A 139347-nucleotide genomic window follows, 5' to 3' on the forward strand; every position below is an offset into this window, starting at 1 on the left:
CTGATGGTTGGGAGAGGGCCTCTCCTGCAGCAGAAAGCCAATCCCAGGGGATGGATGCTGGGAGGCTCTCTCCCAGCCCTGAATTTCCTGATGAGGAGCCACAAACCTCCCAAAAAAACCAGCAGCTGCTAATTAGTGGTCAGCAGAGGAGCTGGGGGCTGGCAGGAGTGAATCCTTGGATTCTGGGAGAATCCTGCTTTTGGGCTGTGCCATGGCTCCTGCTGGGCTCTCCTCCCACCCTGTCACATTCCTGCAGGATGCAACCTCCTGGCCATTTCCAACATTTTTCCCTTTTTTTTTTTTTTTTTATATTTTTCCTTCTATCTTTTGCACTCCAGGCAGCCATTCCCCCTGGCTTAGAGGAGAATTGGGCAACTGGTCCTGAAATTCCAGCGTGAGCAACCAGGTCATGACCATCCAGATAAATAAAGCTCAAGGACCCAAGGCTCTTCCTTAAGATTTTTGGCTCCTTTTCCAGCTGAGCACACCCTGAGCCATGATGGGAGCCCCAAAACTGAGCCCAGAATGTGCTTTTCCTCCTGCTGAGGGAATCATTTGGGAAGGGACAACTGTGCCCTGCCAGTGCTGGGTGGGATGGTGCCAAATTTGGGTTCCCAAGGTTGGCACCAGGATTAAGGACATTCCATGGGTGTGGGGAGCACCCCAGCTTCACCCCCATGGGCAGCCACATCTGGGAACCCTACTCCTAAAATTGCACAGCCCCCCAGCCACAGGGTGCTGCCAAAAACTCATTTGAGCAGGAGCAGCCCCTGCCTGACATCTGCCCACACACATTTGGGAGGCCAGGAGACTTCCTGTGGACATTGGCTGCCTGACAGAAGTGACCTCAATTCTGCCTTTTTTTAGGGTGGGTATTTTTGGGGGTGGTGTTTTGATAACAGGTGGGAGCTTTGCCTGCCTCTCCCTGCCCGTGGGATCAGCAGGTTTTAGGGAAGAGCTCAGAGATGGGGGGGGGGAAATTCTGTAGCTCTGTTAAAAAATTGTCATTCTACATCTGTAAAATACATTTTATTGCCGCTTTTTAGGAAATTGGAGGCGCCCACTTCCCCCTGCCAGCCTCTCCTGCTGCCTCTCCCCCCATTCCCGTGGTTTCATCCCACATCCAACACATTTCCTCCAGGAGCCTGATCTACCCTGAGCAGCATCACAAGCACAAACCCACACATGATTCAGCAGGCTCCTTTGAGAGACATTTATTATTTAAATAATAACTCTTTTTCTTTTTTTTACATCACCTCGACTCACAAACCACGGAAAAGCCCCAAATCTCGGCACTTTTGGGCTCCCTGAGCAGAGCTGCAGCTCCCAAATGAGACTCCACACTGGGAATTGCACAAATGCCACTGGGTGTGTTGGATGCTGCTCAAATGGGAGCCACAATGAAATTCCTAATGGCAGTGGTGGCCTTGGGATGTGGAGTTGGATGCTCCTCATCCCAGTGGGAACCATCCTGGAGTCCCAAAGAGCAAGAGGAATCCCAGAAAACAAAATAGTGGTGTTGAAGGATGCTCCCCAACTTCAAAACCTGGATGGTTTTGCAGTGGGTTTTTTGCTTTTATTGATTTTTTTTTTTTAATAAATATTCATCCCAATCAAGGACAAACCCAAACCCCACCAGCAGCACCACCCTGGATGTGGGTGAAGCTTATGGCTGTGACCATTCCCTGCTCAGGCTCTTTATTCCCTTTGTTGGCTCTTTCAAAAATCGTAGGGCAGAGGGAATTTCCAAATGGGTGCTGAGGAGAGGCTCTGCTCCATCACAGCACCAGGGAAGTACCAAAATTTGGCTTTTTTAATACTTTGGTGCCCCTCAGGGACCCACCAGCGCCTAAAATCTCAGGGGTGTGGCACAGACAGACAGACAGACAGACAGACATGAGCACACAGACCTGGCCCTGAAAAAGTGCATTTCTTTAGGCAACCAGCCTAAAAAAAGGAGGAATTTTTGAGGATACACTGCTTCCTTCCTCTCCTTCCCAATCCTTATGGATCAGGGGAAACAGATGGGTGTTTGCAGCCACCCAGCCCCATCTCCAGGAGCTGTGCATCCCAAAAACCCACGGAGACCTTGCTGGGAAGCACACCAGCAGTAACCTCTGCTTCCCAACACCACCCAGCCATGGGGTCACAACAAAAACCCCCCAAGCTTCATCCCCAGCCCTCCCCAGCAGGGCTGAGCCCTCCTCCAGCCCCAAGGGTGCCAGCAGCACCCAGGGGCTCACCAGCCCTTCCAACCCCAGGGACTCACCAGCCCTTCCAACCTCCCCCTGCTGCACTTTTGTCCCAGTGAGAGGCCACAGTGACTTCCCAGGTGACACCTGAGCCACCCCCAGCTGGCCCAGGCTGCAGCAGCCACTGGATGAGCCCTAAGGCAGAGCTTCACAGAATCACAGAATTGACAGAATCACTGGGTTGGGAGAGACCTTCAGGATCATGGAGTCCAACCCAGCCCCAACAGCTCAACTCAACCCTGGCACCCAGTGCCACATCCAGGCTTTGTTAAACACACCCAGGGGATGGGGACTCCACCACCTCCCTGGGCAGAACATTCCAGAACTTTATCACCCTTTCTGTGAAAAACTTTTTCCTGCTATCCAGCCTGTATTTCCCTTGGTGCAGCTTGAGACTGTGTGCTCTGGTTGTGTCAGTTCCTGGAGAAAGAGCCCAGCCCCAGCTGAGCCCAGGCACCTTTCAGGAGCTGTGAGAGTGATGGGGGCAGCCCTGAGTCTCCTTTTCTCCAGGCTGAGCACCCCCAGCTCCCTCAGTGCTTTCTCACAGGGTTTGTGTTCCCAGCCCCTCTCCAGCCTCGTTGTCTCCTCCGGATGCTCTCCAGCATCTCAACATCCTTCCCAAACTGAGGGGCCCAGAACTGCCCATCAGGAGGCTCGATCCTCCTGGATCTGCTGCCCACAGAGGTGTGGCTGCGCTGGCAGCTTTGTCACAGCAGAGGACACGGCGTGGCTGTCTGGGGCCGTGGGGGTGACCTGGCAGCAGAGCACGGAGCGCATGAGGCGCAGCACGGGCGGGCGCAGGATGGCAAAGACCCAGGGATCCACGATGGAATTGATGGAGAGGAAACGCAGGGCCAGCAGGTCCCACCTGTGGTCATCCTCTGCCTCGCTGAACTTGTTCACGTAGGCACGGATCTGTGAAATCAGGGCGGGGAAAGGAGGTTACAAAACAAATCTTGTTGTTCTGCTAGGCCGGGTTCAGCCAAGGCACATCCACAGAATTCCCAGGATCACGGAGTTCACGGGATCACAGAATCATAGAATTCACAGAATGACAGAATTCACAGAATTGACAGAATTGACAGAATCACAGAATTCACAGGATCATGGAGTTCACGGGATCACAGAATCATAGAATTCACAGAATTCACAGAAAGACAGAATGACAGAATCACAGAATGACAGAATTCACAGAATCACAGAAATTGCAGAATGACAGAATTCACGGAATTCACAGAATGACAGAATTCACAGAATCACAGAAATCGCAGAATGACAGAATTCACGGAATTCACAGAATGACAGAATCACAGAATGACAGAATTCATGGAATTCACAGAATGACAGAATTCACAGAACCACAGAATTCGCAGAATGACAGAATGACAGAATTCACAGAATCACAGAAATCACAGAATTGACAGAATCACAGAATTACCAAGTTGGAAGAGATCTTCAAGGTCATCGAGTCCAACCCAGCCCCAACAGCTCAACCAAACCCTGGCACCCAGTGCCACATCCAGGCTTTGTTAAACACACCCAGGGATGGGGACTCCACCACCTCCCCGGGCAGAACATTCCAGAACTTTATCACTCTTTCTGTGAAAAACTTTTCCCTCATATCCAGCCTGTATTTCCCTTGGCACAGCTTGAGGCTGTGTGCTCTGGTTGTGTCAGCGCTGCCTGGAGGAGGTGCATCCAACCTGGTCTGGAACCCTTCCAGCCACAGCTTCCCTGGACAACCTGTATCAGGGCCTCACCACCCTCACAGTAAGGAAATTTTTCCTGATATCCCATCTAAACCTCTTCTCTGTCAGTTTGAATCCATTTCTCCCTGGTCCTGTCACTCCAAGCCTTTGTAAAGAGTCTCTCTCTATCTCCCCTACAGTTCCTTTCAAGTACTGAAAGGTCATAATTAGGTGACCTCAAATCCTTCTCTTTTTCAGGGTGAGCAATCCTGATTCTCCCAGCAGAGCTGCTCCATCCCTTTAATCAACTTGGTGCCTCCTCTGGACTCACTCCAACAGTTCCAGGTCTTTCCTGTGCTGGAATGACCCCAGAGCTGGACACAGCACTGCAGTGGGGTCTCACAATCACCTCCCTCAACCAGGGAGAAACAATCCCAAGATTGGGCTCCCAAGATCTGCCCCCCCAGGCAGCTCTTTTGGGGCGATTTGGGCTCTCACAGCAAATTTGCCAACTCTGTGGTGTGGGAATCTACAAAATCAGAGGTTTTGGGAAAGCTGCAAAAGGCAGGCTTCAGAGACAGCAGAACTGTGATTAGAGCTAAGCAGCAGCCATGAGATTGGTCAGCAGAAAAATTATTTAAAAAGTAGAAAAGCAAGGACAAATACAACAATGGTCTCTGTATTAAAGCTTGTCTAGAATAACTCCCTAAGCTACAGAAAAGTTTATCTAGCCAGATATTAGGAAGTTTGAAGCTTAATAGTGGAGCTCTGAGCCTTGTGTTTTAAGGCTTACAAGCAGGTACTGTATTCAAAATAAGCAGGCATTGTTTTAACCAAAGGTACCTGTGCTTATGGTGGTTGGATGGAACTACTGTCAATGTGCTTTTGCTTTGTGCGATTGGTCAAAAAAACTTATAAAATAAGTTGTAACATTCAGTTCTGGGATGTGAGCTGCTGGCATCTTCCCATTGTCATAACCATGTAACGAGACTGATGCTGGAAAATCAAACAGCTCAAGGCACGTTCCACAGCAGCCCCGTCCTGTTCATGATTTGTACACACACCCCTGGCCGGCGATATGTGGGTTTAAATGAACTTTAAGGGCAAGCCAGCCCCGTGCTCTGCCCCGTTCCGAGGCACAGCCGGAGCCGAGCTGCTGGAGGAAGTGGCGTCTCTGGTGTCTCTCACCCTGAGGCCACACGGCAGCCAGAGCCGTGGGACACGGATGGAGAGGGTGAGCAGCGTGAGCGCCGCCGACCCCGCCGCTCCTTCCTGCGCTGCCGACTCATCCCAGCCCGCGGGGCTTCCTGGAAGGTGACTCAGCACTCCTTACTCACCCGGGTCACCCGCCACCCCCTCGCTCCGGGCTGGGCACACGCAGGGATGGGGCTGGGCAGCATCCCTGGAGCATCCCTGCCCTGCCTGGCATCCGCCGGGTACCACCCCGGGATGGCACCGCACCGCAGCATTTCCCAGCTCTGGCGGGTTTTGGGGAGGAATTCACGGCCTGAGGGGTTTGTGTGCCTGGGCTGCTCCTGGGAGGAGCTGTGGGCAGCCGGGGACAGGGGAGAAAGTGTCACCCCAAGGAGGCAGCTGGGTTTGAGCCGCTGCCAAGCGTGGCCCCGCATGGGAGCGGGGCGGTGGGAAAAGGGAAGCTGGCTCTGGATAAGGCCATATCTGCCACCACAGGGCCCATGGGAGCCCGGCCAGGGCTGCTTTCCCAGCCCCTCTGCCCCCAGCACGCTCCAGGGCCCTGCCCACGTGTCCCCACCGAGGGGTTCCGCTCCTGCTGACCACAGCAGCCAGCCCAGGGCTTTTTTGGGACACGGGAAGGGCTGTCCATCCTCTGGGGGTTCATGGTCAGGAGCTGGGGTCTCTCAGGGTGTTGAGGCTCCTGGGATGCTCACGAGCATCTGAACATTATTTCTTTGTTCTAAAACCCTGGCTCAGCTGTATCCTGTGGTTATTTCCTTTTCCCTTAGGAAAAGCAAGGGAGGATGAAGGGAAGGTAGAGTCTATTTAACACCAAGAGTACGAAATTAGCACTGGCTGTGCTCCCAGCCTTGCTGGGGTCACTTCTTCAGGGACCAAACGACCTCCTGCACTGGGGGGCTCACACACCCAGGCTCTGGATCCATCGATGCTCCTGCTGGAAAAGCACCTGGATGGCTGAAAAGTGGCCCTTGGGAGGGCAGAGCCCAGACAGAGGCAGGGCACTCGCTCTCTCCACTTCTTCACTTGGCTGTTTTGATCCCAGATTTCTGCTGGAAGCCTCGTGCATGGATGGGGCATGGGATGTGGGGATGTCCCTTGGGATGACACGTGCTGTGGCTGCTGTGCCAGATCTCTGTTCCCAGAAATCTCCCAGCTCGGTGCCAGCGCCTCAGTGCTGCTGCAGAGGAGCAGAAACCTCTGTCTGACAGCAAGGTGGGCACAGCCTCCCACATCTCCAGCTCCATCCTCAGAAATCTGGGATAACTCATCCCACCCAGCAGGGATATCCACTGCCTCCAGCCCAGGGCAGCTCCTTCATCCCCTCTCTAGAAGTGTAATTGGTTGTTTTGCCATTCCTCGCACCTCCACCATGAGTTCCTGGATCCTGGGAATCTCAGTGATGATGTGTGGTCCAGGGGACCCTGCCTGAGCCACACGGCCTGGCCTTGGAGCCTCTGTGGGGTGGGAGGGCACCTCTGCTCCTGCCACATCATTCTCTTACCACACCATTCTCCTGTCAGACCATTCTCTTGCCACACCATTCTCCTGCCACTCCATCAGACCATCCTCCTGCCACTCCATCCTCCCACCACCCCATCCTCTGTCACCCCATTCTGTCACCCCATTCTCCCACCATCCCATCCTCCTGTCACCCCATTCTCCTGCCACCCCATGCTCCTGCCCCCTGTGATCCTGACACCCCATCCTCCTCCTGGCTCTGGGGACACAGGGAGTGATTCCCCCACTCCCCATTGATGTGCAAATTGCCAAGCTCATGGCTGAGCTGGGCTCTCCCAAGCTTCCACCCCAACCCTCGAGGTCCGGCCAGCAGAGCTGGGGGGACGTTTTACAAAGGCCAGGACAGAAAAGCGAGTGCTGGGGCGAGGGGACAACCAGCGACACTCACCGTGAAGGGCAGGGAGCAGATGACGAAGGTGATGGTCATGATGGAGAGCAGCAGGAGGTGGTCGATCTCCTCGGCCATGGAGAACATTCGCCGCCCGCAGCCCGTGGCGCCGCGGGGCTGCTCGGGGGCGGCCACCCTGCGGCTCCTCTGCCCGCGGCGGTGCATGCGGGCCAGGTTCGCCATCACGCTCAGGTTGCACAGCAGCACGGCCACGATGAGGAAGAGGAGCAGCGTGGCGTAGAGCAGCGAGAAGGCGACGTTCAGCCCGTGGCTGCGGTGCGGCTCCAGGTGCATCTGGATGAAGCACCAGGTGCCGGGGCAGTACTGCACGTAGCGCCCGAAGCCCAGCAGCGGCAGCGAGCACAAGGCGGCCGAGAAGGTGTAGATGGCCGGCAGGGCCACCAGCCCCGTGCGGGGGCTCAGGAAGCGCTCGTAGAAGTAGGGTCGCCCCAGGGCCAGGCAGCGCTCCAGCGCCATGGTGAAGAGGATGAGCATGGTGGCGAGGCCGAAGAAGCTCATGGCGAAGCCGAAGTAGAGGCAGATGTGCCCTCCGCGGGCCAGGCTGGTCAGGGTGAGGTTTTGGTGGTAGGAAGCCAGCACCAAGGGGCTGACGGAGCAGGTGCCCAGCAGGTCGGTGACCACCAGCGCCAGCACCAGGACGTGGAACAGCGCGGGCGGGCGCTGCCGGGCCCCGCGGCGGCCGCGCAGCAGCAGCCCCAGCGCCAGCAGGTTGCCCAGGAGCCCGGCCGAGAACATGAGGGCGCTGACCAGCGGGCGAGCCCCGGCCGGCAGCGCTTCCCCGGCGCTCCCGTCCGCCCGGCCCGTCCCGTTCATCGCCGCCGCACGCCCGACTGCGCTGCCGCCCCCGGCACCGGCACCGGCGCCGCCCGCCCCGACGGCACCGCCCCGCCCGCCGCCCCCGGCACCGCCCCGGGCCCCCGGCACCGCCCCGGGCCCCCCCGGGCCAGCGCTCGCAGGGATGGACGGAGCGGAGGCGGGGAACGCGCACGGAGCGACCCTGGCCGGACCGAGAGTCCCGGTACCGGTGTGAGAGCCCCGGACACGGCCAGTCCCGGTGCGGTCCGAGAGCCCCAGTGCCGGGCTGGGAGCGCTGGGGCGGCCCCGGGATCGCTGGGACAGACCCCGGTGAGACCCAGCCCCGACTCCGGCAGCCCAGCCCCGCTGCCCGAGCGGGAGCGTCTCTTACAATCGGCCCGGTGCCGGTCCAGGAGCCCCGGTGTCAGTCCTGGAGCCCCGGTGCCGGTCCAGGAGCCCCGGTGTCAGTCCTGGAGCCTGGTGCTGGTCCAGGAGCCCGGTGCCGGCTGGAGAGCCCCGGGGCACGGGCAGTGCCTGTGCCAGACCGGGAGCAGCTCTCAGGGCCAATCCCGGCACGGCTCCAGCAGTCCTGGTGCGGCTCCTGGAATGGCATGGAGCCTGTCCCGGTGCTAATCCTGGAATCCCAGTGCCTTCCAGGAGCCCCTCGGTGGTCAGAGATTCCCGGGAGTGCCCTGGGCCAGCTCCAGTCTGGCCTGAGAGCCCCAAGGCACAGCCGGCCCCGGTGCTACAGAACCCCAAAGCCCCCGAGCCCAGCTGAGCCCAGGCTGTGCAGGGCAATTCCCATTGTTCCAGAGGAGCCCACGGAGAATTCCCTGCCCCACGGCTGGCACCAGGCCGTGTCCCCATCGTCCCCCTCTCCTACATGTCACCAGAAGTCCCCAAGGGGTGCAGCCTGTCTGGCCATGACCTTAAAGCCCATCCAGTCCCACCCTCTGCCACGGGCACCTTCCACTATCCCAGGCTGCTCCAAACTCATCCAACCTGGAACACATCCAGGGCTGGGAAATCCACACACTCCATCCCAGTGGCCTCAGATGCCCCCTCCATCCTTTAGGACCCCAGCCCTCACTCAAGCTGCTTCTATTTCAGCAGTTGGTGCTTCACAGGTAACTTCCAGAATAAAAAATCTTTTCCCTCCCGTGGCCCTGGGGCTGTCCTGACAGCTGTAACAATTTAACTTTCAATTTACTCCCTGCACCTCAGCAGCAGGGCAGACTCCAGCGAGGACACAGCAGGTCGCAGCCACACCGGTGGCTTTGGCTGTTATTTTATTTTAAAACCACGCTTTTGTAACAGGAACTTCGCAAAGGAAACTTGGGGCACAACAAACTCCAGTGCCGGGGGAGCTGCGGTTTGTGGCAGCACCTCCATCTCTGAGGGGCCACTCCCAGGCCTGGCTTTGCTTTCTGCTCTCACACACAGCCCCAAGGGCTCCTCAGAGTGCTGAGGCTGAGGTGGCAAAGCCCCAGCCCCAGCTCTGTTCCCATGGTCAGATCGATGGGTGGGACGGAGGGGATGGTGTTTAAGCCATCCCAGACCACCTCACCACCAGGAAAACACATCCCAGGAGCTCCTTCAGCCCTGCTTCCAGTCCTGAGCCAGCAGAGCACCCCAGCAAGGGACACAGCTGTTGGTGGGAGCCATCCTGTTTGATGCCAGAGGGCTGGGGGCACCCTGGCACCTTCAGCCCTCCTTTGTGCCTCCCACAAACCCAGCTGAGGCTGAGCCCTGCCCTGATCCATGCAGGCAGCTGCAGAATGCCCACCCAGAGCCCCTTTCCAAGCAGCAGGCACCCTGTAGGATCCTCCAAGGCTTTTCCCAGCCTCCCACTCCTTTCTGGCGTTCCGTGTCACAGCTCAGGAAGGGGTTTTGGCTTCTTCTGGAGCTCATTTTCCTGGCAGCCTAATGGAGCCTTAAATACCCTTCTGGGGCTTCAGGCTTCTCCACTGACAATTGTCTCTGATGGGATTTTTCTGCAATAATAGGAAAATTGCTGGGCTTTTGTATTTTTTTTTTTTCATTCCCCCTTGTGTGCTGGAAACCAGGAACAGGCTGCTTGGTACAATCTGTCCTGCCTTGGGAAGTGTTTGTTTTCTTCCCCTTGCTTCCATGTTTAGCTCGTGTCCTGCCTCTAGCGAGGGCCATATCAAATCCTAGAATTATTTAAGTTGGAAAAGTCCTCTAAGACATTGAGTCCAACCATTCCCCCAGCACTACCAAGAACTACCACTGACCCCTGTCCCCAAGTGCCACATCCTCACAGTTTTTAAATCCCTCCAGGGATGGGGACTCCACCACTGCCCTGGGCAGAGAAATTTTCTCCAATATCCAATCCAAACCTCTCCTGGTGCAGCTTGTGGCTGTTTCTCCTTGTCCTGTCCCTGTTCCCTGGAGCAGAGCCCGACCCCCCTGGCTGTGCCCTCCTGGCAGGAGCTGTGCAGAGCCACAAGGGCCCCCTGAGCCTCCTTTGCTGCAGGCTGAGCCCCTGCCCGGCTCCCTCAGGGATTCTGCAGCCCCTGCCCAGCTCCCTCAGGGATTCTGCAGCCCCTGCCCGGCTCCCTCAGGGATTCTGCAGCCCCTGCCCGGCTCCCTCAGGGATTCTGCAGCCCCTGCCCAGCTCCCTCAGGGATTCTCCAGCCCCTGCCCAGCTCCCTCAGGGATTCTGCAGCCCCTGCCCGGCTCCCTCAGGGATTCTGCAGCCCCTGCCCGGCTCCCTCAGGGATTCTCCAGCCCCTTTCCCAGCTCCCTCAGCCCCTCCTGGTGCTCCAGACCCTTCCCCAGCTCCGTTCCCTTCTCTGGACACGCTCCAGCCCCTCATACATGCAGTCAAGGTTTGTTGGCATTGTTTTCCCTACAAGAATATTTCCAGGCTTGGCCCAGTTGGAGAAAACACTCTGAGCTTATAGGAAAGTTTGATGAGCTTCATAGAGAAGGCTCAGCCTCTGGAATTTGCTGCCTGTGGCTGCGGAGGGTGTTGGGATCCTGCTCCATCCCTGGTGGATTTTAAAGGGTGGCTCTGGCACCAGGGACATGGAGGAGTCCAGCCCTCCTGTTTATGGTGAGTGGATTTCACCACTTTTTGAACCAAACCTGTTTATGGTGAATGGATTTCATCCCTTTTGAACCAAACCTGTTTATGGTGAGTGGATTTCATCCCTTTTGAACCAAACCTATTTATGGTGAATGGATTTCATCCCTTTTGAACCAAACCTATTTATGGTGAGTGGATTTCATCCCTTTTGAGCCAAACCTGTTGGTGGTGAGTGGATTTCACCCTTTTTGAGCCAAACCCGTTTATGGTGAGTGGATTTCACCCTTTTTGAACCAAACCCGTTGTTGGTGAGTGGATTTCATCCTTTTTGAACCAAACCTGTTGGTGGTGAGTGGATTTCATCCTTTTTGAACCAAACCTGTTTATGGTGAGTGGATTTAATCCTTTTTGAACCAAACCCATTTATGGTGAGTGGATATCACCCCTTTTGAACCAAACCCCCCATCCTGACCTGTGTTTAACAAATCCACACAACACTTCTCTTCCAAATCTTCCCATCCCTTATCTCATGCTCCAGACCATGGTGATTGAATTTCATCCCTTTTGAACAAAAAACCCCTGTTTATGGCGAGTGAATTTCATCCTTTTTGAACCAAACCTGTTTATGGTGAGTGGATTTCACCTCTTTTGAGCCAAACGCCCATCCTGACCTGTGTTTAACAAATCCACACAACACTTCTCTTCCAAACCTTCCCACCCCTTATCTCGTGCTCCCGAGCTTCCAGCAGCCTCCCTCCCCACCCTGGCCAAGCAGGGCTGAGCACTGGGCCAGGTTTTGGGTGCATGGGTTAAAAACCAGAGGAAGCCACCCCTGGCTGGCTGCTGGCAGCCCCGGCACTGCTGCCTGCCCAGGCACGGCCTCCCTGCTTGCAGAACAGCTGAAAAATGCAGGAGGCAATAAAAAAAATAAAAAAATAAAAAAATAAAAAAAAAAAAAAAAAAAGATAAAAAAAGGGCTCTTTGCAAGAGCGAAACAAAATTTGTCGGGAAATGAACTTGAGCAAAGTTGTGCCTGGATTTCATGAGCTGAAAAAAAAAAAAAAAACAAAAAAAAACCCAAACAACACCCTGAGTGTGATTTACATCCAGGAAAGGAGCGGGATGCGGGGAGAGGTGATGCTGGTGGCAGCAGTGACAGCGTGGGACAGGGCAGCTGGCAGTGCTGGCGGGGACAGGGACATACAAGAGCCCCCAAAGAGCATCGCTGGTGTGGAGCTGCAGCCCCGAGCTGAGCAGCGTCTCTTTAGCGTCTCTAAATCCTCTCTTTAGCGTCTCTTTAGCGTCTCTTTATCGCCTCCATTAAGCGGCAGGTCCGGCCCTTGGGGAGCGCCAGGCTGGCACGGAGGGGTCCCCAGGGGAATGACTGAGCACTGCAGGAGCCCGGCGGAGGATGCGATCAGCCAGGGCTCCACAGCCGCTCTCCCCTCCTCAGCTGCAGCTCCCTGAGCCTTTTCGGCTCCTATTTAGCAACATTTACAAAACCAACCCGCGCGCTGTCGGGATTTTTCATTCCAATTCATATTTGATTTATATTTCCCTTTTATTTTGATTGTTCCCAGACTCGGTAAGGAGGGGATCTAAGCTTCCACATAACTCCTGAAGCCCCAAACTGTACCTGTTTTAGGAAAAAGTTTTTCACCAAAAGAATAATAAAGTGCTGGAATGCTCTTGCCAGGGAGGAGGTGGAATCACCATCTCTGGGTGTGTTTAAAAAGAGCCTGGACATGGCACTGGGTGCTATAGTCTGGGTGAGGGGTGAGGGCACAGGTTGGGCTCAATGATCTCAGAGATCTCTTCCAGCCTCATCATTCTGTGATTCTGTGATTCTGTGATTCTGTGATTCTGGGATTTCTGTGAATTCTGTGTTGAGGCACTGAAAATGGGCTGCCCAAGGGACCAGCTTGGGGTGGGGAACACCCGTGGGCTCCTGGCTCCTCCTGGCTGGGGACGTGCTGCCATCTCTGGCGAGGATGGGGACACAGCAGCCCCGGGAACAGCTGGGAGCAAGGATTGATCCTCCTGGAGGAACAGCCGGGAGCCAGGATTGATCCTCCTGGAGGAACAGCCGGGAGTGAGGATTGATCCTCCTGGAGGAACAGCCGGGAGTGAGGATTGATCCTCCTGGAGGAACAGCTGGGAGTGAGGATTGATCCTCCTGGAGGAACAGCCGGGAGTGAGGATTGATCCTCCTGGAGGAACAGCCGGGAGTGAGGATTGATCCTCCTGGAGGAACAGCTGGGAGTGAGGATTGATCCTCCTGGAGGAACAGCCGGGAGTGAGGATTGATCCTCCTGGAGGAACAGCCGGGAGCCAGGATTGATCCTCCTGGAGGAACAGCCGGGAGTGAGGATTGATCCTCCTGAGGAGCAGCCAGGAGCCCAAGTCTCGCTGGCTGCAGCCGCCGCTTGGCTCGCCCGGAGGCAGCAGCAGCGCCCGGCTGGAGACTCCGAGTCTGTTCCCACAGCAGGAAGGGCAGGATCCCGATTAAAAGTGCTGCTCCAGCCAGGGGAGCGTGTCAAGGTCACTGGGAAATGTGTGGTCCCAGCCAGGGAGCAGGGATGCTGCAGGGATGGGTGGGGGTCACTCATGGCTCCATGGGTTATTTCCTGAGATGATAAAATCATGGATGGGTCAGTGATGAGGTGTTTGCATCGTCTCAGGGCTCAGAGAGAGTCTATTTTTGCACCTTAATAAAGAACAATGATTTGGTTTGTGTTGGTTTAATTACTGATTTCCATGGATGGTGGTTACCCTGGGATCCAAACACACACGTCATGGGGCAGGGAATTTCCTGGGCCAGGGCCTCTCCAGGGGTGAATCCTCACAGGCACCAGGGGCAGATGATGCCCTGCACACCCAGAATGCCCTCAGCTTGGAAATCTTATCCCACCTCAGTGATTATTCCATGATCCCACATCAAACACTCCCAGCCTGGCCGTGCCTGCTCCGTCTGTCCCGAGTGGAGCCCGGATCTCTCTGGGGGAAGGAGATCCCAGTTTAGGGGAACAACAACAACAAAGTTTTCCAGGGCTGTTATCTCACCTGGCTGCAGTGGAACAGATCCCAGGAAAGCCACGGAGCAGGCTGGGAGCTGTTGACTCTGCAGCCCCACGTGAGCCATCTCCAAGTCAATACCATGCCAGTAACATGAAACCAATCCATGAACCAACCCTCGTTTCCTTCTTTCTCCTCGGAAAACCCCGAGGAGACGCACCGAGCTGGCAGCTCACAGGTGCCCCCAAAACATCCCCAAATGCAGCTCTGCCCTTTTATCCAGCTGGGAGCAACAGCCAGAGGCAACCCCAGCAGGTCACCTCCAAAAACTCCAAGATATTTTTCCTTCAAAAGCAGAATCTGTTTGAACCAAGAGTAAACATCACGTGAGAGCGGGCAGGAACACGGCTACACCTTGCAAGGCTTAGCTAAACAGAGGAGAGAAATACCCTCTGTCTCCTCCAAGGGCACTAAACCGTTGGTCATCGTAATTTTTTTGGCCTAAATGGTCACTTAAGGCAAAAATTAGATCCAGTTAATACCTGTGGTTTAGAGGAAATGGATCTTCCATTAAAAGGATTGCCCTCTTGCATGCTCGCACGGAGGCTCTGTGTTCTCTCAATTACTGCTCTCATTAAGGCTCAGGACAGTCATAAATACTGAATTTAAATAATTACAGCACAACAGGTACGGCTGAGGAGCACAAATGCATCATCAGTGCTCAGAGTTTTCCAGAGAAGAGCGAGATAAGGGCGGACAAACCACAGCCCTGCCTTGGGAATAGGGAAGACCCTGGGCAGGGATTCCAGGTGTGCCAGGGAGGGATTCCACCTGCATCCAGTTCCTCCTCCCACCAGGAATTGCTGCTCGAATTTCTGAGTCCCTCCTGCCCCTCACCCAGTCTGGGGACACCCCAAACCCATTCCTTGGCACGGAACGGGATCATGCACAGGCCAGGGTGATGAAACACTGAACCACTTTCATTCCACAGGGACACACCCTCGCTTCTCCTCCCTGTGTGTCCCCCACACTCCAAAGCGCCTCTGCCTTCCTGGAGCTGGGATCTCCCCAAACCCTCCTCAAATCGCTGCTGCTCGGAACATTCCCACATCCCAGGAGATCCCAGATCCTCTCCGGGGCAAAACCACAACGTGGGCAGGGCACAGAAACCCTTCACGGCGTCCCTCGCAGCGAGCTGGACGCCGTCCCCGCCCTGCCACCGCCCTGTGGCGCCTCGGCATGCTCCAGGGCAGGGCTGCGGGGCCGAAGGCTCGCTCCTCATCCTCGCCGGCAGCCGCCGGCGTGTGCGGCAGCATCGCGGCGCTCAGGGGATGCCGGGCGGCGGCGGAGCTGTCCTGCGGCAGCCCGGGGGACAGAACCGGCTGTCACCGGCGGGGCTGGAGCCCTTCTGGGGCAGGGAGGCTCTGCGGGAGCCCAGGCGGCGGCAGACGCGGCGCACGAAGGAGCGGAAGACGGAGGTGCGGAAGATGATGAAGACCCAGGGGTCCACGATGGAGTTGACGGAGAGGAAGCGCAGCGCGCTCAGGTCGGCGTTCTCGTTGAAATCGGCAGCGAAAGCTCCCATGTAGGCGCGGATCTGGCCAAAAAAAGAAAAAAAAAATAAATATCCACCAAACGGGAGAAATTAGGGAGGGAAATTAAGGGGAATGAAGGGAGGTCTTGCTGTGGTGGGGGTAAAAACAATCCCAGGGTAGCAAAAGAAGTTTTAACCCCATGGATGGCATCAGGGGTCCCTCCTGCCGGGGGTCTCCCACCCCTGGGGAGGACATGAGAGGATTGTGGGGTGGTCACAGGGAGCTGGATCTGTCCAGCAGTTTTGGGGCACGGGGGTGGGGATGGGGGGTTACTGAGGGTTGTGGATCCAGCTGGGAGTGGGGCAGGATCAGGGATGGTCGTGGCTCAGGGACAGCACATCCTATCAGGACAAGGATGTTAGAGGTGGAAATGTGGACCCAGTGACCAGGATTTCTTCATGGATGAAGGAATCATCCAGCCTTGGCAGGTGCTGCTCTGTCCCCACCCCACTTGTGCTGATCCCCTTGCCATGGAAATGGGATCCATCCATTGGATAACTCAGCAGGGATTCAGCCTGGGTTGGTCACAAAACCAGTTTGAGCCCAGCTGTGCCAGAGCTGTGGGTGGCTGACACCTCATGGGGTGGCTCCAGAGTCAGGAAGAGGATGTGGAAATTGTCACCCATGCACAGCTCCCACCCTGATTTTGGGGTGGCCCTGCCTGTGCCAGCAGCTCTGCCTGCAGGGGGTGATGGAAGGGTGGAAGTGTAGGACCTGACCCATGGAAAAGTGGAACTGCAGGATCTGACCCATGGAAAAGTGGAACTGCAGAATTCTACCCATGGAAAAGTGGAACTGCAGGATTCCATCCATGGAAAGGTGGAACTGCAGGATCTGACCCATGGAAAGGTGGAACTGCAGGATCTGACCCATGGAAAGGTGGAACTGCAGGATCTGACCCATGGAAAGGTGGAACTGCAGGATTCCATCCATGGAAAGGTGGAATTGCAGGATCTGACCCAGGAGTGGGGGACAAAGGAGGCAGTGAGGCTCCAAAAGGAGGGGGACAAAGGAGGCTCCAACCCCTGGGGAAGAAGTGAGAGGATTTTGGGGGGGGTCACAGGGAGCTGGATCTGCCCAGCAGCTTTGGGACACGGGGGTGGATATGGGGGGGTTACTGAAGGCTCTGATAAGGGTGGGAAGGGGGGGTTATTGAGGGACCTGATAGGGGTGGGAATGGGGGGGTTTGAAGGGTCTGATAGGGGTAGAGATGGGTTTTGAAGGGTTGATAAGGGTGGGAATTGGGGGCTTTGAAGGGTCAGATGAGATGGGAATGGGGGATTATTGAGGGGTCTCATGGGGTGGGAATGGGGGTTTTGAAGGGTCTGATAAGGGTGGAGATGGGGGGATTGAGGGGTCTGATAAGGGTGGGAATGGGGGTTTTGAAGGGTTGATAAGGGTGGGAATGGGGGGTTATTGAGGTGTCTGATGCCAGGAACTGACACCCCCCTCCCAAACCTTAAACCCCTCAGGGGGACCCTCAGAGGAACAGAGGGGGGGTGATGGGATGGGGGTGGGTGCAATTCCAATGGAGTTAAAGCAGCAAACTGATCCCGGGGATGGGGAGGGGACACTCAGATAGGACTGGAATAATTCACTGACCCCTCCAACACCTCTGGGACAGAGAGGTGATGATGGGGAGTTGTTTTAGGGGGTTAAACCAATGAGCTGACCCCTGGGGATGTGGTGCTGGGATTGGGTAATCCAGGGAGGGGCAATGGAATGACCCTGTCCGGGACAGAAGGGGCGGGAGCAAATATTCCAGGGAAATTTGAGCCATAAATCAACCCCCAGGACAGGGTGGTGGGGTTGTTGTGGTTATTCCAGGAGGATTAAGCAATGAATTAATTCCCCCATCCCAGGATGGGTGGTGGACATTATTCCATGGGGGTTAAAGCAACACTGAGATACCTGGGACAGGGTGGGGGATACTCAGAGGGGGGACAAAGTAATTATTTGACACCCCCCCCTCATCCAGTACCTCTGGCACAGAGTGGTGGTGCTGGGGGGGTTATTCCATGGGGGCTAAAGGATAATCTTTAATTAAAATTTATTTATTTGTTATTTATTATGAAATAAATTGAATTTATTTAATTAATTTCGATAAATTGAGGACTGGGCGATGTGGTGTTTGCGTTGAGGGTGGGCAAGCTCCCAGAATGGGATAGTGGAGCCAGGGCAGGGGGGATTAATTCCAAGGGGATTAAAGCCATAACCTGACCCTTGGAGGGGATCCTGGAGGGTGGCAGGGGTGGGTCACTCACAAGGGACTAAAGCAGTGATCTCTCCCTCCCCAGGAGTGGGGGGTGGCTCCAGAATTTATTCCAAGGGGCCCAAACAAACCCTGACCCCTTGGAGAGGGGGGTGGTGGTGGTGGGGGGGGATTATTCCAAGGAGTTTTAGGCAATGACCTGGTCCCTGTGGGCAGAGCGGGGGAGGATTTAGGAGGAGGCAAAGCCTTGGCCGCCAGGAGCTGGTGGTGGTGTCGGGGTTTATCCCAAAATCAGAGCTCTGACCTCCCCAGGACTGAGTGGTGCTGGTGGGGGGGATATTCCAGGGTGCTTTAACAACAGCCTGACCCCCCTGGACAGGGTCAGGGACCAACCCAAGGGGGCCAAATCATCAATCCAACCTCTCTGCGAGGAGGAGGAGATGGTGCTGAGAAAGGATATTCTTCCAAATGGATGAATGCAACACCCAACTCCTGGGGTGATGAGAATTTGAGGGGGGCCAAAGCAACAACCCAGGCTCCCAGGGGCTGGTGGGGGGGAAATTCCAGCGTGCCTGACCCCCATGAACAGGGTGGGGAACTATTCCAAAGGGGCCAAATCATCCATCCAACCTCCCTGTGAGGAGATGGTGCTGAGAAAAGATATTTTTCCAAATGGATTAATGCAACGACCAACCCCTAAGGTGTGGGGTGATGAGAACTTGAGGGGGGTCAAAGCAGCCACCCACAGTTCCAGGGGCTGGTGGGGGGGATATTCCAGGGTGCCTGACCCCCATGGACAGGGTGTGGGGCTATTCCAAGGGGGCCAAATCATCCATCCAACCTCCCTGTGAGGAGATGGTGCTAAGGATATTCTTCCAAATGGATTAATGCAACGACCACCCCTTGTTGCGTGGGGTGATGAGAATTTGAGAGGGGCCAATGCAGCCCCCCAGGCTCCCAGGGGCTGGTGGGGGGGATATTCCAGCGTGCCTGACCCCCATGGACAGGATGGGGGGCTATTCCAAAGGGGCCAAATCATCCATCCAACCTCCCTGTGAGTGCACGGCGCTGAGGACCGGCTATTCCCCGAAGGATTTCCCGCACTGACCGGCCCCCTGCTCGGCACACAGCATCTCCCCCCAGCCTCCCAGGGGCAGGACGGTTCTCCCGGCATTACTCACGATGAGCGGCAGGGAGCAGACGGTGAAGAGGACGGTCATGAGCCCCAGCAGGACGAGGTGGTCGAGCTCCTCCATGCGCGGCGCGGCGGGAGCAGGGGGCGTCCCGCGGCGGGGCTGCCTGCGGGCCATGCCGTACAGCTGCCGCATGCTGCTCACGTTGCACGCCACGATGGCCAGCACCAGCAAGCCCATCAGGCTGGCGTAGAGCACGGGGAAGCCCAGCCGGCCCGGCCCGCCGCCGGCCATGCGGATGAAGCACCAGGTGCCCGGGCAGTACTGCATGGGCTCCCCGAAGCCCAGCAGCGGCAGCGCGCAGAACAGCGCGCACAGCCCCGCGGCCGCCGGCCCCAGCGCCGCGCCCAGGCGGCGGGTCAGGTGCCGCCGGTAGAAATAGGGGTGTCCCAGGGACAGCCAGCACTCCAGAGCCATGGCCAGCAGCAGCAGCGTGGGGGCCAGCCCGAAGAAAGCCATGAGGAAGGCGAAGAGCTGGCACAGCACCCCCGGCTGCTCCTCGCCGCGCACGCCCGGCCCCAGCTGGCTGAGGCTGCGGTTGTAGGCGTAGGCTGCCAGCACCATGGGGCTGATCAGGCACTTGCCCAGCAGGTCGGTGACCGCCAGGGCTGTCACCAGCACGTAGAAGGCCGAGACCCGCGGCGGGCGGCCCCCGGGCGAGGAGCGGGAGCGCCGGCGGTGCTGGCCCAGCAGCAGCAGCGCCAGCACGTTCCCCAAAAGGCCGGCGGAGAACAGCACCGAGCTGGGCACGGCCGACTGGCCGCTCTCGATGTGGCGGCTGCTGCGGCAGCGGTAACCCTCGGCCTCCATGGGATTGCCCCGCTCCGGGATGCGCTCAGAGGGACGCCCCGCTCCTCCTCGCAGGGATGCGGGGAATGTCCCCACGCACCGGGTTCGGACTGAACTCCGCACCGCACCGGGATGGGATGCGATGGGATGCGATGGGATGCGATGGGATGCGATGGGATGCGATGGGATGCGATGGGATGCGATGGGATGCGATGGGATGGATGGATGGAGCGCACCGCACCGCGCCGCGGCTGCCGGTGGTGACTGTCCCCCCGCCGCGGAGAGAGAGAGGCGGGAGAAGAGGAGGAGGAGGAGGAGGAGGAGGTGCGGTGCAAGCGGGCACGGCCCCTGGGACAGCCCCTTCTCGCCGCCCGGCCCGCCCCGGCCGTCGGAGCTCGGCTGCGGGGCGGGGGGGGCCGCGCCGCTCCCCCGGCAGGAGGGAGGGGAAGGGGCCGGGGGTGAGTGCCCGGGTGAGGGTGAGGGGCTCTGGGAGCGGCCGCTGCAGGGGAGGGAGCTGGAGCTGAGCCCCTGGGGCTGCGGGTGCCGGGAAGGGGACAGGGCTGAGCCCCGCGGGGGTGATGGGAGTGGGGTCCGAGCACGGTGGGGGAGTTACGGGAGAGGGGGGACAGAGCCCCTGGAGGGGTGACAGCGCCCAGGGCTGGGGCTGAGCCCCCGCAGAGACAGGGAAAGGTGCTGGGGCTGATTCCCCGCGGGTGTCGCAGGACAGAAGCCAAAGCAGTGCAAAATGTCCCTGCCCGCGGCAGCAGGAACTGGATGATCTTTCAGATCCCGTCCAACCCAAACAATTCTGAGATTCCAGGATATGAGCAGGTGCCGCATCTGCCTGCAGCCCGTCCCGCAGGTGTCCCGCGTGTTTCTGACCCCCCAGCCCCTGGCAGTGCCCTCTGTGCCAGCAGCAAACCCCGGGAGAAGCCCCCGGAGCTCCTTCCAGGAAAAGCAGCTCCGACCGCAGCACCGCGGCTGCAAAACACACACACAGCGCCTTGCAGGATGCATGTGATGATGAATAAGCATGAAACTGTGCCTGTCTGCTCTCAGAGCACTCTTTGCTACTCCGGATGAGTGTACGCGAGGGGCAGGGGAGTATCAAGATGACAGCAGGGACGGGAAAGGGGGTTTGAGGGGTCAGACATCAGCAGGTTTTAGTGGTAGTTCTTGTGATTCCTCCGGCAGGGAGGGCAGGGACTGTTTGTGGCAGCGCAAGGGAAAGTCCCAGGTCCGGAAGAAATCAAGATAAACTCGTTGCAGCTCAGCTCTCACCCACGGTCGGTCGGTGTTGAAGTGCTGCCCTCATTAGGGCTGAGCGTGAACCCAGAGGCCGCTTCCTGCCTGGGGCCCCGGGGGAGAGGAAATTCAGGCTGCCCTGGGAAGCAATCCGAATGATATCCTCCAAAATAGCTTCTGGAAAACACCCAGTGCCTTCCTGAGCTGACCCTGCGCTGTGGTCCCTGCGGGGATCCCAGGGAATGGGGGAAGGGAGATGTGGTGGGATCCCTCAGCTCTTCCCCAGGATGAAGGTTGGGAAGGAGAGCCCAGCACCTGTGGAGAGCTGATTCAGTGGGAGCACAATGCTTGTCCCGATGCCTGGAGCAGCTGGTGCCAGCTCTGCTGTGATGCTGTAAATGCCAGGGAGGAGGCCCTGGCACAGGTGCCCAGAGCAGCTGTGGCTGCCCCTGGATCCCTGGCAGTGCCCAAGGCCAGGCTGAACAGGGCTTGGAGCACCCTGGGATGGTGGAAGGTGTCCCTGCCATGGCAGGGGGTGGGAACTGTGTGGGCTTTGAGATCTTTTCCAGCCCAAACCATTCTGGGTTCTGTGACCATCCCAGGGATGGGATCAGCTGCAGCTGAGCTGTGACCCCCCACACTCCCACATCTGCTCTGAAGGGGAAGAGAATGCAGTTCTGGGCTGCCCCCCCAGCACGGGAAAGTCCCTGCACAGCCACCACAAGGCCAAGGTCAGTGGCAATTCAACACTTGGCAAGAGGAGGAGGAAGAACTGAGACAAAACCCAGCCCCTTCTGGAGGTGGGTGCTGCCCCGGGTTGCACCAGCTGTGGCTGGAAACCCCAAAGGATCAGGGGGTGCTGCTGCTCCTGACCCTGCACTGCTCCACGGGGAAGGCTAGGATGGAGAAGGGAATTTTTGGGGCCATCAGTGTGGCTCTGAAGCTCTGGGAGCAGGCACAGGAGGTACCACCCAGTGCAGGTGAGGCTGGGGGTGCCAGAGCAGGTGGGCAGGGGGTGATTCCACCTGGTCTGGATTCCTTCCCCTGCTGCTGAGGGTGCCTGCTGGAACCCTGGGTGCTGAGCAATTTAGACTTTCTCTGTTCAAAGGCACAAACTCTCAGGAGATCGCTGGATTTGACCTGAGGCCGTGGAGAAGCTTCCAAAACGGAATGACAGAACTGGGATTGTGGGTGTGGGGTTTGAATAGGAGTGTGTGATGCCACAGGGTGGAAAACTCAGAGTTTAAGCGTTTAGAATGTAATAATTTACATAAAGCAAGATGGAAGTTTTAGCGAGGCTGATCCTTCTTGCTCTCTTGAGGCTCTGTGCCTTGAAACACAGAAAGCCTAAAATTCTCAGCATGGAGGGTTCCAGCAAGGGCCCATCCTTCCCTGGGGAGAGGGATGGATCCCCGGAGCCAGGCTGGGGCTGGGATAGGTGCCCGGCCAGGAATGTAAGCACAGACTCATCTCCCTCCTCCATCTCCGCTGGGAGAGAGCCGGGCGTGGGCAGCCAGGTCCCATCAAATCCCCATTTAGCTCTTCCCCGGCTTCATTTGCATAAATTGCAGCTATTAGGAGAGGGGAAAATTATTTGGAGAAAGTCTCATCACCACGGATGACGAATCTGCCCCGTGCGTTCGTCACTCTTCCGACGTGACCCTCATCTGGCTGGTCACATTCCTGGAGGAGAGGAGGAGGGAAAAAATAAAAAAACCGGAATAAAAACAACCCAAAACGGAAGAAAAAGCAGCCACAAACCCCAGAGACAAATGAGGAGCTGGAAAAACTTGAAGCATCCACAAGGAATTTCAGTTGTTTGGGGTTTTTTTGTTTTTTTTTTCTTTTTTTTTTTTCTTTTCCCAAAACTTTTTGACTCCTTCCAGCTTCTCCCTGCCAGATTTTGGTGAGGAGCTCCTGCCCTGCTGCTGTGCCGGGTTTTTTCCAAGCCTGGCTTTTCCCAAAGAGCCCCTGCTGCCCGGAGGAGCCGTGCCCGCCTGCTCTTGGTCAGGAGCACGGGATTCTCTCCCCTCAGCTCAGCTCTCCCTTTGGAAGTGTTTATCCTGGTGTCCGAAAACCCCGATTTAGAGCCCGAAGAGGGTTTTGGAGGGCCGGAACTGAGGCTTCGGCAGCTCCTGCTGGACATTGCCAGGCTGGGAAAAGCCTTTTCCTTGCCTGGGAGCCTCTCCCTGGTGCTTCCAGCCCCATCCCAGCCTCGCTCCCCTTCCCGGGGACCCTCCCTGGGCTCCTTCCCCAGCTCTGCTTCCCCCAGACTAAACAGGATTTCAGATTTTCACTCTTTCCAGGAGGGGGGATTTGGGGGTTTGGGGGGTTTGGGGCTTTGGGGATTTGGGGGTTTGGGGGTTTGGGGATTCACAGCTCCCTGACGGGGGCAGGAGTTGCCAAAAGGATGCGCTGAGAGCTCGGGGTGGCACCCAGGGATGGGGTCACAAGGATGGGGAACCCTCAGCTTGGGGACACCCCGGGGTTTTCCATCCCTTAGAACAGTGGGGTTTGGGGTTTTGGGTTTTTTAGTTTGTTTGGGGGGGGGGGTTGTTAATTTTTGGTTTTTTGTTTGGGGTTTTTTAGTTTTTTTGTTGTTGTTTTGTTGTTGTTGTTGTTGTTGTTTTGGGGGGGTTGGGTTTGATTTTATTTTGGATAGGGTTTTTTTGTTTTTTGGGGTTTTTTTTGTTTTGGTTTTATTTGGAGTAGGGTTTTTTTTTGTTTTTTTTGTTTGTTTTTTGTTTTGTTTTGTTTTTGGGGTTTATTTGTTTGTTTGAGTTTTTTTTGTTCTTTTTCTTTTTTGTTTTGTTTTTGGGGTTCCTTTGTTTAGGGGTTTTTTGTTCTTCTTTGTTTTGTTTTTTGGTGTTTTTTTGTTTGGGTTTTTTTGTTGGTTTTTTTGGGGGGGCGTTGGTTTGGTTTTTTGGGGTTTTTTTTTGTGTGTTTTTTGTTTGTTTTGGGGGTTTTTTTGGGGGGAGGAGTTTGGTTTGGTTTTTTGGGGGGATTTTTTTGGGGTGTTTTTTTTTTCCTTTTTTTAGGAACGTGCACCGAGCACCTTCTACACTCCCAACCCCCCCGATTTAAATTGATAAACGCATCCAGCGTCCCCCCATCCTGCCTGTGGCAGTGTCGCCAGCAGAGGGGACTTTTGCTGCGCGGTCCCTCCTCCTCTCGGGGACGGCACCATCCCCGCCCTGAGTCAGCGGCTGCGGCCCCGCCGATTGCTCCCAGCTGCGGGCAGGTCCCGGGGCGGGGGGGAATAAAAACCCTGGGAAATTGGGAATTGTGTTGGGAATTGTGCCCTGGGAGGGGCCCGGGGGCTGCCGGCATCGCATCCCAGCAGGGCAGGAATAGGAGGGGAGGCTGGGCACGGGGGAGATGGAGCAACGCTGCCCCGGGCGTTGCACAAGGGTTTGTCCCGGGCCAGGCACGGCCGGGAAGGGGAAGGAAAGTGGGGTTGGGCTCGGTGAAGCTTCCAGCACAACCGAGGGGGAGCCACGGGCAGGGATCCGGGCAGGGCTGGGGGCTGGGAGGGACAGGAGGGGACCTGGAAATCCCGGGGGGAGAACGGGGAGGGATCGGCCCTGGGATGGGGAGGGAGGGAGGGAGGGAAGGAAAGGAGAAGAAACAGGAAAGGAAAAAGGGGGAAGGAAAGGAGAGGAAAAGAAAGAGGGGAGGAAAAAATAAAAGGAAAAATAGGAAGGAAGGAAGGAAGGAAGGAAGGAAGGAAGGAAGGAAGGAAGGAAGGAAGGAAGGAAGGAAGGAAAAGGAAAGGAAAAGGGGAAGGAAAGGAGAGGAGAGGAAAAATAAGAGAAAAGAGGAAAGGAAAGGGAAAAGGAAAAGGAGGAAAGGAAAGGAAAGGAAAGGAAAGGAAAGGAAAGGAAAGGAAAGGAAAGGAAAAAGGGGGAAGGAAGGGAAGGAAAGGAGAGAAAGCGAAAGAAGAAAGGAAAGGAAAGGAAAGAAAGGAAAGGAAAGGAAAAAGGGGGAAGGAAGGGAAGGAAAGGAGAGAAAGCGAAAGAAAAAAGGAGAGGAAAGGAGAAAGAAAACGAAAAAGGGGAAAGGGATAAAAGAAGGAAGACACCTGTTGGGGCCCCGGTGTGTGTCCATCCCCTGGGTCCCGGCTGTGCCACCCCGGGTTGTTTGAGGGGTGGGGGGGACTTGTCCTGAGCCGGGAGCGCCGGGGCACAGCCGGGGCGTGTGTCCGTCCGCGGGGGCGCGTGTCCGTCCGCGGGGGCGCGTGTCCGTCCGCGGGGGCGCGTGTCCCATCGGTGCGGGCTGCGCGTCCCGCTGCGGGCGGCAGGCGGCGGCAGCGCCCGGGATCACCGGGATTGTCGGGATCACCGGGATCACCGGGAGCGGCCCCGCCCCACCCCGCTCCTTTTCCTGCCCTCCATCCCGGCAGCCTCGCCCAGCGCCACCCGGCCCATCCCACCCCAAAGTGCTGCCCCCAACATCAGAGGGACCTGGAGATGCTCCAAGGGCTGGAGCCAGGCTGGGAGAGCTGGGAAGGTTCCCCTGGAGAGGAGAAGGCTCCAGGGAGAGCTCAGAGCCCCTGGCAGGGCCTGATGGGCTCCAGGAGAGCTGGAGAGGGACTGGGGACAAGGCATGGAGGGACAGGAGCCAGGGAATGGCTCCCACTGCCAGAGGGCAGGGATGGATGGGAGATTGGGAACTGGGAATTCCTGGCTGGGCTGGAATTGCCAGAGCAGCTGTGGCTGCCCCTGGATCCCTGGCAGTGCCCAAGGCCAGGTTGGACACTGGGGCTTGGAGCAGCCTGGGACAGTGGAAAGTGGTGGAATGGGATGATTCTTAAAGTCCCTTTCAACCCAAATCCATCCTTCCTTCCCTCCATCTTTTTTCCCCTCCATCTCTCTTTTCCTTCCTTCATGAGCAGCCCATACCTCCTTGGGGAAAAAAATCCCCAGAAGATTTGAATCTCAGTTTAAGGGGAGAACAATCCTGAACTAAAAAATAAAATAAAATCTCAAGAAACATAATAATTAAATCCAAGCAGGCTGGCTGATTGCTTTAGGCATGGAAAGGTTGTGAACCCCGCACATGTGAGGGTTTCCATCCCTCTGGATGTCCGTGTGTCCGCAGAGCTCCCTGTGGGAGCACAGCCCGTCCTGGGCGGAGCAGGCAGCTCCCAAATGTGCTGCCCATGTGTCCCGCGATTTCCCATTGAATTTCCAGCTCCCCCAAGCCCTCTGTCCCCATTTAGCCGGATCGCTCAGCCCTAAAATCCCTTTTAGCCTGAAACGCCGCCGGCGCTGCATCCGTCTCCAATTTAAAGAACAAATCCATTCTCCTGCAGCCCGAGCGGCTCCCGCGGTGCCTCGCTGACCTCGGCGCTGCCGGCCGCTGGATTTTGGACGCAGGGGACACAGGGGACACGTGTCGAGGGGCAATAACCTCCTCACCCAGCCCCGAGGGGCTCCGCGGGACAAAGGCTGGCGGGGGAGATGGAGCCGGGGAAATGGGGCTGGGAGAGGATTTGCTGCGAGGAGCTGTCAGGGGCAGACAAAGGCAGGAAGCAGATAAATGCAGGGAACGAGGCTGATTGCTGGGATTAGTCACCCCCCAAGCCCTCCGGGGCTGCAGGGTCAGGGCTGGAGGCCCCAGGAGGTCAGGAGAGGAGAGATGAGCTGGAGAGAGGTTTTGGGGGGAGACTTGGGTTTGTTAGTGTTGAAAATAGGTTAGAGACTGTTGTTAAATAGGTGATAGATGGTTAAGCATGTACTGTTAGTTTGGTTATGTCTCGGTTTGGAAAGCCAGGTGTCTGCTAAGGAAGGCAGGAACCTCCCCTGAAATGGAAAATGTAAACCCTCCCCACCCCTCCAAATTGCTGTAAATTTTAAATTAAAGGGGCTCTCAGGCAAAAAGATGGGAGCAGGAAATAACAGTTCTTTAATAGGGAAGAAAAAAAATCAAAGGATAAAATAAACAATGCAGTGAACCAAACCAACAGTGCCAGAGTCAGAACCCAGCCTGACACCCTGTGGGTCAGGGTGCTGGCAGCAGCCCCATTGGAATTGTGGCTCAGCCCTCCTGCAGTGCCAGGGGTGGCTCTGCTGGAGCAGGGATCCTGGAGAAGGGTGGAGTCTTCCTCTGCAGATCCAGTGGAAGGAGAGGCAGCTGCTGCTCCTCTGGGGAATCCCATGGAGAAAGCCGTGCTGGTGTCTCAAAAACCTCTGGATTATATCCAGGTAGGAATGCTTGGCTCCTCCCTCTGGGCTCACATCTCCCAATGGGATGCTGTAGTTCTTACCAGCCATGCAGGGACATTCAATGGCTGTTATCAGCAGGTGTGTCCCCGTGGAAGGAGTGAGTGTGGTCATTCAAAGTGAGAGATAAGGCAAACTGCCCGCTTGACAAAAGATAATCTGCCATACAGGTGGTAATAGAAAACATCTTGCCTTGCAATCTGGAACAGTTATTATATTGTAGAAGGGGTTAAAGGGTAGTTATGAGAAATAAAGTACTCAAGATACCATAACACAGCTCAGTAAAGTGCAGCACACCCCAGCATGGACAGAACTGTAATCGGCCAATCAAGCGCCTTAAACCTTCATGCAAATGAAGGATCCCAAAAGAAACCAATCCAAAGGACAAAAAACAGGATAAAAAGGGGCTTCTGACCCACTGAATTGGTGCTGCTCCATCTGGGACATCGAGGCCATCACTGCTGAGCAGCCCCAGCGCCGGCGCTGCTCCATCCTCGATGTTCCAGGTGAAACAGCACAGCTTCCCTGGGTCAGAAGCCCCTTTTTGTCCTGTTTTTTGTCCCTTTGGATTGGTTTCTTTTGGGATCCTTCATTTGCATGAAGGTTTAAGGCGTTTGGTTGGCCCATTACAGCCCTGTCCAGGTTGGGGGGTGCTGCACTTCACTGAGGTGTGTTATGGTACCTTGAGTACCTTATTTCTCATAACTACACTTTTGACCCCTTTTACAATATAATAACCAAACTAACAGCACATGCTTAACTATCTATCAACTATTTTACAACAGTTTCTAAGCTATTTTTAACATTAGGGCTGTGGGAAGGGCTGAATCCCATCTCTGATGGTGCCCCCAGGGCAGGTTCTGGGATCTCAGCTTCCCCAGGAGGAAAGGACCTTAAATCCCCCCTCATTTCATGGGCATGTGTCCCTGCCCATGAAACAAGATGGGATTTAAGGTCCTTTCCAACCCAAACCATTCTGGGATTCCCTGTCCACTTCCAGCTGGGGAGAAGCTGGCCAGATTCCAGGGGCACCTAATCCATGCAGCAAATAAAGCCTAATTCTGCAGCAAACTCGTGGTTCTGGGTATAAACACCCTAGGAAAGGTCTCAAAGCTGCAGCAGCTCAGCCCAGCACGTATTGGGGTCAGAGGCCTGGGGTGGGGCAGGATCACACCTGTGTTGGGGGGTTTAGGTTGGATATCAGGGAAATTTCCTTCCCCCAGAGGGTGCTGGCACTGCCCAGGCTCCCCAGGGAATGGGCACAGCCCCGAGGCTGCCAGAGCTCCAGGAGTGCTTGGACAGCTTTGCCAGGGATGCCCAGGGTGGGATTGTTGGGGGGTCTGGGCAGGACCAGGAGTTGGGCTCTGATCCTTGGGGGCACTTCCAGCTCAGGGAATTCTGTGATTCTGCTCTGGTTCTGTGCTCTGGAGAGTGATGGGGACAGGCAATGTGTGTCTGCTTTGTGCTGCAGGGACAAACAGAGACTCCCTGGAAACGCCCCTGATTTTCTCTCTGCTCTGGGCCCTGATTTTCTCTCTGCTCTGGGCCCTGATTTTCTCTGTGCTCTGAGCTCTGATTTTCTCTCTCTCTGAACTCTGATTTTATCTCTGCTCTGAATACTGATTTTCTCTCTGCTCTGAGCTCTGATTTTCTCTCTGCTTCAAGCCCTGATTTTCTCTCTGTTCTGAGCCCTGGTTTTCTCTCTGCTCTGAGCACAGATTTTATCACTACTCTGAACCCTGGTTTTATCTCTGCTCTGAGCCCTGATTTGATCTCTGCTCTGAGCCCTCTCCCTCCTGGATGCCCCAGCACAAACCCATCCAGGCTGCTCATTTCCCTGCAGATGCAATCCCCTCTGCCAGGGAATTTGCTGGAGCCTGGACCAAATAAGGAGCTCCTGGCTAATCTTGGGGAGCAGGAATCAGTCAGAGTCAGGCAGGGCTGGGAGCTCCCTGCAAGCTCTGTGCCTCTCAGGGCTCCTCACGCTCATCCGGCAGCTGCTGGAGCAAAAACAGCTTTGCAGCAATATTTAGAGAGAGGAAGGAAGGAAGGAAGAAAGGAGAGCCCCAGAGATTAAAAAAAAAACCTTTTTCTTTACCTTTATGTCTTAAAATACATTGTAAAACCTGGAGTGTTTCTTTGGGCTGGGGCTCAGATGGCTCAGGAAGTTTTTTCCATGTTTTTCCCTCCTGTGAGTCTTCAGCTCCTCGGGGTGCTGGGAGAGCTGAGCTCCACTGAATCCTCCCAGCTGTGTAATCCTGGAATCCCAGAAGGGTTTGGGTTGGAAGGGACCTTAAATCTCATCCCGTTCCAGCCCCCTGCCATGGGCAGGGACAGCTTCCACTAGACCTGGTTGCTCTGAGCCTCATCCAGCTTGGTTTTCCTCCTCTCCATTCACTGAAACCTCTTCCCACATTTCTGCTCCAGCCAAGCTGTCAAGAATCCCTCATTTTATAAAAAATCATGTTCTGGACCCCATAATTGCAACTCTCCCTAAGGAAAACCTCTCTCCCACAACACCTGTGATGTCCTGGGCAGAAAGATCCATGGCTGGGTCATGGCTGGAGGGTGGGAAATCACCTCAGCATGGGTGGCTGTCCTTGGGCAAATCCTGGGTCCACTGGGAAGTGAATCCATCCCTGGATCCTTTGGGAAGTGAATCCATCCCTGGATCCTTTGGGAAGTGAATCCATCCCTGGATCCTTTGGGAAGTCAATCCATGACTGGATCCTTTGGGAAGTGATTCCATCCCTGGATCCTTTGGGAAGTGAATCCATGACTGGATCCTTTGGGAAGTGAATCCATCCGTGGATCCTTTGGGAAGTGAATCCATCCCTAGGTCCTTTGGGAAGTGAATCCATGCCTGGATCCTTCGGGAAGTCAATCCATGCCTGGATCCTTTGGGAAGTGAATCCATCCCTGGATCCTTTGGGCAGTAAATCCATCCTTGGATCCTTTGGGAAGTGAATCCATCCCTGGATCCTTTGGGCAGTAAATCCATCCTTGGATCCTTTGGGAAGTGAATCCATCCCTAGGTCCTTTGGGAAGTGAATCCATGCCTGGATCCTTTGGGAATTGTGTCCCTGCAGCAGGCCAGGACCAGGAGCTGCTGAGTCACGAGGCGAAGCGAGTCAAGGAATTGAGAGGAAAATGAATGAGAAGTGTTCCCAAAAATGGAGATGTGGAGAGCTGGGTGCTGTGCTGGGGGGGACCTGCCCTGCTGCCAGCTCCCTCAGGATGCTCCCAGGAAAGGAAACAGCCCCAGGGGAGGCAGGGAGATGGAGAAACCCCTCAGGGTGGCCTGAGGGATGCAGAGCCACCCCACAGGAGGGCACAGCCACCCAGAGAGTGTCCCTTTGTCCTTGGCACAGCTCAGAGCTCGTTCCTGCTGCTGGAGAGGGGCTCCACATGAGGGTTCTGAGATGGTTCCTGAGGGATGAGCTCAAAGCCAGGGCTGTGCCGGGAGACCCTCCTGGGCCAGGGGGCAGCTGATGGGGCCTGGGTTTGTTCTGTCTGCTTTTGCAGAGCCTCAGAAATGCTGCTGTCACGTTTGGCTGGTGTTACCCAGCAGATTCCACTTATTCAGGGTGGAAGAATTTTCTTTCTATTATTCCATGAAAGGAAAGGGTAACCAGGTGGGGGTCAGGCTGTGCTCCCAGGGAACAGGGACAGGAAAGAGGAAACGGCCTCAAGTTGTGCCAGGAGAGGTTTAGATTGGGTATTGAGAAAAATTCTTCACAAAAAATGGTTTGTCCAGCCCTGGCACAGCTGCCCAGGGCAGTGATGGATTCCCCATCCTGGAGGGATTTAAAATCCGTGTGGATGTGGCACCTGGGGACAGAGCCAATGGTGGTCTTGGCAGTGCTGGGGGGAAAGGTTGGACTGGATGATCTTAGAGGGCTTTTCCAACCTCAACAATTCCATGATTCTATCAGGGGGCTCCCCAGAGGCTTCTCTTTTTCTTAGGACATGAGGCCAGAACCCGTTTTGGTGCTGCTCCAGGGAGCTCCGGGTGCACAGCCCTGTCCAAGGCAGGGCTTCCTGGCCCTTCCTGCCAAACCCCCGACCTCGGGCAGGGCTGGTTTCCCACATCCAGGGGCAGAAACGCTCCCAGGGCTTCACTGCAGTGACCCACTAACCCAGCTGGCAGCGGGGCCCTGCTGGCCGAGCCGTGCCAGCACCGCCTGAATCCCTGCCCTTGTCCCAGCCCTGCTTCCCTGCAGGCATCCCAAATCCCCCAAATCCTCGGCATCCTGCGAGCCTCCGCTGCGTGCTGCAGCCCCCAGCCCCGCTCCCACCGCCGGGAATGGCGCTTCCCTTCCTTCCCTTTCCACCCGGGAGAGGTGAGGGTTTCCTGCTGCTGTCCTTATCTCTGCTCAGCAATTCCAGCGCTGCCATGCTCGGGGGAGGGACAGCCGGCCGGGATTTCCTGCCTCGGCAGCCTCTGAGCCAGGGATTCCTCTGCTTTTCCTGCTCCTGGCTGGAGCCCAGGGCAAGGTGAGACTTCAGCAGGACAGGGAGGTGCCAGCCTGGCAGGAGAGTGACCAGTGCCTTGTCCTGGTGTTCCCAGTTTAGCACGGGGATTTTTAGCACACTCCAGCTGGGAGTGTCTGCTGGGTGGGGACAGATCCATCCTCAGCCCCATCGCAGATCTTCCCCCATTTCCATAATGTCAGCACATCTGTTTCTGCCCAAAATGCCTCCCAGGAAACGGCTCTGGATTGTTTTTATGCCCAAGCTGTGAGAAAGGATGGACCCTGCAGCCAGAGGCTCTGCCGAGGCACATGGAAGTGATTACAGGGTCCCTGTGCCACCTCCCTTCCCAGCACAGGCTGTGGGCGAGCACAGCCTGTCCCTGTCCCTGTCCCCATCCATATCCTGTCCCCAGCCTCATCCTTGTCCCCATCCCCATCTTCATCCTCAGCCTCATCCTCACCCCCATCTCCAATCCCATCTACATCCCAAAACCTATTCCTGTGCCCATCCACACCCCCATCCTTGCCCCTTTCCTCACCTTCCTCTTCATTCTCTATTGCCCATCCTCATCCTTGTCCCATCCCCATCCTTGTCTCCATCTTTATCCCTGTTTCTATACCCATCCCAATCCTTGTCCCCATCCCAACATCCATCCCTATCTCTGTCCCATCCCTATCCCCATCCCTACCCATTCCCATCTCCCCATCCCAATCCTTGTCCCTATCCCAACGTCCGTCCCTGTCTCTGTCCCATTCCCATCCCTGTCTCTGTCCCATCCCCATCCCTGTCTCTGTCCCATCCCCATCCCTGTCTCTGTCCCATTCCCACCTCCCCATCCTCATCCCTGACCCCATCCCCATCACAGTCCCCATCCTTATCCTCGTCCCCTTTCTTGTCTCCATCCTCTTCCTCATGCCTATCCCAATCCCTGTTCCCACCCTCTCTAAGGCTCCTAGTTCCTCCCAAAGCCACAGGGATGCCCACACCAGCAGGATTCTGCTCCCAAGGCCAGGACAGGCTCCAGCTCTTCCCATTTTTTAACTGACTGGTGCCAGTTTGGCTCAGGGAGTTGGGAAAATTCACTTTTTAGCATCCTAAAGGCTGCAGGAAGCCTGGCAGCTCCTCCTTCCCTGCCCAGAGGATTCTTGGGGCCCGTGGTTTGGATTTTCAACAGCCCCCAAAGATCTCATGGAGCAGCAAAGCTTCCCCCCCTTTCCCTCTGCCCCCTCTACCCATTGCCACCTCCCAGGTGCCACCAAATGCCACCATTCCCCGTGGGAGTGACATCCCAGCTGGGATCTCACCAGGCAGAGGAGCTGCTGGCCCCTTGCAGCTCCCAATTTCCCTGGAGAGCCGTGGAGGTGTTTGAGCTTCAAAGAAAAGCCACATTTTGGCACGGGGAGCTCCTCAAAGGCTGCAGATCGTGTCCAGCTGGCCTGGACCCCACTCAGAGTCCTAATGGTTTTCCATGGCCAGGCAAAGGACTCCTTCCAGGGGCTGGAGCCAGCCAGCTGCTGCAGCCAAGGGGCAGTGGCTTCTCCAGATGTGGCCCCAGAGCAGTGACATCCCTGGAACAGCCAGGCTCCAATCCCAGCACCAGTGGGAGCTGCTTTCCAGGGTGTGCACTGGATTGCAGTGGATCCTCTGCTGGGATGGAGGGGGCACAGTGACAAATCCCATTGTCACTGCAGTAGACAGGGTGGAGGGTGTCCAGCTGCTTCTCGTGTGAGGATTCCTGTCGGGAATGCCATGAATGTGTCCCTGATTTGTTTCTCTCGACAGCCTCCGGGGGGTTTGACACTTCCCCTCTTGTTATCTGGCATTCCTCGGGCATGGCTGTGCCTCGGGACAGCTGCAGTCTCCAGGCCAGGGAAAAGGGGAAAGCGCTCCAGGAAGCTGCAGCAGAGCTTTGGGCTGCTCCCAGCCCGGATTTCCAGGCTGCTCCCAGCCCGGATTTCACTCACGGAGTGCAGCTGCCGGGATTTGAGCTCTTCCTGCCCTCCACCACCACCGTGGGTGCTCCCACCCCGACCCGAAGGCAGGGAATTCGGAATTCTCCTCGATCGCTGCCGAGCTGGAGATGATGGATGATGGCATCAGAGGAAGGATAAACAGCGCCGACCCTACGTGCGTGGGGGCCGCTCGCTGACCCAGCTGAACGCAGATTTTGGCCGGGGGCTGCCGTGTGCTCCCCCCGCGGCTCCCGGGGGATGAGGATCACGTTCCCTCCCGCCTCGGGGGAGCAGGATCCGAGCGGGGAGCGGCCGCAGCCTCCCGCCCAAGCCGCGACCCCGGCCCCGACCCCGGCTGGACGCGGGGGCGTTGGGGCGACCCGGGGGGAATGGGGGGCTCCAAGATGGGGGGGCTCCAAGAAGGGGGGGCTCCAAGATGGGGGGGTCTCCAAGATGGGGGGGGCTCTAAGATGGGGGGGGCTCCAAGATGGGGGCTCCAAGATGGAGGGGCTCCAAGATGGAGGGGCTCCAAGATGGGGGTCTCCAAGAGGGGGGGTCTCCAAGAGGGGCGGTCTCCAAGAGGGGGGGGGGGGTCTCCAAGATGTGGGTCTCCAAGAGGGAGTGTCTCCAAGATGGGGGGCTCGAAGAGGGGGGGGGCTCCAAGACGAGGGGGGTCTCCAAGATGGGGTCTCCAAGAGGGGGGGGCTCCAAGATAGGGGTCTCCAAGAGGGGATCCCCGCTCATTCCTGGGATGTCGCCCCGGGACATCGCCCCTGCCGGGATGCCGGTACCGGGGAGGGGGGTGGGGGCTTCCACCCTGGACGGATTTTGGGTAAGATCTGATTGGCCCAGGCCGGGGCCGGCCGCCGCTGGGCCCCGCCCCTCGGGCTGCTCCCTGTCCCGCCCCGCGGGGCCGGGGTCGCCCCGTCCGCTCCGTCCGGCTCCGCTCGGCTCCTCCCGCTCGGCTTCTCCCGCTCGGGGCTCCCGTGGCCGCCGTGGGGATGCGGGCGGTGGCGGCGCTGCTGGCGGCGGTGCTGGCGCTGGGGGCGGCCCTGCCCCGCCCGGGGCTGCTCCCGCACGGCCCGGCCCGCGGCGATGCCCGGCTCCGGCCCGGGGACGACGAGAGCTCTCCGGGGCTGCTGCTCCGCCGCGCCCTGCGCCTCTACGGCCGCACCGCCCGCCGCCTCTACGTGAGTGCCGCTGGCCCCGCTGCCTTCCCTTCCCTGCCCTGCTTCCCCCCGGCCGCTCTTACTCCCTACCGTGCTTCCTCCTCTCCATCATCTCCCTCTGTCCCTCCATCTTCACTCTGTTCCATCTCTCCACCCTGTGTTCCTCTCTCCATCCAGCCCCGTCTGTCTCCGTCTTCCCACTCTGCTCCCCTCAATCCCTCCTTCCCTCTAGCTTTTCACCCTTCCATCTTTCCATCTTTCCTCCTTCCTCCCCTGCCTTTACACCCCCTCCTCCCCCTCCTGCCCGCCCCTGTCCCTCCATGTGCACCTTCGCTGTCCCGCCGCACGTGTTTTCCCCGTCCGTCCATCCATCCATCCATCCATCCATCCATCCATCCATCCATCCATCCATCCATCCATCCATCCATCCATTTCCCCCTTCCCGTGGTCTCCTGAGGAACAAGGGGGCTTTCTCCTCGGCTTTCTCCTCGGCTTTCTCGTCCGCAGCTGTTCCCCGGCTGCAGCTGGGATGGCCCCCGAGCCGCAGCTCCCTGGGGGATGCAGAAGCCCGAGGTCTTTGTTTTCTGCCCGGCCCGGATGGGGCCACGCGGCCTCGGGGCTCTCACTGCACCGAGCGGGGGGGGACAGGGCAAGGGGACAGCAGTGGTGACACCTCTGCAGTGGTGGCACCTCTACAGTGGTGGCACCTCTGCAGCTCCTGAGCGTCCTGCACTGCTCTCCCCACAGGTGGCGACCAACGGGGTCATCTCCAGCCAGGATTTCCCCAGGGAGACCCAGTACGTGGATGACGATTTCCCCACGGACTTCCCCGTCATCGCCCCCTTCCTGGCCGACCTGGACACCTCTGGGGACAGAGGGAACATCTACTACCGGCAGGATGACTCCAGGGACGTGCTGGACCAGGCTCTGGGATACATCCAGGCCGGGTTTCCCCGCTCTGCTGCCACCTTTGTGCCCACCAATGCCTTCATTGCCACCTGGGAGGAGGTGGGCGCCTACCAGGAGCTCTCTCAGGACACCGAGCCCTCCACAAAGGTGAGGCCCAGGGGCTGAGCTTGGTTCCCATCCAAAGGTGAGGCCAAGGGACTGAGCTTGGTTCCCATCCTACACATCATGGGAGGATGAGTTTCTCTTGTGTGGCACCCAAAATCTCTTTCTGAGCAGCTGGGTGGTGGCTCCATCCATCCATCCATCCATCCATCCATCCATCCATCCATCCATCCATCCATCCATCCATCCATCCATCCATCCATCCATCCTTGGGTGAGCACCAGGAGGAACGTGGAGCTTTCCCCCTCTGCTCAGAGCTCTGGCAGGGGTGGGGCTGTTGGCCAGAAGAGGTTTAGAGGTTGCCTTCATGGCTGGAGGTGCTTGAGCAAGGACATGGAGTGACAGAACAAGGGAGAATGGCTGCACATGGCTTGGATCAGATGTTAGGAAGAAATTCCTGGCTGTGAGGGAAGGGACATCCTGGCACAGGGTACCCAGAGCAGCTGTGGCTGCCCCTGGGTCCCTGGAAGTGCCCAAGGCCAGGTTGGACAGGGCTTGGAGCACCTGGGACAGTGGAAGGTGTCCCTGCCATGGCAGGGGTTGGAATGAGATGAATTTTAAGATCTCGGCCCAAACCATTCCACGATTCTGATTCTTTTCAGACAAAGCTTTCCAGTGCTGGTGGCTCTGGCTTTGCAGGGCAGAGGGTGGCTGGGGGCACCCTGGTTTAGGTCACCCATTGTGCTCCTGACCTTTACTGGTGGCTCGGGGTTGGCCCTTCCTCCTGCCCTGCGCTGACTGCGCTGCTGGTGAGCAACCAGCTCTGGAATTTCCACCGTGGGCTGATTTTGTGCCTGGAAAACAAGCTCAGAGGTGGTCTGGCAGCTCGGGGGGTGACCTGTGCTCTCCACCCACGGGGCTGATAAGGCTCCTGCGTGGGTGGACCTCCAGCACTGCCTGTCCATGTCACATCAGGCTGATGACGTGCTGAGGAGGTGACAGCGACGCTCTGCCAGCTGCAGGGACTCCAACCAGCTGAAAAGGATGAGAAAAACTCTGGTGATGGACACCCAGAGCTGGGTGAGGGGTGATGGGCTCTCCCCCAAAGCCCAGAAGCAGCCACCAGGTCCCCAAGGGCCACCAGGAGCCATCCAGGGCCCTTCAGCAGTGCCTCGCTGAGAGGGAAGCCAAGCAAGGCAAGAAGCTGAGGTTTGGAAGGAGACAAGGCACATTTTTTCCTTTCATTTAAAAGTTGGGAAAACAGCTGAAGAGATGCCATCAGGGGCCTCACAGCGACCTCGTGGCCATCGAAAACGCAGCCTCCTTTTCTCTTCCCCGTTGTGGTTTTTTTCCCCCTCTGAGAAGTTTTGGATCATGCTTTAAAATGAAACTGGTCTTGTTTGGAAACGAGGAGCTCCAGGGAAAGCTCCTGAAATGCAGCTTGTGCCTGTGCTTTGCTGAGCTCCCCCTTCACCAAAACTGCTAAAAATCTCCCCAAACACCACTGTTTTTTTCCTTCTTTTTTTTTTTTTCCTTTTCTTTTTTTCCCCTGACCAAATGTGGTGTTTATGGAAACGCTGCCCTCCTGCTGCTCAGAACCAGGACTGACTCCAAAACCTTTCCCCCTGCCCTGCAAAGTCACAGCTAGTCCCTTTTGAGCCCCAAAAAGTAGAAAACTGGGTTAAGATGGGGAGCAGAGGATCCCCAGACCCCTCTTTTCGGGGGTCCTGCCTGGGTGGGAGGTCTGGCAGTGCCGTGTCCCCTCCAACTCCTCGGGACATCCTCCTGGTCCCTGCAGTGACATTTTCCCGGGCTGCACAACGGGACAAGGCTGAGCCTGCTTCTCTAGGAGCAAAACTTGCCCTTTTGGGCTGGAATTTGCCCTTTGCAGCTCTTTGCTGGGGGCTTTCCCCCCCCTCCTTCCCTTCACCCCACAGTGCCAGCGCATCGATGTCACCCGGCGTGTCCCCCCTGGCCACCCACCACCCCAGTCCTGCAGCTGCTGCTGCGATTTGGCTGCGTGGGGGAGGAATCCAGCCCCGGGGGGAGGGAGGGAGGGAAGGGGGAGTTATTCCACCCCCCTCCAGCTTTTTGGCCGCCTTTTCGGGGTCTCTGAATGCCCGAGTGTGTGACAGGCACAACAAGGCTCTTTATATCCCGCGGGGCCGCCGGGAAATCCAGCGATGCTCCGGGGGCCCTGCGCCCCAAAATCAGCGCGGGGGGAGCCCCCCAGCCTCCCTCCCTCTTCTCCAGGGGGTGAAACTGGGAATTCAATCACTTTTCCTTCGCTCGGGCGCCGTTCCCGGCGGGAAGGGCTGCTGCTCCCTGCTCGGAGCAGAAGCTCTGTGAGGTTGGGTTCTCCATGGTTTTGGGAGATTGGGTGCAGGAGGAGCAGGAGCTGTCTGGGGTTGGTTTCTCTGTGGTTTTGGGAGATTGGGATGTTGGGTGGTTCAGCAGGGCTGTGCAGGAGGAACAGGAGCTGTTTGGGGTTGGTTTTTCGGTGTTTTTGGAACGGGTGGGATGCTGGGTGGCTCGGCAGGGCTTGGCTGGGCATGAGCAGCCCCAGCTCCTGCTCTTCCCCAGGAGTCTCTGCTTGATCATGGAATGGTTTGGGTTGGAAGGGCCTTAAAGAGCATCCAGTGCCACCCTGTGCTATGGAGCAGGAGCTCTGTGGGGTTGGTTTCTCGGTGTTTTTGGGAGATTGGGATGCCGGGTGTCTCAGCAGGGCTGTGCAGGAGCAGCAGGAGCTCAGTGGGGTTGTTGTCTCAGTGGTTTTGGGGCCGGTGGGATGTCATGGGGTTGGTTTCTCAGTGTTTTTGGGACATTGGGGTGCTGGGTGGCTCAGCAGGGCTGTGTAGGAGGAGCAGGGGCTCTATGGGGTTGGTGTCTCGGTGGTTTTGGGGCCGGTGGGATGTCATGGGGTTGGTTTCTCGGTGGTTTTGGGAGACTGGGGTGCTGGGTGTCTCGGCGGGGCTGTGCTGGCTCTGGAGCTGCCCCGTCCAGGGGTGGTGGCCGCAGTGCCCCTGCCTGGCACAGCCCCAAGGCTCGCAGGGCTGGCAGGGCAGGCGGCCAGCCTGCCTATAGCGGGATGTATGGGAAGCTGGGATGTTTTTTCCGCAGGAAACCGAGCTAAAATTGTTCTCAGGGACGAGCGGGGGGTGTGGGTTTCCCTCTGGAGCAGGGGGTGTCGGTGGGAGGACAGGAGTGAGGGGCTCCCAGTGCAGGGGCTACATGGCCAGGGATGCTCCTGGGACAGCCTTGCACTGAGGGAGTGGCCTGGCTGTGCCATGGGCTCCTAGGAGGATGCTGAGCATCTTCCCAGGATGTGGCACTTGGGGTTTGGCTGGGCATGAGCAGCCCCAGCTCCTGCTCTTCCCCAGGAGGTCTCTGCTTGACCATGGAATGGTTTGGGTTGGAAGGGCCTTAAAGAACATCCAGTGCCACCCTGTGCTATGGGCAGGGACTCCTTCCACCATCCCAGGTGGCTCCAAGCCCTGTCCAGCCTGGCCTTGGGCACTGCCAGGGATCCAGGGGCAGCCACAGCTGCTCTGACAATTCCAGCCCAGCCAGGAATTCCCAATTCCCAATCTCCCATCCATCCCTGCCCTCTGGCACTGGGAGCCATTCCCTGGCTCCTGTCCCTCCATCCCTTGTCCCCAGTCCCTCTCCAGCTCTCCTGGAGCCCCTCCAGGCCCTGCCAGGGGCTCTGAGCTCTGCCTGGAGCCTTCTCCTCTCCAGGGGAACATTCCCAGCTCTCCCAGCCTGGCGCCATGGAGGTGCTCTCTGTCAGAGAGCCCTTTTGGGGTGGTGGCATGCCCTGTGGTGTGTGTGGGGCCGCCTCTCACATCCCTGCTCCCCTTCCTTCACTCCTCTGCTGTGTTCCTGCCCCTCATTGCCATCCCTCTGCTCTCCCTTTGGCAGCTCAACACCTTCCAGGCAGTCATAGCCTACAACGATGAGGACACCTACACCATCTTCCTGTACCCCGAGGGTGGCCTCCAGTTCCTGGGGACACGACCCAAGGAGTCCTACAACGTCCAGCTGGAGCTGCCAGCCAGGGTGGGCTTCAGCTGGGGGGACAGCGATGACCCCAAGAGGGACGGGCTCTTCCACAGCCTGGCCAGCAGCGAGCAGGCTCTGAGGAGCCTGGAGAGGTGGGTGGAACCTGGGGGGCTGTGGCTGTGGGCTGGGGGAGCAGGGTCACCTTCCCGCAGGCCTGGAGCCTCTCAGAGCCTGGAAAAATTTGGGGAGTGACCTTGGGGTGCTGGGCTGCATCAGAGGCTCAGCCCCACATGCACAGGAGCCGTACTGGGGTCCTGGAGGGGTGGTGCCACCTTTGGGGTGGCTTTTGCAGCATGGCTGTGGTGATGTTCGTGTGTCCTGTGTCCACAGGGAGAGCAACACGGGAATCCCTGGCGTGTGGGTTTTCCACGTGGGCAGCACGGAGCACGTGGAGCCAGGGGGTGGCCAGGGAGCTGCTCCTGCTGTGCCTCAGAGCCCCCCTGAGCACCCCAACCCTGGCACTGCCAGCCACCCCCACCCTGTCTCCAGCCACACAGCCATGGCCCAGCGTCCCAGCCACGGTGGCCCGGTGCTCCTGGGCTTTGTCCCCGGCAGGAGGGACACCCAGGAGCCCAGAGGGGACGGTGGCACCGGGCAGAGCTTCTCTGCCAACCCCTCCTCCTACAGCTCGGGCCAGCACGGCGTGGGCGTGGAGGAGGACGTGCATTTCAACCCCGATGGTGAGCGGGGACAGCCCAGCAGGGACAATGACCCAGTGGGGACAGTTACCCCTAAAAAAGGCCCCTGGCTGGAATTTCACCCCGTCCCAAGGGCTGGTGCAAGAGGAGGAGCTGCTCCTGCAAAGCTGCTTCCCTTGCAGCGTCTCCTCTCAGCCCCATCCTGCTGCCAAGGGGCTGCTGGAGCCACACAGCCCTGCCTGCCAGCATGCCAAGGGGAAGGAGGGAGGTCTAGAGCTTGGGATGGGGTGGGAAGCTCAGGGGACAGGTCCCAGAATTGGCCTTGCCACCCTCCCCGCCACCGGGCCAGCTGTGGAGCCGTCGTGGCACGTGCCCAGGGGAGCAGAGCCCTGTCCCCAGCCAACTGTCTCCCAAAAATACCGTCAGGAATTTGATCTCGTGCCCTCTGTCAGATCTGCCTGAAATCAGGCAGCAGGTTCCAAACCCTCCACCCCTCCTCTGCATCCCGGGTGACTCCCTTGGGAACCGCCCCTGCCAGCTGGCTCCTTCCCAGGCGCTGCTTTTGGTGCCGAGAAGGCAAAACACCCATGCCGTGTGAAGGGTGGCTTTGTCACCGTGTCCCCAAGCTTTTCCCCTTGTCCCCAGTGTTCACCTACAGCGCAGCCAGCAGGGAGACGTGTGCCCAGCACCACGGGCAGTGCTCCCCTCACGCCTTCTGCACCGACTACGCCGCCGGCTTCTGCTGCCACTGCCGGGCCTCCTTCTACGGGAACGGGCGGCAGTGCCTGCCCGAAGGTACGCGGGGCGGGCGGCGGGCGCGGGCAGCCCCTGTGCCTGGCTGCCCACTGCCAGGGGTGCCCATCTCCCCACCCAGGCGCCGTGCATCGCCTCAACGGGAAGGTGAGCGGGAGCCTGAGGGTGGGACGGGCGTCCGTCCGCTTCCAGGACGTGGATCTGCACGCCTACATCGTGGGCAGCGACGGCAGAGCCTACACGGCCATCAGCGGCGTGCCCCAGCCTGCTGCCCGTGCCCTGCTGCCCCTGCTGCCCCTCGGGGGGCTCTTTGCATGGCTCTTCGCCCTGGAGGAGCCTGGCTCTGAGAATGGCTTCAGCATCACTGGTGAGAGGGGATTTGGGAGGTGCTGTCGCTCTGAGGGGTGTGGCTGCTGCAGGGTGGGTGGGGGATCCGGGGTTCGGGGCGGCTCTGTGGTTTCTCCAGTCCCGCTCACCTCTTGCTGTCAGCCCTCCATGCTGGAGTAGCAGGGAAGGACGCTTTGGGGTTGTCCCTACAAATGGTGCCCATTCCCTTTTCCTGCCCAGGCGCTGAATTCACCCAGAGCCTGGAGGTGACATTTTACCCCGGTGGGGAGACGGTCCAGGTCACTCAGACAGCCGAGGGCTTGGGGCAGGACAATTATTTAAGCCTCAGGACACACATCCAGGGTGAGGTGCCATTCCTGCCAGAAAACGTCACTGTCCACATCACTCCCTACAAGGAGCTCTACTCCTACTCCAGCTCAGGTAAGACCTGTGCTCTCCTACCTTCAGTCCCCTTACCCACACACCCAAAAACATCCGAGCCACATCCACGCTGACGCCATTTTCCCCACATCCCACGGGGTTCTCCGTGCCATCGGGCAGCCGTGACATCCTCAGGCCATCGGGAGTACGTGGTGGCCGCGGGCACTGCCAACCAGACCTTGTCCTACCGCCTGCGCCAGAACATCACCTTGGCAGGGTGCCCACACGTGCGGCCGCCGGCGCGGCAGCGGCTCTCGGTGGCGCGCGCCTTCGCCCTCTTCGACAGCCACGAGCACGTCCTGCGCTACGCCCTGGCTGCCCGCATCGGCCCCGCACCAGGTGAGCGCCAGCACCCACCCCCGGGTGCCAATCCGCGTGCCAACCCAGGGTGCCAGCCCCCTGCGGGGTGCCGCTGTCTCCCAGTGCTGTGGTGTGCTGGCTTTGCCCGAAACCAGCCAAAAAGGAGGCGTTTTCTAAGCGGTTTGAGTGCAGTGCTGCTGGCACTGGGTGGCACGGCCACGGTTCCCTGCATGGGACAGTGGTGCTGCAGCACACCGGGTGTAAGTGGGGATGGTCGCTCCCTGTGTCTCCCAGATCTTTTATTCCCCCCAACATCCCTGTGTGCCCGTAAGAGTGTCGGGGGATTGCACGGTCGGGACAGATGGAGACGAGAGATCTCTGAAGCCAGGTCATGGAACTTGGGGTTTATTGCAAAGGGCCTGGGTGCAGGGCCCTGCTGGGAGCTGCCAGCCACAGCTCAGAGCAGGACTCAGAGAAGAGAGGGGTAGAGAGGATGAGGGGGTAAGAGAGTAAAAGAGGCAAGAGAGCCAAAGCATAAGAGAGTAAAAAAGGTAAGAGAGTAAAAGGCAAGAGCTAAGAGAGCGAAGTTCCCGTTACAATACAATAAATCATCTTCTGTGTTGAATATTCCGATTCTCACTAACCAATCTAGTACAATATACAAATCCTATAGCATTTCCATACAGCCTATAAAAATCACTACATCACCATACTGTGCTACATTTTAAACCCTAAAAACTCCTCTTTGGACCCCTTCTGCCAAGCTAGCAGGGTCTGCTCTGTCCCTTGGGCCTGTCTGCAAGCAGAGGGTGTTGTTTCATCAAAAGGGGATTACCTTCAGCCAGCCACACCATTGTTTTCCAATTGTTCAGTAACTAAGGGATCTCAAAGCTTGCATTCATTTCAATCTCGCTTATAGATTCTATATTCTCAAAATCTTTTGCCAGACAATCATATATTTATATGGCTTTCCTGTTTCACCTTCCCCAACATGTGCCCACAGATGACGCTGAGAATCCCCGGGTGAGCCCGTGCCACGATGGCAGCCACACGTGCGAGGCCCCGGCGCGCTGCCAGCCCGGTGTGGGCACTGAGTACACGTGCGAGTGCATGGCCGGGTACCGCGGAGACGGACGGGGCTGCCGAGGTCAGCAGGGCTGGGGGGAGCTGGGGGGCAGCTCTGGTGCCCACAGAGCCACAGGTCCCTGGGGAAGCGCTCCAGGAGCAGACAAAAAAGAGGAGGGAAAAAAAGGAGATACAGGAAAAAAGCAAAAGCAGTCGAAAAATAATTCCCATGTTTCTTAAATCCAGCCGGCTTTGTTGTTGCTTTCCTATCACTCCAAGCTTTGCATTGCACATTTATCTTCCAATTTTACAGTCCCTTTCCACAAGGAGCTGCCCAGTGCCAGTGAGTTGCACTGCACAGTGATGCTGGCAATGAATTCGAGGATCCTGCCTTCCAATAAGGAACAGGTTTCCCTCTCGTAAAATCCCAGGTTAAGTGACTAATCTGATCACTTAATTTCAGGAGAAGGAAACCAAGTTTTAAACCACAAATACTTGAGAACACTGGTGTGCCTTGAACAAACGCTTCTTTGTCACAACTATACACCAAAAGCGATCTTGTTCTTTTTTCCCTCCTATTTTGAGCTGATTAGAAAGTTAATTCCATAGTTGATTAAGTTTGGTGACAGACGTGGGATGGGCAGCATGGGGCAGGATATTCCCTGTCACACCACCAGCAGCCAGACCATGAGAACGGGGGTGTCCCACCACCATTGGGGTGCCCAGTGTCTCCTCCTTTCCCCAGATGTGGACGAGTGCAGCGAGGGCCTGAGCCAGTGCGGGCCCTTCTCCGTGTGCCTGAACGTGCCAGGCAGTTACCGCTGTGAGTGCCGCGGGGGGTACCAGCCGGCGGGGGACGGGCAGGCCTGTGTGCGTAAGTGCTGACCCCACCCGAGGTGTCCCCCACTCCTGTGCCCTACGGACGTGCCCTGAGCACCCCTCCCCTGTCCCCACAGCGCTGGCACCACCGAGCGACCCCTGCGAGGCCGGGCGGCACCGCTGTGCTCCGGGGGACCGGGCGCGGTGCCTGTCCCGCGGCGACGGCCGCGCCACCTGCGAGTGCCTCCCCGGCTACACCGGCGATGGCATCCACTGCTCGGGTAAGGCAGGCATGGGAGGGACCCCACACTCGGCTATCAGGGTGTCCCTGTCCCTGCTGATCCCATTTTCCCCTGCACAGACGTGGATGAGTGTGCTGAAAGCCCGTGTCACCCGGCCGCCGTCTGCTACAACAGCCCCGGCTCCTTCTCCTGCCGCTGCCGGCCCGGCTACGCGGGCGACGGCTTCCAGTGCACGATTGGTGAGGTGCCCGCTCAGCCCCATGCCCTCCCTGCCTGGCACAGCTTCCCCACTCAGCCCAGTGCCCTCCCTGCCTGCCACAGCTTCCCCAGCCCCATTCCCCACTCAGCCCCGTGCCCTCCCTGCCTGCCACAGCTTCCCCACTCAGCCCCATGCCCTCCCTGCCTGCCACAGCTTCCCCACTCAGCCCAGTGCCCTCTCTGCCTGACACAGCTTCCCCAGCCCCATTCCCCACTCAGCCCAGTGCCCTCTCTGCCTGGCACAGCTTCCCCAGCCCCATTCCCCACTCAGCCCCGTGCCCTCCCTGCCTGCCACAGCTTCCCCACTCAGCCCCGTGCCCTCCCTGCCTGCCACAGCTTCCCCACTCAGCCCCGTGCCCTCCCTGCCTGCCACAGCTTCCCCACTCAGCCCCGTGCCCTCTCTGCCTGGCACAGCTTCCCCAGCCTCACTGTCCCCTTTTCTGGCTTTCCAGCAGTGGAGGGGAACCCGCAGCGCCTCACGCCCTGCCAGCACGAGCGGATGTACCCGCGGGAGGTGCCACCCCTGGGCGATGGCCACGTGCCCCAGTGTGACGAGCAGGGCCGGTACCGGCCCCTGCAGTGCCACGGCAGCTCTGGGCACTGCTGGTGTGTGGATGCTGCAGGGCAGGAGATTGCCGGCACCCGGACAGCGCCGGGCACCACCCCACCACGCTGCGGGAGCCCAGGTCAGTGACACCCTCTGGGGTTGGGTCCTTGGGTATCTGGGTGGTGACCCAATGGCTTCCCACTTTGGCCCAGCTGCCAGCAGTGTGGGGACAATGAGGCCACAGTGAGGTGTGGGGAGCCATAAACTAAACAACTATAAATTTTAACTTGAGAAGTTTGAGGAACTTGAGGGAGAATTTCCCAATGCTGAGAGTGGCAGAGCCCTGGAAGAGCTGCCCAGGGAAAGTGTGGAGTCTCCCTCTCTGGAGATATTCCAAACCCACCTGGACACATTCCTGTGTCACCTCCTCCAGGTGACCCTGCCTTGGCAGGGAGGTTGGACTGGAGGATCTCCAGAGGTCCCTTCCAACCCTAAGGACTCTGTGACTCTGTGACCCTCTGTCCAACCACCCTTCTGGGGCTTCGCTGTGGGCAGGGTGCTGTCAAGTGGGTGCATTGAGGGGCTCCTGGGTGTTTAGGGTGCCCTGGCCCATTGGGTTACAGTGGCTGTGGCCATTGGGCCACCTCCTGTGTCAACTCATGTGGGGTGTCAAGGGGGCTGGAGTGGAGCAGCCCCAGCCCAAGGGGTACAGGTGATAAGTGATGCCAAGGTGCCAAGTGGCTCCAGAGGAGCTGGTGGCACCCCCTGAGCCCGGGCTGGGGGTGTTTGCTGCCAGCAGAGTCCATCCAGCAGCTGACGCCCTGCGAGCACGCGCGGATGTACCCGCGGGAGGTGCCACCAGGGCCGTCCCCCGTGGGCGATGGCCACGTGCCCCAATGTGACGAGCAGGGCCAGTACCGGCCCCTGCAGTGCCACAGCAGCTCCGGGCACTGCTGGTGCGTGGACGCCGCCGGGCAGGAGATTGCCGGCACCCGGACAGCGCCGGGCACCACCCCACCACGCTGCGGGAGCCCAGGTCAGTGATGCCCAGGGGGTGAGAGGGGGACACGGGGCTCTGCAAAGCCCTGAGTCCCCCCAGTAGCATGGTGACTGTCGCCGTCCCTTTGCAGAGCCCACGGAGAGGCCCCCCAGCATGTGCGAGCGCTGGCGGCAGAGCCTGCTGGAGCACTACGGGGGCAGCCCCCGCGGGGACCAGTACGTGCCACAGTGTGACCCCAGCGGGGACTTCACCCCGCTGCAGTGCCACGGCGACAGCGGCTACTGCTGGTGCGTGGAGCAGAGCGGCAGGGAGATCCCGGGGACGCGCTCCGAGCCCGGCACCACCCCGCCCTGTAAGCGCCCCAAAGCCACCCTGGGCACCCGCAGCTCCCGGCGTGGAGCCGAGGGGGTGACACTGCCTGAGCCATCTGTGTGCCCTCTGACCTGCCAGGTCTGCCCAGCGTGGCCCCACCCAGCGTCCGGCCCGAGCCCCGGCCCGACGTGTCCCCACCAGCCTCGGGGACATTCCTGCTCTACGCCCAGGGCCAGCAGATCGGATACCTGCCCCTGAACGGCACCCGGCTGCACAAGGAGGCGGCCAAGACCCTGCTCTCCCTGCATGTACGGTACCCTTGGGGTGGGCAGGAGGTGCAGCAGCACCCAGCGGGGTTGGGACAGGCTGAGGCTGCCACTCGGTGGTTTCACCTCTCTCTGAAGTGCTTGTCAGGGTTTGAGGGGTCACCTCTTGGGGACATTGGCTGTGCTGGATGCCTTGGTGGCACTTTGGACAAGTGACAGGATGAGGGGGCTTGGCTTCCCAATAATGGGGGATATTGGGATGAAAATACTGACTGAGGGGTGGGGAGGCCCTGGCAGAGGGTGCCCAGAGAAACTGTGGCTGTCCCAACTCCTGGAAGTGTCCAAGACCTGGTTGGAGCAGCCTGGAATAGTGGAAGGTGTCCCTGCCCATGGCAGGGGTGGAACTGAATGCTCTTTAAGGTCCCTTCTAACCCAAGCCATTCTGGGATTCTATGGATTCTATTTTCACCTCCCTCCAGCCATCCCCAGCAGAGAGAGAGGTCTCAGACAGGTCCCAGACCTGAGGCTGCTCACAAAGGTGCTCCCAGAGCTCCCCAGGGTTGGTCTCAGCCCAGACTTCCAGCTGCAGGGCTGGCCTTTTGTCCTTCCTTGGACTCCCCTTGGAGCGTGGCCATGTGCCTCTCCAGCCAGGCCAGACCAAGGCAGAGGAACGCTGAAATCTGGGCCAGGACCCTCCCTGCACCCTGGGGAAGTGAAGGACCTTGCCAAGTATTCCCTCTTGCCAAGTATTCCCTCTCCCCATCCTGAAGGTCATTCCCCAAGCTGGCTTTGCTCTTGGAGCACCCTCTCCTTCAGGCAAAGGGTTCAAATCCATCTGGCTGTGGGTGTGAGCTTGCATCAGCTAGCCTAAAATCCTCTGCTGAGGGATTCAGCTGGGAGGGTGCAGTGGGAACAGAGCAGAGTTTTGCTGGGGAAATGGGATTTGAGTGTCATTCCCACTTTCAGCATGTCCCAGGCAGCTCTCAGTGCCATCTGATGGGCTGAGGTTTCTTCCTGAGCCTCCTGGCAGGATCTCAACCCGTTTTTCCATGCTCTCCTGACCCTGGCAGGGCTCCATCGTGGTGGGCATTGACTATGACTGCCGGGAGAGGATGATCTACTGGACTGACGTGGCCGGCCGGAGCATCAGCCGGGCGGGGCTGGAGCCAGGCTCTGAGCCAGAGACCATCATCAGCTCAGGTGGGCTCCTGTCCCCAGGGTTTATTAAAAAATGTGGATATTGATCTAGGACTGATATTCAACTGTGAGGGACAAAACCTCTCTAACAGTTTAACGTTAGAAAGTGTGTGTTTATTGTGGGATAGCTCCCAAATACACAGCACAATTTACAGGTGATTCCAGAGCCCTTTTATCTGTACAAGGATTGAATACCCAAAATACAAATGCATATTCCTAACTTTGGTACATCCTATTCCCATTATGGGTATTGATCTAGTACCGATATCCAACTGTGAAGGACAAAAACTCTCTCACAGTTTAAACTTTAAAAGTGTGTGTTTATTGTGGGATAGCTCCCAAATATACACCACAATTTACAGGTGATTCCAGAGCCCTTTTATCTGTAAGTATATAAGAGTATATAAGAGTATCTATAAGTATATAAGAGTATTGAATACCCAAAATACAAATCCATATTCATAACTTTGGTACATCCCACTCCCTGCCCCGTATGGTAATTAGTTCAAAAGCCATTAAGCATGGTAATTAGTTCAAAAGCCATTAAGCATGCTCAGTTTGTTCCTTGAACTGGGTCCATGGTCCCTTTCATGGGGAGGGGTCCCAAAATGAGGAAGTAAATGAAGTCTTCCTCATTCTGACCTTGCTGCCTTTTCAGTGCAGATCTGACAAATGAACCCTTGGTAGAACTCCCATTCCCATCTTCAATTGGGTTCAGAACAGAGGAGGCCACAATTGTCTTATGTTCCTAAAAGCCATTTATCAGTTTCTATATTCTTCATTATAAACCCAGCTCACCAAACATTGTGTTGACAAGTAATCAATTATTAGTTAACTACTAACTCTTAACTTCATCAAGGCCTTGTATTTAATTTATTTTAATTAACTCTAATAAAGCTTATCTCTAACTAAAATCTTAGCTCCTCTAAAATCTCTAAATTCCTTTAAGTTTATGTCTCACCCAGTGTCACCTGCTCAGAGCCACATCTGCTCTTCCCATCCCAGCTCCTGGCTCCTCCCATTGATCCCTTTTTGGGCTACCTAAAAACAGAGGCCAGACAAAATTAAGGCCATAAAAAGCAGTTATATTTATATTTGTTGAAGGGCCTTCAGGTACATTTCGGGCAGACAAAGCCCACCCAGGGGCTGCACCCAAAAATTGACAGTTTTGACACTTTTATAAGTTTGGTCCATTTGCATATTGGGGGTTAATCTTTAAATTACAGCTTCAGGTAACAAAGTCATTTATAGGAATGTGCCCTCTGTTGACAGAGTGACAAAACCTTAAAAAGGAAATAAGCCCAGAAGTTTCTCTCCTCAATGAGGTGAAAAGAAACCTCATAGGACCGTGGCGACTTCACCTCAAATTTAAGGATGGCTAATGGGACAGAAGCCAAAAAGTCCAGCCTGGGCAATTTACTAGAAAAGAAGAGAACAAAGAAACCAATCACTTCTGTGAGGTGTTTTACCAGGGGCAAGGATCTTTTGCACCTGGCTTGGTTTTTCTCTGCAAAGAGCTTTGTTATTTTGCCTTTTATTGAAACTTTTCTGTTTCCAACACTGCAACAGAAGCCATCCTGCTGATTTTATGCCTTCTAAGGTAGCTGAGCTATCTTGGGTGTGAAATAGATCTCCAAGAGCTTATGAGACCTGGCTTGAGGAGACCCATATTTCATGATTTACCCCAAGTGTTGAATTTGTGGGAATCCCTGACATGGGAAGAGATGAGAATCTTGACTCCATGTTTCAGAAGGCTGATTTATTATTTTATGATATATATTATATTAAAATAAAATTATATATTAAAACTTAAAACTATACTAAAGGAATAGAAGAAAAAATTTAATCAGAAGGCTATCAAGGAATAGAAAGGAATGATCATAAAATGATCATAAGACTGACCAGAGAGTCTGAGACAGCTGGACTTTGGCCATTAATTAAAAACAACCACATGAGACCAATCACAGGTGCACCTGTTGCATTCCACAGCAGCAGATAATTATTGTTCACATTTCGTTTCTGAGGCCTCTCAGCTTCTCAGGAGAAAAGATCCTAACGAAAGGATTTTTCATAAAATATGTCCATGACACTCAAGTTTGCTCCCTTCCCAGCTCCCTTTTGTTTAAATTTCTCGAGGCCTGAGTCAGTGAGGTGTCCTTGAGGAATTGTTGTATCTGACCAAGATGGGAAAGCAGCAGCTCATACTGTATGTGCAGTTTAGAGTTTATATGTCGTTTATACAGCAAAGAATTACAGGATTACAAGTATGTTGCAGACATCTTTTATGAAAAATCCTTTCCTTAGGATTTTTCCTCCTCAGAAGCTGAGAGGCCTCAGGAACAAAATGTAAACATTGATTATCTGCTGCTGTGGAATGCAACAGGTGGGTCTGTGATTGGCCCATGTTGGATGTTTCTAATTAATGGCCAATCACAGCCCAGCTGGCTCAGACAGAGAGCCCGAGACAGAGCCTTTGTTATCATTCTTGGTTATTCTATTCTTAGCCAGCCTTCTGAGGAAATCCTTTCTTCTATTCTTTTAGTATAGTTTTAATGTAATATATATCATAAAATAATAAATCAAGCCTTCTGAAACATGGAGTCAAATCCTCATCTCTTCCCTCAGCCTGAGACCCCTGTAAACACTAGCACACAAGTATATGAAAAATTTAAAACCTAAAACCTTAAGGCATCACCATCCTCCACCTTTGGGCTGGCAATGCCTGAGGGCTCCCGGAGCAGCGTTTCCCCACCCTGAGCGTTTCCCCACCATCTCCCAGCAGGGCTGATCAGCCCCGAGGGCCTGGCCGTGGACCACCTGCGCCGGGCCGTGTTCTGGACGGACAGCGGGCTGGACAGGATCGAGCGGGCGCGGCTGGACGGCTCCGAGCGCCGCGTGCTCTTTGACAGCGACCTCGTCAACCCCCGCGCCATCGCCGTGGACCCCGTCCGAGGGTGAGCACCACAAATCCCCCACAGGCAGCTTGGGATTTGTCTTGGGTTTCAAAAGCCAGGTGTTTGCTAAGGAAGGCAGGAGAGTCCCCTGAAATGGAAAATGTAAACCCCCCCCGTGATGGTGTTCGCAGGGATCTTAGGATGAGGGAAGAGACGAGGATCTGACTCCATGTTTCAGAAGGCTTGATTTATTATTTTATGATATATATTGTATCAAAACTATACTAAAAGAATAGAAGAAAGGATTTCATCAGAAGGCTAGCAAGGAATAGAAAAAGAAAGAATGATAACAAAAGCTTGTGTCTCGGACAGAGAGTCCGAGCCAGCTGGGCTGTGATTGGCCATTAATTAGAAACAATCACATGGACCAATCCCAGATGCCCCTGTTGCATTCCACAGCAGCAGATAACCATTGGTTACATTTTGTTCCTGAGGCCTCTCAGCTTCTCAGGAGGAAAAATTCTAAGGAAAGGATTTTTCAGAAAATATAATGGCTACACCCCCTCCCTCTGAATTATAATATAAATTTTAAATTAAGGGGCTCTCAGGCAAAAAATATGGGAGCAGGGAATAACAATTCTTTAATAGGGAAGAAAATAAAAAGATAAGCAATGCAGTGAACGAAACCAACAGTGCCAGAGTCAGAACCCAGCCTGACACCCTGTGGGTCAGGGTGCTGGCAGCAGCCCCATTGGAATTGTGGCTCAGCCCTCCTGCAGTGCCAGGGGTGGCTCTGCTGGAGCAGGGATCCTGGAGAAGGGTGGAGTCTTCCTCTGCAGATCCAGGGGAAGAGGGAAATCCTCTGGAAATTCCAGTGCAGAAGCTGTGCTGGTGTTCCAGAATCTCCAGATTATATCCAGGTAGGAATGCTTGGCTCCTCCCTCTGGGCTCACATCTCCCAATGGGATGCTGTAGTTCTTATCAGCCATGCAGGGACATTCTATGGCTGTTATCAGCAGGTGTCTCCCTGTGGTGGTGTTCATAGGGGTCTCAGGATGAGGGAAGAGATGAGAATCTTGACTCCATGTTTCAGAAGGCTGATTTATTATTTTATGATATATATTATATTAAAATAAAATGATATATTAAAACTGTACTAAAAGAATAGAAGAAAGTATTTCATCAGAAGGCTAGCAAGGAATAGAAAGGAATGATAATAAAATCTTGTGACTGACTAGAGAGTTTGAGACAGCTGGACTTTGATTGGCCATTAATTAAAAACAACTACATGAGACCAATCAAAAATGCACTTGTTACATTTTACAGCAGCAGATAATTACTGTTCACATTTAGTTTCTAAAGTCTCTCAGCTTCTCAAGAGAATATTCTTAGCAAAAAGATTTTTCATAAAATGTGTCCATGACATCTCCCCCGTTGTGGAAGAGATAAGGAAAACTGCCCACTGAACAGAAGACAACTGCCATACAGATGGCAAATATACAATTTGCTTGACAATCCAGGACAAAGGTGCAGAACTTGGCCATGCCAAGGCTCCTGTGGACACCCTGGGGGGACATTCCCTGGTTTTGGGGGACACAAGAAGTGATGTGACCTCCAGCTGGGATTTGGGGTATCCCCAGCTGGCTGTGGCTGCTCCGGTAGCACAGCCTTGTTCAGTCTGCTGGGCTCCCAGGCAGTTCCCAACCTCAGCAAGCTCAGCTCTTAGGTGATATCAGCTCTTTGTGATTATCAGCTGATTTTGATTTCAGCTCTTTGGCTTGCTAAGAGCCTTTGGCAGATGCAGGGAGAGAGAGGAGAAGGCTGTGTGAAGTTCCACAGCGATGTCTTTATTTGCAGCCTCTGTGAAAGTCTCAGGGACAGCTCCTCTGCCAAGCTGGGCAAAAGTAGCTCTTTATGTAGGGTACAAGAGTTTTAGGAATTGTCCAATAGTAAGGGTCGAGGAGAAAGTGACCTATAATCTTACAGAGAGATGGGCAAGGGTCTGAAAGTAGAAAAAGGGGCTTCTTAGGCCCAGCCATCATGACTCGGCATCTCCTGTCTTGGACTGCTGAACGCCATGGAGGCCTTGCAGGCCCTGTGCCTGCTACACTGAAGCTTCCCTCAAAAAGCTGTTAGACCCCATTGGTTCCTTCCCCCGTTCCTACATCTGTTCCTCTGTCCCTGAGCTGCTCCTCCTGTGGGGATACCAGTTGTGAGTTTTTCTGGGTCTGGATTGAAGGCACTTGAGACAGTAATTTGTGTTCAGACTCAGGTGTTTATTATTTCTTATCAGTTAAACAGTCTCACTGCTGTGAGTTTGGCAGATTTTCATTAGAAGGCACAAAATGGCCAACAATCTCTTGGTACAAGGTCTTTTAAGACTAAACCATCCAATTAAGAACTGACACCTGGATTATTTTCCCTTTTAACCCAATAACTGATCCCAAAGGGCTGCAATGGGGACTTTTCTGCCCAATTACAAAATGCCACCCAAACCCATGAAGATGGAGGAAGAAGCAGTATGAAGAAGAAACCCAGGATGACACCCTGTGCCCTCCATCTTGCTTCCATCCACAACACACTAAAAATCCCAAAACCTCAATTTCTCACCCAGTGACACACCCACACTGCTCTCCATAATCTATTTCACACTTTTGTGGGTTCCAGTCTATCTTGAAGTCTGGGAAACTTTCTCCATGAATGAGGGTCAAAGTCAGAGCTGCCCTGGGGGTCAGGGCACCCCAGAACAGACAGAGAAATATTCCCAGTGCCCTGGGTTTGCACATCCTCCCTACTCCCTGACTGGCCCTCATCTTTGTACTGCCCTGAGAGCAGGGTCACCCCCCAGGCCCCTGGGCAGAGAGAAGCTCAGACTCTCCATGTGTGGTTGCTGGGGCAGGATCATCTCACCACGGGGCTGAATTAAACATCTGTGGATGTTATGCAAAATTCCTTTTTGCTTCCTTACCCTGGACTACACTAGCAGCACTTCAGCCTGCTACAGGCCCCGTCCTGACCTTGTCCTGTAGGAGGGATTGGCTCTGCTCCCCAGCCCCTCTTTTTATTGAATTATTCGAGATCTGGCTAAAACTGCTGTTTCAGTATCAGGATGTAGATTATTTTGAAGAGCTGTGCCTCCAGGGTGCTGTTGGGATACAAAATGTGCTGCTTCTCAGACTCGCCCTCGTTGAGGAGCCGCGGTTCGGGTCGTAAACATGTCTGATATCGTTCTGCTTTGTTTGGAGAGGTTTTTTTCCTAATCAAATAAAGATGGTTCAGGCACTGATAAGGGAAAAACCAGGCCTTGCTCCTGGCAAGAACCAGGATAATCTCCCACCACTCCTTACTGTTGTGCCCTGTTTGTGCATTATTTCCCAAGCAACCTTTACTGGACGGACTGGAATCGCGAAGCTCCCAAAATCGAAACTTCCACTGTCAATGGAGCCAACAGGAGGGTTCTGGTGCACACAGACATTGGTTTGCCCAATGGCCTGACTTTTGACCCCTTCTCCAAGCTGCTGTGCTGGGCAGATGCAGGTAATGTCCCCAAGGATAGATCAGAGAAGGTCACAGTGAGCCTCAGGGGAAAATCCTGAGTGTCTTCAGCCCAGTGCTACCTGTGAGCTCCAGTGTTGTGCCTGTCGAGGTTTAAACTGGATTTTAAGAAATATTTCTTCATGGAAAATGTTGTTGCTCAGAGCAGTGGTGAGTCCTTGGCCCTGGAAGGATTTAAAAGCCATGTGGATGTGGCACGTGGGGACAGGGAGCAGTGGTGGCCTTGGCAGTGCTGGGAATAGCTGGACTTGGTCTTAGGGAGTTTTTCCAACCCTGAATTTTATGATTCTACATCTTCAGGCTGAAAAGCTGTTTCCAAATGTAATCAGTCAGGAAAGGCTCTTCCCCCAGGGGGTGCTGGGCACTGCCCAGGCTCCCCAGGGAATGGGCACAGCCCCGAGGCTGCCAGAGCTCCAGGAGCTGCCAGGGATGTCCAGGGTGGGAGTGCTGGGGTGTCCTGTGATTCTCGTGAAATACAAAGAACATATTTGGTGTGGCATTTCCAGTGGGATGGGGAATATTTTGTGTTGGAACAGGTACCAAGCACCTGGAATGCACATTCCCAGACGGCACCGGCCGGCGCGTCATCCAGAGCAACCTCAACTACCCCTTCAGCATCGTCAGCTACGCCAACCACTTCTACCACACGGACTGGAGGCGGTGAGCAGGGAAAATCCCACCCCCTGCACGCCTGGGGATGCTCAGCTCCCCTCCCTGAGAGGAATTCCAGCCTGCTCCCAAATCCTGGAGCCTCCCCAGAGCTCTCCTGAGTCTCTGAGCGTGGCTTCAGCAGCACCTGCTTGTAAATCTCAGCACGGAGGAGTTGTTTAGACACAAGCCCAGCTCCCTGGGAGGGACAGAAACAGTGGTTTGGGTTTTTTTTTTTTTAAACTGAAACTTGGCTGAAGTCTCTGGATGTAGATTAGGTCCAAGGAAAGATCCTGTCCTCAGCCGTTCCCTTCAGCAGCTGGAACTTGCCTCTCTTCCCACTCCAGCTGGAAGCTGTCACAGCTCCCATCCAATCTGAGGTTACAACAAACACTTAAGGGCTTGCCACGCTTGGAGGAGACTCTCAGGGAGATAATCTCTCCTTGGAAGGCTCTTTTCTGTGGCTGCATCACCACAGAGAAATGCACTGACTGAGCTGGAGGAGGATTTTACGGGGCAAATTTCTTTCCACTTGTCCTGCAGGTGTTCAGAGCAAGCTTTTCAGCTGTCTGTTCTTAAACACACATCAATAGGGGAAAAAAACCCCAAGTTTCATAGGTGAATAAAACACTTCTTCCCCTTTTTTCACCAGGGATGGGGTGATAGCTGTAAATAAAGAAACAGGCTCCTTCACTGATGAGTATCTCCCAGAGCAGCGATCCCACCTCTATGGAATCACAGCAGTTTATCCCTACTGCCCTGGAGGTAAAAACCCACCCCAACCCCATCCCCTTGTGAATTCTGATGGCTGCTGGGGGCCTGAAAAATTTCCACTTCACACTAAAAAAATCTCCATTTCTCCCCACAGCCAGGAAATAGTGACTCCATTTTCAAGGAAACAAGGATCTTTGCACCCAGAGGGATTCCAGACCCAGAGAACTGTTGCTGCATACAAGGGGGGAGAAGTCCCTCACCAAGGCCAATGAAGTGCCCTGCTTTCCTGCAAAAGATTTTCAAGTATTTTTTATAGTTATACCTCAAGACTTTACTACTGTATTTTTTTACCAAATGGAAAATGTGGAGATATCACCAAAAAAAAAATCCTGGGAAGCTCAAGCCATGACTCGAACTATTGCTCATGCAAGATTTAAAATGTAGCTTTTTTTTTACTACAATGTTTTATTTTATTTTATTGGAAGAAGAATGGATTCATTTTTCATAGTTTTGACAATCTGACCAAGAGGTCCTTTTATCCAAAAATAAGAAATTAAGTGCCTATGGGAAGCTGTGGATGCAGTAAATTACTGGGTCTAATTAACAAACAGCCCTGAAGACAGAGATTGTGTGTGCTCCAAAATCCTGCAGAACAGGGATGGGATGTGGCAAAGGCATTGAAGATTTTCCAGAGGATGATTCTGTATTTTCACCACTGCCTCCATGCATGTCTTTTAGTATTTATATTAGAAGAATATGCTAGAATTGATCTGTTCATGCTTGTTGAGTCTTCCAAGTGCCTTCCTAGACCTACCCAGTGTAGACCAATACATGTTCAGAAATACCAGTTACGTTGTAATGCTTCACTTTTTCTAAGTTACTTCAATAATTGAATAAAAAAGGTTGGTTTTAAGTTGCCCTTTGGATTCAGTTTTTCACTATTTCAGTTGTAGGGGAATATTTCAGCGTGGGGAAGCAGCAAGCAAGCCAGGAGCAAGCTGTTCCTAGGACAAGACCTCAGGAAAAGAAGATTTTATGTAACATTCCCCTCCACACAAAGCCAAACACAATGAAAAAGAGACACACACACACACACACACACAAAAAGTCCTATTTGCCAACTCAGAGCTCACCAGAACAATCTGTTTCCCTCAATTTCATTTATTTCAAGAAAAACCTGGTAATTCATCAGAAGTCAGAATTCAATTTCCCGTTTTCTTTCCCAAACAGGCAAATTAATCCCGTTTCCAGCTGCATGCCAGAGTGGAGCTGTTCCTAATTGCACTAACACACAGGGGGCTGGAAGCTTCTGTCCCTTCATCTGCCCACTTTGCCCAGTCTGTGGTCAGTCTTGGGGTCAGCAATGATGGCCTGCACAGCCACGATGGCTTCGTTGATTTTGGTCTGCAGCTCGCGGAGCTCCTCGATGTGCAGCAGGCGCAGGATCTGGGCAGCCTCGTTGATAATAGCATCTGGGGAGGGGCACAGAGAAAAACTGCAATTGTTCAGCATTTTACCCAGCAGTTTCAGCTCACAGGAGGGATTTAGGGGAGTTTCAGTGCCCTGCATGGTGTTCCTGCTGGTGGTTTCCAAGGTGGAAGCAGAGAACAATTTTCTGTGCTGCTGGAGGAAAATGGGGTGGCCTCCAAACCTTCCCCATCATCCTGCAGCCCAGGGGGCAGGGAATGAGGGAATCATAAAAAATAAAATGTTTTAATACAAAAAAAACCCCAAAAATCAAACCAAACAAAAAACATCAACCAAAAAAACCAAAATAAAAACAAGAAAAACTCAAACAAAAAAATCCCCAAAAACAAAACCAAAAAACCCACCAAAAAACCCAAAACAAAAAAAAAACCCAACAAACAAAACAAAACATAAACCCCCCACCAAAACAAAACAAAAAAACCACCAAGAAACAAAAAACAAAAAAAACTCCTATAAACACAAAATTTAATTCACAACCCCTAAAAAAACTTTAATTAATATAAAAATAAAATATACAAAGAAATAAAAAATAATAAATTTATACTTCTCTAAATAGAAATTAAAATATACATTAAATAAATAATAAAAATTTAATAACACAGAGATATAATTATTTAAAATAAGAATTTCAATATTATAATAAAAATGCATTGCATAAAATTATATAAAATAAGAATTTAAATATAATAAAATTTCTAATATAAAAATGTAATTATATAAATAAGATTTTAAATATTACAATAAAATCTAACAAATTAAAAATTCAAATATTATAAAAATATATACATATAATATCAACTTATTAACTAAAAATATCCACATTACAATAAAAATTAATAAAAATAATAAATTAAAACCACAAAAGGCTGGGAGATCCTTAATGATCATCTCATTCCAAGCTCCCACTCCAAGGTTGGTGTGAAACATTCCAAGCAGTGATTCAAGTAATGTGGAGCTCCAGGTCACCTGTCTGACTGTTCCTATCAATAACCCATCAGGTTTATCAATAACCCATCAGGTGATGCCAACCTGAGGTGCCTGGATGGGATTTTAGGCAAGAGGAGGCAGCTGCAGTGCATGGAGCAGCACAGCTGTCCTCTGCTGGTAGCAGCAGGATTTACCAACAGCAGGATGCATTAAAAGCTGTTATTTCAACAGATTCCAAACAGACTGGATTGAGGCTTTGCTGTTCCAAACCCAAAATGCTCAGGGATGCTCATAAATAACCAGCTGGGAGGGAGGAATTCTTTCCACTGCAGGGATTTTTACTGCCCACATCAGCTCTGGATTTGACAGTAATAACTCTGTCAAAGGCAAACATTCCCATTTAAAAGTCACATTAGGGGCAGTGCTCACCTCCCGTGTCAAATCCAAGAATGTGCTTTTCCAGAGCAACAGGCAGACCCTGGAAAAGGAAAAAAAAAGAAAATAACTGTTAAAAATGTCATTTAAATGTTTGGCAAATCAAATCAAGTACTGCAGCAGGTACTGGGGAGAAAATACGGGTTTTGCTCAGACAAAAATGTGTGAAAAGTTTGAAAAGTTGATTAAACAACTCCCTTTGTGTCCTGAAGCACCAAACCCAGATTATTATTACAGAAAAATCTTCCTGCTTAAGAATCCTTCAGTGGATACACAGTGCCTGCATTCAATCCTTAAAAGGCCAACAGCAGGACTGGGAGCCATCACCCAACCCTGCAGCTTCCCAGGAAAACAAAACTGGGCTTTCTTAGAAACTTCTGCCTTTCAACAGCTGCCAGCCTTTGAGCAGGGGCTGACTGCAAAGAGCTGCAGAAATTCTCTGTAATCAACTTTTGCTGAGCTCACAACATCCCCAGAAGCATCTGCTGAAGGGTTAAGTTTAGGAAAAAAGGGAAATATTCCATTTTTCTAAACATTTTAGCTATTAAAACGCTCCAAAGCAAAATTTGTGAGTGGTCATTTCTGAGCATTGCTCTGTTTCCTTTGTCCAGCTGCAGAGGAGTGGTCACACTAAATCTTTACTCAGGGAGCTTCAACATGCACTTAAAATTAGATTTAAACATTCCAAATCCCAGAATTTGCTTTTATTACCCTCAGCAAGTTTTTTTTTTTCAACATTTGCCAAAAGCCTTGCATTTTGCACAACAAAAACATCAGAGTTCAATACCATTAATTTCTGCAGGGATGGGGCTGTAAAGCTTTTAGACAGTGAAAATTTCCTTTAAAGGCTTTTATACACATGGAAAAAAAAAAAGAATCTGAGCTGATCAAAACACACATTAAACACAAACTGGTGGCTGCAACTCATCTGCAAAAAGTGGGGTTTTTCCATGGCCTTTATAGTAAAATCCATGTTCAGCTGCAATCCTAAAAATCCATCTCCACTGCTAAAATTGGTGATCAAAATGCCACTAAAGCCACTTCAGAAAGATTCCAGAAACATCAGACTTCCTACAAGGATTTTTTTTTTTAAGAACTGAGGTTTGTACTTAAGGCTCCTGCCAGCCTGGGGTGTTTCTGAGGAAAAAATGTCATTTTTTGTCTTTTTTTCCCTCTCAGTTCTTTGTGGATGAATTCCCCAAGGTTCCCCCAGTGTCACCTGGTAGCAGGAAATTCCTTACCCTCCCTTCTTCCCACACTTTTGAGTCTGATCCTTTTTAGGGAGCTGCCTTTGGAATCCCTCAGCCCATCCTAAAGAAGCTCATGATCCTTCAAACAGGATAATAATACTAAAAAAGAGGATAATAAACTAAAAAAAGAGCACCTTCACATCAGGAACTACACACACAACTTCACTTCCAGCCTCATTCCCTACAAATCTGATTTATGAATGCTGCACAAAAATGTGGCCATTTAGAAATCAGTCAAAACCTGCAGAATATATCTAATAATCTAATTTTCCTTTTTTTTTTTTTTTTTTTTTTATCCCAACCCAGCCATCCTCTCTGCTTTGGGAATATTTCCTTTTTTTCCCCTGGCACATGAAGATGTTGATGGTCCCTCCTGGCACAGATTTTCCTGCTTCTCACCACTCCCTTTTCTCCACACCCCTTGGAATGTGGCACTCCTAAGGAAAAAAAACACTCCCAGGTTATCTCCCAGACAGAGACCTGCTGAAGCTTTGAAGATCTATCAAAAATGAACAATTCCCTGGCAGGAAAAAAAAAAAAAAAGGAAATCCCATTTTGATCCCAGCTGTGCAGCTATGAAAACAACAACTAAAAGCTGCTTTTTATTAACATTACAGAACCTTAAAATGAAGGCAACAGGCTCAGCTGTTTTCCTATTTTCCTGCTCTTTGAACAGTTTTATGGATTTGCAGGTCCAAAGCTTTGATTAATAAATAAAGAAATAAATAAATCATGGATTGTTGTGAGCAGCTGCCAAAATAAAAAAGAAGGAATTTGGGTTCTTTGAGCAGATCCAGCTGTTTTTGCAGGCACACTGACACTCATACACCTGCAGGGCAGGTGAGGCTGCCTGAGCCTTTCCCAGCTCTGCCAAATGCTGGAGAGATCTGGAATGATGAGGAAATCCCAAGCTAAAAACCCACAGTCATCCCCTGGAACATCTCCCCATAGCCAGCTCATGGTTAGCAAAGAATTCTGCAAAAATCTGACTTTAAGGGCAGAAATTTCCTTCACTGCTCTTTTTTTTTCCTTGGGGAAGAGAGGAGGGAGGAGCTGGATTTCCAACATCCCATTTCTTGAACACATATGAGGTGTCCATATGAAAAAAAAAAAATCACTCTGAACAAGGAATATTTCAACTTCTTTATGGAGCCAACACTGCTAATCCCAAGGAAAAGCCAGGCCATGCATTTCTCCTCACTCCATAGGGCTGCTGCACTGAACAGTCAGGATAATCCTGTGGAAAACAACTCAGGGAAGAGTTTTTCCAGGATTTCTCACACAGGTGTGTTTGTATTGACAGGGAACAAACCCAGCCTTGTGTCCTGCTCTCCACAATCCCCCAGATCTGCTGGAACCAGCATGGCTGGGATAATGAAGCTGCCCCCATCCTCCTAAATGAAGTGGTGGGACAGAAATGGTTTTGACTGAGGGGACAGAGCTTTATCTTCATTAATTAGCATGGGGTAATGAAGCCATGGGTACAAACCTCCTTGGACTGGCTGGCTTTGGCTATGGCATCCTGTGTCAGGCGCTCCTGGACCAGAATCCGAATTGCCTGGGGAAAACATGGAAAGGGAACAGGAATTAATTCATGTCCTGAGGCATTTCTCAGTAATTCCAAGAGAAAAGGAGCCAAAATTATAACCTCAAACCCACTTTTGTGACAGTTTTTTTTTTTTAAATATTTTTCCAGCCCTTAAACCTTTCCATTTTGGCATGTAGGATCTCACCCAGGTGAGAGAACCAGAAGTGACAAGGACATTTTGATTTTATACCATTAATTCCTGCCCTTCCTGGGACAGAAGCTGCAAAATAGAAGGAATAGCCTGGAAATCTTGGGGTTTTTAGCCTGGAGAAAGGGAGGCTCAGGAGGGTGACAGGAGGGAGGAGCCAGGAGGAGGTTGGGATCTCCTGGCAGGGAACAAGAGACAGGACAAGAGGAAATGGCCTCAAGCTGTGCCAGAGGAGGTTTAGGTTGGGTATCAGGGAAAATTTCTTCCTGGGAAAGGTGGACAGGCACTGGAAAGGGTTTCACAGTGGTGGAATCCCCATCCCTGCAGGGATTTCAAAGCTCTGTGCATGTGGCACTTGGGGACACGTGGCAGTGCTGGCAATGGTGGGGCTCAATGGCTTCAAGGTCTTTTCCAACCTAAACAATTCCCTGATTCCAAATTGAGCTGATCACAGCCCCAAAGCAGCAGCAACAATCTTCTTTTCCTGAATTCTCACACCTTGAACTCTGCAGCAATGCAGCTCCTCTGGAAAGGAAATGCTGCCTGGGGATGGAAATGCTGCCTGGGGATGGAAATGCTGCCTGGGGATGGAAATGCTGCCTTGGGAAGGAAATGCTGCCTGGGGATGGAAATGCTGCCTGGGGATGGAAATGCTGCCTGGGGATGGAAATGCTGCCTTGGGATGGAAATGCTACATTGGGAAGGAAATCCTGTCTTGGGATGGAAATGCTGCCTGGGGATGGAAATGCTGAATTGGGATGGAAATGCTGAATTGGGATGGAAATGCTGAATTGGGATGGAAATTATGCCTTGGGATGGAAATGCTGCCTGGGGATGGAAATGCTGCCTGGGGATGGAAATGCTGCCTTGAGATGGAAATGCTGCATTGGGAAGGAAATGCTGAATTTGGATGGAAATGCTGCATTGGGAAGGAAATGCTGAATTGGGATGGAAATGGTGCATTGGGAAGGAAATGCTGCATTGGGAAGGAAATGCTGCATTGGGAAGGAAATCCTGCCTGGGGATGGAAATGCTGCCTTGGGATGGAAATGCTGCATTGGGAAGGAAATGCTGCATTGGGATGGAAATCCTGCCTTGGGATGGAAATGCTGCCTGAGGATGGAAATGCTGAATTGGGAAGGAAATGCTGAATTGGGAAGGAAATGCTGCCTGGGGATGGAAATGCTGAATTGGGAAGGAAATGCTGCATTGGAAAGGAAATCCTGCCTTGGGAAGGAAATCCTGTCTTAGGAAGGAAATGTTGCTTTGGGATGGAAATCCTGCCTTGGGAAGGAAATCCTTCTGCCAGCATCTTTTAGAGGTGCTGAACCTCCTCCCACATGCAGAGAAACCTGGAGCAAGGCTTCCCAGGCAGGCTTGGAAAAGACTGAGAGCAGAAAGGAATTAATTTTTGAGAGCAGAAAGGAATTAATTTTAGCCTTGGGAACAAGAGCAGCCTTGACTTTGACAATCCTGGTGCTCATCTGTTTTCCCCAGCTCCAGCACATGGGGTGAAATCTTATCAGAGCTATCAGTTACTGATACCTACAGCTCCAAATGCCTCCAAAAATAACTGCAGGAATACCATGCAGGCAGATTTCCACAGGAAAGAAGAACTGGCTCTGTCAAACACATTGCTCAGACTCTCCCTGATGAGCAGCCAAAAGTGACAGAAGCAGCTCTGTGTTTCTCCCCCAGGATTTCTCCCAGTTTTGGTCATGATTAAAGTTGAACTGATACCAGAAAGTTGTCACTTAAATACTTCTAGAAATCTGTCACTGAAGGAAGTGGCCTGGACAAAGGAATGGTTGGATGGGGAGTTTCATTCCAGCACTGAAACCAGACCTTGTGGAAGAGAATTCCAAGTGCTTTTGGCATTAGGAAATATCTAACTGTGTCCCACACATGCTTTCTGAGCAACTTGCCAGGTTTAAATGAAGAAAATGGGATCTAAATCTCTGGCCAGGTGTCTGTGCTGTGCCTGCACCCTCTGGCTCTCCCAAAAATCCACTCCTGAGTGTCCAAGCCTGGACAGGGATCAGAAATTCCCTGCAAACCTGCTTATTGTGGGGAAAATTAGAGAGTTTGACTGACACCTTCTAATATCATCATCTCAACCCCAAAAGCAGCTTTGCACTGTTCCTGGAATGTGGATTTTTCACTGCAGGAATCCACTCTTGCTGGAATTAAAAGCAAGAAAACTCAGGCTGGTTTTGCCCAAATCTGTCTGAAAAAAAGAGATGTGGAAATAAAAATATTTATGCAGAATTATACATTCTCTAAAGTTTCCTTCAAAGAAGATCTGAAGGAATTTTGGTAAGAGCTGAACTCATTCAAGCTGCAAATCCTCCCTATCACCACACCCAGAGTCTCCTCCCCCTACCTGATATCCCTTTGCACTGATTTCTGGGGGGTTTTGAGTGGTTTTTGGTGGAGGGTATGAGACCTCCATGCTCCTTAAAGACTGAAGAAAAATATTTTGGGAAGGGAAAGTAGGAAACTATACTGGAGAGAAGGGGAAAAATGGATGGAATAACTGCAGGCTGAGAATTCCTTAAAAAACCAGTTTACCATAATACTGTCCCAAGAGTTACAGACTTACACTAAATAAACCTCAATACCCACAGCTTTTGGTTTCTCCAAAATAAGTTTGGCAAATATCACAACTATTGCCATGAACAGAACTTTAAGGGTTTTTTTTTAAAGTTAAATGCTTTTATTTTTATTCCAAACCAAACAAAGTTTATTCCCATAGTATGACATGATCAAGTAGGAACTTGGGATTTTACACTCTCATCTATAATGTATTTTTTATTTTAAAAAACACAGTATGGGCTTGACCCCAAATCTATAGAGTTCCACCAGAAAGTCAGAAAATTTCTTCAAGATATAAAAAAGATGGTTTAGGAAATGAATTAGCCTATTTAGGGGCACTTAAACCCCATAATTAGTTGTCAAAACTAAATTAAACTGATTTCAGTAATGACAAGGAGTAAACAGATCATAGAATCAAAAGAAAAAGGAAATTTTTAACACTGGTTCCTCCCTTGGATGTTGTTTTAAAACATCTTTGGCATCATTAACTTTTAAATTTTCAGCTTTCTCTGATTTCTAGCACTGGAACAGAACTTTCTCCTTTGAGGATGCTCCTTAAGGAACTCAGCTAAAATTGTTTACCAGGATAATTCTCCCTGCATGAATTTCCATGAAATGTGCTCTTATCTCCTTGAAAAGACACAGAGATTTTTTTTTTTCTTTTCCCATCTTTGCCTAAAAATTCATGTTTATCAGTAACTGCACCTCAAGCTATGAACACACACCAGGCACTGGGGAAAAGAAGGAAAAAAGGAGGTGGGAAAAGTGTGAAACTCACCTTGAGCATCACCAAGTAATCATCATGTCTCTGGATCTGAAGCAGATTAGCCAAAGCCATCACTCCAGCCTTGAAATCAGGATTATTCACTGGAAAAAATTAAGGATTATTGGAAAAAAGGGTTATCATTAAAAAAAAAAAAATCTGATAATTTATTTTGGTTTCACTGATTCCAGCAGGAAGAATTGTCTCCCTGACTCCATGGCATTGGATTGCTCTTCAGGATGGACAAGGGCAATTCCTCAGCACCCTTGAAGGGTTCCAAAAACAAGGATGTGGCACCTGGGGACATCATTCAGTGCTGAATGTGGTAGTGCTGGGTTCATTGTTGGGCTCTGTGGTCTTAGAGGGCTTTTCCAACCTTAATTCCATCATTCCAAGCAGTGAGGAAACAATTTGGCTGCAGAGGAATCAGCACTGGGCTACACAAGCAGGTAAAGTGTTTGAAAATAAAGCAAATTACAGGCAGATATTCTCTTCTGAACATTATTTGTACATTTTTGTTGTTTTGTATCTTTTTATCCCTGCTGCTGGTGAGGGCAGGCTCAATCCCTGCCTTTTTGGAGATGGAGGAATGGAAGAATATTTGGAAGATTTAGGGTTGATTTTAGCAGCTCTTTCCCACCACTTCCATTTATTGTGACTGTGCTTAGCAGGGAAAAAAAAATTAAAATTATGATGACAGAACAGCTGGGGAAGAACTGAGGCAACATGAAATCCCTGACAGCATGGAAGTAACCAGCCTGCCACCATGTTGCCTTGGATATTTTTATTTTTTAAGGCATCTTGCTACTTCTCCCTCACTTACAAGAAGTAATTATGATTTACAGAGCAAAGCTGCTCATGTAAATGTTCAGATCTGCATTCCTAAAGCTTTAAATGGGGCTTTAAGCAGTCTACATCATAGGATGAACCAAGTGAGGGACAGCCAGGCCATGGAGCACATCCCCACCCAGGAGCCTGTGGCACACTCACCATCCAGGTTAATCAGTGGCTCTGCATTTTTTGCTGTGTTGTCTGCATTTTTAGCACCATCAGGGGTGGAATCCTTGTACTTATCAGCTGCAAAATGAGGAGGCAAACACAAAAATCATCAGCACTAATGGCAAAAAGAACTAACTCAAAGTTTAGCAAGGAGCTGTGGTGTTACAGCTGGATTTTTGGGGTGTTGTGGCTACCCAAGAGCCTTGTGGGATTATAAACTGAGATCTCTGAGTTTATAAACTGGGATTTTGGAGCTCCCCATTAATGATACCAAAAGCTGCTCCAAGAGCTCCCAGCTGCAGAGAGATTCCAGGAGCAGCCTCAGAGCCTGCTCCAGGCTTTTATTTAGGGCAGGATCCTCTTCATTACAGCCTCACCCCAAAAGGCTGAACAAGTGTTGGAACCCTGGGAATTGCTGAGAATTTCAGACTTTCTGTGCTGCCAGGCTCTGACCCCAAGAGAACACTGCACTGACCTGAGGCCCTGGAGAAGCTCCCAAAATGGAATGACAGAACTGGGATTGTGGGTGTGGGGTTTGGATAGAAGTGTGTGATATCACAGGGGGGAAAACTTAGAGTTCAAGGTTTTAGAATATAGTAATAGATATACAAAACAAGATGGAGGTTTCAGGGTGAGGCTGCTCCTTCTTCTCCATGGGTTTGGGTGGTTTTGTGTAATTGGATAAAAAGTCCCCATTGTGGGCATGGGTGGTTGGTTATTGGGTTAAAAGTGAAAATAATTGAGGCATCATTTCTTAATTGGACACTTAATTCTTAAGTTTATCCTTAAAAGGCCTTGGAGAGAGAGAGATGGGCTCCATTTTTAGTTTGTTAGAGAGAAGTGCTGCAGAACTCAGGGTTTGTGAGACTGTAACAGAGATAAGAACTGATAAACATCTGAGTCCCAACAAGAAATTCCATGGTGCCTTGTGAAGGCTGGCCCAGAACAGAGGCTGGATGGAGCTAAAGAATAAAATAGGGATTTATTCAAAGGATCTCCTCAATGGATCCACCTTGGGCAGCACAACCCAAAATGGCCACAAAAATGGACAACTGGTCACAGGGTCTCTCCCTTGGATCAGTTCTGCTCCATTTGCACCTTGCAGTTCATTGTCCCATTCCAGCTTTAGCCCCTGCAGTCCCACCCTGCTTGTTTTTCTCTCTCCAGCCCACGGGGTTTGTGCTCTTGGGCTGAGGTTTGGATCATTTGTCCTTGGTGCCCAGCTGGAGCAGGAATTGTTTTGTCTCCCTGCTCTGTGCACAGAGCTCAGCATCCCCTGATATGGAGCCCAGACCCACCCACTAAAGCAGCACAGAATGTGAAAAATACAAAAACTAAAACCTGAGGCATCACTGCCTTGCAATTTAATCCCAACCCTGGCAAAAAAAAGAAGCAAATACTCAGCAAAAAAGCTGCATCTCCCAGATCTGCCACTTCTAAAATCCATCAGTTCCTCTGCCTTGAGCAGGGATCAAGAACTGGGGGATGATGTTGGTCCTGATGAGTAAATAAAACATTTCCAGCTCAGGGTTTGTTTCACAGCCCACACTGGGGGTTTCCAAGCCTTTGGAGATGGAAATTTCCTGAACTCCTCCTTTTTCACACAATCCCAAGGAACAGGCAGCTCCTTTTGCCCATCATGAGGGACTGAGAATCACAGCACAGGTATTTGTATCCCATCCCTGCTCTGGGCAGAGCTCAGCCCTGCAGGAATTAAAGGAAATGGAAAAGCAGCACTTTGGCTGTTATTGTTTTTCCACCAGTAATTATTTGTATTCCCACTCTCTCCATAAGGAAATGGAACTGCTGTGACTTGGGGAGATTTAACTCCACTTTTCCATAACTTTGTCCTAGTTCCCAAGGGTTCCACATCCACTCCTTGTTAAAAAAAAAATAAATTAAAAAAGGGGTCTAAGAATAACTTCTCTGAATAAGTGTAGTGCTAAATATAATGCATTTAATACCCTTCAGAGGAAGTTCTCATCAAGGCAATCCCACAGGGAGAAAGGGGGTAAATATCTACAATGGGATGGGCTCTATCCAGAAAGAAGAGAAGAGAAGAGAAGAGAAGAGAAGAGAAGAGAAGAGAAGAGAAGAGAAGAGAAGAGAAGAGAAGAGAAGAGAAGAGAAGAGAAGAGAAGAGAAGAGAAGAGAAGAGAAGAGAAGAGAAGAACAAATGCAATTATGCTGCTCCAGTCCCATGGGAGCTGAAAAGAAATAGTTCCTCTGAGCAGGGGGTGGAAACAAGCACATGAAATTGTGGTTTATTTTTTAAAGGAGTGAAATATATTTTTGACACCGTCTGATTTTGATGAAAACTTAAAACCAGTGTGAATTTCTGCAGGGGGAGGTGCCCCCGCCTCTGGAACTTGGTGTGTGCAAGGGCACTGTGACATCACAGCACATTTGGTGACCCTGTGGGGGTGCCAACTCCCGTCCCCAAGCTGCAGAGCTGCGGGTGCCACACAGGGATGGCCTGAGCAGGATCCCAGAGGGATGCCCAGCCTGGAGGAGCTCCTGCTGCTGGCCTTTGGGTTCAGCTGTTTCTACCCCAGCAGCACCCCCCGCTCCTGCCCACCCTCCTGGGCCACCCTGGTGTGGGATGTGCCCCAGCTGGAGAAGGGCAGTGCCCCCAAGGGCATCACCATGGCAGAGGTGCTTTACTGGAGCATCCCAGCCCTGTGCCTGCTGCTCCTGCTGCTTTTCCTCAGCAGGACCTACTGGAGGAAGGTGAGGGAGCCCATGGGGACAAGGAAGGGCCTTCCCAGAGCGTGCCCAGCCCCAGCAGGCAGAGCTGGGTCCTGGCCACTGTGAAGAAAACCAGGACAGGCTTAACATTCCTGGGGATTGGAATGAGATGGGGTTTAAGGGACCTTCCTACCCACATCGTTCCATGATTCCCACACAAGCTACTCCCTGGGGCAGCCCTGAGGTGCCTCTGTCCCTGTCCCCCTGTGCCTTCCAGAGATGTGGCAGGAAGCATGGATGCTCCTGCAAGACCTCCCAGCTGCTCTCCAAGCTGAAGGAAGATCCTGACTTGCTGAAGCTCTACCTGAAGCACCTGCAGAAGTGCAGGACATCCTTTGTGGAAGTGCTCCAGGTCAGGCTGGCCTGGCAGGATATGGCCCTGCCCAGGGGGGGTTGGACTGGAAGGTCTTTACAGCTTCCTTTCAATCCAAATCTCTCTGTGATTCTCCAGAAAAACCAGCAAGAATTTACAGGAGGGCTTTGAGGAGGAGAAGACACATTTGGCTGTTTGCCAATTGATTCCCAGCTGTAGCAAGGATCCCAGGAAAGCTGGACAGTGGATGGAGCTGTCCCAAAGCACAGGGACAGCACAGCTTTGGCAATAAAGGTTGCAGGTGAAATTGTCTCCAAGGGAAATGGAACATGGAATGGATGCAAGGAACAGAGGGAGTGACCCCACACTGGGAATGCTGCAAAGTTCCTCCAAACCAAAGTTCCTCCAACCAAAGGGAAGGAATTCCTGGCTGAGATAGAATTCCCAGAGAAGCTGTGGCTGCCCCCGGATCCCTGGAAGTGCCCAAGGCCAGGCTGGATGGGGTTTGGAGCACCCTGGGGTAGTGGAAGGTGTCCCTGCCCGTGGATTCTTGAGGTTCTTTCCAACCCACACCACGTGAATTTCACCCATGATTGTGTGAAATTAATCAGAATCCCCCATTCCCCTCCAATTTTGAGGTATGAAATGGATTTCCTCCTACCATTATCTCCATACTCCAGCCTCACAGCCAAGCCAAGCAGCCAATCCACAGTTTCCTGTCGTTCCTGTATTTTGAAGGGACAGTTCACATCTTTCATGTACTGGGGAGCAAAAAAAAAAAAAAAGAGGAAAAAAAAAGATTTTGGTGGATGAATCAGTTGGGAGCACAGAACTGTTGTCACTTTCCCACAGGCCTCACAGAAAATATTAATTAACAAGAGGTGTCACTGTGAAATTCCTGCTGTGGCATCTGATCCCTGTTGGAGTGTCCCAAAGCACCCCTAGCTCAAGTCTGACACCTGATAATGGAATTTTACTTTTAATGAATGTTTTTTATTGCCAGACTGTACCAAAATGCCCTTGCTTCACTCTCTGCTCATGTCACAGGGCAAATGGAACAAGGGAAGGGGGAACAAATTGGAACAAAGCCTTCCCACCTGGAATGAAGCCACCTAAGGCTTCCCCACACCAGAGCATTCCCTGCAGCAGCAGAAGTAAATTTCCCTTTTTTAGGGATTTTGTCCAACAAGAGAGGACAAAACCAGGCTGAGCTTCTGTCCCAGACCATGAGATCCAGCCCTGGCTGCTGCCAAGGCTCCCAAAAATCAGGACATGGTGACATCTGTCATGTCCCTTTGCTGCAGGGACAGGAGTGCCACACAGCTGGGAAAAGGAATTTCTGCATTCCAGGGGCTGGAAAGCAGGAATTCCCTGAGAATGATGGAGAAGACACTGTCACCAAGCCAGGAAATTCCAGATATTCCCATTTACCTCCAGGATACTGGAATCATTCACTGAGCAAAGCAAGAGTTTCCAGGAGGGAAAAAAAAATGGGATGGATGGACACTGGGAATTACAGAGCAGGGAAATGGGAGCAAGAGGAAAAGTTCAAGAGCTTTGTGGTGGCTGCAAATGCTCAGGAGCACAGAGATCACCCAGAATCCATCTGGATGCAGAAAATCCATCTGGAACCAGAAAAATTCATCTGGGTCCAGAAAAAATCCCTCTGGAACCAGAAAAAAAATCAATCTGGAAACTGAAATGATTCGATTAGGGATTACATCTGGGTCCAGGGAAAAAATCCATCTGGGTCCAGAAAAAATTCACCTGGAACCAGAAAAATCCATCTGGATTCAGAAAAAAAGTCCATGTAGGTCCAGAAAAATCTATCTGGAATGGCAGGAGGTGCAGGGATGAGATTCTCCCACATGCTGGAAAGGCCTGCAGGAGCCCCATCCACCTCCTTTTGGGACAGAAGGAGCATTAATGCAGAAAAAAAATTAAAAATTGTTTATTTGCAGTCAGTCCTCTTTCTGCTTCAAGAGCTGAATCAAATCAGGAAAAAAAAAAAAAAAAAAGAAAAAAAACCAGTTTGGGATGGACACTCCACCTATTAAACAAACAATGCTGAGGGAAAACTATGCACAAAATTCCCCCATTGTCATAAACTCCCCCAGTCTGGCTTCAATAACACATTTAAATTCCTAGAAATGTAACAGGACAAATATTCAGAGTTATTTATTTGTGTTCCACAGCCACAGCAGCTGTGAAATATCATTTATATCATTTACAGCAATGTCTGGAGCAAGGAAATACCTTCTCAAAGGATTTGGGCCAGTCCTCACTGTGGATGTTCCTCAGATTCCCTCGGTCCTCGATCTTGTAGTGTCTGATTTTCTGGTCCTCCAGCCAGACAATGAAATTCCTGAACTCTGTTTCATCTGTGGGGAGGAGCAAACAGAGCAGGAATTCAAAAATATCCCAAGTTTTCATCTGATTCCTACAAATCTTGATGGCTCTGAGCACTTTTCCCATTAAAAACCCCACATACATATAGAAACATATAGAAAACACACTAAATAAGTATTTAGTGGGTGATAAATATATATTTAGTGGGTATATATTTAGTTAATATATATTTACTAGTTAGTATATATTTATATATTTATAATATATATTTACTTATGTATTTAGTTAGTATATATTTTAGTCAGCATATATTTATATATTTAAAATATATATTAATTTGTATATTTAGTTAGTATATATTTATTTTAGTTAGCATACATGCATATATTTACAATATATTTTTTTATATATTTAGTTAGTATCTATATATTTTAGTTAGCAGGTATTTATATATCTATAATATATATTTCTTTATATATTCAGTTGGTATATATTTATTTTAGTCAGCATATATTTATATACTTATACTATATATTAATCTATACATTTAGCAGGTATATATTTATTTTAGTTAGTATATATTTACATATCTATAATATATATTTCTTTATATATTTAGTTGGTATATATTTATTTAGTCAGTATATATTTATATATTTAGAATATATATTTATTTATATATTTAGTTAGTATATATTTATTTTTGTTAGTATATATTATATATGTTAGTATATATTATATATTTATTTATGTATTTCGTTAGTACATATTTATATATTTACATAATAAATTGTTATTTATAAATTATATGAATATATAAATAATATATAAATATATATTATATATTCTATATTTATATATAATATACAAAAGTATATAATTTATGTAAACTATTACTTATATGTTTATTTATTTGTATTTTTAGTTGGTATATATTTATTTTAGTATATATTTATACATCTATAATATATATTTATAATTTAGTTAGTGTATGTTTATTTCAGTTAGTATATATTTATATATTTCCTTATATATATTTAAATACATATTATATATTTATTTTAGTTAGCATGTATTTATAAATATATATTAGTGGGTTATAAATATATATATAAAACCCCATTGTATATAATATATATAAAACCCCACTAAAATTGTGCATTCTCTGACAAAAAATCAACCCTGAGTGTTTTTCATTTTCCAGCTGACTGACCTCATTAAAGGCATCAGCCAACAGATTCTTTTTATTGGGAATACAATTATAACTTATGGAGCACAGAGAGAAAGGTGAAAAAACAACAGAGAATTTGAGTTTCTAACTCTGTTTTCAGCACACACACGACACCTGCAGCGCTAACCCCCAGCTCCTCTCAGAAAATATAAATACAGCATAAATATTGAGGCTGCACATTTTTTCATCCACTGTTGATTCCTCTTGACCCCAAATCCCCATTTTTGGGGGCTGGAACTCCACAACTCCCAGGCTGTGTGCGCACAGGGATGTCCAGGCTGGGTGACACAGGAGGTGACAGCTCTGGGGTGTCACTGCTGCCCCAAAGCCCAGCTGGCCCGTGCTGGCTCTGGATGAGCTTTAGCCATGGAATGGTTGGGGGGGAAGGGACCTTTTCCATCTCACCTCATCCCATCCCATCCATCCCATGGATCCCGTCCCATCCCAATTCCACCCCATAGATCCCATCCCACGGATTCCGTCCCATACCATCCCATAGATTCCATCCCATCCCATGGATCCCATCCCAATCCCATCCCACCTCGTGGATCCCATCCCAATTCTGTCCCATCCCATCCCATCCCATCCCATGGATCCCATCCCAATCCCAACCCATGAATCCCATGGATCCCATCCCATGGATCCCATCTCATGGATCCCATCCCAACCTAATCCCAACCCCATAGATCCCATCAATCCCATCCCATCCCATGGATCCCCTGCCAATCCCATTCCATGGATTCCATGGATCCCATTCCAATCCCATCCTATGGATACCATCACATCCAATCCTAATCCCAATCCCAATCCCAATCCCATCCCATCCCAATCCCCGCCCAGCCTCCCCTGGTCCCCCCGCAGCTCCCTCACCCCTGCAGTTGAAGCCGGCGGGGTTGTGGTAGTCGAGCGCCGAGAGCTTGCGGCGGAACATGGTCCCGGTGCCGCTCCCGGAGCCGGCTCCGATTCCGACCCGGATCCCGATCCCGGTGCCGGCGCCGCCTCCCCCGTTCAGGCCGCGCCGACAGTACAGCACGGACCGGAAGGAGGGGAACGCCCGCCCCCTTCGCGGCATTCCGCTCTCTCATTGGCCAGTGCGCTGAGCGGCGGCCAACTCAACTAATCAGAGAGCGGAACGGGCTGCCGGGAGGGGAAGTAGTCGCTCTGCCTTGGGTATGGACGCGGCCGCGGAGGGGGCGGGGCCTGTGTAGTGGGCGGGGTCCGTGTCGAGGGGCGGGATCAGTATAAATGGGCGGGGTCAGCGTGAGGGGCGGGATCCGCGTGGGGCGGGGTCTACGTACTGGGCGTGGCCTGTGTGAAGGGGCGGGGCTTTGGCTCGGTGTCCGCCCCGTGGGAAACTGGGGCGTGCGCTGCGCTGTATTGGGAGCTGTGCTGGGGACGCTGGGAGCGCTGAGCTGTTCTGGGAGCGCTGGGAGCTGTACTGGGGGGTACTGGGAGTGCTGGGAGCTGTACTGGGAGAGCTGGGAGCTGTATGGTGGAGGTACTGAGGGCAGTGAGATGCACTGGGACCACTGGGAGTTGTACTGGGAGTACTGAGAGCACTGGGAGCTATACTGGGGAGTACTGGGAGCGCTGGGAGCTGTGCTGGGAGGTCTGGCAGCTATACTGGAAGCTGTACTGGGAGGTCTGAGAGCTGTACTGGGAGTACTGGGAATACTGAGCTGTACTGTATGCACTGGGAGCTGTACTGGGAGTATTGGGAGCGCTTTACTGGGAGCATTGAGCTATACTGGGAGCTCTGGCAGCTGTACTGGGGAGCTGTGCTGGGAGAATTGAGCTGTACTGGGGAGTACTGGGAGCATTGCACTGTACTGGGAACCATGAGATCTGAACTGGGCAGCACTGGGAAGGTTCCAGTTGAAGGTTTTTTCCCTGGAGAAGGAAGGAATGAGCTCTGGCTGGGAGCGAGGCCGCCCCCATCCCCCTGTCCCGTCCCGCCCCCCCCCGCGTGGCTGGGGTGGCACTTTGCAGGCAGCCAGGCGGTGACAGCGTGACGAGCCACTGCAATATTCATCCTGACATTTCCTCCGTGCCAGCCCTTCCCTTCCCAGCTGGCACCGGCTGCAGGATGGCAGCGGGAAGAGCCAGCCCCCGCCATGGCCTCAGCGGGATCCAGGGGGCTCTGCCTCCTTCTCCCTTCAGGACATGCCCCTCCCATCCACTGGATCTCCTCCAGCTCCTTCCTGGAGTGGTGTCAGGGGCTCCCTGGCACCTCAGCCTCCTTCAGGTTTTCTGGAATTCCAGAATTTCAGAATGGTTTGGGTCGGAAGGGACAATAAAACCCATCCAGTTCCATTCCTGCCATGGCAGGGACACCTTCCACTGTCCCAGGGTGCTCCAAGCCCTGTCCAACCTGGCCTTGGGATCCAGGAGCAGCCTGGGTCTTCTCAGAGCACCCAGTGCCACCACCCTCCCAGCCAAGAATTCCACATATCCAACCTAAACTTCCACTCTTTCCCTTAGCTCTTGTCCTGTGGCTGCAGTTCCTGAGGGAGTGTCCCTCTCCCACCCCACAGCTGGAGCCAGCGGTGACATTGAAGCCATCAGGACAGGGACAACAACCCCAGCATGGAGAAAAGGAGCTCGGGCCTATCCCCATGGTGCTCTCAACCACATGAGTCCATGCCACCAAGAGTGACAAGCAGTGACATTGAAGCCAGCAGGACAGGCACAGCAACCGCAACATGGACAAAAGGAGCTCAGGTTTGTCCTCACGGTGCCCTCAGCCACATGAGTCCATGCCACCAAGAGTGACACGCAGTGACATTGAAGCCAGCAGGACAGGGACAACAACCCCAGCATGGAGAAAAGGAGCTTGGCCTCATCCCCATGGTGCCCTCAGCCACACAAATCCATGCCACCAAAAGTGACAAGCAGTGACATTGAAGCCAGCAGGACGGGCACAACAACCCCAGCATGGAGAAAAGGAGCTTGGGCCCATCCCCACAGTGCCCTCAGCCACCTGAGTGTGGCTTGTCCGTGCCACCAAGAGTGACACGCAGTGACATTGAAGCCAGCAGGACACAGACAACAACCCCAGCATGGAGAAAAGGAGCTCGGGCTCATCCCCATGGTGCCCTCAGCCACACAAATCCGTGCCACCAAAAGTGACAAGCAGTGACATTCAAGCCAGCAGGACAGGCACAACTCCAGCATGGAGAAAAGGAGCTCGGGCCCATGGTGTCCTCAGCCACACAAATGTGGCTTGTCTATGCCACCAAGAGTGACAAGCAGTGACACTGAAGCCAGCAGGACAGGCACAACAACCCCAGCATGAAGAAAAGGAGCTTGGGCTCACAGTGCCCTCAGCCACACAAGTGTCACACACTGTCCGTGCCACCAAGAGTGACAATCATGCAGGCAGTGACACCCCCGCTCTCCACCCCTCCTGCCTTCCCCACCCTCAGAGCAGCCCTTCCCCCTGTTCCCTGGTGGCTCCAACCCTTCCTGCAGGAGCACAAATGCATCCCCAGGAGCTGAGTTGTGCCTCTCCTCTCCCCGCTGCAGCTAATGAATGCAATTAGTGCAGATGGGTTTATTCTCATTAGGGAGCCGGGCCTGGCTGCGGCCTGTGCACGGAGCAGCGCCTCGCCCACGCTCTCCATGGAAGCTCCTCACCTCCTCCTGCTTGGCAGATGCTGCTCCAGAGCCAAATGCTGGATGTGAGGATGGAAGGGAGAGAGTGTTGGAGCTGGAGGGGAGCCAGGGAGCCATGGAACAGCTGAGCTGCCTGGCAGGCCAGGACAGACTTGGCTCCTTCCTCCCCAGCGACACCATTTTGCTTTGGAGCTGCTGTGATGGACACAGAAAAGGATGGAGAGGCTGGGAGGTGCTTGGAAAAACTGGAATATCAGCATAGATCGTGCTGGGCTCAGTGCTGGTGGTTTTACTTCAGAATCTATGGTGACACCTTGCTTGGAGCAGCCTGGGATAGTGGAAGGCGCCCCTGTGAATGGCAGGGGGTGAAACTGGATGATTTTTAAGGTCCCTTCTGACCCAAACCATTCTAGGTTCTGTGATTCCATGATTCTTACTCTGAACTACCAAAACACCTCCTGATCACATACTCTGCTCCTGCCAAATTCCCCACATCCTGAATTTCCCCTCCAGTTTCACAGGACCCTCAGGGGTGAGTGTTTGCCCATACATTTTGAGGCTGCTTGGCCTCAGCTCATTCCTGGGGTTCTGCTTTGAAGCTGCTCTGGTGGACACAGAAAAGGATGGGCGGGGCTGGGAGCTGCTTGGAAAAACTGCAATATGAGCACAGATCTGTGCTGGGCTTGGTGCTGGTGCTTTTATTTCAGAATCTATGGTGACACCTGGCTTGGAGCAGCCTGGGACTGCTGGACACTTTTGCTGACACATTTTAAGGCTGCTTGGCCTCAGCTCATTCCTGTGGTGAGGAGCAAGGTATCACTGTAGGTTCTGAAATAAAAGCACCAGCACCAAGCCCAGCACAGATCTGTGCTCATATTGCAGTTTTTCCAAGCAACTTCCAGCCCCTCCATCCTTTTCTGTGTCCATCACAGCAGTTCCAAAGCAGACCCCAGGAATGAGCTGAGGCCAAGCAGCCTCAAAATGTGTGGGCAAACACTCACCCCTGAGGGTCCTGTGAAACTGGAGGGGAAATTCAGGATGTGGGGAATTTAGCAGGAGCAGAGTATGTTTGGTTCTGTGATCAGGAAGTGTTTTGGTAGTCCAGAGTAAGAATGATGGAATCACAGAAGCCTGGAATGGTTTGGGTTGGAAGGGACCCTAAAAATCATCCAGTTCCACCCCCTGCTATTCACAGGGACACCTTCCACTGTCCCAGGGTGCTCCAAACCCCAGTCCAGCCTGGCCTTGGGCACTTCCAGGGATCCAGGGGCAGCCACAGCTGCTCTGGGCACCCTGTGTCAGATCCTCCCCATCCTCCCATTAAAAAATTCTTTCTTATATCTGAGCCTGAACCAACCCTCTTTAAGATTAAAACCCTTTTTGCTGTCCCTCCAGGCCCTATAAAAATCTGTCCTTCTTTAGAAAGTTTCTTCAGGCCCTGGAAGGGGCTCTGAGCTCTCCCTGGATCCTTCCCTTCTCCAGGTGAGCACCCCCAGCTCTCCCAGAGCATTCTCCAACCCCTGGAGCAGCTCCATGGCCTCCTCTGGATTTGCTCCTGTGCTGAGTGCCAGGGCTGGGAGAAGGAGGAAAGAGAGGGGAGAAGGGATGGGCAATGAAATTGGGGATTTTAGGTGTCTCTCAATTTCAAGGAGCAATGTCCCACCCTGAACAAGCCTGTTCTCCCCGACCTGCCCCATCCTGTGGGGCTGCTGAAACCTCAGGCCCAAAACTCCTGCTAAACCCTCCCTGACAGGGAGAACCCCTTGGGAACTGCATCCAACCACAACCAGGATGGGATCCCACCTCCCCAGAGCTCGACAGGCACAGAGCAGCATCTCCAAAGGCTTGAAACAAATCCAAAAGTTTATTTCCAACGAGTACACAGACCATGTGGGATGGGGATGCGCTACACCACGACTGGCTTTCGCCTACAGCCACCCCCTCCCCAAATCCTGCTGCTGGCAGGGTGACAACCCATGGACAGAATTGCCACCAGCAACCTTTGCAGACAATAAAAGTCCTTTTTCCAGTACTCCAGATATTTTTTTTTCTTTAAAAGCCTGGGGGTAGTGGAATGTCGTTTGAGGCCAGGCTGGAAATCCAGCATGGGGATGGAGGGATGGGTGGGATTTTTGTTGTGATGAGGGGAAACAACCTTGGCAGGAGATCTCTGCTTGACTAACAAAGGCAGATCTGTGTAAATAGAAATACTGGGGTGAAATACCTGGCAGCACACCAATGGCAACACCACAACCAACAGAAAATCAAGCCCAGCAACGTAAAACACCTTCAATGAATAGTTTGGGTTAATTCAAAATCTCCCCCTCCCCGCTTCCCCATATTCATGCAGGTTTATTTTGTTGTCTAAGGTATTAAGAATTCGAGTTGTAAAATAGGCAAGTCATTAAAAAATTATTACAAACCACTTTTGTGACAGTGTTTGAGAAAGGGTGGGGTGGGAGCCCCGGGTCAGACCGGCTGCACTTCACTCTCTGTGACAATTAATCAGATTCAGAAGAAAAGACAAAACTCAGGATGGGTTTTTTACATCTCTGCCTGGTAACACCAAGAGTGAAACCAGCTGCAGAGCAAACCACTTCATCCACCCTTCATCCTAAAGCTCCGGGAGCTGTAGTAAAAAGATCAAAATTGGGGGAATTAGGGGGGGCTGGGACCATCTAGGCTACTTGTGGCTTACAAACATTCCCAGGTGCCAAAAGTTTGGAGTCCAGTGTGAGAAGAACTGGCCTTCTCCATAGAAGAACTAGAAAAAGAGTATGAAAAGGTAGAAAAACCAAAAAAGCACTTTTTTTTAAACGGGCTAGAAAGAGTTACCAAAAGGTACCTAAAGACTTTTCCCCTCCCAGATCCATAGGAATTTTTAAAAGCTCACACCTGATTCAGAACTGCTTCAGCAGGGTCACCACAGGCCCCTAAAGCCCTTTGTGACCCCCCAGCTCATTTTGTACATAAATCCCCACATTATGATTCCCAAAGTGATGGTTCCCAAAGGGATGGTTCCCAAAGGGATGGTTCCCAAAGTTTCCCAGGAGGACAGATGAGCAGGGAAAGCCAGGAGGTGTTTAGCAGCAGAAAGGAGAGACAAGCCACATCCACAGAAGCATGGACCCGAGGAGGAGCCCAGAAAGGTGGCATGTGTCCCCAGAGAGCTGGGAGCAGATGAAGCAGACCTGGAAATAACTGCCCAGCCTGGCAGGAGCCCAGGCTGTGTGTAAACAGGGAATCAGGCACCTCCGGGAAGGGGCGGCCCCACGGCTCCCAGGGCTGCTCCCCTGGCCCATCCCAACGTGGGGAGGGGACAGCAGGAATAGGAGGGGAGGTGGGGGCAGGAAGGGGCAGGAACATCCCAATGTAGGGCAGCATCCCATGGAGGAGCAGCATCCCATGGTGGGACAGCATCCCATGGAGGAGCAACATTCCATGGAGGAGCAACATTCCATGGAGGAGCAGCATCCCATGGAGGAGCAGCATCCCATGGTGGGACAGCATCCCATGGTGGGACAGCATCCCATGGAGGAGCAACGTTCCATGGAGGAGCAACATTCCATGGAGGAGCAGCATCCCATGGAGGAGCAGCATCCCATGGTGGGACAGCATCCCATGGTGGGACAGCATCCCATGGTGGGACAGCATCCCATGGAGGAGCAGCATTCCACTACGGGGCTGTATCCCACCATGGAGCAACATTCCATGGAGGAGCAGCATCCCATTTTGGAGTAGCATTCCACCATGGAGCAGAATCCCACCATGGAGCAGTATTCCATGGAGAAGCAGCATCCCACCACAGAGCAGCATCCCACCCTGAAGCAGCATCCCACCACTGAGCAGCATCCCAGCAACATTCCAGACCAGCCCCAAGGGAAGGAAGTGCTACCAGGAACTGGGAAAAGAGCAGGACCAAGCGAGGAGAGCAGAGGCACAGAGGTGTAGGAGAAAGGAAAGACCCGGAAAGAAGTGGTCGACTTTGATTTTTGGATTTCTGGCTCGCCCTGCACCCGGGCTGGCACCTGCCCTGTGGCAGGAGGCATTTCAGGCACGTCTAAGGCATCTCAGGAGCTCTCTTTGCTTTCAGAATCGCCTCTGTTCCCTCCCTACGGCTTCTTCCACCAGCACGTGGTGCCAAACGCTGGAAAAGAAAAGTCTGGAGCGGATGAACGGAATTAAACTCTCATGCACTACCACTGAATGTCATCACAGGGCTAGGAAGCACCAAGCACAACACAGGAACCACTTTTACTTGCAGAACCAAAGCTAACCATAGAGAGAATGGTAAAAAGTGGGGTTTGCTGAGGACACAGAGCTGCTGGTGTCCCCTCGACCCCCCCCCCCCGCTATGCTACGGCCAGAAATGAAAAAGCACAAGACCAAACATTGAGTAACAGCACAGCCACCTAACCTGTCTGCTATATATCTGACAACTTAAATCAAAAATATTAGCTCAGAAAGAAACCAACAATACCATTCCAAGAAGGTTATACACATCCTTAGCAGTTAACTTTGCTCAGCACAGCTCTGGTGCTTTAAATATGGAACAATCGAACAATTTTGTGAGCAGAAAAGTGACACAGATTTATTCTTTACATGGGTTTTTTTTTTGTTTTGTTTTTCTCTTTCTAGACAACTCTACAGACTTCAGATCTTTTGCCTTGCAATGCAGATCATCTGATTCCCCCAAAGGTGGCCAGGTTCTTTAAACATGCACATCTCTGTAGCTTCCAGGCCTTGTTTTTTACTTATTTTTGTTTAAATTCAGCGGACCAGCAGGTCGTCCCCATTCCTAAAAACTCTACATCAGTGTTCAGGGTGGCCTGAGTGCCCGTCAGGCTCCTCCTGGGTTTACAGGATCACACAGAAGAACTTCTTCTCTCTAAAGGGGTTTTCTGAGGCCGGGACAGGGGTCAATAGAGGGTCCTCCTTGGCGTGGGCTTCACAGTACGCCATCAGGTCTGCTGCTGCTTTGGACACCTGCAAAAGGAAGAGCCCTGGGTCAGGGACAGGCTGTGCTGGGGACATCCCACCTGGAGAGGTGCCACCAGGCTGGCAGCATCCCTGGGCAGGGAACCCTCTGGACACCTGCAAAAGGAGGAGCCCTGGGTTAGGGACAGGCTGTGTGACCGTGTTCACAGGGGTCTCAGGTTGAGGGAAGAGATGAGGATCTGACTCCATGTTTCAGAAGGCTTGATTTATTATTTTATGATATATATTACATTAAAACTATACTAAAAGAATAGAAGAAAGGATTTCCTCAGAAGGCTGGCTAAGAATAGAATAACCAAGAATGATAACAAAGGCTCTGTCTCGGGCTCTCTGTCTGAGCCAGCTGGGCTGTGATTGGCCATTAATTAGAAACATCCAACATGGGCCAATCACAGACCCACCTGTTGCATTCCACAGCAGCAGATAACCATTGTTTACATTTTGCTCCTGAGGCCTTTCAGCTTCTGAGGAGGAAAAATCCTAAGGAAAGGATTTTTCATAAAAGATGTCTGTGACATGGCTGTGCTGGGGACGTCCCACCTGGAGAGGTGCCACCAGGCTGGCAGCATCCCTGAGCAGGGAATATCAGATCTGAGATGAGAACCTGACTGACAAATACAGCAGCACGTTCCTGCAGGGGCTGGTTCTTCACCTCTGGGCTCTGAGCTGTTCTGTCAGCCTGAATTCCCATTCCCAGCCTTCCCCCAATCCCATCCTTCACCTGACAAGGACTGACTTCAGCATCCCTGCTGGCTCTCCCACGCATCCCTTGGCAGGAACATCCACAGCAGCATTTCCTGCCCTCACCCACCAGCCTCGCTCCTTATATCAGACATGGCAGCAGCTCCTGAGCCACCAGAGCTCATCCCAGCCCTGGAGCACTTCTCTCCCTGGATTTAAGCTCTTAGCAAGGAGCTGAGATGCCTTGGGGACAGTCACTCCTTCCCACCACCCCACAGGGCTCCAGGTGATGCTTCCAGCTGCCTCTCACCCCTGGGAGTGCTGGCTGGATGGGGTTGGAGCAACCTGGGGTGGTGGAAGGTGTCCCTGGCAGGGGGTTGGAACAAAAAGTGCTTTAAGGTCTCCTCCAACCCAAACCATTCTCAGATTCTACGATCCCATCTCCCACTGCCTCCTGGCTGGATCTGCTCCCCCAGGGCTCAGCCTGTCGTTTATCTCACCTCTCCCCTCTTTTTTTGGTGGCTGGGGAAGGGTTTGAGCAGCAGAGCACAGCTCTCTTTCAATTTCCCTCTTCTTTCGATTTCCTTAATCTGGGGCTCTTAACACTGATGACTGAATGGTCTACTTCAAACAAGAGCATCCCCCACAAACACCACCTGGCTCCACATCCCATCTCCCTCCACCAGCTTTGGGCAGCAGCCACCACCTCCCAGCCTTCCCAGAGGCATCTCCCAAGAATCCCTACCTTTATCCTGTCGATGTTGGCCTCCATCTTCAGCTGCTCCACCAGCTTGCGGGCCTGTGCTATGCTAGCAGTGTTGTTGCTAGCCATGGGCAGGCCAGGAGAGCTCCCGGGATGGGCTGTGGGCAGGAACACACCAGGATCAGCTGCTGGGCTACTCCTGCCAGCTCCAAAATGGGGTTTTCATGGGATTTAAAAAATATATATATATAAAAAAAAAATATGTCATATTATATATGCCAGCCCCGAAAGGATGGGCTGGGGTTGCATGTGTGGAGGGTTAAAGCCATCAAAATGAGGGGGTGAGGATGGGAAATGCCAACCCAGGACACGCTGCCAGTGGCGTCCCCAGAGCTGGGGTGGCACTGGGACTGTCCAGAGCCCAGCCTGCAGCAGCAGGAGCCCAGCTGAGCTGTGCTTTGCTGTTTGCTGTTCCATGACAGCCTCTGACAGCAACAAAACCCCAGGGAACAGGATTTCTGTGCCAGGCTCATTCCCTGCCCATCCTCCAGCCCCTGCCGGTGCCCAGTGTGTATCCAGTGTCCCTTGGCCTCCCTGCCTTTGTCCCTGCTGCCAATTTGCACATTAAGATGCTAAACAGGATGCTGGAGTTTCCTGTTTCTGGAGATTTCTACCCCAGGCAGGAGGGGGATGCCCATTAAGGTCACTCCAGGCTGGATCCCGGATGTTTTTCCAGCACCTTCTACCAGCAGTGAGCTCTGGCAGAGGCAGCAGAATCCCAGCATCCAGCTCCTGCAGCAGCAAGGGTTTTCCAGCAGTGCTCCTGCCTGACTGGGGCAGCCTGCCAGCTTCAAAATGGGCTTTTCATGGGATTATTTAAAAAAAATAAAAATATATACACAAATATATATACAAAATATTAAAAAATATATAATTAATCCTAATATAATATATATAATATTGTATTATATATATAACATAATATGTTAATTCTATATTAACATATTATGCTAATATAGAATATTAATATATTTATATATACAATATAGAACATATTATGTTCTATATTCTATATATAATTCTAATATATAATTCTAATTATATATTAGAATTAATTATATATTTTCAATATCTAATATCTTACATATAATATATAATATATTATATTATATTATATTATATTATATTATATTATATTATATTATATTATATTATATTATATACATATAATATTATATATGAGATACTAGATTATATTAGATATTACATTAGATTAAATAGATTACATTAATAATATACATAATATGTATAATATATAGTATGTTATATATTATATTCTATTATAACTAGATTAAATAGTACATAATATTATATATTTTGTAATATAGAGAGATGTATATTATATTATATTATATTATATTATATTATATTATATTATATTATATTATATTATATTATATTATATTATATTATATTTTTATGGGGTTTTATGGGATTTATATGGGATCCCACATAAATCTATGGGATTTATAGAAGGAATCAACCTGGCACTGGTGCCTGTGCTTGGAGCACGAGCCATGCCAGGGCCAGCCAGGTTTGAGGATGAGGAGGGGAGCACAGGGAGGGGTTGTATTTTACCAGAAGCCGATCTCTCCGCTGATCTGTGCCTCTAAGGGAAGCTCTGCTCCTCTTGGCCCTTCACTGCCCTTAAATAAAGAGAACAGAAAATGAAACTCAGCTGCATGGGACCATCATTCCTGGCACCAGGGACCCCACAGGCGCCAGGTGCCACATCCCCAGGTTCCCTCCGTGTGTCCCCCCGCCCTGTGCCGTGCAAGCCCAGCCCCCAGGGACATTTTTTGTTTGCATACAGCAAGGTTTTCAGCACAGGAAGAGGTTTCAGTCATGGGCAAGTAGCCCAGGGCATGGGCTGAACAGTCTGGTGCACAGGAGGAGCATCTCCTGGGGAGCGCTGCCAAAATGCTCCAGCCCAGCTCCTGGCTGGATCTGCTCCCCCAGGCCATGGCTGGAGGTTCAGCTCAGCCCATGTATTGTTTATCTCACCTCTTCCCTCGTTTTTTGGTGGCTGGGGAAGGGTTTGAGCAGCAGAGCACAGCTCTCTTTCGATTTCCCTCTTCTTTCGATTTCTTTAATCTGGGGCTCTTAACACTGATGACTGAACGGTCTGCAAAGGATTCTAAAATGAATCTTTTGCTTCACAGGGCACCATTTGTGTTGGGGAAGTTTTTTCTCTTTCACAAACAGAACGAGACTAGTGAGAGACGTTCCTTGTAATTTTATTACAACATCAGCCTCATTTTCTCAACATTAGATAGCTGAGACAATAGAAAAATAGCAAAAGCTCACGTCCTACCAGCAGGCCCCAAAGATTTCTTTGTTACAGAACATTTTAAAAACTTTCTAGCCAACAGCATATTGCCAAAGTTACAAACAATTGTTCTAACCAATCACTAAAGGTACACATACTTCACACAATACTTACTTATTTCTAAGTAAGAAATATTTCTTACTTAATAGAACTTACTTCTATTAACAATGCACAATACACCATTATTAAGCTTAAAACCTTCTACTATCTTACTAAACATATTTTTCTAGAGTCTTAAAGTCTATCTTAACCAAACCTAAAACTCAAGCTATTGTTTCAGGTCCTTATTTACTATTTACTTTATTTACTATAATATTGTAACTTTTTCCTACCTTCAAACTTTACAACTACAACTAATTCTAATTTCTCCACTCTTTCTGTTTTTAAAACCTACTTTCCCAACTTTCTAAAGCTCTTCTTACCTTCACTATTTCCCACACCATGGAATGTGCCATGGTTCTGGCACAGCAGCAGGTTCAACCAAAAACTGGGTTGGGTGCCACAGAGACTTTCCCAAGGCAGCAAATGTCATCCCTGGAAGGGTTCCAAAAGTGTGTGGATGTGGCACTTGGGGACACAGGTTAGTGGAGGGCTTTTCCAACCTAAACAATTCCGTGTTGTGCCCTTTCATACAAGGTCTTAAGCTGCACCAAGTGAAATTTAGGTTGGATATTAGGAAAAAGGTTTTTTTACAGAAAGGGTGATAAAGATCTGGAATGTTCTGCCCGGGGAGGTGGTGGAGTCCCCACCCCTGGGTGTGTTTAACAAAGCCTGGATGTGGCACTGGGTGCCAGGGTTGAGCTGTTGGGGCTGGGTTGGACCCGATGATCTTGAAGGTCTCTCCCAACCCAGTGATTCTGGGAATTCTGTGGAAGGATCTGCTCCAGTGGCAGGGAATCACAATCCTAAACAGGGACTTCCAAGGAGCAGGGAGGGCTGCTGAGGGCATCTGTATGGCTATTACAGCCCTGATCCTTGAAATAATTCCGTATATCCAACCCTGCTGCAAGGAAACCCTCCCTTGCTCTTACTACAGCCAGCCCTAGGGACACTGAAATGGGGAAAACAGCCCCAAAAATAAGGTGAGGGAAGGGTGGGACCCTCCTGAGAGGAGCACTGGCCTGTTGGGACAATGTTGGGGACTTTGGGGCAACTCAGAGGAGCCTCCCAGGAGCCACCACACCCTGGGCAAGGCTCAGCCACTCTGCAGGTGCTTCAAGTAGAAATGAGAACCATTTTGGGGCCAGTGATGGTTTTAGAGCATTTCCACCCCTGGGGAAACCTGGGCTGTTTCCTCCACCACAAATAACAAAAAAAAAAAAGCAGCAGGTGACACTTCAAAGTGAGCTGGTGAATGTCCCACCCTGGACTACAGCCCTGGTGGAGCTGCTGCAGCACTAAAGCAGCTCTTAAATCCCAGAGAGGAGACCCCGCTGCGCCCCCAGGAAGGTGTGGAACCCCAAAATTCCACGGGTGTTTTTGTTTGGATTGGATGTATCATAGAGAGATGGAATGGGTTGGGTTGTAAGGCACCTTAAATCCCATCTCATCCCACCTCTGCCATGGCAGGGACACCTCCCACTGTCCCAGGGTGCTCCCAGCCCTGTCCAGCCTGGCCTTGGGCACTGCCAGGGATCCAGGGGCAACCACAGCTGCTCTGGGCACCCTGTGCCAGCCTCTCCCCACCCTCATATTCCTTCCCAAAATCCCACCCAACCCCGCCATGCCCTGTGTCCTGTTCCTCCATCCCTTGTCCAAAGTCCCTCTCCAGCTTTTTGCACCCCTTTGAACAAGCCCAGCCCTTTCCACACACAGTAAATAACCCAAGGCCCCTCTGCACTACAGACAAACATCAAAACAAGCCAGCAAGATCCCGAGCTGTGATTACAGTGCAGAGCCCAAAAGAGACACCATCCATGTCCTGGCCCTGTAAAACATCATTAGCATGAAAATAATGAGGAAGGACTCATTAACCTGTGGGCTCCAAGGCAGGAATCCCATTATCCAGGCACACACGTGCCATTAAGTGAGGGAAATAAGGCACTGCCTGAATTCCCTTGGGAGTGCCATAAAACTCCTCTCATTGCAGGCAAAGCTCAGCACAACAGCACTGAGTGGGTGTGAGAGCAGCCCTGTGATAATGGGAAGACCAGGAAATGAAATATAAATAAATAAAAATAAAATTAAATTAAAAAAAAATTAAATTTAAAAATAAAAATAAGCTCAGCACAACCGCAGAGGGTGTGAGAGCAGCCCTGTGATAATGGGAAGACCAGGAAATGAAATAAAAATAAATAAAAATAGAATTAAATTTAAAAAAAATTAAATTTAAAAATAAAAATAAGCTCAGCACAACCACAAAGGGTGTGAGAGCAGCCCTGTGGTAATGGGAAGACCAGGAAATGAAATATAAATAAATAAAAATAAAATTAAATTAAAAAAAATTAAATTTAAAAATAAAAATAAGCTCAGCACAACCACAAAGGGTGTGAGAGCAGCCCTGTGGTAATGGGAAGACCAGGAAATAAAAATTTAAGTAAATAAATTAATTAATAAAATAAAAATACCATATAAATATACATGTAAATGCAAATATAATAAAGGAAAACATAAATACAAAAAAGAAAATATAAAAATTAAATATATATTTTATATTTATCTATAATATAATATATAAAATAATATAAAACATAAAATTATAATATATAATTTATAAAATTACAAATTTATTAAATTATAATAGATAATAGATAATATATATATAATATAAAGCATAAAATTATTATATATATGTAAAATCTATTTTATAGCTATATAGCTATAAAATATATTTATATAGATATAATTTATTTTATGTAGAAATATAAAATAAAAAATATAAATAAAAATTTGAAATCCAAAGGAATTTTGCTGCCTAAGGCCAGGAGCTGAGCTCTGATGGAGGGGACCTGGAGATGAATTGGGCTGATGCTGGCACAGCTCCTCAGTGACCTGTGTCCAAGTGCTGCCATCACTCCAGCAGGCTGGGAATTCCCAGATTCCCCAAATGGGGTCAGGCATTCTCCCTGCATCCCCCACATCTCCAGCCCTGCCTCTGGAAGTTCCCATCCCTGTGCTGGCCCAGGGAGGGAGGTCACTGCCTGGAAATGCAATGCCTGGAAAATAAACTTCCCTCTAAATGCCATGCTCAAATATTTTGGCATTTTTCCTTGGAGCTGAGGACACTTTCCAGGGTTTTGCTTGCTTGCCTGCAATGAGTAAAGAGGAGCTGGGGGTTGGAGGAGAGGAGGATGCTCCACAGCTTGGCTTGGCTTAAATCTCTTCCCTGTGAGGGTGGTGAGACCCTGGCACAGATTTCCCAGAAAAGCTGAGCCTGACACTGAGCTGAGCTTTGTGTCCAAAGCCAGGCTGGACAGGGCTTGGAGCAACCTGGGACAGTGGAAGGTGTCCCTGCCATGGCAGGGGTGGACTGGGATGGGATTTAAGGTCCATTCCAACCCAAACCATTCTGGGATTCCAGGAAAGATGCTGGAAATAAATGTCTGGACATGAAAATTTTGCTGCTGGTTTTTGCTAGTTGGTCCCTAAGCTCCAAACCCACCTCATTTGTTGCTCTCTGCTGAATGAAGAGCTTTGGGTACCTTTGAATGACATTTTTTTTTCTGTCACCAGCATCACCCAGCCTGAAGAGGCACCAAAAATTGGGATTTAGGTGAACAAACAGCGAGGCACATCCCTGATCCCTGGTGCAGCTGTGCCAGCTCTTGGTCTGCTCGTTCCAGCTTTCCCAAAAATATCCCAAAGAATGGCCAAATATTGGAGAATGCAGGGCTGCCCAAATATCAGGGAATAAAGATACCCAGATACTGAGGGATAAGAAAGCCCATACAGAGGGAAATACAAATTCCCAGATATTTGGGAAATACAAATGCCCAAATACTTGGGAACAAAGATGTCCAAATTTTGAGGAATTGAATAAGAACGTTCAAATACTGAAGGATAAGGATGCCCAGATACTGAGGGATAAAGAAAGCCCATACAGAGAGAAATACAGATTCTCAGGTATTCAGGAAATAAGGATACTTATTTCCAAATACTTGGGAACAAAGATGTCCAAATTTTGAGGAATAAGAATGTTCAAATGCTGAAGGATGAGGATGTCCAGATATTTAGGAATAAGGATGTCCAAATACTGGAAAATAAAGATGCCCAAATTCTGAGGAATTAGGGTGTCCAAATCCTGGGGAATTCAGGGATATCCAAAGACTGAGGAATAAGGATGTCCAAATATCAGGGAATAAGAATGCCCAGATACTGGAAAATAAAATGCCCAAATTCTGAGGAATTAGGGTGTCCAAATACTGGGGAACATGGACACCCAAATCCTGGGAATTCAGGGATATCCAAATCCTGAGGAATAAGGATGCCCATATAAAGGAAAAAATTATTCCCAGATACTTGGGAAACAAAAATGCCCAAATACTGAGGAATAAGGATGTCCAAATTTTGGGGAATGAGGATGCCCAAATTCCAGGGAATAAAGATGTCCAAATCCTGAGGAATCTTCACCAAAATCTTCACCTCTTAACTGTGATGTGGAGCAACAAATGTGGATGTGGGGCAGCTTGATGGGCTGAGATTGGGATTGAAAATGCTCTGAGCTAGAAGCCACCATTGCTCTGGGCCAACCAGCCCTCCTCCATCCCACCCCCCTGGATTCCTGGATGAATTTCCACACCAAATGGCACATCCAAGCCAAAGCAGCCACTGCAAAAGGAGCATTTCTTGATGCTGAGCCCTCCTGCTAAGCTGCCATCCCATTCCTCCCTCCCAGCCTGGGCTCCTGTGGGGCTCTGGCACCCCAGAGCTGCCAGCTCTGCTTGCAGGAATAATTAAGCTTCATTTGCCAGCTCCTCGTCAGCAGCAGCTGCTGCCTGCTCTGCACAGAGCTGAGAGGCTGTGGAGCAGAGAGGATCCTGGAATTTGGGTGCCTGGTGCTGGATCCATCCCCAGTTCCAGCTCCAAACCCATGGAATCAGAGCTGAACCACCTCCAGAAGTTTTTTGCTCCTCTTTTAGTTGGGTTTTAGCTCAAGGTCCATGTGGGTGGAGATTAGAATTCTCCTAAATGTTTAAAAAAGTGGCATTTTCCCATCCCTGGAAGTGTCCAAGGCCAGGTTGGATGAAGCTTGGAGCACCCTGGGATAGCAGAAAGTGTCCCTGCCCATGGCAGGGGATGGAAAAAATGAACTTTAAGATCCCTTCCAGCCCAAACCATTCCATAACTTATGGTGGAATGACCTTAGAGGGCTTTTCCAGCCTGGATGATTCCATGGTTCCATTTTCCAGATTTTTTTCACCTCCCAGCAAGGTTTTTCCCTGCTTTCCATCTCTCCCCTCTGAACCAAAAGGAAAAGCAGGGATGAAACAGAAAATGCTGACCCTGGCCAGGCTGAAACCTCTCCCTTCCCTCACCACAAAGACTGAAAGCAGCATCACCCACCCCAAAACCAGCTCCTTTTTGGGGTGAAAGCAGCAGCCTCCCTGCTCCTTGCTTGCAAAAAAAAAGTCATATTTTCCGTCCCTGATGCATTTTCCACTCACTTATAGCAAAGTGGGTGAACCCCACTGGGACAGCCAGGATTTTGGGGAGAGCAGGGATCTGGGTTGTTCCTACAAGGCAGGCATCACCCATCTGGGGGTTTGAACCAGAAAATGGGGGATTTTTGGACAGAAAAGGGTTTTTTTTGGACAGAAAAGGGGGTTTTTTGGACAGAAAAAGGGCATTTGGTCCAGAAATGGTTCCATGCTGGGTATTATAATGGAGAAATTAGTCCCAAATCTCATTCACTCTGGGATTTCTCCCTGTCCCCGTGCTTCCCAAGAGCTGAGCCCAGCCCAGCTCGCTGCATCCCCACTGAAACAAGCAGGATCTCCCAAAAACTGCCTTTTCCTCCCCAAAATGAGCCAGGATGCAGCATCCAGAAGGGATAACTGGGAATAGGGTCACTGTCTGGCTGGAGCGTGGGAATCCCTCGTGAGGGGCTGGATGCCTTTGCCAGGCATCTTGTGGCTTTTGCTAAAAGCCATGGCTAAAAATAGGTGGCTCAGCTGAAAAAAAAATTGCTAAATATATCCAGAATAGTATAAAAATACAACAGGCAAAATAGAAAATAGCAGAGCCACGTTTTCCAGAGGGTGGGAGATGGGATAGTCCCACCAATCCCAACAGGAGTTACAGATCTGGCTGGGAAAAGAGACTTAATACACCCAAATTCCACATGTTTCACTCTTTCCTTAAGGAAAGAAAATTATCTGAGCTTGATTTGTTCCATGGGGCAAAGAAAACCTTAATCCTGAGTGCTGGTTCCAGCCCCAGCTCCCAGCCCCTCTCCACAGGGATTTTATTCCCTTTCCCAGCCATTTTTTTATCCCAGAGGTCCAATCTGGTGTTTAAATCCCTGGGAAGCAGCTTGCAGGTCAGAGATGTTGCTGGCAGATAAATAAATAAATGAATTAAAAGACAAGGGAGTGGAAAAACCAAGCCTGTTTCCATGGCAACAGCTTCCTTATCCCTTTGGCAGCATCCCTTCCCTCCTGGCAAACCCAGACAGGAGAGCTGGGATGGGCACCTGGTTCAGCCCCAAGTACTGATCCCAGAATTGCTTGGCATAGAAAGGACCTTAAAGCTCATCCTGTTCCACCCCCTGTCATTCACAGGGATCCCTTCCACCATCCCAGGTTGCTCCAAGCCCTGTCCAGCCTGGACTTGGGCACTGCCAGGGATCCAGGGGCAGCCACAGCTGCTCTGGGCACCTGTGCCAGGGCCTGCCCACCCTCCCATTAAAAAATTCTTCCTTAAATCTGAGCCTGAACCAACCCTCTCTAAGATTAAAACCCTTTTTGCTGTCATTCCAGGCCCTATAAAAATCTGTCCTTCTTTAGAGGGTTCCTTCAGGCCCTGGAAGGGGCTCTGAGGTTTCCCTGGATCCTTCCCTTCTCCAGGTGAGCACCCCCAGCTCTCCCCGAGCATTTCCAAGGATGGGAATTATCCAGGCAAGGCAATAGCACATTTTGCTCTTCCCTGATTTCTGCTTTAAAGGAAGAGCTCAGCACTGGGATTGGCCCTGTCAGAGATGGGATGTGCCCTTCACTCACCTTGTGGGAAGCTCAGCTGGAGTCAGGAGGCTCCAGCCTCACATTCCTGCTGTGTCCCCTCTCCCTGGAGCAGCCCCTGCCCCGTGGGCATCACGTGCAGGGGAACCTCAGCTGCTTTTGTTTTCTCTCAGGCCCTAACTGAAGGCTCAAACTGAATAAACAGGAACCAACCTCAACTTCCTTTTTTATGTTTTTTTGGGGCTTTTGTGGGTTTTTCTTTGAAAAAAATATTGTTCAGGTGAACAATATTTTTTCAAAGAAAAAATACCAGCAGCTCTGGTCCCTCCTGCCACTGTTCCTACAAGGTTTTGGCTCTTTCCATCCCAGTGCCACAAGGAGAGAGCACAGACCTGCTCCAGGGTTGGAAAAAGGGTCCAGAGCCATGGGAAAGCCACTAGGGAATGCACTGGTAGTTGAGCAAACCCCCAGGCTGCTCTAAGGTTATTATTTGGGGGAAAATCCTGGGAAAAAGTGCTGGTGCACAAGGGATAATCCCAGTGGTGGGAGCAGATCAGGCTCTGGGTGTTCCCTCACCTTCACCAAATACGAGGGAACAAGGATGCCCAAATTCTGAGGGATAAAATGGAATAACATGCCCAAATACCAGGGAACAAGGATGGCCAAATACCATGGAACAGGGATGCCCAAATTCTGAGGGATAAAATGGAATAACATGCCCAAATACCAGGGAACAAGGATAGCCAAATTCTGAGGAATAAAATGGAATAACATGCCCAAATACCAGGGAACAAGGATAGCCAAATTCTGAGGGATAAAATGGAATAACATGCCCAAATACCAGGGAACAAGGATAGCCAAATTCTGAGGGATAAAATGGAATAACATGCCCAAATACCAGGGAACAAGGATGCCCAAATATTGAGCAATGCCCAACTACTGGGGAATTCAAGGATGCCCAAATACCAAGGAATACAAATGTCCACATAAAGGGACATTATAAATAAGGAATAATGGAATAATAATAAGGAATTTCCAGATGCCTGGGGAATAATGATGCTCAAAGACTGAGGAATAAAGATGCCCATAAAGAGGGAATAAAGAATTCCCACCTACTTGGGAATAAAAATGCTGAAATATTGAGGAATAAGGATGCCCAGATACTGAGGAATTAGGGTGTCCAAATACTGGGGAACATGGACACCCAAATCCTGGGGAATTCAGGGATACCCAAATCCTGGGGAATAAGGATGCCCATAAAAAGGAAAAAAAAAATTTCCAGATACTTGGGGAACAAAAATGCCCAAATTCTGAGGAATAAGGATGTCTAAATACTGAGAAATAAGAATACTCAAATACTGGAGAGCAAGGTTGACCAAATACCAGGGAATAAGAATGGCCAAATATTGGAGAATTCAGGGCTGCCCAAATATCAGGGAATAAGGATGCCCAGATACTGAGGGATAAGAAAGTTTATACAGAGGGAAATACAAATTCCCAGATATTTGGGAAATGAGGATGTCCAAATACTTGGGAACAAGGATATCCAAATTTTGAGGAATGAGAATGTTCAAATACTGAATGATAAGGATGTCCAGATACTGGAAAATAAAGATGCCCAGATACTGGAAAATAAAGATGCCCAGATACTGAGAATAAGGATATCCAAATACTGAGGAATAAGGATTCCCAGATCCTGAGGAATATGGATGCCCAAATGCCAGGGAATAAGGATGCTGGAAAATAAAATGCCCAAATACTGAGGAATAAGGATGCCCAAATACTGAGGAATAAGAATGTCCAGATTTTGGGGAATAAGGATGTGCAGATCCTGAGGAATAAGAATGCCCAAGTACCAGGGAATTAGGATGTCCAGATATGGGGAGGAAGGCTGTCATCTCCTCCTGCTGTGACTCAGAAGGGAAGGGGCCAGGCTGTCACATGCTGTGACACCCCAGTAGGGCACACATCCTGTCACACCGCCTCCAGCCCCAACCCCGTGCTCCCCACCAGGGCTCAGCCCTGTCGGGCCGCACTTGAGTGAAAATGAAAATGCCTTAAGGTTTAATGAGGTTTTTTTGGGGGTTGGGTTGGGTTTTTAAGTGTTAATAAAATGTTAAAAACACCCAGAGGTCACCAGGAAACTGGAGGCTGCTGCAGCACAGGAGGGGAGGGGAGGAGAACAAAGAGCTTGAGAAATTCCCCAAAATCCATGGATGGCTCAGAGTATCTCCAGCACACAGATCACAGAATCCCAGAGTGCTCCGGGTTGGAAGAAACCTTAAAGCTCATCCCATCCCAACCTTAAAGCTCATCCCATTCCAGCCCCCAAGCTCATCCCATCCCAACCTTCAAGTTCATCCCATTCCAACCTTCAAGCTCACCCCATTCCAGCCTTCAAGCTCATCCCATTCCAGCCTTCAGGCTCATCCCATTCCAGCCCCCAAGCTCATCCCATCCCAACCTTCGAGTTCACCCCATCCCAGCCTTCAAGCTCACCCCATTCCAGCCCCCAAGCTCACCCCATTCCAGCCCCCAAGCTCATCCAATCCCAGCCTTCAAGCTGATCCCATTCCAGCCTTCAAGCTCATCCCACTGTAACCTTCAAGCTCATCCAACTCCAGCCCCCAAGCTCATCCCATCCCAACCTTCAAGCTCACCCCATCCCAGCCTTCAAGCTGATCCCATCCCAGCCTTCAAGCTGATCCCATCCCAGCCTTCAAGCTCACCCCATTCCAACCTTCAAGCTCACCCCATTCCAGCCTTCAAGCTCACCCCATCCCAACCTTCAAGCTCATCCCATTCCAGCCTTCAAGCTCACCCCACTCCAACCCCCTTCCACCATCCCAGGCTGCTCATCCAGCCTGGCACTGAACTTTTCCAGGGATTGGGAATCCACAGCTTCTCTGGGAATTCTGTGCCAGGGCCTCACCACCCTCCCAGTCAGGAATTTCTTCCTTATCTGCTCATCCAGCTCTGAACTCCTGACCTTTAATTAAGGGAAGCAGGCAAGAGCTATTATTTCATGTTAATTAAAATATCCAGCCATGGGTTTCAGTTTTTTAACATCCTGCTCTTAAGTACTGGCCAGGGTGAAGATAAGGATCTTCATGGGAAGATGGGAAATGAGGATTGAAAGGGAAGGGAAGATGGAGGGAGAGCTGCAAATGGAGTTGTTTCTCCCAGCATCACATTTCCAAAAGGATTTGGAAAAGGACAAATCCACCTTGGAACGGGTGGAAAAGAGGAAAAAAAAAGGGAAAAAGAGAGGGAAAAAAAAGGAAAAGGAGAAGGAAAAGAGTATAAAGGGAAGGGGAAAAAAGAGAATTAAAAAGGGAAAAAGAGAGGAAAAAAGGAGGAAAAAAAGGAGTGAAAAAAAGGAAAAAAATTCCCCTGTGCATTCTGTATTTCCACAATCCAGAACTTTGAAAAGGAATTTTCTGCAGCATGCATTCCTGCAAATCACCCCAAATTCAAGGCTGGGGAATGGTTTGACTCCATGATCTCAGGGATCTCCTCCAACCTAAATGATTCCATGATTTCCCAATCCCTGATTTGGTTAAAAGATCCTATTTTAAGGGCATCCTCTATGTGACTACAGAAAATGGGGAGGAAAATGTGGATTTTTCCACACTGCTGGGCCCACCCCTCTGCAAATCAATTTTCAGCTCAAATAAACCCCAAATCTCTTTTTTTTTTTTTTTTTTTTGCTATAGCCTCATAATTTTCCCCCAAAAATCCCTCCTGCAGCAGGCAAAGCCTAGGGCTGCAGAAATCCTCGTGATGAGAAATCATCCCCCGATGATTTCACCCCCATCAAACCTTTATTAGAATTTTATTTTAAGTAACACTCACAGGGAGCCCAATGACCCTTTCCAGCCTCTGGGAATCACCCAACAAGTGACATCAGCACAGAAACAACCCCGTTAAGCAGCCCCATTAATTTGAGCCCCCTCCCCTCAGGAATTACCTGAGACTGCTTTAATTAGGTATCCACCGTGCAAAAGAATTAATTAATTGGTGATAAGCACCTGAACCACATTACTCATAAGGCTCTATTTCAAGCTTCAAATACAGCAAACAGGTCACAGCCCAGCTGAGAGTGTAGACAGAATTCCCAGGGCTCCTGCCTGGTATTTCTCTTCCCATCCTTGTCGTGGAAAGAACAAGGCTGGGAAATTTTTTTTTACCTTTTTTTTTTTTTTTTTGGTATTAATTTTCCTTCCATCCTTGGAAGTGTTGGACAGGGTTTGGAGCAACCTGGGATAGTGGGAATTGTCCCTGTCCATGGCAGGGGGTGGGAATGAATGATTTCAAGGTCTCCTCCAACCCAAACCATTCAGGGATTCCATTTTTTTTTTCCCCCCAGGTTTTTCACAGCTGCTGCCTTCAGACCTACTCCAATAGTGGCTGCACCACATGGAGATGGGGGGTTCTGGGATAATTTTGGAGGATTTGGTGTGTTTTAGGTGTGGGTTGTGGGGTAAAACCCCATTATCTTGGGCCTGAGAGAGCCATGATGTGAGTAAAGCATCTGCTGAGGGCCACAGCCCAATGGGCAGGTGGAGGGGCCACATGGAATGAGGAGGTTTCTGAGGAGGAAAAAAGATGAAAAGGAGAGGAAAAAAGGGTATAAAAGGAAGGAAGGAAAAGAGAAATAAAAAGAGGAATAAGAGAGGAAAAAAAGCGAAAAAGGAGGAAAAAAAGGGGGGCAAAAAAAGGGAAAAAATAATTCCCCCAGTGCATTCTGTATTTCCACAATCCATCATTTTGAAAAAGAATTTACTGTGGCTTGTGCTGGCTCTGACATTTCACAGCCTGGCAAAGCTGAGGCTGTGAGAGGGGTTCTCCAAGCTGAGGGGGATGTGAGCAGGGATGGAGAACGAGGTGTAGACAGGGACACAAGGATGTGGGCAGGGATGCAGGCAAGGATGCAGGAACTGATGCAGGCAGGGATGTGGACAAGATCTGGGCAGGGATGTGAGCAGGATGTGGTCAGGGATGCTGTCTTAGGCTGGAAATGGGGGTGTGTGTTCTATCCCCATCTGTCAGAGCTGGGGCAGTTCTCTGCTGTTCATGGGCAGTTTTTCCTTTATCTCTCCACAGCCAATCCTCCCTGCAGGAGATCTCTGCTGTCCATGGCCACTGAGTGTCCCTGCAGGGCTGATCCAATCCCATCATCCCAGGGGGAGATGCTGCGCCCAGGGGAGGAGCCAAGCATTCCTACCTGGATCCAATCTGAGCTTTGGGACAGCCCAGCAGCCTTTGCCCAGTGCATTGCCAGAGGAGCAGCTTCTGCTGCCCTGCATGGCCAGAGGGAGCCCAGGCCCATCTCCAGCAGCCCTGGAGCTGCAGAGGAAAACTCCCCCCTTGTGCAGGATCCCTGCTCCAGCAGAGCCACAGCTGGCACTGCAGGAGGGCTGAGCCCCCATGGGATGGGGCTGTGCCACCCCCTGACACACAGGGGACAGGGCATGGTCTGGCTCTGGCAGTGCTGTTTTTTTGGTTTTTTTTTTTTTTGTTTGTACTATTGCATTTGTACTTTTAATTTTCCCAATAAAGAACTGCTATTCCTATCCTGCAGGAGGGCTGAGCCACCATGGAATGGCACTGCTGCCACCACCCTGACCCACAGCATGACAGGTCCTATTCTGACTCGGGCAGTGATTTGTTTTCTGGTTTTGTACTATTGCATTTGTATTTTTAATTTTCCTAATAAGGAGCTGTTATTCCCACTCCCATATCTTTGCCTGAGAGCCCCTTAATTTCAAAATTATAACAATTCAGAGGGAGGGGGTTCACATTCTCCATTTCAGGGGAGGCTGCTGCCTTCCTTAGCAGACACCTGGCTTTCCAAACCCAGACTGATGCACACAGGGACGTGTTGGGGAGCTGATGCAGGCAGGGATGCACACAGGGATGTGTGTGGGGCCCTGGGCAGGGCTGGAGCCGTGGCAGAGCTCAAACCAGGTTATTTGGGCGGGCTGGCAGAAGTAGGTTGTTGGTGCTGCTGCTCTGACCCATATTATCCCAATTAAATTTAACTCCCTGCCCCGCTGCTGCCTGCCTCTCTCTCCCCTGTGCCCTGCTGCATTCCAGGCTAAAGCTGGCCCTGTTTTTGGAGGCAGGGTGTACACCTGGGTCCTGCCCAGGAATGAGGAGAGGAGGGCATGGCCAGCGTGGCAGAACTGGGGCAGCAGCAGCAGCATTTCTGATCCAGGCTTTTCACAGCATCCAGTAGTGCCTGCACCACAAGATGGGAGTTCTGGGATAGTTTTGGGGCGTTTTGGTGTGTTTTAGGTATGGGTTGTGGAGTAAAAAAAACACCAAATCCCCCAAAATTATCGCAGTTGTCTTGGGGCTGTGATAATTTCAGGTTTCACATCCCTGAGAGCAGTGAATGAGTGAAGCATCTGCTGAGGGCCACAGCTCAACGGGCAGGTGGAGGGGCCACATGGAACAGGGTTTAGCAGGTTTCTGAGGGAGGGGGGAAGAAAAAAAAGGTATAAAAGGAAAGGGAAAATAAAGAGAAATAAAAAGAGGGGGAAAAAAGGGTATAAAAGGAAGGGGGGGAAAAAGAGAAATAAAAAGAGAGGGGGAAAAGGGTATAAATGGAAGGGGGAAATAAAGAGAAATAAAAAGAGGAAAAATAGAAAAAAAAAGGGTATAAAAGGGGGGGGGAAGAGAAATAAAAGGGGTATAAATGGAAGGGGGAAATAAAGAGAAATAAAAAGAGGAAATAGAGAAAAAAAAGGGTATAAATGGATGGGGAAAGGAGAAATAAAAAGAGGGAAAAGAGAGGAAAAAGTGGTATAAAAGGAAGAAAGAAAAAAGAGAATTAAAAAGAAGAAAAAGAGAGGAAAAAAGGGTACAAATGGAAGGGGGAAAAAGAGAAATAAAAAGAGAAAAAAGAGAGAAAAAAGGGTATAAAAGGAAGGGGGAAAAAGAGAATTAAAAAGAAGAAAAAGAGAGAAAAAAAGGGTATAAATGGAAGGGGGAAAAGAGAAATAAAAAGAGGAAAAAGAGAGGGGAAAAAAGGGTATAAAAGGAAGGGGTGGAAAAGAGAAATAAAAAGAGAAAAAAGAGAGAAAAAATGGTATAAAAGGAAGGGGGGAAATGAGAAATAAAAGGAGGAAAAAGAGAGAGGAAAAAGGGGTATAAAAGGAAGGGGGGGAAAGGAGAAATAAAAAGAGAAAAAAAAAAGGAGGAAAAAAAAAAGGGGGGTATGTGCTCAGCAGCTTCCCTTTGCTGCAGGCCTGACCCACCTACATTTTCCCTGACCACGCTGCTCCTGCAAAACAGCAAAATTGGCTTTTTCCTCCCCAGCTGCTCCCTCCGAGCCTTTCCCACCCCGTTCCCTGGCCTGTCTCCATCCTCACCCTCCCTCATCTCTCACTGACCCCCACACAGAGCACCTCACCTTCCCTGCAGAGCCCCAAACCCCAAAGCCCTGGCAGAGAACCCGTCCTGCTGAGCCCAGGGCTGCTTTCCCCAGCTCTGGGTGACACAAGCTCAGCGCACACTGGTGAATTTACACTCACACAGCAAAATAAGAATAAAGGATGAAAAATTCCAAGCCTGAGGAACGCTGGAAAGGCTGGATGAAGCATCCCAGGACAGCTGGATCCCCTCCCTCCCCATGCAGGGATCCCTCAGGTGTTTTCATTTATCCCAGTGCCCACTCCCAGAGCTTTGATCTTTCTGGAACCACTGCCTTGGCACCACGGTTTTTGTGTTAAATATTCCATATGTGCTCTTTTTAAAGTATATCATTCACAAGTTTGAGCTTACTAGTTTAAGGTTAATTTCTCTTTTTCCATAGTTTGCATGTTTTTCCCATCAACTACTGCATACCCTGTATTTTCTCCTTTTGCAAGGAGTTGTATCTCTGTATTTTTAATTTTCCTAATTTTCCTATGTTAGCTAACATAACTCCCAAAGGGTTATTTTTGGGGTGTCTCTGCTAGTATGCTTTTATTTCCCCTTTTAGTTTATTTTATTTGTTTTTTTCCTGTGTCCAACTTTCTGGTTTTCTGTCCCATTTTTCAAGATTTTATCTATTCATCCCCTGCCTCTGTTTTTCACTTTTCTCTAACAACCTAAATACCACTTTTCTTTCAACTACACACGCACACAAAAATAAAAAAACCTTTTTTTTTTCCACACTACTTTTCAATACAACACACCTCCCTCCAGGGAGATATAGTGAAGCTTAAAATGCACAATCCACATTATACACAATATGCATTATTATACATTACACAATATACACAAGCTACATTACATCTACCTTCATTCCTCTACATTCACTCCCTTGTATTTCTCATTCCCCGGGGTTAAACACCTTTCCCTGCCTACCTGCTACTGGGCAATCTGTGTTTCAGTGGGTTTCTCTATTTTTCCTGAGCTGTGAAGTCACTGGAAGCAGCTGCTCATTGGGGGGATCTCAGTTCCAGGCAGGATGTGGGAGCAGCATGGATTCCAAACCAGCCTAACTTTTCCATCATTTAACAGAAACACTTACACAGGGCTTAGATTTTCAGGCTTAAAAAATAATAATCATTGCCTCCCTTATTTGCTGCTTATACCTCTCCTTAAGCCTGGCTGGCTGCATTAAAATAATCTTTTTATTCCCTTTATTCCCCGTTTTTATTCACAGCGTGGAGGGAGGAAGGAGGAGGGAGAGTTTCCCCCAGCTCTGGCATTAAGTGGGGAGTGAGGGAAGCACCAGAGGTGGGTACAAATCCCTGAGCAAGGACGTGAGGCTGAGCAATTCTATTAAATCAGCTGATAAATAATGCAAAGGATTTGGATGGGGCCGGCCCTGCCAGCACCACACAAACACCACCACGTCTCCAGGAGGTTCAAAATCCAAGGGATGCAGCAAGAATTGGCCCCAAAGCCTTTCCCAACACCTGAAGCTGCCCCAGGGTCACACTGGAGCTCTGTCCCCACCATGTCCTTGTCCTTTCCCAAGGTTCTGCACAAAGCCATGGAATCCACCAGGCCTGGCCAAGGTTCAGCAAATTTCCCAAGGTGGGGAAGCTCTGCCTCTGCCCTTTCCAGCAGCAGCCACAGGCCTGGAGGTTAATTAGAAATTAAACCAGCTTGTGATGGTTCCCAAGTAAGGACCCCAAAGTGCTGCAGGACCAGAGAGGGGCAGGAAATCCCTGAGAAGGAACCTGGAACACGGAGAAAACCCAACCATGTTCCTGCAGGACATCCTGGGGACACCTGGACCCACATGGACTCACACCAGAGCCATGGGGACAGCTCTGACCTGCCCTGAGTGATGGCTGAGAGCAGAGATTCCTTCCCAACATCCCCTCCATCCCTGCCCTCTGGCTCCTGTCCCTCCATGCCTTGTCCCCAGTCCCTCTCCAGCTCTCCTGGAGCCCCTCCAGGCCCTGCCAGGGGCTCTGAGCTCTCCCTGGAGCCTTCTCCTGTCCAGGGGAACATTCCCAGCCCTCAGAGCATCTCTGTGGCTCCTCTGGACTCCTGGGCACTGAGCATTGCTCCTGTCTCAGGAGGCTCAGACCAAGCCCTGCCTGTTTCTCCCAAGGTTTCTGTGCAGAGGCCCTTGGGCTGCAGACATGGCAATGACAAACGGCACAGGCAGAGACGCTGGCACTGTCCTGGTGTCCCCTGGTGACAGTGGCATTGTGAAGATGTTTTCCTGGCACCCCTGACTCTCCACACCTTCTTTATCCTCCTTCCCTGCTCCAAAGCAAAACCAAAGAGGAATCAAATCAGAGCTGAGCATCTCCCATCAGCTGACAGCTGCTGCTTTCTTACCCAAAATACCCCAAAACGACCCCAAAGCACAGCTCCTCCAAACCCACAGCCTCCTGCACAGGATCTCACAGCCCCAGGGAGGATTTTCAGCCAACTGAAGCCTGAAGAATCCTTCCAGCATCCCTTCAGCCCTCCCAGGCTGTGCCTGTTGGACACCTGGCAGTGCTCCCTGTGCCATCCCAGGGGATGCTGCAACAGGTTCAGTATTCCTGAACCTCATCCAGCTCCTGGTTTGTCCTCTGGGACACAGCCCAGATGGGAAAGCACAGCTCCTCCACACCCCTGCAGGCTCTGGGGGCTGCACAGGGACACTCTGCCTGTCCCCAAGGTGCCACCACCGTGGTGGCTCTCCCTGGCTCAGCACCACGTCTGTTCCTCGGGAAAATGAACCAGGAAAAACAAATCATTAAAAGGGAATTGGCAAAAACGGCAGAGGAATTTCAGGCACTGGCTCCACAGGGTGGAGTCCCCACCCCCGCAGGGATTGAAAAGCCGTGGGGATGGTGGCACTTGGGGACATAGGTGGGAATGGCTGCGCTTGAAGACTGGAGAGGGCTTTTCCAACCCGAACAACTCCACAATTTCCTGGCACGAGAGAGACGCGACAGCACCCAAACGTTAATGACCTTAATGGCCCTAATTAGCACAGGAGCCCAGCCGGCAGTGTCACCCTTGTCCTGCAGGTGCCAGCCCTGGGGACACCGGGGCTCCTCCTGCCCAGGCAGGGGCAGGAGGGCAGGGAGGATGCTCAGCATGGATTTACTCCGGGAACGTGCCAGAATTAGGGGGTGGTGGCACAGGGCACCGATGAGGTCCCCGTGGTCCCCTCTGCCTGCAGGGATGGGCACAGGCAGCAGGAAGAGCAGGAAGCAGCCAAGCCTTGGGGCTGGGATTGTCCCCCTGGCCCCTCAGAAGAGCAGCTGTGACACCAGGAACACCCAGGGGGTTGCGCTGGGAACACCCCGTGCTCTGCCAAGGATTTTTCCCCTTTTGGGGGATTCTATATGACACGGGAAGGAGCACAAATCCCTGAGGAGCTCCAAGGCAGCTCCTTCCCACACAGATCCCTCTTGCAGTGCCCATCCAGGACCTTTCCAGGTGGGAAATCTGTTCCTGGGGAGCATTATGGGATGGACAGAGCCAGCTTTCCTTCCCAAAGCCCTCGGGAGAGCAGAGAGGAAGATAAACCTGTTAAACTGAGCCAGCAGCTCAGCCAAAGGAGCTTATCCAGCAGCACCCCTGGAATAACCAACCTGCAGCTCAGGAACCTGCAGGAGAGCAGCAGAGAGCTCCAACCACGAGAGCTTCCCTGGGATAAACTAATTAACCCGGGCTCTAACGAGGATGATGATGACAGACAAGAGGGGAAGGAAGCTGCTGAGTGAAAAGCCAGGGAAGGACGAGATAAGGTGAAAACTAATTGTGTTTGGGAGGATAAGCAGGTCCTGGTGCAGCTGCTGCTTCCCAGGAATTATCCAGGCTGCCTCAGCTGCAAGGTGCTGATTTTTCCAGGCTTGGCCCAATGTGATTTCAGAAGGGATTTTTTATTCTCACCGACCCTGGTGCTTGGAGTCCATCATTCCCATGTGAAATGAAGGGATTTAGACTCCAGCCTCAGCATGGCTGCATCTGAGCCCGTCCCAGATGGTCTCTTAGATCCCTTCCAACCCAGGCCACCTGTGATTCCCTGATCCTGTGATTCCCTGATTCCCTGCTTCTGTCATTCAAGATCCGTGATTCCCCTGATCCTATCATTCTCTGATTCCCTGATCTGTGATTTCCTAATTTGTGATTTCCTGATCCTGTCATTCCCTAATTTGTGATTCCCTAACTTGTGATTCTGTGATTTCTTGATCCTGTGATTTCCTAATCTGTGATTCCCTGATCCTGTCATTCCCTGCTCCTGCATCATTCCCTGAGCTGTGATTTCCTAATTTGTGATTCCCTGATTGAGTGATTCCATGATTCCTTGATCCTGTGATTCCCTGATCCTGTCATTCCCTGCTCCTGTGATTTCCTAATCCTGTGATTCCCTAATCTGTGATTCCCTGATCCTGTGGTTTCCTAATCCTGTGATTCCCTGATCCTGTCATTCCCTGATTCCCTGCTCCTCCCTCCAGCCTCCTCCCTGCCCACCCAGCACCTCGATTCCCTTGCACATCCCTAATCAAAGGCATCATTAATTAATTAATCCCTGGCCTGATCCAACACCCACACCCCACCAGCACCATCCCAGCCCCACCCTGGATGGGGTTGGGAGCAATCCTGGCTTCTCCATGGAGCCAAATCCCTCCAGCTGGATCCTGCCCAGCTCAGAGCTGCCTCTCCACGAGCCCCAGACCTGTCCCTGCAGCCACCCCAGCAGCAGGACCAGGACACCCCTGGCCATTCCCCCAGGGAATTTGGGTGGACAAAACCCCTCCTGTGCTCTAAAGGGAGTGGATCTGGGGGGTTTGCACCATGCATGAGGGAAAAACGCACACGGAAAGCTGGGCTGGAAGTGAGCAGGGAATAAAACTGTGCGAGGACAAGCAAAAAAAATCCCTGGCTCAGTGGAGCAGGATGCAGCCACATCCTTTTCCATGGAATGGGGTTTCATCCCTCCTCCCCACCAAGAGGCTGAGCCCAGAGAGGGAGAAAAGCAAGAAAAGAGCCTGAAAAGCAAGAAAACCTGAAAATCCGACCGAATCCCTCAGCTCCTTCCTCCCTCTTCCAGGCTGGCTGTGAACACACACGGACACATCCCGCTTTTCCCGTCCCGCTTTTCCCGTCCCGCTTTTCCCGTCCCGCTCCGGGCACAGCAGGGAGACCCTTGGAGAAGCCTCGCTGAGGGTGGATGCCACTCGAGCCTGAAATGCTGGTTTTTCCCAGGCTGAATCCCTAAATCCCAGCCCCAAACGGGGCGATCCAGGCGGAGGGAGCGGCCCCGCGGTCCCGGCGGGATGGGGCGGGATGGAGCGGGACAGCCGCCCCGGCAGCGATTTTTTGGGGATCCGTGGGGCTCCAGCACCGTCTCTCCAGCCCTAATTACTATGGAAACAGCCGGCGCCGGCCTGTCCTCCTTCGGTGACTCACCGGGATTCAGGAGCCCCTGGAATTCCAGCGGGAGCATCCGCGGGGCTGCCGGGGGGGATGGCGCTGCCCACCCCGGGAAAATTGCGTTTTTATTGCATTTTCCATTTGGCATGGGGTGGCAAAAGCAGCAGGTGGGATTGGGGACGAATAACAGTAAAAACAGTAATAATAACAGTAATAATTCGTATAAATATAACCAAATATATAACTATAACTATAAATATAATAGAGCTTCTTCACCAGCTCACAGCCATCAATCCATGGGAATCCCTCTAGGATTGCCTGCTCCTGGTCATGAGAACCCCCATGCCACGAAGCAGCCTCAGTCATCACCTCCCCCCAGATCCAAAATGTGCCCCACCGAGCCACCAGCAAGGAGAAAACCCCACGAGATCCTTCAGGCTGGTGCACCATCCACTGGCAGCAAAGCTGGCAGCTCCCAGGGAAGCTGGGAGAGAGGGGATGGGCACGTGTGGAGAGACCACGGGTCCTCCCAAGCTGGGAATGTCCCATTTTGGGGACAAGGCTGCCTCCAGGCCTCGTCCAGGTGGTGCTGAGACTGCCAGGCTGATGCTCCAGGTGAGCAGCCAGCAGCACAGCGCACCAAGCAGCATCTCTGCCCCTTCCTTCAAGGCTGGAAATGCCTAAAAAAATCCCCAAAATTGGTGCCAAGGAGCAGCTGGGGCCATGCCCAGCCTTGTAGGGCCAACACAGAAGCTGGGGTGGGATGGGGCTGAGCCCCACCCCTGAATCCCACGAAACAGGGTGGGAAAAGCCCCCTTAAAACCCAGGGAGCACCTCCAAACCCCCTCCCAGAGAAAGGCTTGGCCCCAGGGCTTTCCTGGCAATAATTAATTGAGTCATATTTCAATCCAGCCAGCGGCCATATGGTTGGAAAGAGGATTAAAAATCTGCATGCTCCAGTTGCATTCAGGGAAATCCAGTTATAAGGAAAAATCCTCCGTGCCTGGCTGCAGCCTGCTACCACCCATCCACACGGCCCCAGCCCCTTCTCCAGGAGAGAGGAGCTGGGGATGATGGATCAGGAGCAATTCGGGAGGGCAGGGGGAAATGGGGAAAGAAATAAGAGCAGCAGGAAATGGGGAAAGAAATACGAGCAGCAGGGACAGCAGAAGCAGATCACTGCTGCTCCCAGCCCCTGCCCTTTGGGCACCGTGCTCTAAGTTCATTAGCAGCTCATTAGCGATTGATTAATGAGGGGGTATCGCTGTGAGGTCAGGATTGGCCTTAAATAATTTAATAAATATAAATCATTTTCCACCAAGGAGGTGAGAATGGTGGGATCTCTGACAGGGATGGGAAGGGTCCTTAAAGCCCATCCCATTCCACTCCCTGGCATCCACACCTTCCCCAAGCCCTGTCCAACCTGGCCTGAAACAATTCCAGGGATTTGGGGCAGCCCCAGCTGCTCTGGGCACCCCGTGCCAGGGCCTGCCCACCCTCCCAGCCAGGAATTTCCTCCTCATTTCCTCCTCATTCCTATTCCAAATCTTCCCTGTGTCAGTTTTTTTGCTGGATTCCCCCCTCCCAGCCCTGGACCAGTTTTCCTCGAGATCATCCCGGTGATTTTCCCGGGAATCCTTCACCCAAAGCACTGCTGGGAAAACAGGGATTTGGATAGAAAGGAGAGGGGCATGGCTGTGGGGAGGGACCTGCATGGACATCAGCCCCAAATCCCTCCAAGCCAGGCTGGGGCTGATCCCAGCACAGGCTGCTGCAGGGATTTGGGATCGGGAAAGTCTCCCCATTCCTTCCTTCCTTCCTTTCTTCCCGTGATTACAAAAGATAAAAAAATCAGGGAAGAAAGAACACTACGTCTCATTCATCCCCGGAGAAAGCCTCGCCTGTGATGGCAAATCAGCTGATTAAGGAGGATCAAACCCTTTAAATCCAACCTTTGTTGGGAGCCTGAGCTCGCTGCACAAAGCACCTTCGGCCCCAGCCCCGCAGGGTGGGACTCCGGGCTCCCCTGGGCTGCGGGGAATTGGGGGATTTGGGGGATTTCTGCTGATTTAGGAGCGGCTCGGTCCCCACGGGGCTCAGGGACAGCGGGTGGGGACAGCCCTGCCCAGCCCCACCTGCGCCAGCGCTCCCAGTGCTCCCAGTGACAGCCATACCAGCGCTCCCAGTGCTCCCAGTGACAGCCATACCAGCGCTCCCAGCGCTCCCAGTGCTCCCAGTAACAGCCATTCCAGTGTTCCCAGTGCTCCCAGCGCTCCCAGTGCTCCCAGTAACAGCCCTCCCAGTGATTCCATTGCCAGCCATCCCAGTGCTCCCAGTGGTTCCATTGCCAGCCCTGCCAGCGCTCCCAATGCTCCCAGCGCTCCCAGTGCTCCCAGTGCCAGCCATCCCAGTGCTCCCAGTGCTCCCAGTGATTCCATTGCTAGCCCTGCCAGCGCTCCCAGTGCTCCCAGTGCCAGCCATCCCAGTGCTCCCAGTGCTCCCAGTAACAGCCCTTCCAGTGCTCCCAGTGATTCCACTGCCAGTGCTCCCAGTGCTCCCAGTGCTCCCAGTGCCCCCATTCCGTACCTGGAAGCGGTGCCCCGCGGGGCGGGCGGCGGCGGGACGGACAGACGGACAGAGGGATGGATGGACGGACGGACGGGCGGACGCTGGGATGGAGGAATGGATGGAGGAGGGAGGGCCGGAGGGATGCGGCCGCAGCAGCAGCAGCAGCAGCAGCAGGAGGAGGAGGAGGATGGTGGTCAGCAGCAGCCCCGAGCGGCGAGTCCCCACCCAGCTTTGTCTGCGCTCATCCCGCTGCCTACAGGAAGCGGCTCAGCCCCGACTTCCTCCTCCTCCTCCTCTCCTCCTCCTCCTCCTCCTCCTCCTGCCGATGCTCTGCGCTCCCCCGGCGTTCGCGGATCGCTCCTGCCCAGAGCCCGCTGCCTCCTCCCTGCCTGCCCTCACCCTGCGCAGGTCCCGCTCCCTGTCCCTGCCCCTGTCCTTGTCCCTGCCCCTATCCCTGCCCCGTCCCAGCCCCTATCCCTGCCCCTGCCCCTGCCCCTGCCCCTCTCCCTGCCCCTCTCCCTATCCCTGCCCCTATCCCTGCCCCGTCCCTATCCCTGTCCCTATCCCTGTCCCTATCCCTGTCCCTGTCCCTATCCCTGTCCCTATCCCCGTCCCTACCACTGTCCCTATCCCTGCCCCTGTCCCTATCCCTGTCCCTATCCCTGCCCCCGTCCCTGCCCCTGTCCCTGCCCCTGTCCCTGCCCCTCTCCCTATCCCTGCCCCTGTCCCTATCCCTGTCCCTGCTCCTGTCCCTGTCCCTATCCCTGTCCCTATCCCTGTCCCTGTCCCTGCCCCTGTCCATGCCCCTGTCCCTGCCCCTGTCCCTATCCCTGTCCCTGTCCCTATCCCTGTCCCTATCCCTGTCCCTGTCCCTGTCCCTGTCCCTGTCCCTATCCCTGTCCCTATCCCTGTCCCTATCCCTGTCCCTATCCCTGCCCCGTCCCTGTCCCTATCCCTGTCCCTGTCCCTATCCCTGTCCCTATCCCTGTCCCTATCCCTGTCCCTGCCCCTATCTCTGCCCCTGTCCCTAACCCCGTCCCTGTCCCTGTCCCTGTCCCTGTCCCTATCCCTGTCCCTATCCCTGTCCCTATCCCTGCCCCGTCCCTATCCCTGTCCCTATCCCTGTCCCTGCCCCTATCTCTGCCCCTGTCCCTATCCCCGTCCCTGGCCCTATCCCTGTCCCTGTCCCTTGGATGGCCCCTTGTCCTTCGGCCACCCCATGTTGCCCCGACCCCGCACCCCAGACCCGCTCCGTGCCCACCCCACACCCGTGTGCACTCCCAGTTCCTACACCCGCCCCATACCCCCCCGATCCCCTCCTGCACCCCCCTGCGCCCACCACACCCCTAAACCACCCCTGAGCCCCACACACCCATCCCTGCACCCCGCAGCCCCCCTAAACCCACCCCTGCCCTCTCTCAGCCCCTGCACTGCTCCGAACACCCCATGCCTGGATCCTTCCATGTCCCTGGAGCCCCCAAAACCCCGGATCCCTCCCAACCCTTCCCTCCCCACCAGCCCCCATCCCCCTGGCACCCCAAACCCCTCCCTGCCCCTCCAACCCTTCCAACTCCAAGGTTCCCATTTAGGGCACAGCTCGGGGGATCACTCAGTATTATTATTTTATTTTATTTTATTTTATTTTATTTTATTTTATTTTATTTTATTTTTTTTTTAATTTTGGTTTTTATTTTATTTTATTTTGTTATTTTATTATTATTTTATTTTATTATTATTTTATTTTGTATTATTTTTAATTTTATTTTATTTCTTATTTTATTTTGTATTTTTTATTTTATATTATTTTTATTTTATTTTATATTATTTTTATTTTATTTTATTTATTTTTATTTTTATTTTATTTTGGTATTTTATTTTATTATTTTTTTATTTATTATTTTATTTTATTTTATTTTATTTTATTTTATTTTATTTTATTTTATTTTATTTTATTTTATTTTATTTTATTTTATTTTCAGTCAATATCAGCCCACATGCCCAGTTTGGGGGATTTCAGGTGGAAGGTTCTGCAGGCATGAGGGATGGGGTTTTTATGAGGTGGCTTTTCCCTTTTTCCTCCTTCTGCCCCAGCCCAGCTGTGTCCTCATGGAAATCCTTCCCTGGCAGGGTGGGCAGGCCCTGGCACAGGTGCCCAGAGAAGCTGCGGCTGCCCCAAATCCCTGGAATTCTTCCAGGCCAGGTTGGACATTGGGGTTTGGAGCAACCTGGGACAGTGGAAGGTGTCCCTGCCATGGCAGGGGTGGGATGGGATTGGATTTAAAGCTCCTTCCAACCCAAACCACTCTGGAATTCCATGCTTTTCTGAAAGTGCACAATGATTTTCTGGATTTAAGGCCCCTCCCAACCCAAACCACTCTGGAATTCCATGATTTTCTGAAAGTGCACAATGATTTTCTGGATTTAAGGCCCCTCCCAACCCAAACCGCTCTGGAATTCCATGATTTTATGAAAGTACACGATGATTTTCTGCTGTGCCCTTTGCCCGGGGGCAGAACTGGGGAGGGGCACAACCCCCAAAACATCCCAAACCAGCCCCAAAACATCCTAAAGCAACCCAAACCAGCCAAAAACCAGCACAAGGCAGCCCAGACCAGCCCCAGACCAGCCCCAGACCAGCAGCAGCAGCACCGAGGGATGGGCTCATTTTGGGAGCATCCCCGAAGGGTGGAGCGGGAGCCGCAGGGGGACCCGGGGCCGTGCCCGTGTCCCCTCCCCGCGCCGGGCTCCGCTCGCTGTCGCCGCCCGGGTTTCCCCTCCGGTTTCCACAGCAACGCCGGTGACAGATTTCCGTCCGTGACTGATTTCCTCCGCTGCCCTGCGCAGGGGAGCTCAGCCCTGGCACATCGCCCCAAAAATCACTGAGCTGTCCCTGCACCCGGCTGGCACAGCCCCAAAACCCACCCCGAGCTGTCCCTGCAGCCCTGACACCCACCTAGGATATCCCAAAAACCCAGCCAGCCCTGGCACCCACCTGTCACATCCCAAAAACCCACCCAGAGCTGGTCATACAGTCCTGGCACCCCCTGGGACACCCCAAAATCCCACCCAGAGCTGTCCCTGCAGCCCTGGCATCCACCTGGGACATCCCAAAAATCCAGAGCTCGTCCTGCAGCCCTGGGACATCACCCCACATCCCAAAAACCCACCCAGCCCTGGGAGCCACTTGGGACATGCCAAAAACCCACCCAGCCCTGGCACATCACCCCCACATCCCAAAAACCCACCCCGAGCTGTCCCTGCAGCCCTGGGACATCCCAAAACCCCACCCAGCCCTGGCACCCCCTGGGACATCCCAAAAACCCACCCAGAGCCTGGGACATCCCAAAAACCCACCCTGCAGCCCTGGCACATCACCTCCACACCCCAAAATCCCACCCAGAGCTCGTCCTGCAGCCCTGGGACATCACCCCACATCCCAAAACCCCACCCAGCCCTGGCACCCCCTGGGACATCCCAAAACCCACCTGAGCCATCCCTGCAGCTCTGGCATCTACCTGGGACACCCCAAAAACCCACCCAGAGCCTGGGACATCCCAAAAACCCACCCTGCAGCCCTGGCACATCACCCACACATCCCAAAATCCCACCCAGAGCCATCCCTGCAGCCCTGGCACCCACCTAGGACACCCCAAAAACCCACCCAGTCCTGGCACATCACCCCAAAAATCCCAAAATCCCACCCAGAGCCATTCCTGCAGCCCTGGCACCCACCTGGGGACACCCCAAAATCCCACCCAGAGCCATCCCTGCATCCCTGTCCCCCCTCCCCAGTGACCCCAGCACAGCCCAGGGGACCCGTGGGGCTGCACTCATCACAAGCTCTGCCTCCAGTGATGGTTTCAGGGTGCCAGAAATCCCCTAAAAAGCCCCGGGGGATGTTTGGTGATTGTCACCAGTTGGTCGCTGGTGCCTCACTGGGGTGGTGCTGGTGGGCACACCCAGCCCTGCCTGTTTTGGGGGAGTTTTGGTAAAAAATGAGGGTGCAGTGCCAGGCACCCACTGGGGCACAGCCATCCCTGCTGAACAGCAGCAGAAAGCAAAGGGGAGGGGGGGGAAAATTAATTAGTAAATGAAGGATACCACTGGAATGCCGTGGTTTTATGAAAGGAACTTCCCGTGTCCCCCAGGCAGGGGGCACAGCAGAAATGGGGAGGGGCACAACCCCCAAAACAGCCCAAAACATCCCAAACCAGCCCAAAACAGCCCCAAAACAGCCCAAACCAGCTGAAAACAGCCCCAAAACATCTCAAAACAGCCCCAAACAGTCCCAAAACATCCCAAACCCAGCCCAAAACAGCCCAAAACATCCCAAAACATCCCAAAACAGCCCCAAAACAGCCCAAACCAGCTGAAAACAGCCCCAAAACAACCCAAAACAGCCCCAACATATCCCAAACCAGCTGAAAACAGCCCCAAAACATCCCAAAACATCCCAAAACAGCCCAAAACAGCCCCAAAACATCCCAAAACAGCCCAAAACATCCAAAACCAGATGAAAACAGCCCAAGACAGCCCCAAACAGCCCAAACCAGCCCCAAAACATCCCAAAACATCTCAAAACAGCCCCAAACAGTCCCAAAACATCCCAAACCCAGCCCAAAACAGCCCAAACAGCCCAAAACAGCCCAAATTCATCCCCAAACAGCCCCAATATTGTGCATTTTGCTCCCTAAAATTGGTGTTTTGCCTGTGGTCGCCCTACAAATCCCAAATCTCCGACTGCTCCATCCAGCCCGGAATTGCGATGGGAGCTGCAACATTTGGAAGCGCAGCCCCTGGAGAAGAGATGGCCCCAGAGCAGGGGAGTTTGTTTTGGTTTTTGTGGTGTTTAAATCCATGGAACGGCAGCAGGGAGCAGCTGGAGCAGCAGGGAGCATCCCAGGGAAAAGGGCAGGGATGGGAACTCAGGGACCTTTCCCTCCCCTGGGGACCTCCCCCGTGCTGAGATGAAGCAGGAATGGAGGTCGGGGCATCAGAGGGGAGGGGGATTTGTTAAATTCATTCCCGTTCAGCCTCCTCTGAGCACAGCCCACGGGCAGGGCAGAGCTCCCTCCCCTGCTCACCCCCTCCAGACCCTTCCCCATCTGGTTTGAGGAAAATTCCGGGGTTTTATGGGCCAGGCATGAAATCTGCAGGCTATACTTAGCAGCAGACAATGCAGTCCCCCCTCCCAGAAGTGGCTCATTCCCTCCTGCTCCTCCCTCCTGCCCCAAAAATGTCGGGTTTGAGCAGAAATCAGCAATTAGGGCCCCGGACCTGCCGATGGCCAGCGGGATATTTATAGAGGACAAAGGGAATTTGCTGGGAATGTGCAATTATCTCTGGAGCCTGTGGAAAAGGCTCTGGGTGCTCCTGGCAGTGGGGATGGGGAGGAGCAGTGGGGGCACAGCCCCACATCTCCATCCCAGGATCCAGGGCCCCAGCCTGCAGGGAGAAAAACCACTCTGGAGGCTTCCCTGATGCTGCTTCCCCATGGAAAACGGGCTCTTCTTCATCATCATCATCATCATCATCATCATCATCATCATCTTCTTCTTCTTCTTCTTCTTCTTCTTCTTCTTCATGGATTCCCAGCATGGTTTGGGTTGGAAGGGATCTTAAATCCCATCCCATTCCACCCCTGCCATGGGCAGGGACATCTCCCACTGTCCCAGGCTGCTCCAACCTCACCTTGGACATTTCCAGGGATCCAGGGGCAGCCACAGCTGCTCTGGCAATCCCAGCCCAGCCAGGAATTCCCAATTCCCAATCTCCCATCCATCCCTGCCCTCTGGCACTGGGAGCCATTCCCTGGCTCCTGTCCCTCCATCCCTTGTCCCCAGTCCCTCTCCAGCTCTCCTGGAGCCCCTTCAGGCCCTGCCAGGGGCTCTGAGCTCTCCCTGGAGCCTTCTCCTCTCCAGGGGAGCATTCCCAGCTCTCCCAGTGAATGGGGACACTGAAAGGTTGTGGGTGTTGGCACCTTCCACAGTTTTCCTTGGCTTTAGGAATGAGGTGCCAGGATCAGCAAACCTGGCCCAAAACTCACATGGAAAATAACTGGCCAATTATGTTCTGAGTTTAATTAGCACCAGTGGGAGATGGGAGGGTGGTCCTGGGTGCTGTGGAGGGGAAAGGCAGCACAAACCTTCCATCAGGCACTGGAGAATCCTCGAGAACCACCCAAAACCATCACTCCCACAGCTCCTGAAGGCTGGGAACCCCCCTGAGCATCCCACTATGGACACTCCATACTCCCACTTATTTCAGGAGCTCCCCCTGCACCTCTTCCCAACTCCAGAGTGTTGGAACTTCCTAAAAAATCACCAAAACCCACAAAAAAAACCACCAAAACCCATCAAAAATCAGGATTCAAAGGCTCAGCCCATCCACTGCCCTGCCTGAGGCAGGAGTTGCCATAACCTGAGCTGGGATCACCAGAGCAGAGCACACATTTATTTAAGGTTACCCTTAAATCCAGCCCTGCTCCATCTCCCCCTTGAACCTGGGAAATGGCTGAAACTTGCACAAAAACCACCAAAAACCACCAAAACCCACCAAAACTCAGGACTGAAAGGCTCAGCCCATCCACTGCCCTGCCTGAGGCAGGAGCTGCCATAACCTGAGCTGGGATCACCGGAGCAGAGAACCCCAATAAATGCAAGGTCATCCTTAAATCCAGCCCTGCTCCATCTCCCCCTCAAGCCTGGGAGCATTTTCCACCTCCAAGAGTCAAAGTGATGCAAACAACTGTCACTTTATTGTCACCTCCAGCCGTTCTGCAAAAGGCACACAACAAACTTCATTGGTACAAAAGAATTTTGCTCCGGGGATTTTCGCTCGGTTTTCCTGGAGTTTGATTTCTTTTTTTTCTTTTTTTTTTTTTTTTTTAATTTTTTTTTTTCCTGCTCCTTTTGCAACACAGTCACTGGGCTCTCCCATCAGCCCTGATGGGAAGATCCTTTCACAGAAAGGATTATTTTTGTGCAGACAGACAGATCCTTATTGCAGGGGGAACAGCCCCAAGGGCAGCAGGGCACGGCCACCTGTGGGAAAACTGTGGGAATAAATGGCACCTGTGTGTGTCCCCCTATTCAAATGGCACCTGTGTGTGTCCCCCTGCTCCAATGGCACCTGTGTGTGTCCCCCTGCTCCAATGGCACCTGTGTGTGTCCCCCTATTCAAATGGCACCTGTGTGTGTCCCCCTGCTCCCTGCCACTGCTGCTGTTTGTAGGGACAAGCTCCATCCCAACCCCACTGCTCCACCCCAGCTCTGGGTGCAGGATAATGGGATGGGGCTGCCCCCTCCCCACTCCTCAGCAGTGTTTGCACATTTCTTTGCACATTTCTTTACACGTTTTATCCCTTTTTTTCCCCTCCAGCTCTGTGTTTCTGCAGGGTGAGGGTCCCAAGGAGAGCACCCAGAGGGGGGCAGAGGGAGGGGAAAAAAAGGCTGGGGATGAATTTGGGGAATTTTCCTGCCTGTGCCAGCATGGAAACTCACACTGCAAACCCAGCTTGTGACTCACAAACGTTACCCCAGCACCCAAAGAGAGGTTTTTGGGGTATTTGGTGGGGTGTCCCCCAAACCAAAGCATCCCCCCAGCTGCCCTGTGTGGATTTAGGGAGACAAGGATGCTTTAGGGACCCCATCCTGCCCTGCCAACATGGGATATTGACATTATTTGCCCATAAAACCCCTCAGGCAGGGCCAGATCAAGCTCTGGGCTGGGGGCACAGTGCCACAGTCCCACAGCAGCTCTCCCATATCCCAACATCTCAAGAGATTTTTTTTTTTTTTTTTTTTGCACTGTGCCTATAGCTCCTCTCCATTTCTTTTGGTACCAGCTCCCATTTCTCAGCTCCCTCCCCCAACATTTCTTATAAAAATAAGATTGTGCTTATTTATAAAATAATTATATTTTTTGTTTGCTTGTTTTTTTTTAAGAAAAGCTTCCAGTTTAAAAAAAAAAAAAGGTGGTGTATCAAAATATGGCAAAACTTTGGCTGTCAATGGCTAAACTCTAATTAAAAATATCCACTACAAAGGCATTGTGCTGTGATAATTAACTCTGCAATCAGCAAATACTCCACCTGGGCTGTCTGCCTTCCCTGGGACACACTCAGACACCACCCCTGGATTTTCCTAGCATGTCACCATCATCCTCTGGCAGAATTATTCCAGCTGTAAGACACCTAAGGATGCATGAAAAGCCTTGGGGAAAGGGAAGGGAGATGCAGTGGGAAGAGCCACACAGACAAGGCAAGGATGCACATTCTCCTCGAGAGGAAAGTCTGTTTTCTCACCTTGGGGCTTAAGAAAAAAAAAATAGGATTGTTGATAGAGTTCATGAAAGAAGAGAGGCAGATCTTTTGTATAAAAGGTGTTTCAGAGCAGGAGTAAAATGCAAATGGGTCTATAAGATCCAAACATATATAAACATACATACCTTGATATATTTATATATGTATTCTCTAGATAGTCAATGTTTGGAATGCATTATTGCATTATCCTTATAGGGGATTTATTTTTTTCCATCCTGCTTTGCTTTCTTTTTTGTTTTGGTTTTTTTTTTTTGGGAGGGTGGGTTCTTTTATTTTTTGGTTTTGGGGTTTTGCTCTCAAAAAAAAAAAAAAAAAGAAAAGAAAAGAAAAAAAAAGAGAGAAAAATATAAAAAACAAGTTGCAAATGGCTCTGAGAGCTTCCAGCCATCATCCACCTGGCTGGGACTGCTGTGGCCTGACCTCCAGCACGTGTTTTTGGAAAAAACTGGGCTCATGCTCTGCCCCAGGAGCTGCTGGCCATGCCTTCCTCCATGGAACGTCACCATGCCCGGAGACCCCTGGCTGGTTATTGCTTAATCCTCCCTTCCCATACTGGCCTTTAGGGTTATTTACATTTCTTTGGCTTGGCTTGAACACGACAGTCTGGCACTTTCCATCCACCCCAGAGTCACCTGGGGGCAAGGAGGGGGGGGAGAGAGGCCACGACAAAACACAGGGGGGCTTCTGCCAGCTCCAGCTGAGCTGTGCCCCTGCCAGCCGGGATAAGACAACTTGTGTTTGGCACAAACTCCTCTGGAATCCGCTCTGTGCCCCGGGGGATGCCCATCCTGCCCCTTCCCCAGCAGGGACACGGTCTCCAGCATGGTCTGCAGGGAGCAGGGCAGGGCGGCGCTGGAGCCTCGCCACGCTCACACCACGAACTCGGGCACCTCGTCGTGGGTCAGATCCAAGGAGAAATATTTGCTGGTTCTTTTCACAGGGAAGGTGTCCTGGATGTTGATGCACTGCTGGGCCAGGCAGCCGTTGCAGTAGAGCCCCTCGTGGTCCAGGCCGTGGGCGCAGCCGAAGGTGAAGCTCTGCGCCGTGTCCTGGCACAGGTTGGCCAGCTGCAGGAAGTCCTTCTGGTAGAGCCTGATGTCATCCAGGCTCAGGCTGTGCCTGTCTGTCGATGTCTTGGGTTTCCTGCTCGTTGTCTGGGAAAAGCCAAGAGGAGGCTCAGGATGTGCCAGGGAGCCCCCAAGGCTCACAGAATCACAGAATTCAGAGAATTCACAGAATCAAAGGAGGTTTTGGAGACACCAGCACGGCTTCTGCACTGGATTGCCCAGAGGAGCAGCAGCTGCCTCTCCTTCCCCTGGATCTGCAGAGGAAGACTCCACCCTTCTCCAGGATCCCTGCTCCAGCAGAGCCACCCCTGGCACTGCAGGAGGGCTGAGCCACAATTCCAATGGGGCTGCTGCCAGCACCCTGACCCACAGGGTGTCAGGCTGGGCTCTGACTCTGGCACTGTTGGTTTGGTTCACTGCATTGTTCATTTCATCCTTTTATTTTTTCCTTTCCCTATTAAAGAACTGTTATTTCCTGCTCCCATATTTTTGCCTGAGAGCCCCCTTAATTTAAAACTGATAGCAATTGGGAGGGGTGGGGAGGATTTACATTTTCCATTTCAGGGGAGGCTCCTGCCTTCCTTAGCAGACTCCTGTCTTTCCAAACCAAGACAGTCATTCCACCACCTCCCTGGGAAGAGCATTCCAGTACTTTATTATTCTTTCAGTGAAATTTTTTTCCTAATATCCAACCTGTGCCTTCCCTGATGTAGCTTGAGGCTGTGTCCTCTGGTTCTGTCAGAGACCGACCCCACCTGTCTGCAAACCCCCTCAGGAAGTTTTAGAGAGCAATGGGGTCACCTCTGCGCCTCCTTTTCTCCAGGAATGTTGGGAATCCCAAAGCCCCAGCCCCACGTACCTGGGGTAAGGAGTCGGTGCTCTGCCCCCGCAGCTTCACCACCGTCTCTGAGGAGCTGGAGGTGGAGGAGCTGATCTCCTTCACGATGAGTCCTGCACAAAGGAGGGTGCAAAGGTTATTTTGGGGTGGCTCAGCTCTCCTGGCATCCACTCCTGCTGTCCATGGGGACAAAGGCTGCCCCAGTGCAATGCGGTGCCTTCAGCCCAACAGCTCCACTTGCAAACAATGTTGCCTACAAAGCATCCCAAATCTGCCCCAAATTGGCATCCAAAGCTGTCCCCAGGGAGCCCCAAAGATCTCCCAGTAGCTCCCAGCTCAGAACTGCAAGTGACTTTTGGGGTGCAGGCACAGCGCCAGAGAAGATCATGGAGTCCAACTGTTCACCAGCAGTGCCAAGGCCACCGCTGTCCCCTGTCCCCAAGTGCCACAGCCACATGGTTTTCAAATCCCTCCAGGGATGGGGACTCCACCACTGCCATGGGCAGCTGTGCCAGGGCTGGACAAACCTTTCTGTGAGGAAATTTTCCCAATATCCAATCCAAACCTCCCCTGGCACAACTTGAGAGAAGTTCCTCTTTTCTTTACCCCATCTCTCCTTCAACCCATTGGGTGAACAGTTTTTCCCAGCATCCCAAAGAGACACCTGGGGCTCACTCTGCCCTGCCAAACACCAAAGAACCACGGTGTCCTAGGGTGACATTTTGATGCTTGTATCCCCATTCCTGTGCTCTGTTTATGCTGGATATCATGTTCTGTGCCTTCCAGACTGGCTCTGCAGAGCGAATGTTTTGTTTTGGTTTTGCTCTCAGCCGCTCCCCCACGGCTGACAGGACACACAGACAGGGCAGTACATGGTGCTGCTTTTGCTTTTTGCTTTGCTCTTGCTTCTGCTTTGCTCCTGCTTTGCTCTTACTTTTTGCTCCTGCTCATTAGTTAGTTTAGCTAAGCAGCCCAAATTTTTCCCTGGACTGTTTCTCCTTTCCCTTTTTAGGGCCTACTCGAGCCTGCTCCAGCATGGGGCCTGGGAAACACCGAGAGTTTGCACCTTGTGGCTGCAGCAGCTGCCCCAGCACAGGAGGGACTGAGAACAGAGCGAGCACCCCCAGAGAGACTTTCTGAATTTGTCATCATTTCAGAGCGGTGACAGAGCGGTGTCACCTGGTATTGTTCATTCTGTGTGCTGGGGGTGCTGTGCCTGTTAAACAAACAGGTTCTTTCCACTTCTCTCCATGGAATCCTTCCCAAACCGGTTGTGGGGAGGGGCTGTGTGGGTTTGCTTTCTAGAGGGGCCTCCTTTGGGAGGTTTTCTCCCAAATTTGCCCTAAACCAGGACACGTGGAATGACCAGGCTTGGAAGAGACCTTAAAGACCATCCCATCCCAGCTCCCAAAGGCGTGACTGGCAGTGGGGGATTGGGAAGAGAAGCGGCCGCCACCTTACCCGAGTGCCCGTTGAACTTGCGGGACAGCAGCATGTCCTCGGTGATGTAGACACACATGTCGGGGCTCACCTCCATCTCCCCAGCCTGCTCCAGCTCCCGGGGGTCATCCACCAGCATCTCAATCTCTGCAGGGCACCAGCAGACAGGACAAGTCAGCCGTGCCCCTTTGGAGCACCCTCTGTCACATATTTTATGGAAAATCCTTTCTTTAGGAGCTTTTCTCCTTGGAAGCTGGGAAGCTTCAGTTTCTCCACGTTTTGCTGCTTTGGAATGTGATTTGGAGAATTGTTTACCCAGCATGTGAAATTGTTTTTACCTGCTGACCAATGACAGCCACCTGTGTCGAGGCTGTGAGCAGTCACAAGATTTTATTGTCATTCCTTTCTTTTCTATTCCTTGCTAGCCTTCTGATGAAATTCTTTCTTCTATTCTTTTTTGTATAGTTTTAATATATAATTTTCTTTTCATATGATATATATCATAAAATAATAAATCAGCCTTCTGAAACGTGGAGTCAAGATTCTCATCTCTTCCCTCAATAGTAACATCTAGCAGAAAGCAAATCTGCCATTTGTAGGAATAAATTAATTGTGCGAGATGCTGTTAAAATAACAACTATTAGGAGCTGTTACCCCTCCTAAAGAAATCTCAAAAAAATTAAAATCTTTAGTGTCTGACAACCTACAATAATCAGGACCTGGGACCCCTGCAAATCCCACCACACACTCTCCAACCAAGCACAGCACCTGGACAGCCTGTGATATTCACATGCCCTCTGAACAGAGAGAAGCTGTGAGACAAGCAGAGAAGGAGAACTCAATTCTTATCTCGCTTGCTGTGCCTGTGTTGTGCTAAAGTAGAATGCAGTATGGAGATTGTTTACCCAAAGTGAGGATGTTTTGTTCCCTTGGCCTATCAGGGCCAGGTGTGTGTGTGTGCTGGACTGTCATGGGATAGTCATGAGAGAATCAGAGATGAGTGCAGTTTTGTGCAGCTGTGAGCAGACTGAGTGCATGGCAGATTCAGTTTAGATACAATGCTTAGGGTCAGTGATAGGGCTAATATGAATAAGATTATGTTTATTACTCTTCTCTGGATTTAAACCAGATTCGAAGGATTGGAAGTAGATTCTAATTAATATACTAGAAGAGTAAGATCCTCATCAGTAGATAGAAATGTAGAGGAATAATCATACGACGCCTACGAAGTGTCAGTATCAGGCGGCTGCTTCAAACCCAAAGTGGTGATTTGATGTGAAGTAATAATAGTAATAACAAAAACCATAGTAATAAATAGTAATAATAAATAGTAATAATTAAAAGCATAGTAATAATAAAGTAATTCATTAGCCTTCTGATGATGGAGTCTGTTCCAGATTGCAATGCAAGATGTTTTCAATCACCATCTGTATGGCAGATTGCCTTTGTCAAGTGGGCAGTTTGCCTTTGAGTGACCACATTCACTCCTCCCTCGGGAGGGGACACTGCTGATAACAGACCATTGAATGTCACTGCATGGCTGATAAGAACTACAGCATCCCATTGGGAGATGCTCTGCCCAGGGGGAGGAGCCAAGCATTGCTACCCAGATATAATCCAGAGGTTTTTGAGACACGGGCATGGCTTTCTCCACTGGATTCCCCAGAGGAACAGCAGCTGCCTCTTTTTCCCCTGGATCTTCAGAGGAAGACTCCATCCTTGTCTACAGGACCCCCTTGCTCCAGCAGAGCCACCCCTGACACTGCAGGAGGGCTGAGCCACAATTCCAATGGTTCTGCTGCCAGCACCCTGACCCACAGGGTGTCAGGCTGGGTTCTGACTCTGTCAGTGTTGTTCTAGTGCACTGCATTGTTTATTTTATCCTTTTATTTTTTTCCTTTCCCTATTAAAGAACTGTTATTTCCTGCTCCCATATTTTTGCCTGAGAGCCCCCTTAATTTAAAATTTACAGCAATTGGGAGGGGTGGAGAGGGTTCACATTCTCCATTTCAGGGGAGGCTCCTGCCTTCCTTAGCAGACTCCTGTCTTTCCAAACCAAGACAAGTCAGATGCACCATCCTCTCTCCCCTTTGTCAGAGTCACCCTTGATTTACAACAACAACCCGAGGTGGTGCCTCACCATCATCCTGGGAATCCTCCTCCAGCCGCTCCTTCCCGCCGCTCTCCACGCCCGAGGTGTGGGAGCTGCCGTGGCTGGTCATGGAGCTGCAGGTCTTCAGCTTGCGGTGGGCGCCGGCTCCAGAGAAGGCGTCCTCAGGGCCCATTTCCCTGGCCTTGGGGTCGGCCTCGATGCCGGAGGTGTGGGAGCTGCTGTGGGAGGCCGTGGAGTGCCGGGACAGCCGCTTGTGCCGGGCGCTGCCGGCGCTGCTGCCGCTGGCACGGGAACGCTTCTCCAGCTGCTCCATGTCCAGGTCCAGGGTGTCGCTGATGTAGGACTCCCGGTACTGCTTCTTCTCTGCAGTGAGTAAAATATGCACAGACATGTTTTATGTAAAATCCCTTCATCAGGATTTTTCTCCTGAGAAGCCTCAGAGGAAAAGGAAAACAATAATTATCTGCTGCTGTGGAATGCAACAGGTGTGTCTTTGATTGGTCTCATGTTGGTTGTTTTTAATTAATGGCCAGTCCGGCTGTCTCGGACTCTCTGGTCAGTCACAAGACTTAATTATCATTTATTATCATTATTTATTATCATTTTCCATTTCTCTTCTTTCCTTGCTAGCCTTCTGATGAAATCCTTTCTCTATTCTTCTAGTATAGTTTTAGTATATAATTTTCTTTTCATATAATACATATCATAAAATAATAAATCAGCCTTCTGAAACACGGAGTCAAGATTCTCATCTCTTCCCTCATCCTGAGAACCCCTGTGAACACCATCACAGGGGTTTTGGTGAACCCTGAGTGAGGAGCATTCCCACATTTGGTGACCCCAAGTGAAGAAAAATTCCACATTCAGTGACCCCCAGTGAAGAAAAATTCCACATTTGGTGACCTTGAGCGAGTGGCATTGATTACCCCTGCGTGGAGTCATCACCACAGGGGGGAATGCAATCAGAGTGATTCCCATGACCTCCAGGGCAAACTGGACCCTCTGGAAGGGCACGGATGTCCTGGCACACAGAGGAGTTGTCACCCGAGCCCTGGCACAGCTGGAGATGGGCTCTGTCCCAGTGGCCTCAGGGAAGGTGGGGCAGGAGCTCTAAAGCTCCTGTGCTGGGCTGTTCCTCCAACAAAGGAGGAGGAGGGAGAAGGGGAGGAGGAAGAGAAAGAAGAGATGTTTAGGAAGAAGAGAAAGAAGAAGACAGAAAATAAGGAGGAGCAGGAAAAGAAGAAAATAAATGAGGAGGAAGAAGATGAGGATGAGATGGAAGAAGATGAGGATGAGAAGGAAGAACATGAGGAGTAGGAGGAGGAAGAGGATGTAACAAGGTGGAAGAAGATGAGGAGGAAGAAGAGGAGAGGAAAGAGGAGAATAAGGAATAGAAAGGAAGATGAGAAGGGGAAAGACAAGAAAGGAGCAAGAAGAGGAGGAGGAGGGAGAGGAAGAAAAAGAAGAGGAAGAGGAGGAGGAAGAGAAACAGGAAGAGAAGGAAGAGGAGGAAGAAAACAAGAGCAGAGTGGGATGAAGATGAGAAGGAGGAAGAAGATGAGGAGGACATGGAAAAAAATATGAGGAGGATGGTGAGGAGGAGGAAAACACAATAAGAGGAGGATAAAGATGAGAACAAGGAAGAAGATGAAGAGGACAAGGAAGAAAAAGATGAAAAGTATGAGAAAGAGGAAGATGAGGAGGATGAAGAAGAGTACGACAAGAAGAACAAATAATAAAAGGAGGAAGAGGGGAAAGAGGAAGATGAGGAAGACAAAGAGAAGGTGAGAGGAAAGAAGAGGAAGAAGAGCTTATGCTTTCACAAGGATGAGGGACATGGAGAAAGGAACACACAAAAAAGATGAGAAAGAGGAAGGAGTTGAGGCAGATGAGGAGGATGAAGAAGAGTAGGACAAAAAGAACAAATGAGAAAAGAAGGAAGAGGGGAAAGAGGAAGATAAGGAAGAGAAGATGAAGAGAGAAAAGAAGAGGAAGAAGACCTTATGCTTTCACAAGGATGAGGGACACTGGGAAAGGGACAGATGAAAAGAAGGAGAAAGAGGAAGAAGTTGAGGCAGATGAGGATGAAGAAGAGTAAGACAAGAAGAACAAATGAGAAAAGAAGGAAGAGGGGAAAGAGAAAGATGGGGAAGAGAAGATGAGAAGAGGAAAGAAGAACACCTTATGCTTTCACAGGGATGAGGGACACTGGCAAAGCTGTGCCGAGACAGAACCGGGACACCGGCGACGGCAGCAGGGCTCGCACCCACCGCAACGCGGAAGAACCAGGAGCTCTCACAGGTGCCAACACCCCGCGGGGGCCCGTCCCGGTGCCTCTGGGGCTGGAGCACCTACCCTCGTTCTCCTCCAGCCGGCGCACCTGGCGCAGCACGGGCTGCAGGTTCATGTAGAGCCGGTGGCTGCTGCTGAGCAGCTGCAGGAGGTGGCGCGAGCGCAGCGGGCAGCCCGTGTAGTAGATGAGCTTCCGCGCCGAGGGCAGCCCGTCCGGCAGGATCTCGAACTTCTTGCCCTGCGTGGGACAAAGGGAGGTGTCAGCCCCAGGGAGGAGGAGGCTCCAGTTCTCACCCAGCCCCGCTGCAGCTCCTCAGGGACCCCCTCAGTGGGTTGTTGTCACCTGCTGCGGGTCGGTGTTAAAGAGTCCCGCACCCTGCCTGGGGACGGTGGAATCACTGAGGGGTTTGGGGTGGAAGGGACCTTAAAGAACACCTAGACCAACCCCCTTCCACCTTCCACTGTCCCAGGGTGCCCCAAGCCCCATCCAGCATGGCCTTGGGCACTGCCAGGGATCCAGGGGCAGCCACAGCTTCTCGACACATCCTCCCCACCCTCTAAACACCCAGGGCCTCCCCACCCTCACAGGGCAGAATTCCTTCCCAATGTCCCATCCATCCCTGCCCTCTGGCACTGGGAGCCATTCCCTGGCTCCTGCCCCTCCATGCCTTGTCCCCAGTCCCTCTCCAGCTCTCCTGGAGCCCCTTCAGGCCCTGCCAGGGGCTCTGAGCTCTCCCTGGAGCCTTCTCCTCTCCAGGGGAACATTCCCAGCTCTCCCAGCCTGGCTCCATAGGAAACGGTGCTCCAGCCCGTGGAGCATCTTCTGTGGACCAAGAGCTCCATGTCCTCCATGTGCTGAGGACCCTGGAGCTGGAAGCAGTGCTCCAGGTGGAGATGGTGGCACTCACCACAAACACCAATTTCCCCACATTTGTCCATGGGAAATCGTAGAGCAGCTGCTTTTCCTCATCCAGGTTCTGCAAAAAGAGGAGAGGGAGGCATGGCTGAGGATTCTGGCAGGGGCATGGAGCTGGGCTGAGCGATCACCTTCATCACCTACCTGGAAAATCTGGATGCCCCGTGTTGTCAGCCCCAGAGTCAGGGAGGCCTCCACTTCCCTTTTGTCCTAAGGGGGAAAAAATGAAAATTTAAATTGTGTATTTAAATACACAATTTCCAGCATGAAGTGGTTAAATCCACCCCACCTCAGCCCAGGGATCCTCCCACAATCACCCCAGCCACCATTCTATGATTAATGTGCCAAATTGAAAATGGAAAGTGACTCTGGACACGGGCAGAGAGTGACAGGATAAGGGGGAATGCTTTTGAATGAAAAGAGAAGAGGTTTGGATTAGATGTGAGGAAGAAATTATCCCTGTTGACATCTGTGATGTCAGCAAGGCCTGTGAGGGTGGGCAGGCCCTGGCACAGGGTGCCCAGAGAAGCTGTGGCTGCTCCTGGATCCCTGGAAGTGTCCAAGGCCAGGTTGGAGCAGCCTGGGACAGTGGAAGGTGTCCCTGCCCATGGCAGGGGGTGGCACTGGATGAGCTTCAAGCTCCCTCCCAACCCAAACCATTCCGATCAAATGGTTTTTTAACCATTAATTAATTAATTAAATTAAACACCTCACACTCTCCCAGCAAACAAACTGCTTTATTCCCAGGAGAGAAAAAAACAGCATTTATTTCTCAGGGAGAGCATTCCCAAAGTTCAAATCCCAGCAGCCACAGGGCCAGGGCTCACCTTGTACAACCTGTAGTAGTGCACGGCCACGTCGTCCAGCCTGACAGCCTCCTTGATGTACTTGAGATGGGCCTCTGAGGCTGTCAGGGCAAACTGGTCCTTGTGCATGTTGGGGACGTGCTTCAGGATGTAATCCTTGCCCCTCTTGGCAACCACCTGTTTGGGGAGGGAGAGAAGCTCGTCCAGCTGCCCCGTGCTGGCTCCTGGGAGTGGTGGTTTCAAGGGAAAAGGGCAAATTGGAGCTTTGTTCTAGAGACCTCCAAGCAAAAATGAAATCATTACAGCAGCCAGTGACTTCTTGCCAGCTGGATTTCCTGCTGGGAACTGTGCTCCATGTGGCCATTCCATGGTGGCACCTGTGCTGGGGCACTCATGTGGCTGGGGACACAGGCCCAGGGCCACCATGCCTCAGTGAGGTGTGTGAAAAAAGGAGAAATGGGCAGATTTTGGGACAAATCCAAGGAAAGAGGTTGGGAAGGAGAAGAAAAAGCACCAGGGAGAGCTTTGAGCACCTGAAGGGGCTGCAAAAGAGCTGCAGAGGGGCTGAGGACAAGGGATGGAGGGACAGGACACGAGGAATGGCTCCCACTGCCAGAGGGCAGGGATGGGTGGGAGATTGGGAACTGGGAATTCCTGGCTGGGCTGGAATTGCCAGAGCAGCTGTGGCTGCCCCTGGATCCCTGGCAGTGCCCAAGGCCAGGCTGGACAGGGCTTGGAGCAGCCTGGGATGGTGGAAGGTGTCCCTGCCATGGCAGGGGGTGGAACTGGATGAGCTTTTAGGCCCTTCCAACCCAAACCACTCTGGGATTCTGTGCCACCAGGTCCCAAAGGGCTGCACCTGATGCTGGTGGGGCAATGACCCCAGGAGCATCCCTGCAGCTCACAGGGAATTCCCCAGCAGCCCCAACCCACAGCTATTCCCACCCCCACAGCTCTCCTGTCACCATGACATTCTCTGAAAAATCCCTTCGCCAGGATTTCTTCTCCTGGGAAGCTGAGAGGCCTCAGAAAAGAATGAAAACAAGAATTATCTGATTGCTTGGGAATGTGGTTTGGAGATCATTTACCAACAGCTGCATCTTTGATTGGTTCCATGTGAATTGTTTTTAATTGATGACCAATCACCATCAGCTGTGTCAGACTCTGAGGCATCAGTCACAGAGCTTTCATTATCATTCTTTTCTAGCCCTCTGATGTATCCCTTCTCTTTCTTTAGTATAGTTTTAGTATATACTATAATATAATATATACTATAATATACTATATTATATTAGTATATATATAAATAATATATAGTAATATATTATTAATATATATATTACTAATATATATTATTACTACTTATAATATATTTTATAAGTATTATAATATATATAGTAATATAGTAATATATATAGTAATATATATAGAGAGTAATATATTACTATATATAATAATATATATAGTAATATATTACTATATATAATATATATAAGTAATATAGTATATTATATTACTATATACTATAGTGTATATAGTAATATAATGTAATGCTATAATGTAATATACTATATTGTAATATGATATAATGTGATGTGATGTAATGTGATGTAATATAATATAATATAACATAACATAACATATCAGCCTTCTGAGAACTTGGAGTCTCATCTCTCCCCTCCTCCTGGGAGCCCTCACAAGCACCACACTGTCCCAGGTTATTTCCAAGCAGGACTAACCCAGGATGCAGCCAGAGCAGCCCAGAGCAGGATTCCTTACCCAGGCAGGGAAATAGGCCTCGGGCTCGAAGTATTTCCCGTAGTGCTTGTTCCTCTTGAAGTCCCCCAGGTCGGCTTGGAGGGCGAAGGCAGTGAGCAGGAAATAAGCCTCTTCCCTCAGCACACACTGGGAGTGCAGCACCTGCTTCCTCAGGTGCCAGTAGTAGTAGTACCGAGCTGTCCTGTCACTGGGGAGGGACAGGGGACACAGAGGGGAAATTTTCCAGACTGGAAATCTGTCACAGACATCTTTTATGAAAAATCCTTTCCTTAAGATTTTTCCTCCTAAAAAAGCTGAGGAGCCTCAAGAACAAAATGTAAACAATGGTTATCTGCTGCTGTGGAATGCAACAAGTAGATCTTTGATTAGCCCATGTTAGTTGTTTCTAATTAATGGCCAATCACAACCCAGCTGGCTCAGACAGAGAGTCCAAGCCACAAGCCTTTGCTATAACTTTTTCTTCTTTGCTAACCTTCTGATAAAATCCTTTCTTCTGTTCTTTTAGTATAGTTTTAATATAATATATATCATAAAATAATTAATCAAACCTTCTGAAACACGGAGTCAGATCCTCGTCTCTTCCCTCATCCTAAGACCCCTGTGAACATCGTCACAGAAATCCATTTTGATTTAGGTGAAATGTGCATCTTTGAGTTAAGTCTGTAGTTTGAAAACATAGCTGTTTAGTCTGACTACCTGTTCTGGTAAAAAACCTATGCTCAGAGAAACTGCTTCAGCCAGAGGACAGAGATAAGGGGGGGCAGACAAAAAAACCAGAAAGACTGCAACAAAAGCAGGTCAACCTGACCCAGGAATTCTTTCTGATAATAAAGAATTAGCAGCAAATGTAACATAAAATCAGTAAAAATAAATATGCATAAACCTATTGTGAAATTGCATGCATATGTATTTGAGAGGAAGATAAAAAAGGATCTGGAGTTCCCAGAGGTGCCCGTGTCTTTTAAGGAGAGTAATCTCCACATGTGCCCAGCGCTGTAATAAACATACCAGCTTTACAGCTTTACAAAGTTGTGGAGTTTATTTGCCTCTGCAAAACACAGGGGACACAGGGAGGAGTCAGCAGCCAGGGGACACCAGCTGGGAAGCCCTCAGGGAGGGGGCACCAAAAGGTTTTGTTCCCTCTTTTCTATTTGTTAAAATTTGTCAAAATTTGTTAAAATTCTGCAAACGCGCAGCTGCCTCACCAGCCAGGTGGAGAAACCCCCTCAAAAAGTCTGTGCAGATGTCACTGTGTCCCCAAAGCCCTCAGGCCATCATTTTAGCCCCAAAGCAGGAGCTGCAGCTCCCACCCAGCCGTGGGTAAGTTCATATCAGGCTGTGCTAAACCCCTAAACACATCATCCCCTGTGGAAGTCACATTCCCTGGAAAAATCCCTTTGCCCAGGATTTCTCTCCTGGGAAGCTGAGAAGCATCAAGGAAAAAGGAAAACAATAATTGTCTGATTTACTTCTCCTGTGTTTTCCTGCTGTGGAATGTGTTTGGAAATTGTTTACCCACAGGTGATTGTTTCATTGGATTTTTGGTGAGTGTTTTGACTCATTGGCCAATTGGGGCCAAGCTATGTCAGACTCTGGAAAGAGTCACAAGTTTTCATTATTATCTTTTTAGCCTTCTGTAAGTATCCTTTCTGTATTCTTTAGTATGGTATAGTTTAGTATTCTTTAATATAATATAGCATCTTAAAATAATAAATTAGCCTTCTGAGAGCATGGAGTCAGATTCATCATTCCTTTCTTCGTCTGGGGGCAACCCAAATACAATAACCCCCAAATAAAACCCCCCAAAAGGCTTTGTCTGGGGGAAATGTCCCCACCTGGCACTGTCAGAAACCACTCAGCACCCACCCATCACCAGCCCCAGCTTTTGGGGTGTGCTCAGCACCCCAGAGCACCCCAGGAGGATCCCAGTCACCCCTGGAGGGGAACAGCCACCCCAGGAGGATCCCAGCCACTCCAGGAGGGGCACAGCCACCCCAGAAAGGGCACAGCTACCCCAGAAAGGGCACAGCTACCCCAGAAGGGACACAGCCATGCCAGGAGGGGCACAGCCATCCCAGGAGGATCCCAGCCACTCCAGGAGGACCCCAGCCACCCCAGGAAGTGCCCAGCCACCCCAGGAAGTGCCCAGCCCCAGCAGAGGGGCCCGGGCAGGGGCACTCCGTACCTGATGAGCCGCCCGTTCTCCACGTAGTACTGCACTCGGAAGTGGATGATCATGGGGGGGCCAAATTGGTCGATGCCCTGGAATGGAGGAGGTTTTCAGGAATGCCCTGGGGATCCCAGCATCACACCACAGCCCCTCTCCTCATCTCTTTGGGGTCATGGCTGTCACAGCCACCCGTTGCCCCCCAGGGCACTGATGGAGTTTTTGTTCCTCAGTTAAGAGTTTGGTGCCCATTTTTCCATGTAAAATGCTGGAAATGAAGGGGATCTGGATTTTAAAAGGCTGGGTGTGACAAGCCCAGGTGTTCTGCAACACCTCACTGCTGCTCTCCTTCTCCCAGACCATCATCCACCAGCAGTCAAGCCTGGACACCACCCCCTCAGCACTGAAAGAATGAAAAGGTGCTCTGGGGAGAAAAAACCCAAACTGATGTCAGAATTTGAAAGAAGGGGCCTCAAAAATTCTGCTGAAGGATAAGGGAGGAAAAGAAAAATCAGAGGGGGAAAAACCCCCAGAGCTCCAGGGACAGAGCACGGAGGACACATCCCAGCTGGGGCACATGGTGGCACTCAGAGTGACAACCCCAGGGCTGTGGTTTTGCACATCCACCCCCAGCCCCACAGTGACCAAGTGCCCCCCCCACCCCTTGGCAGCATTCCCGGGTCCTGGGAGTGACCTGTGATGGGGACAGAGGTGGCCTCAGCTCTCCATGCAAGACCTCACCGCTGACCTTGCTGGCCTCCTTCTTCCACTCCTTGGGGCAGTACTTGTAGAGCTTCTGGGCCAGGTCCATGTACACATGCTCATTGTCTGTGAGGGACAGAGGTGGCATCAGCATCCCCACGTGTCCCCCTGCCTCCCAGTGTGACCCATTGGTGAGGGGGAATGGGGAATTGTGAGTTCCTTGCCATCAAAAATGGTAATTTTCACACTCAGGCCCCTGACTTACTCTGGATGACGCTGAGCCCGAAGAGGTGACAATCCTTCAGCCTCAGCAGGTCACACACCTGCACCAGTAACTCTTGGCACAAAATCTTCACCTGTTAAAAAAAAAACAAACCCTTAAATGAGGCCTGGAAGCATCTGTGCCCACCAAACCCCTCAGCAGGACCCCGAGCAGGGTGGGGGTGACAGGATGGGCTGTGGGGCTCAGCTGTGGCCCCAAAGCCTGGACCAGAGCTCTGCCAGGGCTGGGATGCTCAGAGGACCACGGGGCAGCTTAAGAGCAGTGGTTGATGGAGGAACCCATCACTAGGGAGATGTTTTGGGAAACAGAAATCAGAACATTCACAGTCTCATCCCACCCCACAGACACCTTCCACCATCCCAGGGTGCTCCAAGCCCATCCAACCTGGCTTTGGACACTTCCAGGGATCCAGGGGCAGCCACAGCTGCTCTGGGAAACCTGTGCCAGGGCCTGCTCACCCTCCTAGGCAAGGATTTATTCCTATTATCTAATCTAAATCTTTCCTCTTTAAGTTTAAAACCATTCCCCTTAGCCCCTATAAGGATAAGTGGAATGGCTTTAGATTAGAGGAGGATATCATTATCCACCTCTTTCCATCTTTTTTTATAAGCTCCCTTTAAGTCCTGAAAGGAATGTCAACATTTTCCTGACTCAAAAGCAACATTGGGTGAGGGTGAATTAACAAAAAAAAAAAACAACCCAACAAAAAGTGGGGGAATTTCACATTCAATGCAGAGCAAGGCCAGGCAGGCTCCAGAGGAAACCCAGGGTGTGCGAACACCACCTCAGGGGGTGAGGGAAGTGTCAAGCTCAGGAGGAGGAGGAGGAGGTTCCTTACGTTGATGATGATGTTGAGGGAGTCGTCGTTGGGGAGGAAGATGCACACGCTGCGCCGGTCCTGCATGACTCTGTTGTTGTGGAAGGGCAGCTTGTTCATGGTGCTCTGGCCTGGGGGCTCGGGGGGGCTGCTGGGGGCACCTCACCGGCGGGCCGGGGCGGCCTCGGGCTCTGTGGGTGCCATCCCTGGGGAAAACAGGGGGATGAGCCCTGGGCAGGGCACCCTCTGCTCCCCAACTGCATCCCCCAGCCCTGCCACCCACCAGCACATCCCACACGGTGTGGGCTCATGGTTGGGGTGTCCCCCTGCTCCAGATTGCCACGCAAGATGGATTCTATCAACATCTGTGTGGCAGCTGTCCTCTGTTCATTGGGCAGTTTTTCCTTATCTCTTCCACACCCACTCCTCCCTCGGGGACACATCTGCTGATAACAGCCATGGAATGTCCCTGCATGGCTGATAAGAACTACAGCATCCCATTGGGAGATGTGAGCCCAGAGGGAGGAGCCAAGCATTCCTGCCTGGATATAATCTGGAGATTCTGGAACACCAGCACGGCTTCTGCACTGGATTGCCCACAGGAGCAGCAGCTGCCTCTCCTTCCCCTGGATCTGCAGAGGAAGACTCCGCCCTTCTCCAGGATCCCTGCTCCAGCAGAGCCACCCCTGGCACTGCAGGAGGGCTGAGCCACAATTCCAATGGGGCTGCTGCCAGCACCCTGACCCACAGGGTGTCAGGCTGGGCTCTGACTCTGGCACTGTTGGTTTGGTTCACTGCATTGTTCATTTCATCCTTTTATTTTCCTTTCCCTATTAAAGAACTGTTATTTCCTGCTCCCATATTTTTGCCTGAGAGCCCCTTAATTTCAAATTTATAGCAATTCAGAGGGAGGGGGTTCACATTCTCCATTTCAGGGGAGGCTCCTGCTTTCCTTGGCAGAGACCTGGCTTTCCAAACTCAGACACCCCCAAAACCCCTGAGCACACCTCACCCCACCTCAGCCACCCCACCACAGCCACTCCCATGGTTTTAGGCCCAGCCCCAAAAACCTGAGCCAGCAGTTTGATTCTCCTGGCTCAGGCTCAGGAAAACCTCAGGAAAGGCTTTTCTGGTATAATTAAAATAAACAGAAGTTTATCCACTGGGAATAACCCGGTTGGGGCAGCAAGAAGCAGTGCTGCAAGCAGGAGGTTTCCCTGCCAGCCATGGAAAGGCAAGGAAATGCTGTGGGGTCTCCTAAGAGGATCCCCACATCTCTTCCAACATCCTTCCCCCAGTTCTGACTCTTCACTGGGGTGGAATAAAACAATCCAAGCACCAGCAGGGATTTACAGACTGGAATTGACATTCAGAACCAACAAATCCATCCTAACACTGAGCCCAGGAAACTCTAATTTCCGAGGGTGAATATTCCCAAAGCACCCCACCATCCCTGAGGACACGAATTCCCACGTGACACCATGAGGAAGGACTTTAAACTCTGACCTAGTTCAGCCTTTTCCAAGCCCAGATTTACACTGGCAGACAGCAGAGTGTCTCCCTTGCCACCAAATATTTGCTTTGGTCTAAATGGAAGCGCCTTTGGCTTCCGAAAGCCTGGAATTCCTGCAGCAGCATGGGGAAAAGTGCCCTGAGGTGACTTTTTGTTGGTGGTTCCTGGGGTTCTGCAGAAGTTGGGAAATCCGGAGGTGATGCTTTCCCACAGCCAGGGCACTCTGGGACTGCAGCACAGAGGCTGCATCCCTGCATCGTGGATTCTGGATTGCAAATGTGCATTGCATCCATGCATTGCATTCCTGCCTTGGGATGGTGCATTGCATCCATGCATTGCATGCCTGCATCCTGGCCATGCCTTTTTGCACCCACACATTGCACCCATGCATCGTGCTGGTACATCACAGATTCTCTGCCTTGCATCTGTGCGGATCATGGCCCTCCGCTGCATCCATGCATCTTGGATTCTGGATTTCACATGTGCATTGCATCCATGCCTTGATTTGGGGCATTGTGGCCATGTATTGCATCCATGCATTGCACCTTCACGTTGCACCCATGCATCCTGGTGGTACATCACATTGCATCTGTATGCATCATGGCCCTCCACTGCATCCATGCATTGTGGCATCCATGCATTGAGCTGGAACATCATGGCACCTATGCATTGAATCTGTGCAGCACAGATGTGCAACCCGGCCATGCATTGCACCTACACGTTGTGGCCATGCATTGTGGCATCCACGTATTGAGTTGGAACCTCGTGGCATCCATGCAGTGCAACCATGCATTGCAGCAATGCATCATGGCATCTGTGCACTGCAGCAATGCAGTGTGTCAGCCATAAATTGAGCTGGAACATCATGGCATCCATTCACTGCATCTGTGCAGCACAGATGTGCAACCATAAATTGTGTTGGCACCTCATGGCATCCATGCATTGCATCCACGCAGCACAAATGTGCAGCCTGGCCATGCATTGCACCTACGCATTACACCCGTGCACTGTGGCATCCATGCATTGAGCTGGAACATCATGGTATCCATGCAGTGCACCTGTGCATTGCAGCAGTGCATCATTGCACCTGTACATGGCATCAGTGCATTGTGGCATTCATAAATTGTGTTGGCACCTCATGGCATCCATGCAGCAAACTGGCCGTGCATTGCACCCTTGCATTATGGCACCCATGCATTGGACGGGAACATCATGGCACCAGTGCAGTGCATCTGTGCATTGCATCAATGCATTGTGGCACCCATGCATTGAGCTGGAACATCATGGCACCTATGCATTGCATCTGTGCAGCACAGACGTGCAACCATGCATTGCACCTACACACTGCATCCATGCATTGTGCCACCCATGCATTGGGTTGGAGCACTATGGCATCCATGCAGCGCACCTGCGCATCGCAGCACTGCACTGGGGCATCCATAAACTGTGCTGGAGCCTCATGGTATCCATGCATTGCATCCATGCATTGCACCTACACATTGCACCCATGCATCGTGGCATCCATGCATTGAGTTGGAACACCGTGGCACAAATGCATTGCACCTGTGCATTGCAGCACTGCACTGTGGAATCCACAAATTCTGCTGGAGCCTCATGGTATCCATGCATTGCACCCATGCATTGCACCTACACATTGCACCCATGCATCGTGGCACCCATGCAGTGCATCCCTGCAGCACAGCTCTGCACCGTGCCTGGCCCCTCTCCATGGTATCCACGCTCTGAGGCCGTGGCCGATCCCGAGGGGAGCCAGGTGGGTTTCAGGGCTCACTGAAGATCCCAAGAAGATCCTGGTGCTCACGGAGCAGGGCTGAAGGAATTTGGCACATCCTGGCCCGGCTGGGCACCGGCAGCTCCCGGGCACCGTCGGGATGTGGCTTGTGAGGGCTGGGCTGGGGAGGGGCCGTGTTCCCGGCAAAGCAGCCGTGTCCCGGGGCTCCTGCAGCACCCTCCGTGTCCTGCTCCTACCCACAGGTTCCTCGACTCCCAGGGGGGCACCAGAGCTTCTTCCCGAGCCAGCTCAAAATTCCAGGCATGGGCAGCACCCACTGCTGAGCTACTGGAGAATCCATCCCTGGGATTCTCTCCCCCACATGGGCAGGAACATCTTCCACCATCCCAGGGTGCTCCAAACCCTGTCCAACATGGAAAACTTCCAAGGATGGGGCAGCCTCAGCTCCTCTGGGCAGCCTGTGCCAGGGCCTCTCCTTCCTCACAGCCAAGAATTCCTTCCCAATATCCCAACTAACCCTGCCCTCTGCCAGTTTGAAACCATTCCCTCTTGTCCTGTCACTCTCTGGCATTCTGGGGCTGTTCATCCCCACACCAGTCCCTGCATTTCCTCCTCCTCCTCCTGCAGCCTGGATTGATCCCAGAGCACCAGGGATTAAACTACACGAGCTGGCGTCAGCAGAGCAGGGACATGGGAGAGGAAAAAACCACCCAAGCCCAAACCCTATATTTTGGTATTTGTATAGAAAACATCCCAGCTCCTGCTGCTGAGTGGGAACATTCCATCAGCCCACCACACAGGGACGGTCCCTATGGAGATTCCCTCAGCTCCAGGTGCTTCCCGGGGGCTCTGGCAGCCCTGGGAGGTGCAGGGATTCAGCAGGGGACACACAAAGCCCTTTCCAGGGTGCTGTGCCTGCAGCAGCCCTGGCCAGACGCCGGGAAATTCTTTCCAAGCATCTGCTGCTCATTGCCACAATGTGGGCTTTGATTCCCTGGGACCCCGCGCCGCTGCCCTCAGCGAGTCCCTGCTGCTCCAGAGGAAGTGCTGATAGCAGGCACAAGCATGGAAGCATGGAATGGTTTGGGTTGGAAAGGACCTTTAAAGATCTAGCCCGACCTTCTGGGCTCCAAGCTGGAAATATGGATTGGAGGGAGAGCCTCCCTGGATTGCCCCACAGCAGATGGGGTGACACAGATCACTCCACACTCCAAGCAGGAACCTCCACCCCAGGCAGTCTTCCAAAGGGTTTTCCATCCAAAGTCAGCTGGAAAAAACACTGGGAATGAGGGCTTGGGCATGGATCAGCAGAGTCAGGAGATCCAGGTCTTCCAGCCATGTTTTCCCTGCTATGGGGAAAAGAGCATTAAAACTCCATAGGAAGGCACTGCAAAGTGCTCATGACTCCAGAGTTGAGAAAATTCCTTGATCCACTGTGTTTTCCAGGCCCAGGCTGCTGGAATATTGTCTCCCTCCCTGGTGCTGATGCCATGGGATAAATCCTGTCACAAAGCTCGGCTGCAAAGAAAACATCCCACAAAAAAACCTGGGAAAAGCAGCCGGGGCTGGCGCTGCTGACTCGGCGAGGGATTTGTTCATCCCAGGGTCCTGCAAACACATCCGAGGGCAGGCAGAGCCTGGGATTGGTTCACATGGAGATGCTGGAGCAGGATCTCGTCAGAAATAGAAATTTGGATGTAATTCCAGGGTGGGGATTGAACATGGTTTGAACTTGCTGGCTGAGGTGGGGTTTTCTTCCAGATTCCGTGCTTGTGAAGTGAGGCTGGGTGGAAGGGCAGCATTTTTCCCTCTTCGCGGATTTAAATGGATTTAAAAGAAGCTGATGAGTTTCCATCCTCGTGGGTTTGGGTCAGGTTTGTCCCTCTGTGGTACCCACCAGATATCCCAGTGCCCCCCATTCAATCCAGCCTGCAGGCAGATCCTGTCCACTTCTCCATCAACCAAATCCATCCCTCCTTGCAAAAATATCCACTTTTCCAAAAAATGCAGCTCTATCAGACGTTGCCATCCCTGGAGGAATTTAACAGCCACGTGGCTGCGGCACTTGGGGACATGGGTTAGTGCTGGGGGAACGGCTGATTACAATCCTAGAGGCCTTTTCCAACCTAAAAAACTCCACGATTCCCTGTTTCTAACCCACCTCCAGGCTTTTGTCCCAGCCCTCTGAGGCACCCCAGGGGCGAGGGAAGGGATCCAGCCCGGGACCCACACGTAGGCAGGGGCCATCCACAGCCAGAGGCTGCCCAGAGCGCGGGGCGAGACGGGAAGATGAATTCACGGGGCAGGAATTTCTTGTTTTGAAGAGTCTGGAGTGGGTCTCACCCCACATCACAGGCACAGGTATGCACAGAGCTGTTATTACAAGTTTTAGGGCCGTCCCTTAATGCAGCTTCTCCGAACCCAAAACCCAGATTAATTCCTGCTTGCGGTCGCCCCGTAATTAAAATCGTCTCCAATTCTTCATGAACTCAACAGTTTCCTCCTAATGAAGAGAGGCAGATGAAAGAGACCTTCACTGGGAAAAAGGACTCAGTTATAAATATTCCATTACTTCATCCACCACAAAAGCTATTTGGATGCTGGAAGCTCAGCCTGGGCAGCCAGGGGCCAGCCCCCACCAGCCTCAGCAGATACCCCCGAGTGCTGTGGGTATCCAAAAAGCCTCTCCGAGGAAAATTCCTCCAGGAGCTCCCCTGTATCCACCTCTTCTTCCTCATCCTCCTCCCCCTTGGCTATTGCAATGGGACAACAGCAACGGGCAGGAATGGCTGGGCCACGTGAATCACCCTAAAAATGGGATGATGCCCCCTCCTGCTGGGGATGAGCCCCATGGGACATCACATTCCATGGGGAGACACAGGCTGAGCCATGGCAGCTCAGGAAGCTGCTGCCCTGCCTATCTCACCATGCACAGAGCAGAATCTAGCCTGGAAGCGCTGATTTTCCATCCAGCCCACAGCAGAGCCACCCCAGGCCTCTTCATTCCCTGACTTTGGAGCACTGAAATATAAATAAAGCACCCCTGCCTCCGCCAGGGATGGACACAGAGATGGATTTCTCCTGGCAAGGGCTCCAGGGAGGGGAGGGACAATGCCTGCTCTTCCTCTTCCCTCCTCTGCTCCAGAACCAGCCTCTTCCATCAGATTTCCTTCCAGGAAACTTCGCCTGAGCCTCTGGGATTAGAACAATATCCAGACTGGGTTGGAGAGGGTTGTGCTCAGGGCAGCCCGGCTCTCCCATCCAGCTCCTGAGCCTGTCCCACAGCATTCCCAGGCATTTTAGGAACCATCCCCCAGCACCAACAAGCCCAAAGCTCCCAGAGCTCTGATCCCACTCCCAGGATGACAGGCATCACTCCCAAGGCTGCACATGGATGTGGAGCACTGCCTTTGCTCCCCTCTCCGTGGGCAGGCTGCAGCCCACACCAGCAGCAGCTGCCATAAATCCCTTGGGATTTGGCTGCGGGATCCCTGGACCACAAAGCAGCCCCAAGGGCCAGAGTCACCATCCCAAACTCCTGCACCACAGAAAGCACAGCCCCGAGTCTCCAAACCACAGAGATCCCTATTTAGAAATTAAAGTCATATTTTAAATTTAATTAACAATATAATATTAAATAATTAATAATGCCACGTAAATATTAATATTAATAATATGCAAGGATGAATGTTTATGTTATTTTCTACAACAACACACCCCCAAGATGCTGTGACCCTGGGTAAACTCTTCCTTCCCAGTAGGAGGCACTTTTGGGGAGCCTCATTCCCAGTATCCTGCTCACAGGCTCCTCTACACTGGGTGCCCAAACCCATTCCCACTGTGGGGAATGTGCAGTGCTTGCTGCACATGGAGAGGGAAAAAACGGGATGCAAAGTCCTCTGCAGACACACAAGAACCCAAAAACCAGCTCCATCTTATGCCAAAAAATTCAAATCCATGCCTGGACTATCCAGAGCTCCTGCTGCCCTCTGTGGCGTCCTCGCCTCCAGCTCCAAATCCAGCAAAACAAAGCCAAACCAAGTTCCTGATTTTTTTAATCCTGGGGCGGGCAGAGGGAGATTTGTCTTCCCTCAGCAGCGCCGCTCTCCAGTTTTCCAGCTGGGAAAGCTCCTCAGCCATGCCACAGCCTCCATCAACTTCCCTGCCCCGGCCACAATCAGGGAAAGCTTTTTGGGAAAAATATCCCAAGCCCACTTTTCAGTCAAGGGGGGGAAAAAAAAGCAGGATAAAACTCAATTAAGGAGCAGGCAGATATTTTAACCAGCGCCATGGTTTGTGTACTCCATCTGGAGTCCAAAGGCTGCCGGGTTTTTTTTTTAGCAGGAGGGAACTGACATCATCTTAATTTCAAATTCCCATTTATTTTTACATCTGGTCTGAATTAATCTTTCTCAGCGTCCTGACTTTCATGTAATGGAATAATTGCTTACAGACTCGGGGTTTAAAGAGCCTGAATAAACCCAGTTAAAAAAAAAAAAAAAAAGAAACCCCTTTAAAAACCAGTAAAAATCCAGTAGTAAAAATCCAGTACCTAGAACCAAACTCCAATATGCCTTCGGGATTGGGAATTTTAAACGGAACATCTCTTTCAGGCAAGAGAGCTCGAATTAATCCCAGCTCTATCCAAGACTCCGAGAGGGAGAGCGAGCCCTGTGGAAAAACACCAACACAAACCAGCCCAGAATTAGGCAGAGCAGCAAAGCTCCATCGGTGCCACGCGGGAAGCAGCTCTGGAAAAGCAGAGTTGGGCTCCGAGGGGAAAACATCCTGATGGCCAGAAAGGCACTGGCCACGAGCAGGAAGAGGAGCATTCAGGAATGGGAGATGGCAGAAAGGTGGCAGGGGGCCAGGGGCATGGCAGGGTCGGGATGTGCCTCACTCCCACGGGCGAGTCAAAGGACACAGGAACACCAAGGATGGTGCTGGGAAAGC

The 139347-nt window shown here is 51.8% G+C and overlaps 6 protein-coding genes across 9 annotated transcripts in view; 1 reads left to right on the forward strand and 5 right to left on the reverse strand.

Annotated features, from left to right (window-relative positions):
* Positions 1-2897: 2897 nt before the first annotated feature.
* PTGER2 (prostaglandin E receptor 2) lies at positions 2898-7895 on the reverse strand. Its single transcript, XM_036384292.1, has 2 exons — positions 7062-7895; positions 2898-3167 (listed from the first exon to the last, which is right to left on the reverse strand). Exons 1-2 carry the CDS (start codon positions 7893-7895, stop codon positions 2898-2900), a joined length of 1104 nt encoding a protein of 367 aa, XP_036240185.1.
* Positions 7896-12471: 4576 nt separating this feature from the next.
* PTGDR (prostaglandin D2 receptor) lies at positions 12472-19914 on the reverse strand. Its single transcript, XM_036383909.2, has 2 exons — positions 18933-19914; positions 12472-15541 (listed from the first exon to the last, which is right to left on the reverse strand). Exons 1-2 carry the CDS (start codon positions 19752-19754, stop codon positions 15269-15271), a joined length of 1095 nt encoding a protein of 364 aa, XP_036239802.1. The 5' UTR covers positions 19755-19914; the 3' UTR covers positions 12472-15268.
* A 14717-nt stretch (positions 19915-34631) lies between these two features.
* Positions 34632-56766, forward strand: NID2 (nidogen 2). Its single transcript, XM_036383898.1, has 22 exons — positions 34632-34820; positions 35547-35855; positions 39732-39964; positions 40203-40552; positions 41156-41305; positions 41385-41630; positions 41831-42031; positions 42152-42370; positions 43335-43478; positions 44142-44270; positions 44353-44496; positions 44577-44696; positions 45168-45401; positions 46062-46298; positions 46393-46614; positions 46713-46882; positions 47911-48040; positions 50820-50991; positions 54311-54468; positions 55023-55146; positions 55787-55899; positions 56003-56766. The coding sequence occupies exons 1-22, from the start codon at positions 34632-34634 to the stop codon at positions 56011-56013; spliced, it is 4005 nt and encodes a 1334-aa protein (XP_036239791.1). The 3' UTR covers positions 56014-56766.
* Positions 56767-56989: 223 nt separating this feature from the next.
* On the reverse strand, positions 56990-73716 carry RTRAF (RNA transcription, translation and transport factor). Its single transcript, XM_036383912.2, has 8 exons — positions 73553-73716; positions 71359-71483; positions 69764-69863; positions 66033-66119; positions 65058-65146; positions 61438-61506; positions 58693-58741; positions 56990-57320 (listed from the first exon to the last, which is right to left on the reverse strand). The coding sequence occupies exons 1-8, from the start codon at positions 73611-73613 to the stop codon at positions 57166-57168; spliced, it is 735 nt and encodes a 244-aa protein (XP_036239805.1). The 5' UTR covers positions 73614-73716; the 3' UTR covers positions 56990-57165.
* A 4426-nt stretch (positions 73717-78142) lies between these two features.
* On the reverse strand, positions 78143-107808 carry GNG2 (G protein subunit gamma 2). 3 transcript variants are annotated; one of them, XM_036383916.2, is made up of 4 exons: positions 107604-107808; positions 84318-84385; positions 82722-82878; positions 78143-81283 (listed from the first exon to the last, which is right to left on the reverse strand). In XM_036383916.2, the coding sequence occupies exons 3-4, from the start codon at positions 82806-82808 to the stop codon at positions 81155-81157; spliced, it is 216 nt and encodes a 71-aa protein (XP_036239809.1). In that variant the 5' UTR covers positions 82809-82878; positions 84318-84385; positions 107604-107808; the 3' UTR covers positions 78143-81154. The 3 variants fall into 3 exon arrangements, with proteins under 3 accessions (XP_036239809.1, XP_036239807.1, XP_036239806.1); XM_036383914.2 differs by having other exon boundaries at positions 82722-82837; positions 107604-107650; XM_036383913.2 differs by lacking the exons at positions 84318-84385; positions 107604-107808 and adding an exon at positions 83042-83144 and having other exon boundaries at positions 82722-82837.
* An 8424-nt stretch (positions 107809-116232) lies between these two features.
* FRMD6 (FERM domain containing 6) overlaps positions 116233-139347 on the reverse strand; it is a 24629-nt gene continuing 1514 nt past the window's right edge. The window contains exons 2-15 of one of the 2 annotated variants that reach the window (XM_036383906.2): positions 138947-139065; positions 131150-131334; positions 130294-130384; positions 130075-130154; positions 129345-129421; positions 127160-127346; positions 125402-125557; positions 124719-124784; positions 124567-124635; positions 123722-123896; positions 121394-121729; positions 119275-119400; positions 117835-117926; positions 116233-117062 (exon numbers count right to left, since the gene is read on the reverse strand). In XM_036383906.2, coding sequence (XP_036239799.1) covers positions 116778-117062; positions 117835-117926; positions 119275-119400; positions 121394-121729; positions 123722-123896; positions 124567-124635; positions 124719-124784; positions 125402-125557; positions 127160-127346; positions 129345-129421; positions 130075-130154; positions 130294-130384; positions 131150-131248 — 1839 coding nt within the window. In that variant the 5' untranslated portion in view covers positions 131249-131334; positions 138947-139065 and the 3' untranslated portion in view covers positions 116233-116777. Of the gene's footprint in view, positions 117063-117834; positions 117927-119274; positions 119401-121393; positions 121730-123721; positions 123897-124566; positions 124636-124718; positions 124785-125401; positions 125558-127159; positions 127347-129344; positions 129422-130020; positions 130155-130293; positions 130385-131149; positions 131335-138946; positions 139066-139347 lie in introns of both variants that reach the window. The other variant, XM_036383905.2, reaches the window with a different exon arrangement.

The sequence above is a fragment of the Molothrus ater genome, chromosome 6 (assembly GCF_012460135.2).
Source record: "Molothrus ater isolate BHLD 08-10-18 breed brown headed cowbird chromosome 6, BPBGC_Mater_1.1, whole genome shotgun sequence".
Lineage (NCBI taxonomy): Eukaryota > Metazoa > Chordata > Aves > Passeriformes > Icteridae > Molothrus > Molothrus ater.

Excerpts from the sequence above, each read along its gene's own strand:
- RTRAF (XM_036383912.2), bottom strand. The coding sequence starts at position 73,613 with ATGTTCCGCCGCAAGCTCTCGGCGCTCGACTACCACAACCCCGCCGGC. Across the intron at positions 69,864-71,358 it reads GGCCCAAATCCTTTGAGAAG|TACATGAAAGATGTGAACTG; the intron begins GTATTTCCTTGC and ends TTTGCTCCCCAG. Across the intron at positions 66,120-69,763 it reads GCTGGAGTATGGAGATAATG|CTGATAAGTACAAGGATTCC; the intron begins GTAGGAGGAAAT and ends CTCATTTTGCAG.
- PTGDR (XM_036383909.2), bottom strand. The coding sequence starts at position 19,754 with ATGGAGGCCGAGGGTTACCGCTGCCGCAGCAGCCGCCACATCGAGAGC. Across the intron at positions 15,542-18,932 it reads TCTGCTCCCTGCCGCTCATC|ATCCGCGCCTACATGGGAGC; the intron begins GTGAGTAATGCC and ends TTTTTTGGCCAG.
- PTGER2 (XM_036384292.1), bottom strand. The coding sequence starts at position 7,895 with ATGAACGGGACGGGCCGGGCGGACGGGAGCGCCGGGGAAGCGCTGCCG. Across the intron at positions 3,168-7,061 it reads TCTGCTCCCTGCCCTTCACG|ATCCGTGCCTACGTGAACAA; the intron begins GTGAGTGTCGCT and ends CTGATTTCACAG.
- GNG2 (XM_036383916.2), bottom strand. The coding sequence starts at position 82,808 with ATGGCTAGCAACAACACTGCTAGCATAGCACAGGCCCGCAAGCTGGTG. Across the intron at positions 81,284-82,721 it reads CCAACATCGACAGGATAAAG|GTGTCCAAAGCAGCAGCAGA; the intron begins GTAGGGATTCTT and ends TTCCTTTTGCAG.
- NID2 (XM_036383898.1), top strand. The coding sequence starts at position 34,632 with ATGCGGGCGGTGGCGGCGCTGCTGGCGGCGGTGCTGGCGCTGGGGGCG. Across the intron at positions 44,497-44,576 it reads CGATGGCATCCACTGCTCGG|ACGTGGATGAGTGTGCTGAA; the intron begins GTAAGGCAGGCA and ends TCCCCTGCACAG. Across the intron at positions 54,469-55,022 it reads GCTGTGCTGGGCAGATGCAG|GTACCAAGCACCTGGAATGC; the intron begins GTAATGTCCCCA and ends GTGTTGGAACAG.